General features: G+C 38.5%; 4 protein-coding genes across 15 annotated transcripts; 1 reads left to right on the top strand and 3 right to left on the bottom strand.

The window, feature by feature from the left end:
• Positions 1-397: 397 nt before the first annotated feature.
• TRAF1 (TNF receptor associated factor 1) lies at positions 398-34,163 on the bottom strand. 4 transcript variants are annotated; one of them, XM_075170766.1, is made up of 14 exons: positions 33,196-34,163; positions 32,350-32,425; positions 31,667-31,765; positions 25,280-25,407; positions 17,320-17,541; positions 15,540-15,624; positions 11,685-11,783; positions 9,971-10,132; positions 6,399-6,470; positions 5,535-5,600; positions 4,371-4,808; positions 3,698-3,875; positions 2,959-3,107; positions 398-1,791 (listed from the first exon to the last, which is right to left on the bottom strand). In XM_075170766.1, the coding sequence occupies exons 1-14, from the start codon at positions 33,351-33,353 to the stop codon at positions 1,576-1,578; spliced, it is 2,148 nt and encodes a 715-aa protein (XP_075026867.1). In that variant the 5' UTR covers positions 33,354-34,163; the 3' UTR covers positions 398-1,575. The 4 variants fall into 4 exon arrangements, with proteins under 4 accessions (XP_075026867.1, XP_075026869.1, XP_075026870.1 ...); XM_075170768.1 differs by lacking the exons at positions 25,280-25,407; positions 31,667-31,765; positions 32,350-32,425; positions 33,196-34,163 and adding an exon at positions 21,460-21,572; XM_075170769.1 differs by lacking the exons at positions 25,280-25,407; positions 31,667-31,765; positions 32,350-32,425; positions 33,196-34,163 and adding an exon at positions 19,311-19,331.
• A 2,182-nt stretch (positions 34,164-36,345) lies between these two features.
• On the bottom strand, positions 36,346-67,655 carry C5 (complement C5). The gene is made up of 41 exons (XM_075171010.1): positions 67,555-67,655; positions 66,582-66,774; positions 65,484-65,646; positions 64,819-64,889; positions 64,107-64,198; positions 61,954-62,036; positions 61,368-61,458; positions 60,942-61,047; positions 60,071-60,197; positions 59,615-59,730; positions 59,206-59,406; positions 58,402-58,605; positions 57,718-57,927; positions 57,384-57,533; positions 56,346-56,475; positions 55,964-56,029; positions 55,161-55,361; positions 54,344-54,434; positions 53,855-53,931; positions 53,067-53,206; positions 52,158-52,379; positions 51,510-51,570; positions 50,802-50,891; positions 50,318-50,530; positions 50,092-50,167; positions 46,717-46,876; positions 46,150-46,245; positions 45,681-45,852; positions 44,612-44,817; positions 43,675-43,827; positions 43,248-43,310; positions 42,341-42,422; positions 41,636-41,687; positions 40,826-40,928; positions 40,001-40,075; positions 39,799-39,904; positions 39,512-39,598; positions 39,058-39,147; positions 38,438-38,521; positions 37,471-37,609; positions 36,346-37,194 (listed from the first exon to the last, which is right to left on the bottom strand). Exons 1-41 carry the CDS (start codon positions 67,653-67,655, stop codon positions 37,065-37,067), a joined length of 5,073 nt encoding a protein of 1,690 aa, XP_075027111.1. The 3' UTR covers positions 36,346-37,064.
• Positions 67,656-69,529: 1,874 nt separating this feature from the next.
• CNTRL (centriolin) lies at positions 69,530-107,357 on the top strand. Of its 2 annotated transcripts, XM_075170770.1 has the most exons (45): positions 69,530-69,801; positions 71,285-71,540; positions 71,976-72,109; positions 72,658-72,788; positions 74,259-74,400; positions 75,264-75,450; positions 75,542-75,735; positions 76,607-76,663; positions 77,555-77,674; positions 78,524-78,749; positions 79,225-79,334; positions 80,508-80,702; positions 83,252-83,405; positions 84,448-84,668; positions 85,365-85,541; positions 86,559-86,693; positions 88,148-88,293; positions 88,766-88,946; positions 89,925-90,104; positions 90,412-90,591; positions 91,160-91,276; positions 91,706-91,850; positions 92,685-92,824; positions 93,310-93,496; positions 93,768-94,078; positions 94,399-94,607; positions 94,793-94,985; positions 95,369-95,499; positions 95,634-95,774; positions 95,884-96,010; positions 96,512-96,676; positions 97,456-97,615; positions 98,344-98,459; positions 99,546-99,763; positions 100,174-100,331; positions 100,590-100,663; positions 101,264-101,452; positions 102,414-102,639; positions 102,955-103,160; positions 103,455-103,595; positions 104,744-105,016; positions 105,126-105,188; positions 105,736-105,939; positions 106,283-106,390; positions 106,815-107,357. In XM_075170770.1, the coding sequence occupies exons 2-44, from the start codon at positions 71,318-71,320 to the stop codon at positions 106,379-106,381; spliced, it is 7,086 nt and encodes a 2,361-aa protein (XP_075026871.1). In that variant the 5' UTR covers positions 69,530-69,801; positions 71,285-71,317; the 3' UTR covers positions 106,382-106,390; positions 106,815-107,357. The 2 variants fall into 2 exon arrangements, with proteins under 2 accessions (XP_075026871.1, XP_075026872.1); XM_075170771.1 differs by lacking the exons at positions 69,530-69,801; positions 71,285-71,540; positions 71,976-72,109; positions 75,264-75,450; positions 76,607-76,663 and having other exon boundaries at positions 72,711-72,788.
• A 936-nt stretch (positions 107,358-108,293) lies between these two features.
• On the bottom strand, positions 108,294-125,573 carry RAB14 (RAB14, member RAS oncogene family). 8 transcript variants are annotated; one of them, XM_075170772.1, is made up of 11 exons: positions 125,260-125,501; positions 123,428-123,524; positions 122,385-122,452; positions 121,872-122,014; positions 116,977-117,035; positions 115,565-115,618; positions 113,843-114,020; positions 112,623-112,689; positions 111,632-111,719; positions 111,274-111,304; positions 108,294-110,405 (listed from the first exon to the last, which is right to left on the bottom strand). In XM_075170772.1, exons 5-11 carry the CDS (start codon positions 117,026-117,028, stop codon positions 110,228-110,230), a joined length of 648 nt encoding a protein of 215 aa, XP_075026873.1. In that variant the 5' UTR covers positions 117,029-117,035; positions 121,872-122,014; positions 122,385-122,452; positions 123,428-123,524; positions 125,260-125,501; the 3' UTR covers positions 108,294-110,227. The 8 variants fall into 8 exon arrangements, with proteins under 8 accessions (XP_075026873.1, XP_075026875.1, XP_075026879.1 ...); XM_075170774.1 differs by having other exon boundaries at positions 122,380-122,452; XM_075170778.1 differs by lacking the exon at positions 115,565-115,618 and having other exon boundaries at positions 125,260-125,503.
• Between the last annotated feature and the right edge of the window lie 8,862 nt (positions 125,574-134,435).

Genomic DNA, 134,435 nt, shown 5'->3' on the forward strand with positions numbered 1-134,435 from the left:
GGCTGCGGTTTCCACGGTTTGCAAAATATAAGTGGACAAATAGTTTCTCCTTTCCCTTCTCATGCAGCGGGCACAATATTGTCTGTCGGCTTTGTGTTTTCAATTGAGACATGGGAAATATTGCAGAGGAAAAATGAATACAGAAATTGCATAAAGGCTTTTCACTTATACAGACACACCTGCCTCTGTCTGCAAGATCAGGTCTTGGGTTTGTACCCTGCAGTCCCACTCGTCCCGTGGAACAGCTCGCAGTCCTGGACAAGCAAGTACTGAGAGATGAGTTTGGTGGAAGTTCAGAAACTGCTGCACCAAAACCCAATGCAACTCCACTGATTCTGTCCAACAGTTGTTAAGCAGGGAAGGAAGGGGGTGGGTGAGGCTGGCTGCTTTTTGGGGATGCGTAGCATTTGAACTTCGCACACATCCAGACACTTCCGAGCTTGACTTGCTTATAAAAAAAAAATTAATTCCTTACCTCTATTTAAAAAAAAAATACAAAAAAATTTCTAGTAGTTACTTCTATTTTAGCATGTGAAAAGACTTAAGCAACAGACCACATAAAAAGAATTAACCAAGAAAAAAAAATCAATGCTTTCTAATAAGTCACTTGCCTTGAAGGTTCAGGAACTGACTGAACACTCTAAAACAAAGCTATGAGGGGTCCTTACCACTGCTCGGACTGGCAGCTCTGGACTTCCTGGGGGTTAACAACCCTCAGAGCTCCATGTCTGAAATGGGAAAGTGAAACGACTCCCTTGGAAACACAAGAGGTAATCTCCCCAAGGCACAGTGTAATCTGGTCACCGATTGCTGATGCAACAGAACATCTCTTTACAGAGCACTTAAACATAGGTCTAAAATAAATAGCAAGAAATAACTCATCTGGTGTAAGGAATTCAAGCTACAGATGCTATGCACAACTCACTGCTTTCAAGGTCATCAATAAGCACAGAGACACCCGATAGGTGCCTCAGGGGAAGGAATCTGCCCTTGTCCCTGGTGGGGCAACAGCCAAAACCCCACATCAGGGCCGCCAGCCAGCGCAGTCTGACAGGTGCTCGCTCCGCGCCTCCCGGGAAAGGGACCCGCACACGCCGCGGCGCTGCCGGAGGATGGGGAAAGCTCAGCTTCCCCCCTTGCACCCCAGAAACCTATGAAGCCAAGGGTGCTAGAAGGGAGCTCGGGCCACACTCCCTGCCAGACATCTAGGCAGAATGACACCCACACCTGGGCCGGGCGTGAGAAAGAACAGCGCCTTCTCCCACAAGCGCATCTGCAGGGGGGTGACTGTAACCTACACCTAAACCAGGAGTGTTTTGATGAAATAATCGCAGATCTCATCTGCAATAGCACTCCGAGGGCACTGGGCAAAGTACTCGGCATGCTCAGCAGTAGCTAACTCTAGCAGGCAGATCTTCAGCTGATGTGAACTGATTCAGTGGGGCGTAGGCTCAGGCTCTCTGGATTTTGTGTGCACATGAAAACTAATACAAGGTCTCAAGCTGATGGGTTTTTTCCTTGTAAAGTAATGAAATTCAGTGAGTGATGTACCAGACACCCATACTTCAGGATTTACTAATTTGTTTCTATAATGCATTTAAGGAAAAGCGTGTCTTCTTTCACATAGGCATATTTAGGTGACTGTAGTTTGGACAAAGGGAGGAACATAGGACACCCACTTGCAACATTCATATCGTTCACTGGTCTCTGAAATGAAGCAGAAGTCAAGTCTGGTCGAAATGCATCAATAATATGTTCCCTATTATTTTGGTCAAGCAACATAAATGTAACCTGAAAAACAGAATGTGGCAATGATGAGTTATTGAACTGAAAAATAAACCAGGAAATATCAGAGACAGAAGTGCAAACATGCTGCAAAAGCAGCTGGATGCTCTATCGATAATTAAATATAAAATATAATTAATGTTTTGCAACCTGCAAGGTCAGTTAATGTGAACAAGGGAGATTGTAACGGTTCCCAGATGAAATATTTAAAATCTTGCCACCCATAAAATAAAATTAAATAAAATAAAGTAAGGAATTATTTCTTGGTAGAGAACTGCACGGTCCAAAGATGTTTTTCCTCCCTCTCCTGACAACTTAAACAAATCCCGAGTTTGGTTACAGTCATTACATTCATTCTGTTATTGTGGTTTGGAATCAAAAGAAACAGCTCAGCTGCCTGTACGCAAATATGTAAAAGACACAACCTAAATATCTGCATGGAATCTCCCCATCTCATTACCACTTTTATTAACTCACAGTTCTTTAGCTTGAAACGTGAAATGTATGTAATAATTTTTTAAGATAATGAGGATTGGGAACTTTGATTTCTATTTTTTTTGGCCGCTAAATGGTAGTAAAGCTATTTATATGAAAGGCTTATAGATTTATTACCACACAAAGGCAAATGCTAGAACAGAGACCAGAACCTTGTGCACACTTTCATTGCTTTTCTAACCATTGTTGCCATTATCAGATTGCACTTAGAAAACGTGAAAAAATAAGATCAGGATCACATAAGACGTTTACGGCACATTTGTAAGTAGAACTCTAACCTCACATTTGACACCCTTTGCTGTGCTTCAGGCAGCAAATCATAATTCCCTCATAAATTGATAATATCTATGTATAGCAAGAGCCAGAAAAAAAATGTGTCTCTGGCTTTAGCCCAGGTGGACACAGGTTGGGATATATCAAATGCCAGTATTCTGGTGTCTGAAAATCCTACAAGGCACAGTATGGAATCTTGGTAAGAGAAGCTTTCCCTGTGTGTAAATCACTCCATTCAGAGACAAATTATTATCCAAGATTACAGTATGACTAACAGCCATCGGAGAGGAAAATGGGAAAATGCTCCAACTTCCACTAAACTTCAGAGAAAAAGTCCCCTTGTGTTCACTGGGAGAAGTAGTGGATTTATGCTAGGATCAGATACGAAAAGGTTGCCCTTCTTACCTTGTGCCTGAAAGGCCATGGGAGCAGAGCATCGTAGTCTCCTCTCATGACAACAAAGAACAGGGACACGTGGGTTCCTTTTCCTGTCCCATCCCCATTCAGATAAACCCTCAGACAGACCTTGTAGCCATACTTCGCAGTGTAGAAAGCTGAAAATCAGAACTCTTTATTAGTAAAGCCTCCTTTGGAAAAAAAAGACATAATGAGTGTTCTGACATATGGGAAAAGATAGCGTATGACGTGTTTTGCTTTCACGGAGATGAGAACAGACAAATCAGTACACCCCAGAGATTACAAGCAATGAAAATTCAGTGGTTGGAATCCTTTAGTGCCTCATGCCTCAGTGAAAATTACCTGTTATTAGCCACACAAGCATATTTTACCTAATCAAATTGCTTCTCACATGGGAGATAACTGCTGCAGAAAGCCATTCGGTACCGTCAGGCACCAAGCTGTGGGTTAGACGAGACAGATCCAGCAGATGTCACTGCAAGTAGCTGCGGCGGAGGGCAAACTGCAAAATGAAAGCCCAGAACCGAACACAACTCTGTAGAAAAGCACATCACAGCTGCCCTGAGCTACAGGCAGGAGAGCATGAGGTCTTTGCCTAAACAGCATCTTAGTTTAAGGAGCTATTTTAAAGGACCACATGAGCAGAAAGAAGCACCGTTCTAGAGAAGTAAGTGGGTTTTCTAAAGGTCTGGGTTTTGTTAACACACATATACGTCATGTGTTTTACCTGGTGAATACAAACTGACTGTTCTTCCAGTCACGGAGTCTTGTAACTTCCTGCCAACATCTGTTATTTTCCACAGAAAGACCCCATCATAGGAAGCTTGCTCAGAGAACAGAAGACTCTTATGAAGACTGCTCAGGCCTGCATCCTTCTGCATCAGGCACCTGTGCAACTCTGCAATCTAGAAAAAACAAATCAGTTCTCAGTCAACCCCCCTCTCCAGGCTGTTGTGCTGCAGCAGTAGCAGAATCGTTCTGGAGTCCTCGTGTTCTGGAGGGTCTCCTTTGATTTCTTTTTAAGTGACAGTTATGTGTCAACACAAACAACTGGATAGATGGTCGTTTGGTCCTCCAGGCATAATGCTGCTTTAAGAGGATCAGTCATTCAAACAACTATCTTACTTGCTCACAGTCTGACCATGGCAAATTCCGAACGTTCAAAACTCTCAGGAATATCTAGGCACCTAAGCACAGATTTAGATAATATTAGAGATCCCCATTTGAAAATTTATCCAAAACAACAAAAGGATCCTGTAGATGTGTCCAGAACTTAACACTTCACAGCTCAAATTCCTGCGTTCATCCCTGCCTGATCCCTACATCACCTCTCTCTGATATGTGTAAATATTTGTTATCGATAGAAAAGCACAGAGACAATGCTTATCATAACTATTTACCTTCAGTTCAAGGCCTCGTATTATATTTTGATCGAGTTCACTCTGTCTCCGAAAGGCTGTGATTTCCAAGTTAGAGGTCTCCACCTCTTTATTGAGCACTGCCACAATATTCTCAAACACGTGTAGCTTATTTTCTAGCTCAGAAATCACTTTCTCCCTCACAAGTTGTTGCAGAACAGATTCATCTTCAGAAACAGAAGATCCAGGAAAACAGTCTACTTCCAGATCCCCATTGACTTCCAGCCCCCCTGGGATCTGCAGATAAGAGATGCATTTTCCTGCACCATTCACTTTCAGCTCTGACTGTGGGATGGAACCATTTGCAGCTTTGACAGCAGGGCACAAGCTTGCCTTCAGTTGCTTTATGTGCTGCAGCAGAAGCAGCATGTGGGCTCCAACTGCAGTTTTTTCATGCTCCTTTATCTTCTCTTTGCTTCCCTGTAAGAAGACGACACTGTCAATACACTCTCCGTACAACTACCATAACTGGCCTGGGCCAAATCAAGCAATGTTCCCTTTAACTGCTTGGGAGAGACAGAGGTGGAAGAACTGCAAGATACATCGCAGCCGACTCTCAGAGGAGACACGGAACGAGGAAAACCAACAAGCCCTCCAATGATCAGTTTAAGCTATGTGTTCACGTGTGTACATAGACTACATAAAAAGAAAACAATTGTCTACAATTTCTATATTAAACAGGATGCCAGGCAGAGTCTCAGCAAGATTCTCCAATAAGCCAATATTTAATATATATACTGTGCACAAAATATGAGACAAGGCAACAAATGCAAACTAAAATGCAAAGAAGACCTGTTACTGTTTTAAGAGGCGTTACCCTGAAGGGAATATCCAAAACAGAGTAGAACAGCATATCTGATAAACCAGCGGAATTGTAATAAACACCTGTTTTTATCTGAAGTGAATGCACAGTGCAGGACACAGGGTATCACTGGCTGAACTGCACCTACACACACTGTGTAACCATGATGTTGGCAGGTCTACTACTCTGCTGGTCTACTAAAAGTGGGTAGATCTTCTCTCTTTTCTTAAAGATATATTTAAATCAAGGCCTACTGCCTTGAACACAAAGGCTGGCTAGACCAAAGGCATAGGGCTGAGTTGTACACCATTTGAGACCTTCCTGAAGGCAGCTGCTTCACTCACCCTGAATGAACAGCCGACTTCAGAAAAACGACATCCATCCTTGTTGATTAAGGGTGTAGAGCGGTTCTGTTGGAAAAAAAAGGAAAGAAAATAATCAAATACCAATTGAAAGGGATTCTTTTATTTACCTACAAACAACTAGGTCACAATCCCAGCAGCTATAAATCAGGTTAATTCAAGTCAAGGCATTACCGCAGTTTACAGTGTCCAACCAGCTTTAAAAATTCATTGGTAAATCAATCACGAGTGTGATTGATTTCAAGTTTCTTGCACACAGCCTAGCAGTTAAGTGTCCATCCAACAGAATCCATAATGATATAACATAATTTAACAAACCACAGTGATCCCCTAGTAACAACTTCTCATAAATGAGATGCCGATAAGCAAAGTGGCCCACGACAGTGGATAACAGCAGGCACAGAGCCACTCCAACCCTCTTCCTGCTCTTAGAAAATGCACAGAAGAGCTGCGTCGTGCAGCACGCCCTGGGAATAAATGGATCGATCAGACCAAAAGCTCTGACTGACGTTCAGATTTAGTCCCCTTAACAACCAAATGCATGTCTCTTTAAATATGCTGCTATACAGCATACTCTTCTTTTGCTCATGTGGGTCTCCCTGAATATTTGAAAGGAAACAAACATTTCCCCAGTTTTGTAAGATTAATTGAGAAGAGCATTTAATAAACTTAACTGTGGGAGCAGGGAAGAGAAGGTAGTTAGCAGAGCTATGTTGGGATGTAAAAAGTGCCCAGATACAACTGCCATATCTGAAGATGTTCTTAAATATTCATTTAACCTACATGAACAAGTGAAACTCATGAATTGAAATAAAGCTGTATTGCACTCACTCATCTTTTACCTACCTTTTCCTTTGATGGTGTTTCTGTTTGCACACATTTTTGTTCCTTACATAAATTGCCTTCACATGAATGTTCCTGTCATTAAAACAAGAAAAAAAGAATTCAGTACATTATTAAAATCATTGAGCATCTTTATTTAGGAGTCTTTGAAACAAAGCTTGTCTTTGGGAATGCTATTCCCGTTTTACAGAAACTTGAGGATTTGGGAGGCTTTTCTTAAGAAATTCTGTGTTATGGAAGAAAAAGTTTACAATAAGTTTCTTGCTTTCTTCCTGGAAGGTGTGGATTTAAGGAGGTGTAAAGGAAGGAAGAGTAACTTCCCCAGGAGCACTACGAGCTCCACAACAGATGGTGCAAAATCCTGTACCCCTGTCCAGAGAGTGCCTGCTCTGGGCCTCACTACACAATAGGCTGCAGAGGTCTCTGGCTTCTTTTTAGAGGAAATAACGTTCAGAAACTTGGGACTAAAGCACATCTGCTAAAAGCAGGTGCTGCTGTCCCCTGTACAACAAATTGCAGACACAGAGGTTTCTCAAGCTAAGCCTCTAAGATGATTACTCTTCTTTTCAGCCTAGCAGGCGTGTTCAGTGATGGATCTCCAGATGCAGTACCTGTAAAGTGAAAGTACAAAGTGTGATCTTTCACTTATGGGGCCCAGAGCTTTTGGAAACTACTTACAGATGCTTTGCAAGGTCACCCTGGGAAATTTGATACAAGATTGGCAATATACAAGTCTTGCCCAGTTCAAACCATAGTTATGTGCATACACACACACACACATTTACGTACACACACATATACATGCAATGACATGCAGGTGGATTACAGAACAGAAAGCAAATATACAGGAAACCCAAATATAAACTCTTCTTGCATTGACTTCATATAGTTTGCTTAATGTGCAGACCCTTCTTGCATCCTGCTTATTAACATTTTGAAGGCTGCAATCCAAATTTTCCATCATGATGTGCTAATGCAAAATGCATTACCCCTAACATGAGACTTCCTGCCATTTCTGGTTCCAAGAAGGCTAAAGTAATCCTCCTGCCATTGGTTCATACAACTGTAATATGTGTATTTAACACTGCAACTGTCAGCTTTCAATTCATACTGTTCAGGGGGGCTGTCTTTAATCTTTATAAAAACCTTTGCATGCCAGTACTTTTCCTATAGCAGTCTAGAAAATTTTTGATAAAGCCATTCCAGCAACCTTCAAGTCTCCCCTGCAAAGAGTCCTGGGGTTTCTCTTTCCATCCTCAGAAATACAGCCATAGGTTTTTCTCACTCTCTAACTCATTTTTTTAATACTCTGTGTCTTAGTTATTGCACACAGTATGCCTTTATTTTCCTCCTTTCTGCTATTTGACTCCTTCAGATCGCTGATTTCTCGAGGGGGAGAGGGGCTATGAGAAGTTTCTTTAAAATATGGAAATGCAAAAATCACAAGACCAATAACAGATTGGCTAAGATGGAGACAGCGAGAGCAGTGCCCAAAATTTACTGTTTGCTCCCAGAGGATTTTGGATACATGGAATACACACAAATAATCAAAATTCTTATGCCACCTAACTGCAAATTTAATAAAGCAGATCATGTAACCAGCAAAATTCCAATTTTACAAATACGAAGGCAGGCAGAGAAAAATCAACATCTCAAGGCTAATCCCTTGCTTGTTTGCCAAAGTTTCCTAAGCAAAAAATCAATTAGATGATAGCTAACCAGAATGAGTGGGAGGAAAACAGTTCTTCATTGCAGAAAATGAAGCCCGCTGAGGTGGATCTGCAGTATCACAGACCTCTGAAAAGAGAAAGGTGCTCAGGGAACACTCACACAGCTCAGGTTTCCTCCTCCAGCCTGCCTACTGCACTTACAGAAGGCTGAAAGGGATTAAGTGTTGCCACCTTCTGGTATTTACTGTCTCTCTGAAACATACACTGGATTTAGGACTGGTAAAATGTGCCTGGGTCCAGATATTCTCCTCTCTCTGTAAGAGTAAGATATGAAGAGCACATGCAAAAGCTTCCCATGAAGCATGTTTTAGCAAGAACGCCTTATTCTTACCCCAGAGGGACTGTTACCACCATGTTGAGTAAATCTCACAGCTCAGTATTTGGAAAGGCATAATATTTGTGACAGTTATGGCATGCAAAGCTATCTACTACTATTTACTTCAGGCTATATTTTTGAGATATTCACAATCATCCTGCCATGAAGGTCTTATATCACTTTGCCCCCATTCCAGGACAAAACTCCAAGGCTGGCAACTATTCTCTTTAAATCATCTGGAGGGAACAATATTCATTACCCTACACCCCAAAAGAGCGTTGCCCCAGCAACATTTTCTGTGATAATAGAGCCCACAGGGTCAGAAGTTAGGTGGGGTTGGGATGAGAACGTTTTCAGAGCTTTCAAATCAAAACATACATAGCAGCGTTAGCAGGCGTGGGGCATCTCTCACTCATGCTGCTATTGCTTTGCTCCAGGAGTTTTTAATCACAAAACGTCCTAAACAACAGATGATGCACTTCCATCATGAGGCTGAGAAGTGTGCCAGTGAAGCTATATCTTCGGCAAACTCTTCATGTAAGAACAGATAATTTTCTATCACTTTTGATCTGCCCCACCAGACCATTTCCTCCTTCAGCAACACAGAAGAGTTTCTATTAGCCCACTTTATGCCTTCAGACCACTCCCAGAATTTGTACCATGCTGCATCTACAAAAATGGGTAAAAATAAAGAGCACCTTTTATTTAAAATGAATGTATAAAGGTACTTAAAATCTGCAAATCAGTAACACATAACCTTGCCCTGCTATCATAATTTTGAACATGACTGAGAAAGTCATTACTTTTAAGAAAGAATGGAATAGGTTTAGTAACATAAACTTAAAAGTTTGATGATCAACTACATTCTTGTGTAAAAAAAAAGGTTGGTTTAAAGAGGATTTTGAGCAAATGCTGGGGACAGACTAGTGTATGTGTATATGGAGGGTATATACACATATATTTTGCAAGTCCCTGTCACAACAGTGGGAAACAAGTTAAACATAAAAAATACGAATTAAATATGTTTAAATAATCACTGAGAAGTTTCACGCAGATTCAGAGTATGCTGTTCCTGCTCTATATGGACACTGCTGCTAATTTCCAGAGTTATACCTGATCATATCTAATAGAAATAATATCTGACAAAAGCCTGCCTTACAAATCTGTGGGCAGTTTTAGTTTGAATAATACTCCAGCCACTTTCAAGATCTCTTCCCTGCCACTGTCTGTGTTCTTCTGCTTCTTACCTACCTCACACGGAGACAGCTTTGAGACAAGAGCTAAAATACGGGCTGCCCAAGCCCTGGATGAGCACACAGATATTTCCATCTCTGTTGTAACACCACAAGCAGACTATCAAATACAGCTCATTTTTCCCTCTGACACATGCATGGAAAAATTAGCGAACTCAGGAAAATTAAATATTCTCCAAGTGCACTAGCATGCATGAAATCAGGATAAAAATGTCATGATAGATTATTTAAGCCATTAATATAAAGCCCTCATTGGAAACAGAGAAATGTTCTTACTTGGTATTCACTACTGGATAAGCTCCGCTTACACTTCTGACACATTGTCACATTATTAACACATCCATTTTCCAAATGATCTGCAAGTTTCTTTCTCATCACCATGTGTCCACAACCAGTGTGACAAGGGATTAAAGCATATTCACATAAACTCTGATGCTCCTGGAAGTAAAAAGTTATAAACAAAAATGTAAACTGCAGATACACATTTATCTATAAATAGTCTCCATTCTGCCAGACTAGATCTTTGCTTTGCATTTGTTCTAAGCTTGGGCAAAATCCCACTCCACAATGTTACCGAGGTTACTGGTGAAAAATCCACCAACTTTACTGGGGCTTTTTTGTTAATTCTTAACTTAAAATAAAAAAAAAAACAACAAACAACTTTTGATAAATTCAAACATGAGGCCTCCCTTGAACTGTCTCTCTCTAGTGCTTTTGTTTGAAAACAACATGATCCTGGTCCCAGCTTTTTTCTTTGTCTTAGAGGATACCTAACTTTTAGCCTGGGGTTTTTCGGGGTGGTTTTTTGGTTTTGGTTTTTTGTGGGGCTTGGGGTTTTTTTTTGAGCACTGAGACCATCCTCTGGCTGGTAGGATCAATGTGGTTAGTCTGCTGACATCTCTGCATAGCATAAAAGAACAGAGATCTGACACTTTCTATGCAACAGTTAGGACACAACCCTTACCTATATTCACTATTTGCATCCTCTCACCTCAACAAGGAAAAATATCAGCATTACTTCTTTCATAACTACATCCAACAAGTCTACTTTCAGATTCTTAAAAACACAGTATTTCAATAAAAACGCTGACCTCTGTTACTGAAGCTTCTGTAGGCACTGTGTCACAACTGATTCTGTCGTTAAAAGCAGATGGCTGTCCCCTACAGAACAGGCTCAGAAATGCCAATTTCAATCACACGCCCAACTCTCAGATCAGTTTTGCCATGTATTCATGCTGAGAGGGGCTCCGATTCTCAAAACTATGAAGCTAAGCAAACTGGGTAGATTTCTCCTTAAAGAGGAATATACTCAAATAGAAAATTTGTGCAAAATTAGCAAAGAAAAGGCAGCAGCTTATCAGATACACAGTCATACAAGGTACACAGCAGGCTCCCTGTTATAAATGCAGAAAGACCCTCTGCTCCTACACCAGGGGACCAAAATAGAGCTGCTTTAGTATCAGAATTATCTCTATTTTTTCATTATTCTAATTTGCATGGCAGATTCACAGATCTTGACCATTTAAATATTTTACCTGGGGCATTTCACATCAGTCTGAAAAGAATGATGAACACATTCAATCAATAGGAATAATTCATGTGGGAGGAAATTATTTCTCTTATAAAAACACATTAAGGATATTGCCCACAACAATGTCCTGGAGACTGAAGTATTCTGGTCTGTCGAAAACTGCTTGTAGCTTCCTTGCATTTAAATAATAAGTAAACTCACTGGAAAAAAAAATCATAGTTGATGTAAATTTGTGCAACTTTAATTTCACAATCATTCGGGATGTTCTGGATTTGGTCAAAGCCCTAATAAAGTTAATAGCATGTTTTTAGATACTCTGTTGGTATAAATCATGATACCTTCGCTGATTCTAATGAAGTTACATTAATTTATGTCTGCCGAGAACCTACTTTCATTGTCTTTCTGTCCCCACACAAGTAAGAATGCATGTTAATTTAAATAAACTGCCTTTAAACGTACTTCAAAATTTTTCATTATACCAGACCAACTGCATCCAAGGGTCACACAGTGTACTTTGAGTTCAGAAATCTCTTTATTAATGGCAGCATCACCAAAAGCCTGGAAAGTAAACACAGTAAGGAAAAAAACACTGGTCAGAGAGTACTTCAGCATGCACTTTTGACATAGGAAGAAGGTGACCGTGTGAAAATTTCAGATCTTGATAAATCCCTTATTTTTTTTAGATTTACTGTACTGCCATAAGACTCTCTAACGTAGCAAGTTAATCTTGGTGTAGTAGAAGCCCAAATAATTATTAAATCATTTCTTTCTTATGGTTCAAAAATAAACTATTTGATGTGATATAAATTTACGGAAAATATGCCTAGCCAACTACAGCTATTATTTTAAGTTCCTTTTCACAGAAGCCTGAAATACGTCACATGCAATGAATGTGCTGACAGGACCCTAACTATAGGGTGCTGCCATGTGCCACTCTTAATGAATGCATTTCATTATTGTGGTCATTAACACCTCCTAAACGTGCTGCAGAGAGGACTTGAAACTGTTCTGCAGTAAGAGCACATTTCTCAGACCATGGCTGTTTCCATTTAGTATGGCACTGTGTACTAAAGAAATGTAAAACATATGTGAGTGGGGTTTTTTTGCACTATGTAGACTTTTTTATTATGTTAACCATGAAGAATTGTACAATTATTATGTAAATTATGAAACGCTGCACACTTCTACTATTACATTTTGCACAATCAAAATAGGTACGCTGACACAGGAACAAGACCTACTAAAGTTAATAGCATGTTTTTAGATACTCTGTTGGAAAGTACACAATACAGAGGACTGCAGATTTCCGACGTAACATAACACAGAGCAAGGCAAGAACTGGGGGGGGGAAGCTTTACAAATAGAGGGAGGAAAGTATTTACAAATGATGCCCACATTTCAGTAAAGTTACTGAAATTCTACACAACAAGCTAAAGAAAATAAGCAAACAAAATCATCAGAATCAACATTATTGTTTTTTTTAAGCTAGATACAACATGTTTGCACACAAAAGACACACAGCCAATTCTACGAACGGTAACAATGAGATACATTTCTATAGGCAAGGTCTCATAGAAACTCCTTTCCTAATCTCAACCTGCAAGCGAAGTCCAACCCAGAAGAACTTTGCACACAAATTGCAAACAACTCCACAAACAAGGAATTAAAAAAAATCATGTAGGTTGTACAAAAACACGTATTGCTCCATTTGCATATATGGAAGAGTTTATGTAATAAGCTAGCAATCACCGAACAATTAGTGAAAGCATACCAGCCCCAGCCTCTATAACATTCTAGTCTAATTTATGAGCAAAATCAAAGAAAAGAAATTCAAGTTATCAGGCACATGGTGGCTTTTTCCCCCTGTGTCATAAAACAAAAACTCAAGGAATTTCCTGACATTACAAAATAGATCATTTAAAACATATTTAACTACAGGGACAGTCCCAGCAGTGCATGGGTTTCTTACTGCTATGTGCATTCCCTGTGCTTTTTGTTTCACACTTGTAGTTGCTAAATCATTATGGACTACTCAGGTAAAAAACAAGGCAGGAAATCGTCATCTCTTCTTTTATCCGCAGAGGTCACTGCTTCGAAATAGTCACCTGAACCTCTGCCCTCCGGGAACCTGAGTTTGCACAGAACTTCTTTAGGGACCTGAGTCAGACCCTCATACAGTAAATGAGATGACTCTCACTGACATAAAAGTGCTCTGGGTCAACCAGAAGGAAACAGAAAATATTTCTCAGATTTGATATATTGTAGTTGCACATCTCCCCTCTTTCATTTTAGCTATTTCAAAGGAAGATGTTGGTGCAGGGGCTGCTGATGTTGATCATGGGTGGCTCTCATGGCACATGTATCTGCCCAGTCCTGCCTGTCCCAGAGCTGACTGTGACACAAGCGGAGGTCCCCTGCCATGTCCCATCCAAGAACCGCTGCCAGATGCACTCCTCCTCGGCACTCTGACCCACACGATGTGTATCTTATGGCCTCTAGCTAAGGGAGAACTCTGGTCTACAGCTCATGGTCAGGAAGATCAGCTAGCAACAAGTTTGACAAATGGATCAATCCCACCAAAAGCTTTCCAGGATAAATCTAGCGGTTATTTTCTCTCCAGCTAAGGCTGGCCCTCTGCAGCTGAGCCAGAATCTTCAGTTGCTCTAACACAGCCAGGGAGGGGAGAGCCCCAAGTGATTCGTGCTCAGTTCCCCTGTGCCAGTCCCATGAATGAGAGCAGATGGAGTGTGAGCAGAGGCTTGGGAGGATGCCCCCACTCCTCTAACTGATTTCAGTGACAGATGCAGATGCTTGGTAATCGAGACTGATAAACAGCACCATGATAAGACTTGAAGTATACGTTGTATAGGAAGAGATCATAAATTAAAATGTAACAGGGAAGGGATGGGAGTTACCACAGAAATAGATCTTGGGATAAGCTAAGGCAAATACATATCCTGATAGGGTCTTTCTTTTCCTTCTCTAGGTATATTATTTAAAATATAAACACATAAACAGATAGCATTGGAAATAAACATTAAGCAAAACCACAGCAAAGGTAAAGCAGAGATTATCAGGAACAGATATAAAGAATAAACCTGCTAAATGATCTTCATTATTCGTGTTGTTTACAAACTCCGACCATTTGTTGTAAGTTGATCTACACAGGCAGATCCTCATGCCTTCGTGGTGACTGACTTCATCTGGACTCTCGACAGGCATAAGAATCTGCCCAGGCAGATCAGCTTGCAAGAGTGGGGCCCTGTTTACAACAACCCACCCACAGATTTTGCAGAAAGTCCTAGCAGACCTAGTGAGAATCCCACAGCAGAGAAATCCCAAAGTTATAAGAGAACTGACAGTCAACATAGAATAACAAGTTCATAAGGATTTAGCTGTACATATTTGTGGTTACATGATGCATGAAATTCTGTTACTGGGAAATTTATTGCAGAATTGAGGATTTTTTTCTGAGATATTAGCAAGTTCAGCATTAACTGCAGATTCATTATTTTGCTGCAGCCCCTTCCTAAACTTTGCCTTTTACCTCACTGCCAGCTGCCTATTGGGTTTCGTTTTTCCCTAACAAATTTAGACAGAATGTGTGTCTCTTGTTATTCCTGCATGTAATCAGAAAGGAGGGAAAAAGGCAAGCTGGGACTGAGCCCTATTGCCCAGTTTATATTCAGGATATAGAATAGTGCAGCAGGATGCCTGGAAAATCACACAACAGCAAAAGAGATCTGCACTGTTAAATTACAGATGAAACATTGGCCAGTGCATAGTTTTTATCAATTGTTATGTTCAGCTCTAAGTTTTCCACTGTTTTCTCCAGATACCTTGGCTGTCAAAATACTTTCTAGGCAATTCAGCTGGCTAGCCTACACTCTAGCTTTTTTTTCTTAGGGATGCTCCACCTCTAAGTTTGGTAACATGTTTGAAGGGTACAGAGAACCATAAGATTGGAAAATCCACTAAGATACTTAGTAAGGATAGTAAGTAACAGCTAAGACATCTTATTACAAGTAGGAAAGTACTGGTTACTTTGAGACAATAAAAAGTTAATTATAGTAAGAGTGTGGGATTTTATGTTGCAGAACCTGACGGACTTCCAAATTCCTAAGGCTGCCATTATACTTTTTTAAATCAAAAACTGCAGGAAATCCAAATGTCTAAAGCATAAGTTAAAATGTGTAACTATAAGTTGCTATCATATTTTACATTATTCCCTCCTAAACTGTAGTCCAATGACAACTATAGAGTAGCCCAGAGAATGGTTAATGATAAATTAGAGAACTGTGAACTACAACTTACCCTTTCTTCTGCCAATAGGCTTCCCTCACTTAAAGTGCTGGGATCTTCCTCTTTACATTTCTGGCAAATGGCATTTTTATTGTTTCTGGCAAAAAGAAAGAAGAGTGAAATAACAATCAGTGGTGTACTGTAGTTTAGGCGGTCTTTGTATAGACACTGACACAAATAAAAACATGGAAACTGTAATTTCCACTCAGAATCCATAGTCCTTGTTCATTAAAGGGCCAATTCTTGAACACACTGACGTCAAAAAAAAACTGCTGTTCTATTCCTCAAGACTAGGACTAGGCCCATAAATCTTACTGTATTGCAGCAAAATAAGAGCAGCCTGGATCATAAAAAAGAATAAAGCTGGGAACCTATTTATCTCATGAATTATGCAAAAAACACCACGTAGGAAAGATAACATGAAAACAAAAGTCTCTTAAAACACAGAGAATGCCCTTTTTCCCAAGATAGATATATAGACTTCAAATTACAAAGATCTAGTAGAACCCGTGCAGAATTGAGTTCTAGAGAGTTAACATCCTATTGCACCTTAAAAAGGTTTTGATCTACTCTCAAAATATTTAGCATAGGGTTTTATATAGGAAAAGTGAAAAATAAAACTTTACTAGAGGTGTATTTCATTGCCAGTGCTGTTTAGCATCCAGGCAAATAATGAACTAACACAGGATGAGAAGCTCATCAGAAAAGCATCCATCCGACTAGAGCATAACTGATTTCAAACTGTACTAATTAGCTGGTTTGAGCCAGTTTCCTGTTTGTGCTATAAGACTCTAATGGGAAGATACAACAATTCCAGTTATGTCCTGCTGAGAGTTTTCTGAGTTTACGGTTTATGTTGCTTCATTAAGGGGCTTTGTTCTAGATTTACAGTAATGGATTTATGTAAGTTGGTCAAATACATTAATTTCAATACATTTTTACATTATTATATGTTGATCTTCAAACCACAAGTGGCCAGTGCATTGATTCAGCTTTTCAGGTACCCCACACTGTGACCAGAGCTGGGACTGCGTGAACTGGCATACACAAACTAGCTTAGTAATAACGTCCATGAAGAAGCATAGTAACAGGCTTTCGACTTACTTAGCCAGTACTAAAGCCCAGTTACTGAATCTTGACAGCTGCTGTTTTCCAAAACATCAAAGCTAAAGTCAGCTCATACACATGGAATTGTACTGCAATTTCACCTCTCACCTGCAGGGCAGACATAACCTTTTCCAAAGGCTCTGGATCAAGGTGTAATTGTCGAAAGAAAAGGCAGGATAATCAATCAAAGCACATCCCCACCCAGCTCCTGGTTTTCAGGTTCTCCAGGACAACGGCTGTCATTGTTTGTCACTAATGGCAGCAGCACCTTAACACGTAGTGATCCAGCTGAATTATTAAAAATAAAACTCTAAGATAATGTTTATTAAAATCCCATAACATCACTTATCAAAGGACTGTAAAGTCCCATGCAAGTATTAAGTCAGCCTTGCACTAGTTCTTCAAGGTTAAATCAGCATCATTACCTCACACTTGCACTTAGAAAAACTGACATCTGTCAAGCCTTCCCCACCCTGTAGACTTTCACACTGGAAACAAGAAGGAGGTAGAGAGTAGCCTGCAGCCCACCGCAGGTAAGTACTTCAGATAGTAAAGTGACTGTGGTCCAGTGGGCCAGGTAGCCACAGACTCATCTACAGAGCAGAGTGGCACAACGCAGCTCTCAGGAGCACTTGCAGCCACAGAATCCGCCACAGCAGTGTGACCCCCTGTAGCAAGGACCTACCGCACAATCCAGGAGAGGCAGGCTGAGCAGTACCTATGCCCACAGAGCGTTTGCAGGGCTTTCTTCAGAACGTTATTGCAGTTGCTGCACAGGTACTTCTGATCAGGCACATCCTCACAAATATTAGTGGGATATCCAAAAGGAAATTCATTTTCATCAGGAGAAGAGCCAGGGACATCCTGCGGGCCTCTGGTTGTTTTCTCAGCCATCTGAAGTAAACTACTGTCAGAGATAAGGAAAAAAAATAGGTGCTCAGACAAGCAGACACACGCTCACTTTGATGTCAGAGAATGTATCAGGCATCAAAGTCCATGAGCAGCTCCAAACCTGTGCAGTCATCTAGTGATCTGTTTAATTGAGTCTGTAGCTGACATGTGTGACTAAATGTCACAGTGGGGTTTGAGTAGGTACCAGCAGGAAATTACTGTACAGTTTTAAAATTTCCCTCAAACACAACATGAAAATGGACAATATATTAAAATGAAGGGTTGGGGTTTTCTTTCCAGAGTTTTTTAGCTTGTGGAAAGATGAAGTAAATATTGCCATCATCTTAGAGCTACAATCCCATTGGTCCACATGACACAGAATTATTTTCTCTAGAGTAAATCCCCAACCACCTTCAATTCCCAGCAGCCAAAATTCGTGATTACACTTTATAGATGCAGAAACTGAGCAACCGATATGTTTACAGTGACTTTCCCGAAGTCATAAAGCTAGTGGTCAAAAGAAAAAGGAAATCTCAAGTCCACAAAAGGCTTTATGCTTGCGCTCTAACCAGATACACCTTGAGCCACACATGCCAAGGTGTCATGCATGTTCAGTATTGGTTTTGGTTAACGAGAGCTGTGCAGCTGAATATTTTTGGAAATACAACCAAAACTGATTCTAGTGTCTCCACAGTTGCTTAGAAAGTTCAAGAAAAGTTTTCACCCAGGGACCTGGCGCAGTTTGATCATATCAACACCTTTATAAATCTATTTTTTCCCACAACAGTACTGACACACAATAACCTATCTCAGCATTATAAAAAGTAACGACGACTAACGAGTCTCTAAAAAAATGAAGTGAGACTGCCTGGGCCAGGCCAGGCACAGAAACAGCGGTGTGACTGCCACACGGTGGACAGGGCATCCCCTGGATTTAAAACACTTCTCTTTGAACAAACAGCATTTTCTGTTGCCTGGCTTAGGCAATTCACTTGGCCTCTCCAGGCATTTGACGGGGAGTTCAGCAACACACGCAGGGGCTGCCCAATCTGAGACGAACCATAAATTAAAACCGGCAACTCCACGTGTGCACCCGCGAGCTAAGGCAGCTGTCAGAGGCGTGGCGGGTTGTACCCCGGTGGGGACGGGGCAGACGTGCACCTTCGGCGCTCACGCTGCAAACCGCCCACCGGTTTCTGCCGGGCGCTGGCTGTGCTAACAGGGCCCGTCGTTTCCGTGGGGTGGAAGCCCACCCCCGCGGGTGTTTTACATCGATAACGCCCGGTAAAACCGCCGCCCTGGGGCAGGGAGCGGCTCCGGCTCGGCGGGCATCCTCCGTCCCCATCCCCGGCTCAGCAGGGCGGAGGGCCGGCAGCTTCGTAGGCGGCAGGAAGCAGCGAGGGCGCCAGGATCCCTGGGGCAGCCTCGGGGGCCGGGCAGTGCCCCCTGCCCTCCGGCTGCTCCCTGGGGCGCGCTGCGGGGACCAGGCCCGTGCGCCCGGGGAGGCCGAGGGGCCGCGGCCGGTTTCCCCTCAGCGAGGCCGGGGCGCGGCGGCGGGCAGCAGGCGCCCAGGCCGCGGTCGGCTGAGGCGGGCACCGCTCCCTCTCCCTCCCGCTCCCCTTACCTGAGCCCGCCGCCGCCGGAGGCGGCCCAGGCCGCGCCGGGCCCCGCAGCGCGGAGCGGGCGGGAGCCCCGCGGGGAGGGAGGGTGGCTGGGTGAGTGGGCCGGCCGGCGGGGCGGTGCCGGCCCCGGGGCGCGGAGCGGGGCGGCCGTGCCGGTGCTTACCGCGATCGGGCCGCCCGTGCCGCAGGGAGAGGAAATGCAGCCGGGCGGCTCCGTCTGAATTTCGGCGACTGCTGCCTCGCTCCGGCCGGGAGGAGCGGGAAACGCGAAACGCGCCTGTGGGGCCGGGGAGAAGCGGGCCTTCCCCCGGCCGAGGGAACGCAGCCCGGCTCCAGGCGGGAGCGAGCGGCGCCCCGGGCCGGCGAGGGGCCGCTGCGGGGCTCTCCCCAGCCCCTGGAAGGCTGACCGGCACCGACCCGCGGGGTCAGGGATGGGGAGTCGACCAAGGAAAGGCCCGAGGGAGCAAATTCCCCCCAGGACAGCTGAAACGGAGAATCCGTTTGCGTAGCTATTCCTGAAACCGGTGTGATTATGGCTATCTGGCACCGTGACCCGGCCGGGCAACTCAGACAGAAACTCCTGCCTGGCCAGAGCACGATTACAGTGAAAAACGCCCCCTCCGCACCTCTGTCTGCTCGGGGGAAACCCGCCGCCCCGAGTAAGGGAGCGGGAGACTTGAATTTCCTTCTGAACCCTGCTGGGAAACCGCCAGCAAGCCTCCCTGCCTCGCCCTCCAGCTGCTCTCAAATGCAGATAGTATTTACAACATAGGGCTAACACAAGGCAAGTTAAGTAATGTATGCAAATCCTTTTAAGATGCTCGCAGTGCAGTAAAGATTTCTACAAAGAAAAGTTTCACTATCAGAAGAACGTCCTCTTTTCCCCTAACAAAGTTCTCTATGAAATCACATGCTGCAACCCTATCTACTAGGATTCGGTCAGGAGAAAGTTGCAGATGCAAATCTGTTAGCTCTTCCTTGTGAAAGAAACTTGGGGAATACCACTGGGGTGAGTCCTAGCTGAAAATTAAAAATAAAAAGCGGAGGTGGTTCTCTAGATGCTTCACTTGGTTTGTTATTCTGCTGCATTTACAACAGTGTTCATATCCAGGTACCTTGTCACTCTATGAAAGTTGACGAGGAGGTTATTATTCATCAGTGAGTGTCTGCCTGAAGTCTGACACCTTCCTATGATGTGTGTGCACAGATAATAGTTCCACATCTGGAATAGCTGCCCTGGGTGACTGCCTCCCCGACATGATTACAGATTAGCAAATACAATACCAAACAGACTGTAGCTGTATTGAATAATAGATGGAAAGGAGGGCAGCTTCTGGGATCAAGACATAGCCCTTCTTCAAGTAAGTGAAATATATGCTGTAGTGCTTTGTTACATTGCTAAGAGAAATATTGGAATTAATTCCGGAACTTCTTTCTCCTCACGTTGTTATAAACAGCTACGTTCATGTTTTCATGAAGAAGCAAAGAATATTTGTAAACCCTGCTCACACAGCTGTTTGTGTGACTCAGCTCTTATGTTTGTCTGTATGATAGAACAACATTATTATTTTTCTTGTGTTCCTCTGCTACACACATACTGTATTTATCGAAGATTTCCCAGAAAAAATTATCATTAAACTTCTACCTTTTTGTCTCAAAAAGAGACAAACATGTCAAACAAAGCAAGAATAAACAAAACATTTTTCTAGACTTCAAAAGGGCAAAAACCAAATACACCTAAGGAAAAAACCTCTAAAAAGATAGCCAGATCCATGGGTAGGATATATATTCATCCTTTATAGAGCTGATATACTGGAAGTCTATATACACACAGGAAAAATTAATCTTGTAAGTATACAGTACTGTGAGGACATTATAAGCACCAAGCCTGGCACTGTGTGCAGAATAGAGGCTAAAGAAACACATAATATTACCAAAAAACAGTATGAAAAATGTTTATACAAAATAATTGAGATTGCAAATTTCAATCATCTTTGCGGTCAATTGAAAATAACAGGAAGTATTAAAAATATACTCAGAACACAGTAAGAATGTACATGGTCTCTCTAAGGCAGATAGCTGCTCAGTTTACCGTTTCAAGCTCTGCTGTCTGCAACAGAACATACTTCACTCATTCGCTGCATGGGCAATGTCTTTCCACAGCTAGTTCATTCATGGACTTGGAGACAAATAATGACTGGTGGCTAGAATTTTTAATAATAAAAGTCTCATTCTTGCAAGCAGTTTATGCAAAACATTTCCTACATTTATTTCCACAATTTCTTTAACTGTTGTATTAAAAATTCACCTACTGGCCAACTGCTATTTTCAGTTCCACCCTGTAGTCCCACAGGAATCAGGATGCAAGACTGTTGCCAAGAAAAGGATTTGATCCTTCACTTTGTCAGAGAATCCTTTATTTACTTTTCCTTGAATTAGACAGACTTTTGACAAGCGACATGATTTTTTTCTGAAGGCTTTAACAGTTTAAAAATGATCGTGCAAAGGAAACTGTCATTATAGAGGGAAATAAACACAAGCCTGGTGGAGCCAACTGCAGAGTCAGTTTTAGGGTATCCATGTGGCTTACTGCCACACGTCACTAGAGTGTTGTTGGATAAACCACTAGCCTAGTAAATGCTTCCACCTTCCTCTGCAAAGAGGGAATAACATTTGCTTCCTTTTGTAAAACACGTAGATCTCACCAAATGAAGAGCATCACGTGCAGTTCAGTAATGCTGTCACAGCACAAGAAAATGACTAATTTAGGAAGGTGGGTGTGCAATTATCTGATCGTATACAGCCATGGTACCTGCATGTGTAACCTTTTTGAAGAGCCAGGATGTTAATAAGATTTGGCGATGAAATTGGGGAAGAGGAAAATGATGTCAGTTTTATTAAAGTTATTTTTAAGGCTTCCAGTTTAAATGTCAACATCCACCTATGTGAGTGGGAAGACTTTCCCTACTAATACTTGCAGAATCACATGTAATGTCTCTTCATTTCCACTTCCTTCTCTCTACTTCTCTGTGCTGTAAATATATTTGCAGATGCTCTAAGTGCAGAGTCATCAGGGCCATGTATTAACTAAAGTTAAAAGTCTGTGGGGAAAGTGTGATACAGTCTTAGTAGTCCTTACAGCCTGAAACATTTGCTTTCATTGTTTTATGATCAGGGTTGTTAAAATTCATGGCAAGTTAATCTGGCACAGGCGGTTTCTGCCAGGATGTGAGTTAGTTTCCGAAAAAGTTTTTAAAATATTTCTGGATGTGGCTTTTTAAGCTTTTGGAATATAAAGAGGTGTAGTTAATAATCTCAGAAAGATCAGTGTTACACCAATGGGCCAGTTTCTGTTTCGGGATGAAGGGGCACCGATATGCCTCCTTTCTGTGCTGTTAGGTTGCTCCTTTTCTTTTGCTTTGAGACTTCTCGAAAGTATTACACCTCTGTCTTAAAAGGTGCTGAATTACACAAAGAAACTAAAGATAAGTTTTTGGTACTTTCCAAACTAGAGATATTTCCTCTGGTAAATTTCCCCCATATGAGATCAGTTAACCGAAAACAGGATGTGGCTCAGAGAGAGATTAAAATTTGAAGCTTAACTTTATTGCAGAGCCATTCCACCAATGCTTAGCATTGCAGGGCACTGTGTTACTACTTAGGGTGAATGATCATTTTTTACATCCAAGGAAAAAAGCTCAGGAGGGAATATATTTAATTTGAGTATTATCTTTCTAAAATAATCCAGGGCTTGAGATTTTTAATGAAACCGATTTCTTAGTACATTTAAAAATGGAATTTAGGCTCAGATGCTAAGTGTTTTAAAGATCGAAGTGCAAATAGTATTTCCAGGGCTGAGAACCTCATTTCAGAGAGATGCTTGAGATAGGGATGCCTCATTCCATGAAAACATAATTTTCAGTTAGTATAAATTATCTGGAAATGTGCACATGTTCTAGGAAACCCTGAAAAATTGGTAAAACACAGGAAGGAAAACTTGTTAGTAAAAGAAGATCCAGTCCCATGAGATGCAGTACTTATAGGAACTGGAGCTGAGTGCTCCAAGTCAAGATTCCTGTTTGTTCATAGCTCTGATATTAAGTAATTCTTTAACTTCTGTGCTATTACTTCTTTTCTGACTTAAGCTACCCACGAAATAGGAGTACAACAGAGTAGCTGTGAGATTTCATCAATTCATCTTCAAGATTAAAAAAAAAACCAAACATGAAGAATCATGAAATTTGTTATATTGTTATCCTCAGCAAACTTGACAGCTTTGACACAATTCAATCTCTTGTCTACAATAAAAACTTTTAAAATGTTTTTTTTTTAATACCTGCCTGTGCCTACTACTAGTTGTAGCTCTGCTTTGTTATGGTGATATCCTGAGGACCCAGCCCAACTCATATTACAGGAGATGGAAAGTTTCTCACTAACTTCCATCGGAGTTGGATTGTAATACTGAAAGAGACATCAGGAATAATTTTTTTTTCTTTATCCTCGCTCTGCCTCAAGATTTTTCCAGATCATATTCCCTGTAACATAGTATTATCCTCAGCTTCCTAGTAATTTTTTTTTTTTCCAAATAGTAGACGTTCTGGAGCGTGTCTTCAGCTTCATTTGTCAGGAAAAAAGCACCCATAAAATGGACACTATATACTATTTATCTTATTTCAGTCACTCACTAAAGCAGTTTCCACAATACAAGCCAAGGAATCACCCTGAAGACAAGAGGCTAGAGAAAAGTAAAGTGTTTGTCACAGTGGCCTTGATAGTTTCCTATAAGCAATACTACTTCAGAGAAAAACATCATTAAGAGATTACTGAGCCTGCCTCTGATTTTAGGCAACCTAACTAGGCATGTTAGTTTCTTTACATTAAGAAGCTTCTTGGTGGTATACCTGTCTCGGTCACTATGTCTCCATGTCGGGACAAACACGGTGTACAGACTGTACGGACCAGTTTATGACAGTTTCATCAGATCAAGCCCTGCTTTCTGTTGCAGCCCTACATTAAGGGCTTATGCTGGTACTTGTGGTTATGCTTCTGTTTCTCTTAACGTACACAGAGCCTGATCTAAACTGGAAAATTCTTAGCTGCTTATTTCCATTCTTAATGCTTTGGAGAGAACTCTGGGAATGGGAGCTGTGCCCACCGGGAAGCCTGCCAAAACACTCTTCCAAAGCTCTGGATGTAACATGAAAAAACAAGTTAAGATTCAACATCTTTTGACTATAAAACAGCTGGTAAAATATGGGTATTCTACTGATAGCTCAGGTCAGTTGTACAGTGCGTTATAGAAACATACAATTATCAGAAAACTCAGTATATATGAGTAGGACTAATTAGTGGACACAGAAAAAGGAAGCAACAGGTTTCTTTAATAATGTCTTCATTAATTCTCATTAATGACAAGAATTGAGGGGAGAATGAAGGCTATGGTAAATCTCCCCTAACCTTTTCAGAAGTTACTCATTTTGCTAATAAGAGCAAAAAAAGGAGATGTTTAGAAGATGATGTTTTTACATGTGATAGAAGCAGAAAGAGACTGACTATACTCTAACTTGCATCTCTCTTCCACTGAGATCATAATTCACTTTGCTATTGTAGAGTGACTAATAGCACTGGGCTTATCTTTCCAATAGTATTTTTCAACATGGTTCATAAATCTGAGTAATTTCCACGATACCACTGACAATACCTATTTGTGCCTGTATTTTATGGGCAAGAAACCCAAGGAATACAGAAATTCTAAGCCTTATCCAAGGTTTCACAGGAGGAAAATGATACTGTAAAGAGAACCAAAGCCCCCATCAAAACATTGCTACAGAAAGAAAACTCCTTAGAGTTCACAAACCAAGATGTTTTGAAGGAGAAAGGAAAATATATTTTAAACATAGGAGAAGCCTGAATGAAAAAGTAAAGTTGGAAGTGGGAGAAAGTAAGCATAGAGAAAGACAGGTCTATATTCTGAATAGAGGCAAGCTGACTTAGTGTTTAAATTCCTGAATAGAAAGAGTCCTCTCATGAGACCAAGTATCTTGGCAGCTTTGCCAGTGATGGGACTCCAAAAGCACATCATCACACACAAGTTCCCAGCAGCGTCCTTGGAATTCAGCCAAGAAAACAAACCTTGTAACTCCATGTCGAACATCTGCATCACAAATTGGATGTCGAAACCCCAAAGCAAGTGAATGGGGCACAAAGTGCTTAGGAAATGAATGCTCCCATCTGTTCAGGTTCAGTAACAATGGGCCATCCTGGAAGAAATCAAAATACAGATTGGCTTCATAGTGCAACAGGTCAGAATTGTGGCAAGTTTTCACAAGCTAAGGTTGTATTTTCTTTGTAGCAAGATATGCGCAGGAAGGAAATTCAACATTTTAAAATCTGGTTATCTAAAATCACATCTAAAGCTTTCCCTTATCACGAGTATTTTGTTTCAAAACCCAGGACTGGCAGGCAGGGCCCTGGGGAGCATTTCTGGGCTGGGCTGCCCTCTGCCGGGACTCGTCCCAGAGCTCTTCAGAACTGGGCATGGAGACTGGCAGGACCACCACGGACATGGGGCCAGTGGACACAGATACGGGATACACAGGAGCGCAGCTTTCTAAGAATTTGCTTATGGGTTTAGATACCTTCCCCCAATTTCCCAATCCATGGAATCCCATTAAAATACGTCCCAGATTAATTTGACCCCCCATGTTTCCATGGGAAGTTTTTGATCCTAGCTTGTTTTTGAGATTCCTGACCAAAACAGAAGCTTAGCTGATCCTGCCAGGCTTCTTCAGTGTCATATGAAAACTGTGAAATGGTGAAGTTATTTAGCTTTGATAGGAAGCCACAAATGACACCAGGGACATAAAGAAGATTTCCCCCGTCAGCCTGGGTTGAGTAATTGTGCATAACCACAAGCTGGGCAAGTTTCATGGAGTTTGAAGTTTCAGCGTCAAAATACATCTCTGACTATGTGTAGGTACTTGGTGCAGAAAATAAACACGTGCTGCCTTTTCAGTCACTATGTACGAAGAGATTCATCCCAGGAATTGAAATCTCTGCCACAAATCTATCTCCAGACTTCTCTTGTCAATAGGATTACGTGCCTTTACAAGAGTCCTTGCACCCTGTCCTAAATTTCACCAAGCTAATGCTTTTTCTTGGCTGCTTTGAAAGCTCTTATCTGACAGCAAACACTGAACTCTGAGGATTAACGCTGTGTTTATCACCCAAGATGGTTCTCCCAAAACCATTGTTGAACATGGCATGAAGGATGTGCGGTGAAAGTTTAGTGAAAACCAGGACCAAAACAGACCTCCTGACTTCCAGTTCCATTTTATAACTATCTCCAGATCCCCCTCCTTGCAGCAAAAGCAACTACAAATGTTACTTAAAACAATTATTCAATACATACTATGTTAGCATATCCCAACTAACTGGGGCTAGAAACAAAACACCTTTTAATATTGCGTAGACTGGTGACTCCAAACTTTTGGAATTACACTAATGGTGGAAACTAATACCTATTTCTACCTAGCTGTCAGATCCTGGGGCTGAATATTCGCTAGGACCTTACCGTAGTAAGCTTTTATGGAAAATTTTATGGTTTGGGCAGTGAAAACGACATTTTTATGGCATATTGCTTTTTATAAATAATGAAGGAAAACTGGCTAATCAGACTCTGGCAGAGACAGACAATGCAGGCACGTAGTAAGTGCGAGTCTTCAGTTACAGCTGCAGTTTATGCCCAGTCTGTCACCAACACTAGCGTTTATGTCTATATATTGTAAATCACATTTCAGCAGGTATAAACTGGCATAGTGAAATGTGAATCTCCTTGTTTATAAAATATTTTCTCTTTGGAAAGAAATTTTCACATTTGCTTTTTGTGATTCAGTTAAAGAAATACTGTATCTACAGATCTAGGTATCAAGTATAAAAAGTATAGCTTCTCCAAAGTAATTGCAACAACACTGATTTGCATTAGCTGAGGATGTGCTCCATGGCCTCACAGTATAAATTGCAGGGAACATATAATAGTCAGCGGAAAGAATGCACTGTTGAGGTTACTCTTGTAAAGCCAAATTAGACAATGCAAGTCCATGACAGGGCTCCTTGAAAGCAGCTTGCAGTGTACTAAACCCAGACTCTGAACCTCTCTCTGTTTCTTTTGGAGTACTTCTAACTGGCGCCAGTGGGGCTGCTGTCATTAAGAGAAAATTGATTTTCCATTGTAAATCCCAATTTTTGTGGTTTAATATCTCAGCTGATTCAAAGTGCATCAAATACAACTTTTTGTTTGCTTTACTTGCACAAGAAATTGCCATTTTAGTTGTTAAGTAGCAAATAAATAAAGGAAATATAGTCTGAAACACAGTGCCTTAGGAATAATCTGCATTTCATGACTTCTAGCTATGAACATGGGTAAATATAACTATTTTATAAATAACCACCTGCATGTAACAAATATTTCTTGGGTTAGAAAAGAAAGGGTTGAATATAGCAATCTTTAGTCAAGATTTCTCTGCTATTGTTTTCTAAACTTGAATGTTCTTTTTATGACAGTTGTGGCATTTAATTCAGTTTAGTATTTTCCAGGAAATCAGTTGCTGCTTAAACATGTATCCAAATTCCAAGTTCATTCAGAACTTGAAAAGCAAAATTTAACACGAGGAATGGAATTTTATAATGACCCAGCAATTGGCAAAACCAAACTCTTAGTTCCCAGGAGAATAAAAGAGCCAAAACCAGATATTTCTCCTAATTAGAGGTGAAAACATTATTAAATATCTTAAAAATTGAAAGCATATGTAACTCCTATAAGGTGGTTTTTTACTGGAAAATAACTGATGGCCATGCCAAATTTCAGTGTGTTCTGATGTAAGAATTCAGCAGGAGATTAGGAACACATTTTGCTAGGAGACATGCATAAACATTAACATTTACATAGACTGAAAATAAGCCTCTGTAGGTAGGGTCAAGTGAGACAACTCATGATGGATGAACACCAAATTGGCAGCCCTCAGAGAGACAGTGATTTTTTTAAAATTACAAATTAATATTAACTCAAAAGAAAAAATGAATTTCCTTAGTATGTTTTCATTCATCTCTTTCACACCCCTACATCAAATGAATCTACTGACCCCTGTCAGTAGATTCCACAACTCTTTGTTTGTGGCAATAGGAGTTTGAGATTATTTATGAAAAGAGATTTTTGAACTTGGAAGAAATCTTACTAAAAATTCAATTCTAAGATTTTGTATTGCTCCACCCAATGCATGATCCCACTTGCTGACTCAGAAGAGTGGCTGTGCTTATACTGAACATTTTCATCACTATACAAAGATAGAAAATAATTTTGGTGTGAAATTCTGGCTTTACATTGCCCAAATACACTGAACAAACAACTCAGTGTGATGAAGTGAATATTTCTCCTCTTCCAGATGATTTCAGATTCTGAATGTACCATCATAACAAAACAAAAATTAGATGGTAACTTGGACTTGCATCCTACTAGCTCATATAAGCAGTTTTCTCTTTCACCTGGTATTTAATATGATATGTTTTTAGGTCAGCCAAGAAAGAATTATGACAGTCACTTAAAGGTATTGAGGTATTAAAAAGCAAGAATATTAACCTGCTACTGGGATTTAGTATTCCTCTTCTAAAACTGTAGGCTATTCCTAATTAAAAAAAAAAAATTGACAGAGCACTTGTCTGGCTAAGGCTACTTAGAGCTTGTAGCATATCCTGAGAGATTATATACACACAATAATTTCTGCACTGCTAGTAAAGCAATGGCCAGAGAATGGCACCATTTGGCTCTCTTCCTAAATTAGTCACAGTAGTTAGACTCAGCACAGCGGCTTTCATGACCAGACCAAAAGAGTGTGAGTTTCATGTGTCACTATGCATAATAGGGTGGAATTTGGTCTATTCAAGTCACTTACTAGCTTTAAATCAATTAGATTAATTTCTGACTGCAATGAAGAGAGAATTCAGTTCATTTTGTGACACTTAGCTACCTAAAAATCAGTAAAATACAAATGGAAAATTACAGAAATACATATTTTTTTAAAAGAACTAAAAGGCTTACATAGTATTAACCCTTAGAATTGTTGTTATCTCAGGAATTCAAACAATTCAGGTCTTACATATCTGCCCAGAGTATTCAGAATAGGGAGAACGGCATCTGGTGAATTTTCTTATTCAAAGGCTGATCTGGGGAATATATTAAAAAGGAATAAAAGTATAATGACCAAACTAATTTAATTTACCTTAGTGGGTCTTGCTTTCAGAGATTATCTGTGCATATCACTAGGAGCAACTCTGAAGTTCACTTCGGAGGCTAGTTTGATTATGATGTGCTATTATGTCAATAAATGACAATAAAAATGCTGTTTATACATGGTCCTTGGCATCTTGCCAGAATTTTCAGACGAGGCCAGTCATCTCTGTTCTAGGAGACGTGAGAATAAATTTGGACTAAAGTGCACAGCTTTCTGGGCAAGTGCATGAACAGGTAGGCAGACCAGTAATCCCACACACAGGGGCTGGCTGGCCTTTGGGTAGACCACAGAAGTGTAGCAGTCAAATGCATGTTTTTCTGGAACCACTAAAGCTATTAGCTGGTGATTCAAAGCCTGGAACATTTGGAGACTTGCACACCATGTATATAAACAACCAAGGAATAGAAAAACACTGTGTACAATTCAGATATAAAAGGACCTTCCTGATGTCCAGAATCCCCAATAAGCATGGAAGTACAGAATGTGTTTTGAAATAATTTCCATTTCATAATACAAATGAGTCATCTAAACAGTGATTATTCCAAGAATTTCCATTTTTGCTGGGATTAATCCTGTGAGTTTCTTACTACTTCAAAACTCTCCAACGACTAAGGTTAGCATGGCAGTAGATTCTAAAATCAATCCTATGTCATTTCCATCTTCTCCTGTCTTACTGACTAGATCTGATGGAAATCTGCATAATTTACATGTGTGAAACAGATGAAGACATAGATGTACCTTTCCCCCACGTGGTTTTCATATAAAAGTCATGCCATGCCACATGAGGAAGGTAAATATTCCTACAATGATATATATACAGATATATACACACCTCTATACCACATATGGCTAAATATGTGTAAAAATATACACATATAAAATACACATACTTAAAATATTTTAATGATCTCAGTGACATATTGGATAGACAATACTGGATAGAAACAGAGACACAATAAATAAGATTAAAGACGTTTTTTAAACTAATGACTGCCAATTTGATATTTAAGTGCAGCTTTTTTGTACGTATTTTTTACGTATTTTTAAAATTAGGTTCCTAGGTCTTCAGGAGCAATACAGCCTTTTTGCAGTCTGTCTCACTAAAAATCAATAGAACTTAAATTTCACAAGTCACCTGTGAAAATAAGACATGCTTCCTCGTCATTTAAAGTTTTTGAAGTGTAATTTACATTCCAAAAATTACACTTCTGAATAAGGTAACAGGACCCAAGGTTCGTTTTGCACAACCCATGAAGACCATATCTGTCTTTGTGATTTCATCATTTTAAGACTGCTTGATAAAGTCATCATTCTTTTGGATGTTTTTGTTTTGCCATTAGCAGTTAATAGGAAAATGTATTTTGGTGCCTGATCTTAAAATATTACTCGACACTCATTTGAGCCTCTTTGACACAGAGAGGAAACAGCAGAACATGTTTGTTTTGCTTATGTAGCCATCTCCTTTGTTGTATTCTCTCTCTTTTCTCTCTGGAGTCACTGCGGTCTGATAAACTCACATTGAATGCCAGGGTACTTCAGTCAGTTTTCCAGTTCTGCAACTGGCCTTGTCTGTGGCCTTGAGAAAGTCATTTGACTGCTCTTGGTAATACAGTTTTCTCATCTACAATTCACTGCTTTGAGTCCATAAAATGAATCCACTGCAAGCTCTTTTTAGTATTTTTTTTGTTCTAGTTTTGTATTTCTAAGTACTATATGCATCACAGTACTGACAATTCTTTTTTAGTCTTTGTAAAGCCCTTTGGGATTTACAGATATTGGCAAAACCAGACATTCCAACATTGGAATATTTTAAGGTTTTTTTTCAGGTCAAATGTTGCTTATGCAAAAAAAAAAAAAAATCCAACCCTTCTGTGTAGAAGACAGAGAGATAAAACACTATCCTTTTATGCAGCGTTACACTGTGTACCACTTTGATATTCGGGTTATATGATATTCAGGGTACTCTAGAGTGTCAGCTGGAGAAGGCAAAGAAAACCCTCGAACCTTCAAAGTTGCAACAGAAACATCAACAGCCTTGTGGGATGGTTTTTTCCCACCAGTCTTGGGAAATTCTCCCATGCAATGCAGAATTGGCCCTGCTATACGTACATTGATTAAGGTTAAGAGATACAGCTATAACAGAGTTATTTCCCTGGAAATTAATTACTTATAACCCATACATATTAAATACTATTTCTTTACATTGTCCTTCTAGATGTTAACTATGACTTACCTTATATGGATCTGATTGACCCGAACGAAGAAAATTCTTGTTCATACGATTAGCTATAATTCTTTCAATCTCCTTACTCATAGATTCGTTTGGTTTTATCTAGCACACAGTGTGAATACAAAATTGGTAAGCAGACTGATACAAGTCTCGTAAACGCTAATAAGCACAAGCCAGAGCAAAGGTGTATTAATGATATAGGCAGAGTTTAAATTAAAGCTCTTAAAGGCCATCTTAGCTACTCCATGCAGTAAGAATGGGAATTATTTTAACTAACTGATATCTTAGTAATGTGACCCATGGCTATGACTTCTGAATATAATTTGATCTTTTTCATACAATGACATCATTGTGCTTTAAAGAAATCCTCAGGTTCCACCTTAGCAGCGGTAGTTGAGTCAATATCTCTGCATTTATAATCAGATGCAAGAAACAGGGGTTTATGAGAAGCTGTATCACTCTTGAGAGATAATTAGGTCTCATAATACACAGTTCCCCTCACAACAATATTGTACAGTTCAGAAATAGAAATGTTTACAAGTGGACTGCCTAGACAACCTCACTAAGCATTTAAGTGTACTTCTCTCTGCAATTTGAGTTTATGTCCAGTTATTATTGGATACAGTGTTACCTTCTAATGCTTCTTAAAAAAGTTTGGAGGATTTAAAAAAAAAAAAAATACTCACAGAGCCAAAATTAAAAATTGCATCATCTGTGACTATCTTCTTTCCACATATTAAACACTCTGGATCAAGGATATTCCTAAGAGAAAGGGAAAACAGTAATTTTAAAGTTCTTGGATGTGCTGCTTTTGGGCAACTATTCAATAAAAATAAAAATGTGTGCAACTGTACTTTGTATCAAAGTCTCTTCTCAGTTTTACTGGGAACCAAGCTGATCTGTGCCAGGAGCTGTGAGAAGGAAATTTGGCCCTTCATCTGCCACTTTCCTGGAGGCAAGGCAAGCTTTTTAACTGTCAAATTCAGTCATCAAATGCCAAAGTAACATTTGTTGTAAATCTACCTAAGTTACGGTAGACATTGATTCAGTCTACTGTGTCTTAAAATACAGATAATGAATGGCACGCATATGATTTAGGAATTTTTTTTTTTAAAAACAAGAAAGCAGAGCTTAAAAATAGCATCAGTTAGTGTCAGGAATGGAAATGCAGGAATTCAAAAGAAGAGTACAAAAGGAAAACCTAGGGAATAAAATAGTTTCTTTCACAGAGAGCATATGAAATGGCTGCATATATTTATAAAGCTGTACAAACATAATTTTATACCAGCAGGCAAAGATTATCTGTACTAGCAGAAGAGCAAGACTCTCTTCACACCTGTTTAACCTCCAGCTCCTCCACCAGGACTGAGCATAAGCAGAATAGCCACTAGCCAGAAGGTTAGAGCCCCTTCAACAGGGCGAGTTTTACAAATACTGCGTAAACATCCCATCTAGGCACAGTACAGTTTTGTTTGCAGTGACTGATGAATACTGAAAATATTTAATATCGTTGTTTTGTATGATAGAATTACCTTAATAACCAGATGACACAGGACGTACAGTAACTGTGCCCACATGGTATCTGTGCTGGATTCTGCAGAAACATTTTGCACAGAGGACAAACGTATATGGAAGAAGCATTATTCATGTATTTTTCTAGAGGTTCTTCAGAAGCGTGTGAGCTACTCATGGCTTATGCACCAATGCTTGACACCAGATCTTTCAAACACAGAAACTGAAAACTTTAGTCTAAAGCCATCACTGTTTTTTGCTGTTATACTTGTAGTTAAACTGCAGACGTTAAGAGAATACTGAAGAAAAAAAAAAAAAAGATTTAGCATTGGGCATACACTAAAATAAACTGCCAGTCAATCAACATGCACTAATCGCCTACTTAAATACAGATCAAAAATTTAAGGACTGCAGTAAAAATTTACCTAACCAAACCAATGAGAAGGCTGGAAAAATAACAACTCGTTCATTCCCAAACCACACAAATTTGAGTTGTGAAGACACAAACCAAATTAAGAGGAAAGATGAAAAAAGCAATAATTGGTATTCTCTAATAGGCATCATTCCATATGTTGCCCTAAAAATAGAGCCTCAGCGGAGCTGCCTCAGAAATCTTGTTCTGGTAAATCCTCCTCCAGCGCTCCAGGTTTACAGGAGTAGCGATTTCAAGACAGAAGAGAGGCTGAAGGAGTGCAAGAGTGAAAAGACAGCATTGCAAACCAAAGACTACTATGGTTAGCTCTTACGGATTTAGAAACGGGTTGCCCTTCTATGGTTCTAGATTTTGTTTTATTGTTTTTCATTTCCCTAATTTCTGTTCCTCGTACCTATTTCATGCAGCTTTTATTAGTTTACATGTTGTTTCTCTGGGCTGCTAACTAACGGGGTAATTATGCGATTCTTGAAATGAGTACTACACCCTGACCTATTGGTTGTATCGCTGCTTGCAGCCTCTCATATGCTCAGAACTCTAATCAGAAAAGACTTCGCATCCTCTGACCGTATTTTATCACACAGTCCTGACTATGATACCATCTCTGGTAAATCTAAAATTTGTCCAAGAATCTCAGAGATTGTGGGGTGGTTACTGTCTTGCAGTTGAATTTTTTTGACAAATAATTTGGGTGATATGAAGAAAAAAATTTTGCCAGCAGACATTAAATTAGTATTATGGCACTACACATCAAAATACATATTTTTTTCCATCCACTAGAAAATGAATGTAGCATTTTCAGTAGCTGAACTTTTGAAAAATGTCTTTTAAAAGTTGTTGGGGTTTTTTGTGGGGAAGGGGAGTGAAGTACTAATATTTATATGAAAATGATGTTGTTGTGCTCCCCCTGCTGTTTTTGTCACAGTGGAAAACTGGGAGTGTTTCAAGAGCTGTGTATATTCCTTCATATACAGTAAGAAATACTCATGCCTAAATAAAAAGGGGAGTCATTTCTCCTGGCAAAAGAATTTTCAAAAAATAAAGCAGCATGGTGTAAAAATTCAGGATAAAAAGCATTATCTATCTGGAAAGCAAGATTTTATGCATGATACAATGCCATGGACATACCTGAGCTTTCTTTAAATTAACATTAAAGTCTGTTCCATTAAGAATACTAACAAAATATAACTCCACGTGAGTTCTGAATATTATTGTAATTTAAGTTATGCTATTATTATTCACTATTACAATTGTTCAAACAATTTTTACCAAGACTGCAAGGTTAATATCCAAAATATGGTCTTTCTAAAATATAAGCAGCGAGAAACATACTACGAGTTTTAAAATAGTCTATTTTCTCTACACAGATGGATGACATACCAAGACTATCTATCAGAAGAAACACCAAATGCAAGAACATCAATAGTATTTAAAATTGGCTGAAATATCTTATCTATCAAATAATAATTAACAATGTCTGGAAAGAGGACTTACCAAACTGGTTAAGGACTGAAATTCGTAGCACATTCAGCAAGGGGAAACACTAGATTTAATCTCTCTCAAAGTGGGATTCCCCCCATACCAGATGCTTGTTTTTTCATTGCAGTAGCATGACTATTTTCTTTTTAATACTTGGTTTAACACTGCCTTCTTTTAACCTTAGACTAACAACATTTATGTTAGTGTAAGGGGATTTTTCTCATATTATTAAGAGACTGAATCAGCTGCAAGAGGGTAAAATTTCTACTTTAGAAATCTAAAAATCAAGAAAAGATGAAATTTTCTTGATAATGGTTTTGCAGAGAAATACATCACAGGCAGTTCCACCTTTGTGAATATGCAAATTACAAAACAGTTATTGTATTCTGAATATTGGTATCAATTAAAAAATACCTCTTTTAAAGCAGAAGCACATTAATTTTTTTCATCATAACAGGCCTGATTTGAGGATGACATATAAGCAAGACAATTAGCACTTTTCTATCTAACATAAGCAAGAAAGACAAGGTAGCAGACTGCCCAACTTGTTTTAATATACATAACAGACTTTGCAAAAAAATTCTTAAGTAAACTAACACACCCCTTAAGATCTTCCTAAGTTTGAGATGAGTGGAAAGTTATTGTGTGACTTCATTATTTGTAAAATATCAAGGTTTCTAATGAAAAATAGCTTTGCTTTTGCAGCATACCTATGCAGCACTTCAGAAAAATGCTTTTTGTCTCATCAGACATGTCTCATGTCCAAAACATTCCATTGGCTCTTCTCAAAAAAATTCCTTAGAAAACACCATTAATCCTCTGAATATACTACTGCCACTAAACAAATAATAACTGCCTGTGCAGATTCAACAAACTTGTAATGAAAGTTCTCTCTTTCATACACAAATAACATTTTAAAAAGCTTCTTATTGAATGTTTTACTTATCTGGAAAACTTTCCATGCCAAAGTGCTCTGCAAATGAGAGTATCTTCAACACATATAAGCATCACTTCATAACTGAGATGTCACCAGCTATAGTTAAGGTCTTCCTGACTGTTTTTTAACATCATAAATTCAGTTTATTTATTTATAAACAGTAAAGAGTTAAGTTGCCCATAACAGTTTCAACCTACAGAATATGAACCTTAAGTTTCCAATATGTTTCATTTCCATTGCAGGGGCTGGGGGTTGGTTGTTTGACACATTGCAGTGTTTCAGTACACTGTTAAAATAAATCTTTGCACTTCAGACATGAACTGGAAGAAACTAATTTATTAAAACTTAGTAAATCTTCACGACTGTTTAATTTAAAAATCTCTTACTCCAACCACGTGTTGAATGAAAAATGTCACTCAACATGTTAAGATAAATGCCTGGATACCAGCTGGGGTAAAAAGAGCAAGATTTTGTCATCTGCAGGTCTAAGGGAACTAAAAAAGCACAATGGGGTCAGGAGTACCATCAGTATGGCTCTTGGCATAATCTAAAATAAGGTTTTTGTCCTAAATACTTGGATGCTATTGTGCTATGTTAGATAGATTTTTTTTTTTTTAAATTTGCTTGGAAATTAAAGTTGCAACAAAATTATTTTATAAACAATTTTATTTTTCCTTTTTTTTTTTTTTAAATGAAGGAAGGGTTGTTTTAATAAGACATCAGATTTTAATGCTTCTAAGTGTTATTCCAGCACAAGACAATACTTTCCGTGTTTGTTTTTACAGATAATTCACTTCACTTCATCTGACTTCAAATGCCTTTGCAGTATTCTGCATTATTCTCCCATCCAAGCTTAAAAATCATACTTTGAACATTACTATGTTATAAGAACGTGGCTATGAAATACAAGCAAAGACCATTTTTCAAGATGAACTATTAATGAATGTTAAGTTCGGAAAAGAATTACTAAACAGCTGAGGATTTTTTTTTTTTAAATGAGATTTTATCTATACTTTTAATTTAAAAATTCTCCAAGTAAATCAACAGCCACTGATGATGAGATCTTCGGCAAAATCTTCCATTGTATTTAAAAACTCCTGACAAAATGTACATGCCATATTTGAAGGCCACCACTCAATCCAAGTGCTGGAGTCCAAGGGGTACTGGAATCTAAGATGACAAAAGAAAATGATCATTTGCTGCTAAGATCTGGGGAGGAAAATGTCAAACAGAAAAAAATTACAATATGAAATTGCTTGCTTTGTGTTCATAATCCTGTTTTAAATGTACACATCTGAAAACACATTGTGTAACTATTGGTTGAACTAATACTTAAACAATTAAATCAATTATATATGACATAAAAATTATTACATACAAACACTTGCCACTTCACAGCACACTTTAAGATTAAATCTCTGCATATTCTGATGGTAAGTTACTTACTTGAAACTGAAACCAATGCTTATCTTTAAGGCTTCTTTTCCCATGATCAAATACTGCTCTCCTGGGCTCAATTCAACATCTGCACAGGTCTTCTTTTTAACAAAGGTTATTTCATTATTTTTTTGAGCAAAAGCCTGCCCTGAAGTAGAAGGTCAAGAATTGGAAAATTTCACGAAGAGAATTTCCGGTCACTCATATATTAGACAGAAAACACCAAAATATTCTACAGTACAGCACAGCCAAGGGATCTATTTGCCAATAGTTATAATAACAGGAAAATTTGATTATATAAAACATGTTTCTTGAAAAAGATTTTTTAAATTAAATCTGAATGGTAAATAAGCCTTGTGTACATTAAATAATTTTATATTATAGTAATTATAAGGACATATTGGGTGCTTAAACTCAGAGGAAAAATGAGTGAATATCAGCTTCAGTTCTGCAGGACCTACGAGCAGCTACCTCTCCCAAAGGTAAGACAGTGAGTGCCCAAGAACATTCTAAAGTCCTTTCTCCCAGAAACAGAAACATGCCCAACCTACAAAAACCTGAGAAAAGTTAAGGCATGGCATATCCTTGCATACTACCCCACTTCAATCATTGTATATACAGTAAGGGAGGGCATTCTGTGGAATGAATGAGACATTTAAACAACAGCTCACAATTGTATTAATTGATTATGGAATATGTTCACCTTGTTTTGTCACATAAAAGACATTTAACTGATTATAGTTTAGGTTTGTTAACAGCAGCTATAATACAGAAAAGCTGTTTAAAAACATCAAATAAAGACTGCCTTTCTCAGGGCACAAAAGAATGTTCAAAGGCTGTCTTTGAGGGTACGGTTTCCTACTCTTATGAAATGACTAAGTTTGACTGCTGATTTTTGTCAGCTGCTTCAGGGGTCTCAACCAGACAGCTTTTATTCTAAATAAATTGTTAAATGGATTAAGAATAGGACACTCACCTCTTTTATAGAGGTCCAGAAGAGCTGCAGAATACTTTACAAAATAACCTTCTTCACTGCGAGATAAGATGTTCACTTTATAAACTGCAGAACAACAAAACCAAACTTTTTGTTATTCGTTGTTCCTGCAATACATACTAAATGCCTTACAGGTGCTCAGATGGAGAATATAATGCCCCTTTACAATGCTAATTTCTGGGAAAACAATGGCTATAGCTATACACTGTATGGCTAAGAAATATTAACAAGTTCTACCCATGCTGTAGTCTCATGGAAGCTCTACCCATCTGATGCCCCACAACTTCCTCTGACCTCAAAGCCACATGATCATGTTAGAATGACACCAAGCAAGAGAAACACAGTGCTTATTAGCAAAATTCATCAGATCAGGCTCACTGGTGCACTAACCCTGGTTATGACTTTTATTCAGCAGAGGGTATGGGCAGCACTTACTCTTCTCTGCTCCAATATGTCACCTTCACATACTGTACGCCACTGTCAAGCCTACTGAATTTTAATCACTAAAGATCTAATTGGAAAAAAATGTTTCACAGCAGTAGTAAACAAGTAAGCATTTCAGTCACAGCACATGAAATCAGTAATGGCAATTCAAATATTACCATATGCAATATCATTCTGGCATGCAGCTTCTCTCCTGGTATCAGCAGTTATTGACCGATCTAGTCTCTCTTGTACTTTACTACACTCAGCTACATTGAGAGAGAAAAAAGCCAGTGTTAAGACAATGTCATCACATGTCCTCATATAAAACATCATGAACCTCTACCTGTTTGCGATAATCTACTGTAACTGAGAAACACCGTAATTATAGGATCGCATGTTGGAAAAATTAATATTTAAAATACAAAATAACACCCTCAATCACCTGAGCTTAATCCAGTCAGACATCCATCATCATACTCCACGCAGTTTTTAAAATTTTTTTTTTTAAATGTAACATTTGGAGAGGACAACAGCTGTATTCTTATGAGGATTTTTTTCCTTGTGTTTAGTGTGGTTTTTTCCAAAGCACTACACCAAGTGAAATGGGAAAATATCTTAAAAAAAGTTTACCTTCCATGCATTTGCATTCATCTCCCTCACACAATCTCACAAGTTTTTCATTTCCATAGGGGTTATAAAATATAGTGCATCTTTTATCTAGAAGTTCCAAAAAGAAATAATAAATACATACAGAAAATCAAAGTCCAAGAAGTCAGCACTGAAACTTTGTGAGTCAAAAGTTACCTGAGCTTAAAATAACAAGGATTAAAAAGCTGTTGAAGAAGGAAAAATGTAGTTTTTAAGGAGGAATAAAGAGTTAAAAGACAAACATGAATTTGAAGACATGGAACACATACCTGGTGCATGATATTCATATACAGTGAACGTGGCAGGATTTAGCATTCCAACCTGGAAAAGCTCACTTATTCGGAACCCAACACAGAGAAAATTACTAGCTGGCACCTATTTGAAAGACACATGAATTAAGGAGCTCTAAAGGAAACAAAATTATTCCAAGGAGTTAAAGTAGTGCTTACAGTTATGAAAAGGATAACATACAGAGTCTATCTGCAGAATAACATGTCCATCTTTTATCTCATAATCTGCTATCAACTGATCAACTCCACTTGCAAGCTGGAGGGGAGAAAAAAAGAGAAAAATCTTTTATGCAAGTTAGACATTTTTGGATGATCTTGAAGGTTTTATAACCAGCAGCTTTAACACAATTCTGAGATGTAAAAAAAAAATTATTTTGGGGTTGCCTCTTTATAATGCTCATACTGTCACTTGTTTTTTTGGTTTTCTTTTAAGGAAATTATCCTTTTACTCATTACATGAAGATAATAAAGAATTAAAGAGTTAATTATCCTTAAAAGAATACTTGAGTCCACGTATACTATCCTATTTAAATCTTGTAACTCTAACTCTGCCTTTAACTAAAACTCGCATGCTTGTCAATAGGATCTGGATGAACACAAGCACTACAGTTAAGATTCAGTTCACAAACGTTAGCCAACTAATAGTTAGGTGTGTATACTAACAGTGTTCCCTTTACAGTTAGCAGATACAGCATCTCCAGAGGTTGACTGACACTACCCTAAGACAGATGACAACAACTCTCTATCCACTCTTGTCTTTCCACTAACAACAGAGGGAGCCCAGATGTCAAACTTCAACTACATGTCTAGCTTCTGACTCTATCAAAAATCCATAATCTAGATTTAGGTAGATTATTCTCATTAGTATTAGAAGTGTTTAGAAGCAATGAGGATATAATGATATAAATCTGCACTACTACTCTGACAGAAAAAGATGAAGAATAGTAAATACTATAGTTCTGTTAAAAAAACTTCAGTAAAAGAAAAAAAGTTCTCTAATACTTACAGTAGACAAGTCTTCTGTATTTGCTTCCAATCCACTAACCAAACCTATGTCCATCACAGCATGAGCAGATCCTGACTGCGGCTCTCTCATGCCAGGCCTGTACCTAAAATAGATTAAAAATAATATTAGTTAAACATAACTGAAATTAAAAAGAAATCTTCAAATGTGATCCCAGAAAAACCTAAGGAAAATTCTACCAACAGGAAAATTTAGACTGCAGTAAACTCATAATGAAGCAAAATAGTCCAGATGAATAATTTCAGATTTATGCCAGTATCATGCATAAAGAAGCTTTTCTTAATACTTATGTTCCAGGAGAACCCATATATAAATTAAAGAAAAACTCCCTCCCAAAGAGATCAGAACCTTTGGCTCTAATTCTATTTACACACATACACAGAAGTGAAGAAACAGGAAGAAAAGAAGATCAGAAGACCAGGTGCAATTATTAACAAACAAAACCATTTTAATCTCTTAAAAAAAAAAATTAATATAAATATGTCAGTTAATGTAGTATTAAAACAATAACTAAGAAAAACCAAAAGACCAGAAAGCCTTTGTAACATTCTTAGATTAATTTCATAATGCATATGTAGACCCACAGTGCATTTGCTTTGCATTGCTCCAGTTCCTTAACAGGTCAGCTGGGAATTCCACCTTTGCAAGGAGGAGCGTAGAATGTTAGGAAATCCAGGACATTTAGAACCAGCATTTAGTTAAATGAAGCCTTTAAATGCAAAACATTGGCTTAATCACTGGGGAAAGAAAAAAACCAACCAACCAACCAAAAACCCCATCATCTGTACTTACTTTGCACAAGCCTCTAACCGCCCAAGTGGCTCACCATCTTCTTTTCTGTAACCTTTTCATATCAAGTAGAGTCAAATAAGTAATTTTATAACTCTTCAGAAGCAGCAATCCAAAATTCTCATAAAGCATTTTCATAATTGAAAGATAATTCTTTAAATTGTTTTGGTGGCTATTTTTATAGGAACTCATTGTCTAGCCACAAACAAGTAACATTATACTTCTTTTATAATTTGGACAAAATGACAGCTTTAATGCTTAATGTACTTTATTGTGTACTTATGTTATTAAAACTACTTCATGGCAAAAGCTTAGAATGTGGTTATATACCCTGTTGTAACCAGACTAGAACTCTCAGTACCTTGTAGAACTCACTGTAAACCCCACCCCACTCCCCATCATATTTCTTTCTTCTGCTGGAAGTTTGTATTCCTCACCCCCTCAACTGCAAAAACTCTTCCATAAATGAGTAAAAATACACCTAACAGAAATACATTAAAAATTAATTCTATTCACAAAAAGGCAATAGTTTCAAGAAAGGCTAAAAAGGCTTCTAGCAATTTCTTTTCCAGTTTTGCATTTAGAAAGTGGCAGAATTTATTACAGTTTCATTCTTAATAACACTTTGTTAAACAAAGTAAGGTTTTTTTCCGTCCCTCCCTTGCACTGACCTGAGTAGTAATATTTAAAACCATATTAACTCTTTACCATCATCTCTCTTTGGAACAATCTTCAATTCAAAGGTACATGATTCTTCAGAAGTACCGATTGTATTATAAACTGTCCTCACCTACACATATACAAATAAATTAGACAAAACAGAAGCAGTAAACAATCCTTAAATCTGGCATAAAACTGTGAAAACTCATAATATGGGGAATATAATACCAGTAAAAACAAGTCTGTACAGCGTGATTAGTTTTGATGGACCCAAAGCAGAGTAAATAAATGATCAGCACAGAAAGAAATGGGGAATTCTTCAACAAAACCACACCATTCTTGCTGGTCGTATTTACAAGACTAAAAATATTATCTAGACAACTCCTGATATTTTATGAATATAAATACTAGTACACAAGAATATGTACATTTCAGATGTTATTAAGTTTGATGCAAGAAGAGGCTATGAAAGATTAGAGGAAAATATGTCATGGCAACAGCTTAATATTTAGGCACACAAAAATTATTCCTTTAAATATTGCAGGAAAACAGTTTCTCAGTGACATTGCTCAATAAACTAAGAATAAACACCAGAATAACAAAGAATTGAGCAATTTCTCAAAATTGATCTCTTAAGTTGGGTCTTCCCTGTTTGGCTGTCTAAGCAGACACAGTAACAATTGATGAGCGTTAAAATCAAGTTGATCACCTATTTAGATTTATGGAAGAGAAAACCTCCAATGAAAAGGAAGAAACTTCACAACTTCTCTCTCATTAGCCATAAGTCATACAATGGCTTGTACTTAATCTAAAATATAGCCATAATGACACCCATCACTTCAGTCTAAAGGTAAGAGCAACAAATGGAATAGTTTATGAGAAATTTCAGTTTCTTTTTCAATGTTGATATTAACAAACCAGAGATTCCATTTAAAAAAATTGGTTGCATGCTTACATTTACTGTAGCTATGCCATTGCTACTTCCAGTGCTTACATATATGTCATCATCCAAAGGTACCTAAAGGATTGATGTTAAACACAAAGTTGTAAGTAAAGATAAAGATAGCGCTATTAGCAACAATTCAGGTCAGATGATCTGCTTGTCTTTTCTACCTTTTAAATACATATTAAGGCCTGATGCTACAAACAGATTCTACAAAAAAAACTTCATAGGAACAAGCAGAGATACTAAATTTAAACGAATATTCAAACGCATTAAATTTAGCAGATAAGCAAAGTCCTTAAACATTTGCTATACCAAATTACTACCAGTTTATTAAAAGAAAAGGCTACTTTAGTAGCAATTTCAAAGTTCAAATAATTATTTAACAAGTTGCCAAAAATTCTGCTTTCACTTTTCAAAAGCCATACTATTCACTCACTGTCATAGTTCTTCCCACGAAATTGTCTTCTGTCAGTTTAAATAGATGAAGGTCTCCATAGTTTTTGTATGCTACCTTAACATTCATGTCCAAATTAAGCCGTTTGACAAGAAGGGAATATTCAGTCAAGGCCTCAAGGGCATTAATTGTGTCCTGCCAGAAATCAATTATAAAGAATTAATTCCAGAAATTAAAAAGAAGTGAAAATGTATTACAAAGAAATTTATTTTCTGCCACTTAAAAATGATTACAAATAATGGTAACCATTACTAGCTAAACAGCTTAGCAGTGTCTCAGCAGTATGCTTAACATGGTGGTAACGTATTTAACGCTATACTCATAGACATATTTGTGCAATTTAAAGAAATGCATGCAAGTACTAAAAAGGAAGCAAGCAAATAGCAATAAACAAACAGAGCACTCATCAGTGTCTTCACAGACTTTTAATAATTAAAAAAAAGGGACGTTGCATGAATTGAAATATTCTATATAGCATGACTAGTTGATAGTGTATTAGAAATCTGGCAACTTTCACTTGACTTTTAATGCAAGTTGACACAGTTTTTACAATGAAAAAATGCATACCTTCTTACACTGCAATCCATTTTTGTGGAAAACAAGAACAAACATCATGTCATGAAATGAAATATTCTGTTTTATAAAAAACTTGGGAAAACAGTTTTCCTCCTATGATTCTTTTCATTCAGCAGATCTGAAGTTAGTAGAATCAGCTTGCAAATTTCTATTTATAATAGACTTCATGAAAAGAAGTCATATTTCCCAGAGACAAAGAATATCATGGCAACAGAGTCATTTGATACTAATCCCATACATAGGACATCGAAGTTGTCAATGTGGCCTTCTCATGGTATTATCCTCTTAAGACATCTCAGACTTTGGTACTTGAAGAATGAGAACAAAATATTTAAAAGCTCACCTGGGTTGAATAAAATCCTCCACCATATCTTTGTTCTTCAGACAACCATTTGATGATTGGATTAGCATAGTTTTTGTCCCCTCTTAGCAAAGTAGTAAGCAAGGCATATGCTGTAGTTTCAACCATTTGTGCAGTAACAGAGCTGGGAGTGTGTTGGTCTAGTGTTTTGAGCGTATCTTTCCAAAAACGATAAATAGGAGGGTCACCTACGAAAGTATAAAAGGAAAGTTTCAGATTGAAACATAGCAACAGCTCTCTCCAGACTACACAAGATGAAGTATTGCCTACTCAGGTGAAGGAGAAAAGGAGGAAATCTGCATTTAACAGGAGATGGAGATATACTTCTCTTACACTAGTAAGTCTGACATTTATACTAGAAACTGATGACAAACAGACCTGATGCAAAGGATCTGATGAATATCTGAATATTGCTGGTCCTGAACAGTGATAGAGTGGCCAAACAAATAGAATACAGACTTTAAATTTTTTTTTTTTAAAGCCACTTTCAACGGACAGGACAAAGCTTTTCTATTCCAGTAGAAATAGTTACTTGGCAGAGAACAGTCTGAGTCCCTTGCCTGGGACAAAATACACTAAAAAGGAACAGCATTCACAAGAGACTACAAAGTCACTCGTCAACCAGTGAAGAATTAAGAAGAAACCCAACACAACAAAAGTGAGGGCAGTGGCAGATATTGTGAAAAATTCCACTCTGAGCCAAGGAAGAGAGTGGACACATCATAAGGATGAGAAGGCAGACAAAAGTAATGCACTATAGACACCTGCATAAGGGAAAGTCTATAGCTAGAACAAACGTGATACAATGGGGAATGACAGATGCCTAGCTGACTTGCATACTGCTAATGAAATTGCGCTCTTGAAAAGCTGAAAGCAGGATTCAATCTAGCAAAAATACTGGACCACACAAGACTGAAAATTCACTTATGCCAAAGCAAGCATCACTGAAATTCACTCCCCAAGTCGTGCCATCAGAGAATTTAAAAATACCAAAAGAACAGCCTACCTGAGAGCCAACTACAGTACAGACTCTGAGAGAATTCAATAATACCTATGACAGATGCTTCCTTCTTCAGTGCAGAGAACGCCGATTGTGCAGAGTGATGGTTCAAATCCACAAGAGCTAAAGCATACGAAGTTATTGCCATAGTAAAGGGGCTTTGAGCAGACTGCACATTTTTCATCAAATAATCTCCTGCTTTATTTTTAGCATCATGGATTTTCTGAAAGGATGAACAGGCTACAGCTTACCTCTATTAGACTTACTTTTAAAGAAACACATCTATCAAAGCAATATAGGTATATATAGTATCTTCTACAATATATCTTATAATAAAGTGGTCCAGAATATCATTATTGTTCTTTTACTGATTTTGAAAGACAAAGACTAACAAAGCAAATAAATCTTAACCTTTGAAATTAAAAAAAGCGTCTTGATTCCTTTGAACAAATGTTAAAGAAAATGGAAGAAATTAGAATCCCAGAACATGCCTGCTGGCAGAAATAAAAATATTATTTACCTGAGTAGGACATATTTTAATTGACTTTTCAATTCCAATAACAGAAAATGCTGTGAGATACAAAGATTTTTCTTTAGCTTCTCTAGGTAATGTACCCTACAAAATAAAATACATAAATATAAATAAAGAGAAACAACAGTTAATTTAAATAAATAGAACTTTTTACAGTTTAGGTGAGGAAACAAATAGACATTCCTGTAAGAAATATCAGCTTGGTTTAACCTGAAAATATGTTGACTCTTTTGAAGGCAATAGCTTATTTGTAAAAGAGACAAAATTATATAAAGTTTTTGGCAAGCCAGGACTATTATACTGTAAAATCAACCTACATAATTTTTTCTAAATATTAAGAAGTGGCAAGCAGCTACTTTTAGTGGGAAAACAGAAAGGTTTGCAAGATCATGCTATTCTTTAAATGAATTTAGAAAAATGCAAATTTAGCAAAATTGTCTTGAATAGGTGTTCTACTGAAATGCTGCCTAAAATATCTTGCATTCCTAAAACACATTACCTCCTGGTGACTTCAGCTTTTACTGTATATGCACAGAAAACATTTGGTTTTCATACCTGTAGTTTCACTGGTTGGTAATTTGAAAATTCACTGAATGACCCATCTGGCATTTGACAGTTATCAATCAACCACAGAAGTGAATTACAAACAGAAATTTGATCAAGATTTATATATTGATTGACTTGTCCGAGAATCCTTAAAGCAAAAGCTGTCAACCTGCCAAAAAATCAAACAGATCATATTTGTTTTGATTAGCAGATACTACCACATTGCTAGAGGCTAGACACAAATTTGCACCACTTATGATTGAGGTATGCTACACACTCCCACAGTTCAAAGAAATATTGCAGGTGAATTTTGAATTTAACTTAACAAATGAGCAATAATTACTCAAATAATTTTAAACTGGGATCAATTTACATGTTTCAGGATACGAACTCATTACATTCCCAAAAGATTACTTTTTCATATGCACAGAACTTAAGGAAGATGCCTTTGAAGCATCTTATTCTTAGAATCATAGAATCATTAAGGTTGGAAAAGACCTCTAAGATCATTGAGTCCAACCGTCAACCCAACACCACCATGCCCACTACACCATATCCCTAAGCGCCTCATCTACACGTCTTTTAAATACTTCCAGGGATGGTGACTCCACCAGTTCCAAGGTCTGATCACTCTTTCAATAATTTCTCCTAATGTCCAATCTAAACCTCCCTCAGCGCAACTTGAGGCCATTTCCTCTTGTCCTATCGCTGTTACTTGGGAGAGAAGACCAACCCCCACCTCGCTACAACCTCCTTTCAGGTAGTTGTAGAGCGCGATGAGGTCTCCCCTCAGCCTCCTCTTCTCCAGGCTGAACACCCCCAGTTCCCTCAGCCGCTCCCCATCAGACTTGTGCTCCAGGCCCTTCACCAGCTTCGTTGCCCTTCTCTGGACACGCTCCAGCACCTCCATGTCCTTCTTGTGGTGAGGGGCCCAAAACTGAACACACAATTCGAGGTGCGGCCTCACCAGTGCCGAGTACAGGGGCACGATCATCTCCCTGCTCCTGCTGGCCACACTATTTCTGATACAGGTCAGGATGCCGTTGGCCTTCTTGGCCACCTGGGCACACTGCTGGCTCATGTTCAGCCGGCTGTCAACCAGTTCCCCCAGGTCCTTTTCCTCCGGGCAGCTTTCCAGCCCCTCTTCCCCAAGCCTGTAGCGTTGCCTGGGGTTGTTGTGGCCGAAGTGCAGGACCCAGCACTTGGCCTTGTTGAACCTCATACACTGGCCTCGGCCCATCGATCCAGCCTGTCCAGGTCCCTCTGCAGAGCCTTCCCACCCTCCAGCAGATCAACACTCCACCCAACTTGGTGTCGTCTGCAAACTTACTGAGGGAGCACTCGATCCCCTCGTCCAGATCACTGATAAAGATATTGAACAGGACTGGCCCCAATACTGAGCCTTGGGGAACACCGCTCGTGACCGGCTGCCAACTGGATTTAACTCCGTTCACCACAACTCTCCGGGCTCTGCCGTCCAGCCAGTTTTTTTACCCAGTGAAGAGTGTACCTGTCTAAGCCGTGAGCCGCCAGCTTCTCTAGGAGAATGCCGTGGGAGACAGTGTGAAAGGCTTTACTGAAGTCCAGGTAGACCACATCCACAGCCTTTCCCTCATCCACTAGGTGGGTCACCTGCTCATAGAAGGAGATCAGGTTGGTCAAGCAGGACCTGCCTTCCATGAACCCGTGCTGGCTGGGCCTGATCCCCTGGTTGTCCCAGACATGGCTCTTGAGTGCCCTCAAAACGATCCACCCCATAATCTTCCTGGGCACCGAGGTCAGGCTGACCAGTCTGTAGTTCCCCGGATCCTCCTTCCGGCCCTTCTTGTAGATGGGCGTCACATGGGCAAGCCTCCAGTCGTCCGGGACCTCCCCTGTTAACCAGGACTGCTGGTAAATGATGGAGAGTGGCTCGGCAAGCTCCTCCGCCGGCTCCCTCAGTACCCTCGGGTGGATCCCATCTGGCCCCATAGACTTATGAGCGTCCAGGTGGCGTAGCAGGTCATTAACTGCTTCCTCTTGGATTATGGGGGGTTTATCCTGCTCGCCGTCCTTGTCTTCCAGCTCAGGGGGCTGAGTACCCTGAGGATAACTGCTCTGACTATTGAAGACTGAGGCAAAGAAGGCGTTAAGTACCTCAGCCTTATCCTCGTCCTTGGTGGCAACGTTCCCCCCCCTGCATCCAATAAAGGATGGAGATTCTCCTTGGCTCTCCTTTTGTCATTAATATACTTGTAAAAACATTTTTTGTTGTCTCTCACGACAGTGGCCAGGTTGAGTTCTAGCTGGGCTTTTGCCTTTCTAATTTCCACTCTGCACGACCTAACGAGGTCCCTGTACTCTTCTTGAGTTGCCTGCCCCTTCTTCCAAAGGTGACAAACTCTCCTTTTTTTTCCTGAGTCCCAGCCAGAGCTCCCTGTTCAGCCAGGCCGGTCGCCTTCCCCGCCCGTTCTTCTTGTGGCACATGGGGACAGCCCGCTCCTGCGCCTTTAAGACTTCCTTCTTGAAGAATGTCCAGCCTTCCTGGACCCCTTTGCCCTTCAGGACTGTCTCCCAAGGGACCCTCTCGACCAGTGTCCTGAGCAGGCCAAAGTCTGCCCTCCGGCAGTCCATGGTAGCGGTTTTGCTGGCCCACTTCCTTACTTCACCAAGTATTGAGAATTCTACCATTTCATGGTCGCTGAGCCCAAGCCAGCCTCTGACCACCACATCTCCCACCAGTCCTTCTCTGTCTGTGAACAGCAGGTCAAGCGAGGCACCTCCCCTAGTAGGCTCGCTTACCAGCGGTCTCAGCAGCTTCCTTCCATCTATAAACCAACTGCATTTGCCATTCTGAAAGGCAAGACAGTGACTATGTATTTTGCCCAATTTTCAATTCTGTTTTCCATAAACAGTACTACCCCCCTGTTTGATAACCTTTAAATATCATATTTGTGTGAACAAGAGGTATGGCTATTTTGCCCTTGCTCATGTCCCTGTACTTAGCTTTCCTTCTTCAAACCTGGGGTGCAAACTTTGCCTGAGCTTATGATTCCGCAGGGAACCAAGGTCTACACAGTCCTTTTGTAAAATTCCAAGCCCAAAGAAGAGGTTTCAGAACTGAGCAAAATCCTACAAATTTTCTCAGGTATGTCTGCTCCTAACCATTGGCCCAACTTGGTTGTAATGGTGTGAACTATGGACATAAACAAAAGATTTAGCAAGTGAAAGCAAGGAATCAAAAGATATTATTCAAAGTTGTAAGCACCATTTAAATCTACCATCAAGCTCACCTTTCATGCTTACTAGAAAGTATCACCCTTTAAAAATTAGTTATAATATGAAAGCAAAGGAGTGAAACAAGCCCTTTCCATCCATTCTAATCAAAAGATCTTTTTAACTCACCACGTGCTACCTTGCCCATTCTTCCACATGCTATATGAGAAGTCAGAATTTCTGAATGACAAGATGCTCACAATTCCTAAGGGATATATCAGGCAGAAAATAAGTTATGAAAAGAGATTTATATTAAAATTGTATTTGCTCACTCAGATACATTATCTTTCTCATTCAGCAAAGTTTATGCAATCTCTACAACTCTGAAGCAAGAGAAGAAGCTATATTTTTCTACCTTCTTTCATCTTCCTCCTCATTTGAGTTCTTGATGTTAAGATTTCAGGTCCCAGTAAATGCCAGTAATTTGACTCTTCCAAGTAGCGAAACACATAAAATACTGGGGCAATACTCATAAACTCTGCCTCTGCACTGCCCTTTGGCAGATTAGTAAGAATACTAAGACCACCGGGACTGAGGATTGTGGCAATTGCTTCACCCATAAGATGTCCTGTAGGAAGAAAAACCCCAAAATTTATTGAAATGAGAGGTGATGAAAGCGAAGCCAAGGGCAGAATCTGACTGATACTTATAAGCAATCATTCTATATGAAGTATTTAAAATTCTACACAAAAAAGTGATTTGCAAAGCCTTTTCTCAAAAGAAGGAGAACCTAGGAATAAATGCAGATAAATTTAAAAAAAGGAATATGAAATAGGAGAAAAAGAACATATATACAGAAAGTACGTATGCAGTAGACTGAAAGTTTCAATTCAATTTACCTTTTACACTGACACTTCTATCAATTTTTGTTTTAGGGACCAGATTTAGTGGGATTTTGTATCGGAATTCTTGTCGTCTCTTGATTGAACCTATAATTGAGAATGTATATATATCATACTGCACAATCTAAATCAATAGATGATTCAGATGTAATAGCCAGATTTAAAGGTTACAACTATCTGAGAAGACAGCAACAAAAATACCTCAATACCTTGATACCCTGATAATTTGAAAACTAGAAATATTCCCAAATGCACATGCAAACAATATCAACCTTTGAAAAAGAATAGATGCAAACACTTTAATCTTTCTTTTGCCTTTTTTGTTAAGAAAAAAATCTGATCTGGACCTAAACTTTGTGGTTTCAGATTCATCTCTGGTTAAATGAGAACATATTCTATTTTCATTAATAAAGTACCCGCTAACTAGTTTTCAAGCACACTGAGAAAAACTTAGTATTATAGCATAGTAAAAGATACATATAAAGGTTTCTTTAAGAAATTAATCCAAGTTTTTTTTTGAAAGACTAGCTATTTTGAGGTGGATTTGTCAGTCAATGAAAGGACAGGAAATCCTTGGAAGGGACATATGAAAAATATTTCAGGAAGGAGAAATGCCAATTTTTACATTACAGAAAACTTGATCATCATGAATCAAGAATATGGAAAAATAAACAAAGTAAAGACATATATGATCAATTCTCTTACCATAAACACCCTGTGGATCCAACGTGAAACCTGCATGAAGTTCTTTCTTAATGCCTTCTGGCTGAAATCATTAAGAGGAAAGAAGTAGAAAATGAAAACACTTTTGCTTAATCAAATATATTAGCTGAAATAACAGTTTAAAACCATAGTATTTTTGCCTTCTACATCCTTTTCTGTAGTGGAGTTTTACTTAACTGTTCTACATCTATTCTACATAAATTTAAGCTAGTGTTCTATCTCCCAAAATTCTTGAGGAAATTTAACAAAAGATTTAAATAAAAGCTTAGCAAAGTATAAAATTACAAAAAAGTGTCTTTCAGTGAAGCATGCTTAAGCAGTTGAAAATCTGAACCAAATAACTTAGAATACAGTATTCTCCTTGCTTACTAAGTTATAATCTACCTATTTATATATATAATCTTTCTGGCAATTCTTATAATCAAGGTTTAAAAATGTGCATACTCAAATACTCAGTCATGCATTTTTTCACTGCATACACCTCAGTGAATTCAATATCGTGATATTTTGGATTCTGATAATATTAAAATAAAGCAATATTTGTATATTGATTTAATATATTTTTATTTCTTGTGACTGAATCAATATGAAATTTAAAAACACTACAAAAATTTTGATTTTTTTTCTTACCCTTACACGTAAAGTTTTAACTACAGTTTCACTGTTCCCAGCTGTCAGCAATGTAAAGTTGATAGTGTGAAGACCTAATTCCAAAGGAAGTATTCTGAATGTAACTGGTGATGAAGAACCGCCGTCTAGATTCTTAAAATTACAATTGCGTATCCTCAATCCACTAGCTGCAGATTCTCCAAAAGAACAGATTCCACTTCCAGCTGCTATTGTAACACAGAACTGAAATGTTGAAAGATTTTAAATGTTTCACCTCCATGACAGGTACAACACCACAGAAGTATTAAAGCCACTGAAATACTATAATGAGCATTCTATTACTGTAATACTAGTATTTTGTTTACAATAAGCAAGTGTTACTACCTTTGGAATTACTATTACTTGCACTAGAGACACAGTAACAAATGTTCATTAGCAACACCAGGGAACCACTGTACTGGGCTTCATACACATACCTGCTTCATACACATACCTTTGCATACTTTTCTTGAATTTTTTCAATAATAATTTTGCACTTCTGTTTGAATGTAATTCCTTAAAAATAGTCCTTTTATATTAAATCCCTAGACAAAGTAATCTGTGGGCTCTGGAGCAGGTCATTCAAATAATCCCATCACTTTTTGACACTGTGTCCAAACAATTAGAATAAAAAAATTCTATTTTAACTTTCATGAGGCAAAGTTGTTAGGCAAGAGCATGATAAAATTGTAATCAGTGGAATGGCTGGAAATGAAACAAATAACGATTGGATTTCATTGTTGCATAGTTATGTAGAGCATACATAACACTAGCTGAAGGACTGGAGAAACCTGACCCAAAGATCTGTTTATACTGGATACTCGCAGGGGAAATGCTTTTTTAGTTTATTATGTTAATCTTTCCGTAGAACTCACTAAGACCACAAATTACCTTAATTGCAGAAGCTCTATGGTTATAAACGGATCCTTTTAACTCAATTTGTTCTCCTCGCACCACAGAATAAGGAACATAAACGCTCAGGAAGATATCTTTTACAACATGCACTTCCACCGGCGTAGCAACACATATACCTAAGAAAATTAAAAACATAAAAGCAGACTATCTTATCCACCCTTCTGATAAACAAGTTTGGAAAAGTCTTCACATACTTGCCACCTTTACTGATGACTTATCATTTTTCAATATGTACTTTGAAATTGTCCAAGCTTTTTTAAAAGTGACCAGGTTCTTGCTTCCTGTTCCAAGTTGCTGTCTCCCACTCTTCACACATACTTGCTGACATACCAGTCCTTTGGGCTTCTTCTCCTTCTTCCCAAAGCGAGAAACAAAGTTTGTGTTTGGACTACCATACCTATTGGAAAATTTCTTTCTTCCTCTCCTCAAGTCCCTGAGCTATTGATAGCAGGACACTGTAAAGTTATGCCAGGGAAGAGTTACTATTTGTTCTTACATTCTTCTTAGTCATTTATTATGGGCCACTGTCAAACACAAGATAGGCTAGACAGACTTTTGTTTTCCCAGTCACTTACATTCATAACAAGAAATGAAGTAATTTCCTTTCCCTAAAATATATTTTTGATATTTTCTTTTCCTGCTTATCAATCAGAAAATTGACATTTTAGAACATATGTGTCAACTGCAATGAAAGGTTCTGCAAAATCCAAACGGAAAAGCTCCCTAATTCTTTAGCTACAATCTAGTTAGGTTGAAGTACCTACCTTTATCAGAAATGCCAACACCTTGTACTTCCCAGGTAGTCAGCGAATCAGGCAAAGTGATAGACAGAGTCTTCGACCTGTGTTAGTATATTTATACATTATCAATAGACATCTGTTAACACCAACAGCTAATCAACACAAAGATGGTACGTGCCCACAGCAACTCCTGTATCTAAGAGAGACTTAGGTAAGACAACTTATGAGAGCATATTTAGAAAACAAGACTTCTGGATTTTTGTTTAAATAAACTTGGTTTTAGCCGACTTTACAGAAGCTGGTGTTTAGCAAGGTTGAAAGTGAAAGGAAAAGTGACTCAACAATCTGGGCACCAGACAGCATATCCTGCATGGAGGAAAACATGGCAGGAATAGTTTGTTTGTACATCTCGGGTACAACTAAAGCTACCGAGCTCACTCAATTTTAGTATTTACTTTCTATAAAACTGATGACTAAGTCAAATGTTGGTAACTGATTTGAGAAAAGTAGTACCTTGGAGAAACTTGGTGAACTTCCCATAACCAGCTTTCAGGGAAGTAGCTACGAACTTCTGCCTCATCCAGTTCCAAGACAGCCTCAAAATCTGAAGAACATAAATAAAGCATAAATAAATAAAACATAAATTCTGATAATATTAAAATAAAGCAATACGTAAAAGCTTAAGTAAAAAGTAAGCAAGTAAAAAAAACCCAAACTACCTGCCAACAGCCTTCCACCAAAGGCTTCAAAATCATTATCATTTTCTTTTGTGATACTGTATTCTGCTTACTTGCCTCAGGTTAGTCCTGACACAAGCAAAAAGGTATCTGAATACCCTCAATCAAAAGCCTGTGTTAATCCCACCTTCTCTATTTATACATGTGAATACCTGTCCAATATCCAGACAGATTAATTTGTTAACAAGCAATTATAGGGAGAGAATGGGAGACAAGAAATTTCACACTCCCACTGATCTTTACTGAGATGTTACCCATTCGCTGTTTTGGGCCTGGGCAAAGGATTTAAATTTAGCATGCAAGTTTAGCATTGCCTTCACAGGCAATGATGCTCTCTTATTGCAGTTCTGCTTGTTCTAAATATGGGTGAGTAGAATATAGCTCCTAACAGAATAAAGAACTGCTCTCCTACCCCTCTTCAGGGGTATACAACCAACATCTTTGGAGACTGGTAAAATTCTTTCTGGAATAACCCTGACAGGTAATAGGGAGGGGTTAATAGATTAACAAAGCTATCACCTCTATATTTACCCATATTCTGCTGGAAGTGTTTCACTACATGTCCACAGGAGAGTTAAAGCTCTCGTACTTACGCATTCTCGCTAATATTAGAAGCTTATTCGGCTCTTCCTCCCGCAGTCTGTTTGCAAATTCACAGCAATATATGAATGCAGAAATGCACTTTTCATTACTCCGAATTCGCTGAGCTCTATCATTGCAAGTCTCAGTGACTGGATATGCTTTTACTCCAGCCATGCAGCATTTTCGAATTTCTGGATGTGCGAATTTGGATGCTGAAATAATAATAAAATAATTCCTTTCCTTGAGATGAAGTTTTTATTTCCAAATGCATCTTAACTCGTTGTACTGAACGTATTTTTAAAACCTGCAGAATTTCAGTGAAGGTACAGATTTGAGGATGAACATAAACTTGTCATTTTTCAAAAGCTAGTGACACACACTTAATCACTACTATTCTGAATTGAAAATATAAATTAGATAAGAGGAGTTGTATTACATTTTAAGATTTAACAGTCAAAGGTTCTTCTGGCAGGCTTGGTCCCTGGCAGGTGGTCACTGGGAAACATTGCCATATGGTAGTACTGTGAGATTTCAGGCTATGTCTCTCCAGAAATAGAAAAGATCTTAAACATATGCTGCATTTTCAATGTGTACTTAAATCTCGCCAACTTCAAATTTGGCATATGGCTAAGAGGCTTTATAAACGGGTCCTCTCTAAAGTCATCCTTCTTATTCTTCAGTCTCTCTCCACTACATTAACAATTAACAATTAATAACAATAATTAAAAGTAGTAAGCAAACACACAGATTCTTGATTTCTAATGGATGTGATTTTTTTATCATAATCATATACTTTAAAAGATTTTTTTCACACCTTCTTTGAGTATCTGCTCCTTGAAGTTAGACCGTTTGGTTCTTAAAACTTCATTGCAAGTTTCATCTGTTCAAAAAATAAATAACTAAGTACAAAAGACATGACCTTTTTTATAATAGCATAGCCCACTTAAAAATAATTCCATAAGATCACATTCCAAATTTGGGAGACTTTTTCTGTTTACTATTTTAATTACATAAAAGTATTTTCATTTCAATTACAGTGACTGATCCACAAGTCATAATGTTTTCCTCCCTCAAAAATCATTAGTATATGCATTCCCTATTAATTTAATTAAGTTCCAACATAATAACTGAGAGTCACAATAGAATATTTCAGAAAAGAAAATTCACAATTTCATGCGTAAAACAAAGGAATATACCTGCTTCATTTGAATCATCAGCATTTGCATTAGTTAAAAACGTAAGCCCAGCCATTCGGAATACATCAATGTTGTTACGTCCTCCTCCAGCACCACACCCAAGGTCACTCTTTTCCAAATGTAACATTATCTGAGGAAAAAACACATCAGCAGCTAACTAAAATGTGGAATATATCATGATGAATGAGAGAGTTAGACTTGCAGAAAGGCCACTTTAGTCTGGAAGATGTCCTCACAACACACTGAAGAATACCATTCAGCGATATTTGAGCTAATTCAAGCACTGGCACCAACACAGCCACTTTCTTGTAGCCCACATCTGAGTTAAAGAGTCATGCAGACGAATCAAGGTGGAATGCTTCACTAACATGGTTATAACAGTTCTGATACTCAGACTAGCTTGTTTAAAACCAATTCAATAGTGCTATAAACAGATTCAAATGATTCAAGGTTGGTGCAAAAGTATTCTCCTGTTCTTCTCCTATGTATTTTGTATCTGACTGTTCTGAAATATTAAAAACACACCATGTTGTATCATAGGAATGGCATTCTTTCAGTGACAGATGATATGTAGGTTTTACTTACATACACATGTATCTAAAATTCTGCAAGGACTGAAAACTTCTATAATTCACTGAACATAATAGCATCTGCCATACCATTGTACCAGTATGCCTTAAAACTATAAACTAAAAAGATTATATTAGGAACTAAGAAGGAGAATGTAGTCTCCATGCCTCTTTGATCAAGGAGCTTTCTAATACTGCAACCTATTTTTGGCCAAGTCTGAAGGGTTCTGGTGAGACAGTTCAGATCTGCCTTTAAAACCACAATTTACTTTTACTGGAAATCAAAACATTGTAAACGAATTCTTTTTATAATTTTGAACCGTCAGATTTAAACCAGCAGCTTTTAATCTGGATTGAATTGCTCTTCTGCCTATTTTCAGGCTTACTGAATGCATGACACATAACAGCTATCTGAATACGCACATGAAACAAATAGCAACTTGTTTTTCTTTTGTGGCTACTACTTAACTTTTTCCATTGCTCTCTTTCCTCTTCCTGTGACTCCATATACTGCCTTGTCAATAGATGACAAAGCAACAAAGGAATTGAATTGTGTTTTCATGTTAAGTGATACAACTTCTGCTGGATTCAGTATCTCTGTGCTTGATTGCAGCTTGATCTATAAATTGAAAACAAATATTGGTAATTTTAAAGGTACACTGTTCCAAAATAAACGCATCTGAAGGCAGACACTTTAATAAGTTGAGGAAGTGTTGAAGAACTTGTGTAATTCCAAGTTAAAATCTGACCATAAAATGAATGCACACCCACAAATTTTTTTTAGTGCCTATTTTTCTACTCACGTCAAGACTATTTCCACATTTCTGTTCCACGTTCAGCCAAACTGAATCAGCTACTAACTCGGCAGTTTCTTCTCCCATGACTATGTAGTAAACAATAAGACGTGCTGAAGGAACCATTTCTTGGGTTATCTGAAAAGTTAGATGTTCATATTCCAAATCCCTAACTCTCTTCTGAGTTCCAAAGCTTACTATCTTCCCTTTTGACATGATCTATAACAGAAAAATGGTGGAGAATAAAAAAGTCAGATTTTATATTTAATGTATTTCTTACGTGTAATAATTATTTGCATTTAGATATAATCCAACACACACAAAAATGCATTCGGGACCAGTGGGGCCAGTTCAAGGGAAGGTAGCTCTCTCCCTCATCTCCTAAAAAGAAGTGCTGTCTCTGCCCATCTTTCTCTTCGTCTCTATTTCAGATCCTGAAACAGCTCTTGAGACTAGCACTACTTGTTCTTAATCCCAGTCTATGTCAGATGAGAATTCAAAACAATATATAATTTAAACATGAGACTCTTAACAATTTTTTACTCTAAGACTGACAAATTGTATATGGAAGGAGCAGTTGTCTGAACTGCATGTATTCTATGCTGAGATAGTTCTTGGTTGTTGAGGTTTTTCATCTACGACCATATATTAAATCACAATTTAGTATTTTATGTGGAAACATCTGTTACTTACCAAATAGCTATAGTGATGTATTTTATGAATATACCGACTACGTGGATATACATTAATATTTATGAAATCCCCTACTTCTAATATTCTGTGGTTTGAAGCCCAGTCAATATATAGATAACTCTGACTTAATGATGAATAAGCTTTTGCTTCATAGGTTTTACTTGCTTGGTTTTCATCTGAAAGATGTGGATCTGCAGTTTTTACCTGAAAAAATAATAAAAGGTCTGAAAATTTTTTTTAGTAAAGAAGGAAACAAAAACTGTGTGTCCTGACTTGTGAATAGTTTAAGTACAGAATTATACTTGAGAAGACAAATAATTACAATATTAAAAGCATTCTGCAACATATTCAGAGGTATTAATAAAATAAAAGTAACTTAAAACTTTCATGTTTTCTTTAATAAAAAGATCTATAAATATCAAGTCAAATATAAAATGGTAGTGTAGAAGCATGTACATAAATAGAGCAGAAAAGGTTAATGATATGCCTCCCTACGTAGTGAGGGAAGCACTCTCAGAGATTTGTTTTCACACAATTCATTTAAATTTTTTGTTTAATAATTATTATGAAATAAATACGGGACAAATTAGGATATTTTGTTTCAGAACAATTTAATAAAGAAATTAATAGAGAAGTAATGTTTCATTATAGCACTTGCATTTCATAACTGATTATTCATAACAGTATCTTAAGTTTTTAAACTCTTAACTTTTGAGTGTAAAATCTTCCCATTAGTGTCGTGCATTCGCAAAAGTACAGAATTAAACTCTTGAAGAAATAAATTAATGGAACAATTTAACTCACTTGAAACTCCAATGTTTTGCTATCAGATGGGATATTAACAACAAACAAAGCAGTTCCATCATCCATGCTTGTTTTTCTTCTCCCAGATTCTGAACCCTCTGATATCAACTCAGTCTCATCCATTTGCTCACTAAATGATTTTGCCGTGACCGTTATAGGGACATTTCCAACAAAGTGATCTACTGTATCTTTCACCTGCACCTATTCATCAGAGTAGATAACATTTCTTATATGAATGGTGACATTTTTCACGGAGAAAACTTTCAAGCTGCTAAGCTGCTTCTACAATAGCAAGTTAAAAAATGTAAAAGGTCAATGGAAATTAAAAGCGTGTTAAGACCTACAGTATTATATATAAAAAAGAATAAGGCTTCTCCATTATGGATTTTATGTTGTAATGTTAACTAACCTTAATGAAGAATGGAAGTCCAGGCTTCACAAAGAGAGGAGTAGCAATCAAACTCAGTTTGTAAGGAGATACAGCAAATCTGACTCCAGCAAATTCTGCTTCACCACTGAGGCCACCTAACAAAATATTATACCCCCTTAATAATCCTACAGCCTGTGTTTTCTCCACTTGCCTTCAATGTGCAGCACAACCTGTCTGTTATAGTGAAGTCCTTGCATCTAAAGAGTCAACTCCTAGCACTGTTGTGAGAACAAATAGCAAAAAAAAAAAAAGTTTAATCCCTAAACATTTTTACAGTGATGGATGGGCTGTTCTTCCTTATAAGTTTTTGGAAGAAGGATTTCTGAATACAAAAGAAAATCTGATACTAGGAAAGTTATCCATATAGTTTTGTTTTCTAGTTCTGTTTACGTCTGCAGATATGTTAAAAAAAAAATCAATTAAAAAGAAACTTACCCATAGACTCCAACACTGATGCCACAATATATAAATATGACCCATCCAATTCTTCTAGACTTTGAAACCCTATAAAACTCACTGCTTCCTTACTGTTAAAATTGATCTTAGCAACTCCATTTTCAATCTGGAAATGAAATATAAATCATTACTTTATAGTCAATAATTTAGAAATAATATATAGCTACACTATATGCAAATTCTAACTTCAACATGTTTCTGTTAATTATTTTCAGAGGAAATCAAAGGTGGAGATGTTTTAATGAAGAAGAATTCTTATTCCCTAAAATTACTGATAATGAATCAACCAATGGCACATATTGCAAAGTCTGCATGCAGGCCCAACAAGAGGTAGGAATAACACAGATGTATCTTCACTAAACGAGGAAAGATAATGCCTTTTATCATTCTTCAATGACTAAATCAAAAAGGCCAGACTAAATGAGGGGGGGATAATTAGTGGAGAACAGACTGCCCATAATACATCACTATAATTTTGATCTGTTTGTCTCCTATCATGATTTGGTATTACTACATCGATCCTATATTTTATTTCTTTCATTTTTCTTTAATAGATAGCATAAAAGTAATTTCACAGAAATTTCAACCACACAGTTTGCTCAAGTGAGTAATTGAACCAGATTGAAATTACATTCTGTCTCAGATGCTGCCTCTGAGTTCCATTTTAAAGTGCATTCCTATGACCTCAACAATAGGATTACATAGGAAGAGTTGACACTGAATAGCTGTCACTGCAAACCAGGAGTTGGAACCCATCCTCATCAAATTTAACGGGGAAAATTCAGTGGAATTGGATCAGTCCTGGACTAAACATATGAAATCTACACAAACTAGGCTTGCTTCTTCTTACCCTAGTTACATGCATTGCACGAGGCATCATTCTCTTTCCAGTTTCTTCAATTATTCCAAAACGAAGAAAAACATCAGCACTTGCAAGCCTTTTATTATAAAAATAGCTGAAAACAAAACAATATAAATGCTTTTAAGATTACTTTAATGGCTGCAACAAAGCATCCATTTTTGAAGAAGAGTAATTTCCTAGGCAAGAGATAGAAAACAAATGTCTGTGTAGCTTTATACACTTCTGTTGAAAAATAATCACTTTGTAAGAATTTTAAAAATGGTCACTTAGTTCTCTTACAGAGCAGAAAGTATTGTGATGATAGGGCTTCTTGAGGAAGTAAAAGAGGGAACTTCTGGACACGGGAGAATCATTCTTCAGGTAAAAGAAGAAGAGATACATGCTTATTTAGAAATCAAAGCCAAATTTCCTTACCTAGCTTTCACAACAATCCTGAAGTTCTCAAATTTATCAGAACTAATAAAGTTACTTTCTGGCTCTATGATGATGGAAAAGCTTGGCATTGCTGAAAATTGAGTAGAAAAAAAAGCCATTTAGACGTGTTTTTATACAGTAAGCTACAGGTACTCAGAAAGACACCTCTGTATAGCCATCAAAGAATCATGTCGTTTCAAGTGATTTGAATTACAATATTATAGTCCCAAAATACAGCTGTCAACTTGTCCACAGTGAAGCACAAGTTATAAAGCCCTAAGTTATCTGCAGTTGCCCTGGCTCCACATTTTGCATCAGTGCAGCTATGTCAAGAATTCTTAGCGTACAAAAGAATAACTGTATTTAGAGGCAAGTTGTATTAATACAGTCTTATACTGATGTGACTGATTAGCTTGAACCGACACTGCCACTTGGCATTACATCGCATCCCATCTCTGTGTATAACCTGGTCAATGTTGCCTCAGGCATTTCTGCATTTTCTTCCTCTGTGTTGTATAGCTGTCCTTTATAAATTTCACTGACAAAACATATAAAAATGAAGGTTCACAGTATGGGCACACCTTACCATATTCCTTAACTTCAAATTTGGCAACAGCTGAGGTTACGAAATTCTTCTTATACTTGGCTTCAATCTTCCAAATTCCATACCTACGAAATGTCAAAAATCAGACATTTTTAAGATGAAAATTGATGTCTAGCTCAAAAATTAACATTACTACTTAACAATATTTCACATTAATAATTATTTAGAGAGAAAAATTCTGCACCAAGTTTTTGCACATGCTCAATGCCTACTTTGAGAAGATTCTGCTTTGATATTTTAATAATTATTTTAAACTTATTTTAAAGCATTGAAATAAATTGGAAAAGAATGTGCCATCATTTATACTATCCCTATTGTCAGAATTTTTTGTTTTTTAGTTACAAGCAGAGAAACATTTTGAAAAATGCAAATGTAACCAGGGTCATTAAGATGTTATTTGCTACCTTCTTTCACTTGCCAATTATCACCCCTGAGGTTAGACAAATGCCTGTTTGTGGCTACAAGTGTGTTTCAATGCAGTCAGCAGGATTAGTATGTATCACCTACGTATTTACCATAATTTGGATGATTTTTCTTTGCCACCAGAAGCGCTCAAAAGGCATTTGCTTCATTTCAAATTGCTTTACTTAAACCCACAGGACTTCTATGTGCAGAGCACATCTAAATGTGTTTATCTTCCTATCTTACCATTCAAAGAAACTTGATCCCATTTGCTTTAATTTACATACTACAGCCATTTCATCTTTGCCAGTTTTGTAACATAGCTAAATTTGTTCAATGTAAGTGAAAAATGCAGTCTTTTTCCCTAGTAAAAAAACCATGGCTGGAGGCTATGACCAATTACCAATTCTTTGGTTAAATAAAGGCAAATTCAATACACTTAGCCCATTTATAAGGTTATAAAGCACAGTAATAAAGAATTCAGAAATTCCACAAAAAAGCAAATAAGTTTGTTACAAGGAAACATTTAGAGTTCAAGTTGGATCAAGGAATGAATAATTTCACATATACATACTATAAAAAAGGATTAAGTATGTTAGTTAACTTCTTGCACAGACAATCTAAGTTTTAGTTCTAACACGCAGTGTACTTGTAAAAAAAAAAAAAGGAGTCCTTCAGCACATCACCGTCTTAAATGATGTAAAACAAACCAACAAAGCTCTACTAACAAAACTTCGGCCAAAAGAAAGTGGTTCACAGTGACTGGATCTATCAGAAAGGTCATCTTGAATGAAGACCATGTTAATCTACAAGCAATCAGATCCTGACTGAGAATGGGTACGTGTATCTACACTGAAAAATGTATTTGTAAGATATATTAGCCAAGAAAATGCTCCAAAGGACTCATGCAGACTTCTATTAGGGTCCTTCTCTCTATGACTAGAGCACTGAGGCACAACTGCAATTTACGTAATAATTTATAGAAAATCAGTTCCTACAATCTTTTGGCTGTATAGCACCATGATAAAAATTATGCAAGTTTACTGTTAACAGATACTCAGGTTCAAGAAGATACAAAATTAATTTTTATTCAGACTGAAATTATTGCTAATTTCCTAATGAAAAGTAAATCAGTCAAAAATCAATTTTTCAAGAACCTGCTAGCATCCTTCTGCCAACTCGGTGAATCTTCAGCACCCTCTCAAGACTAAAAGGAGAACTGAAGAGGTATTTTGTGTGCTGCTGTTACTGGAAAAATGCTGGTGATTTGTAAGAATGTATGTATGAAATATGAATGTTTCCCCTCCTTAATACATCTTTGCCACTGTTTCTATCTCTACAGTAGAAAGCTTTAGTTTTTACTCATCTTCCTTTTTAATTGAGCATGACAAACGTACCACTAACAGTTCTTTAATTTCAGCTTTATCACCAGTATTATCACTCACTACATCTCCTCACTTTCTCTCATTACAGTAAGCATATGCCGTCTATTTGAAAACGCAGAGAGTAAGCTTCCCACTTGGTTTCAGGAGACAAATGTTAGTTTGGAAGTCAACTGAAAAGGAGAATTCTTGGTCATAAGTTCCTTATTTATACCATGGTTACACACTATGTGAAATGTTAGAATCTCCAAGTTTCGAGTCATGTACACTCTGTGTATCAAGCAAAAGACACTCTGACAGTCTTTAAGAAAAGGCAGTTAATAATTCTCAAAAAACATTAAATAAATCTACTTAGGATTAGGAGGAATCTTGAAGTCAGGAAAAGAAACTATTCCAGTAAAATCTTCTTCTTCTGTAATATCCACTTTTACTCCTTCAGGATCCTTTAAATTATAACAGGAAAGAATCAGCTGTTACAGATCATTCTTATCAAAAGGAAAATCTTCATTCAGCGATTTCAGTGGGAGCCTGGCCATAACATATTTTTCTAAGAGTTTTGCTCATTTCACAGCATGAAAATACAAACATTTTTAGAAGCAACTCAGACTGAAATTCTGATAAAACATTTTACTGTGGTTCCAACAATTAAAAGCCATTACTACACAATGCTTAAAATTGCTAAAAAGTTACTGTAATAACAACCCTATTGTTAAAGGCTAAAAAATGTAGTATAGTAGATACTGATTATTTTTATACCTTAAATGAAATAAACAACAGTATGAAAACCATATATTACTAAAATTCCCTCAAAAATCCTTTCCCCAGATATTAAAGATAATTGATATTTTTCCTTTTTTTCCATTCTGTAAAAACTTCAGATCTGGGAAAACCTCTATCCAACTGTGCAAAGTCATTTTTAGATTTTTTTAAAAGATGTCTGGCTACCTGCAAACACATCTAACAGTTTTATTAAATATTGATTGCAATATTGATTTACCATCTAACCACATTTACTATTTTTGTGATCTACAGAATATTAATATTAAATTCAATTACAACTTACCACAAATGTTAAGACAGTTTCTCGCCGAGCTGGCTGCAGTTCTTCATTCAGAGAGTAAACCCTGACTTTCACTGTAAGAATTATTACAATAAATCTCAGTCATACCATTATAGAGATTTAAAAAACAAACAAACAAAAAAACGCCCAAACCCAACCTTTTATCCTTACTAATTTTTCAAGTTTTTAGTATTTATAGAATGCTCTTGATCTTTTGTCAGTATGGTGTCCAAACAGTATTTATTCATTCTAGCAACAAGAGACCCTGCACCACCACTCTTTCACATTGAATCATCACAGTGCAGTATAATTTTTTACCATCACAATCCTAGCATATCACTTTTGTAGGAAAAGAGCTCAATCTACATGAAACCAATGATTCAGTCATCATTTCTTCACAAATATTTTTAACATATTCCCAGGAAAATGTTTTACTCTTTGGGCCACAGATTAGTCATTTAGGGTGTAGAGGGCTGGGACTGAGAGGATGTTAGGAGAAGTATGATCAAATAGTTCAAAATATTATTCTGCTGATTAAAAAATTAAATAGCAGCTGATGGCAATACAACATAACCAAGAGCTTAAAGGGTATTTAAATCCTAATTCCTTGGCAAAGTCAACAGACCTTAAAAATTAAATAACGGCCAAGAGAAATAAGCATTATTTACCTGACTGATCAGGAGTATAAACTGGTTTGTCTGTATGAATAAAAAGAAACCCATTCTCATAGGAAACAGGAATTTTTTTTAATCTTGTAAAATGTGGAGAAACAGCTTCCAAATATACATACTTGACCGAATTCTCTGTTCTTGGTAAATCTGTTGGTTGAAGCTGGGGGAGATGAAATAAAGATTTTTAAAGAACATTAAGATATTTTTCAAGTATTTTTCCCTACAGTACTTTTTGTTGAGAAGAGTATCTGAATAGCAATTACTATGTGTTGTTAATTATTATTAAATAAAAACATAAACACCCACAAGCATTTAGTCTTGCTTACATCATAGATGATGGTCTGGAATATTAAGCTACAAACAGATATTTTGAAATTTTGCATTTTATTTATGTCCAGAACTAAAATAGCAAAGTGCAAAGCCCAGTTATGAGGTTACGAGAGTACAAATTATCAGACTTCCATTTATACACATGATGAATCTTGGCCACACCAAAGTTGCTGTTGTGGTTGGCAGTTCAGTGAAATAGCTATTTTGGCTGAAAAGGAAAACTGGGCGAGAAGCATCTCCCAGGAGGCATCACCCCAAGTAAAACCTTCTTGGTCATCAGCTTTCAGTAAAAATCTATTTAGCTTCCTGCACTCTTTGCTTCAAGCAAATTAGTTAAATAAAGCTTTATTGTGAAATCTGGGCCTCTTTGGAGCTTGTCACTGACAAACAAGACCAAGCCTTGAACGTCAGTTAAATCACCATTTTGGCTTCCTCTGAACACTCAATTGACTTGTCTTCTCCACATTCAACACTTCCCCATTCTCTCTCTTTTTATTTTTTAAAGTTATGTAACTATGATAATGTTTCTAAAATAGTTTGATTATATGTTTAACTTTGGTGTCACTCCTTTACACTAATTTTATCCAATGTAATTTCAATTTCAGACAAACTAAAATGAAATAAACTACATGTGGCAAACTGAGGAATCAGGGCGCTAGGCTTCCCTTCCCAGTTTAAACAACTGAAAACTTACCATAATCTTTTGTAACACTTATAACTAAATGTGACAATAAAAACACTGCAAGAAAAGTCTGAATTCCTTACTGTTAAAGTTACAGCATCTTGGAATTTGTTGGCTGGAGTTAAAGAAATATGGCCAGAAGAATAAACAGCAAGCTTATCTGGAAAGCTTCTTATGGCAATATTGACTGGAAATTCCTTCTCATAATCAAAAGCTTGAACTACGACTTTCTCAGATGCCCCAACTCGGAAGATCTTTGGTGCTGTAAGGACATATCTGTATATGGAATATAAAACAATAAAAGGGTAATGGAACTATATTTCTTTCAGATTTCTTACTTCCATTTGTAATTCACTTATGTTCACAGTGTTAAAGCAAACAATATAATTAGGCTAAGTTATTCTAAGACACTAGTTAAAGTTAAAAACAGTAGAGCCCCAGCCAGAATAATTTTTACAAAAACTGTAATGTATCATTACCAAATAACAGCTTAGGTAGAGTAATGTTTACGGATTTGATTCCGCACACACACAAAAGCATGTCTACTAAACCAGGCTATTTACATGGAAATAATTATTCCTTTTGCTAAATTAAACCCTGAAACACTAATCTTCCAAGTAGTACACTTGTGTAGTTTTCCCACCAGTTAAAGTTCTTACTGAAATAAATGGTGCAACTTACAATAACGGCAAATGTGAATAAATTCTTGCAGGATTACTCTAATTTCTTCAGTGCTTTATAAACTGAAGTATGCATCGTTCCACAAAAGCACTTATCAGGCTTTAGCACCTGACCACGTAATATATCTAAAATACATATGAAGTGCCGTTGAAGAAAATATTTGATATATGTGCATCTTCTTTTTCTGAAATGCCAAAAGCGCTTAGGTTGGCTGCTTTATATACACCATTGCTAACAGATATCAGAATCAAAAAAGCACTGCTAAGTACAATTGTAAAATACACATTTAAGTAACAGCTTTCATCAAGCCTGTACCAAAGTATCTGTCTTCAGGCACTATAGAAAACCAAATGAGCACCAACTTGCTTTCTTAACCTTTTTGCATGTTTATCTTGTGGCACATAAGGAGATGACTCTACCTCTTTCTTTGGCAGTAAATACAACAATTCCAGAAGCATCAGTCCTTTTTCTAGCATTAGTCCCACATACACTAGTGAGAATTTTGCTTGTGAAAACACATCAATTTGGATAGTGCCTTTTGTATTGGCTCTACTTAAATTCTGTATCTATTTACTTAAAATAGCAGGCACCAGCCAAGTAACATTTCCAGTAAATTCTGTATTTGCTTTACTTACGTTTTCTCTTGGCTAAAAGTTGTTCCAGAAAATAGCAAAACAAAAAAATATATTAAAATAGTCATAGCGTCTATGACAACAAACAGCAAACCATAGATGCTAATGATTCTGGATTAAACTATGTTTGTCTTCTGCTGTAGATGAACAGAAATACCACCAACACATTTCACTCACAGTTAATAATTAATTGCAGATCATGTTTTACTAAAACATTTTTGCCCCCTCCCAAGGAAAGCAGAACAGCTAAACTTAGGAATTTTTTAATCTAGGATTTCAATTTTTGAGTATGTCCAGAAAAATCCTATGACAGTCTTAACTTTCTCTCTGTTTGATAGCTACATAAAAAAAATAATTTTCAGAGGTAGCAAAAAAACCTCCACTAACAAAAAATTAGACTCAGTTTGTCCTTCAGAAAATAATTTTTATTTAAATCAAAGTGATTTTAAATTTGCATCTGAAGAAAAAAAGCATTTTAGTTATATCAAACATAATGCGCTGATATGTTTAGACCAGAAGTTTCCATTTTTTTGTTTTGAAATAACTCTTAACTTGCAAATTTCTGTTAGCCATTTGTATTCCTGATTATGCCAACTTTCTGAGTACTTCCATTACAAACAAAACTGCAATATGAAAATATTAGGGCAAAATACATCTAAAACATGTGCTATGTTAAAAAGCATTTGCAAAAAAACATTGATGACAAAACCTTTGCATGCCTGATATCTAAGCATAGGACCTCAACAAATAAGTTTATGTAAAGTTAAACTAAAGTTGTGCAAGACTTCTCAAGTTTAAACAAATACCGTAGTCAACCTTTACGGGAAAGATATTTACAGAACTATTTCTGATCAATATAAAATTAAATTACACGAAGGCCAACTTGGGCTTCTCAACAAATGTAATCAACTACAAGGGAAGCAACGATATATAGAATAAAATCTTATAAAATGTAAGATGCTTAATGTCATTAAAAATAATGGCCCAAATGCCTATTACTAAATACCAAACAATGAAAATTCATACGGTAAGTTTACATGGGTGGTACGTAAATGATAAGGAGCAAACTTTAAAAGTCTAACAATATTCTGAAATAATGTTTTTTAAATCTAATTATGTCCCTTCCCTACATTCTTTTTCAGATATGGCCTACTGATTTTTCAGCCCTACATTTCACACGTAGTTGTATAGATTCCAAACTAACACAGCCCAAAACCGTTACAAGAGATTTATTTAAACACCTCTGTGAAAATGGCGGCAATTTAGTCTACTATATTGAGTTTATCATGGTCAAGTGTAGTATGTGTTTCCAATGCTACATGCAATGTTCCAGAGTAAAACCCATCTATATACCATTTTACACTGATAGGTTAATATGTGATACCTACACACAGATATATAAAGCAGCGACAAAAAAAAAAAAAAAAAAACAAAAAAAAAAACAACAAAAAAACCAAACCAAACAAAACAACCAAACAACCATCACCAGGGCAGGCTTTGTTATTTATACAGTGACTTGGGCTTTAATTAGAACAAAACCTCTCAGAATCTACCCTTTCGCAGCTGAGGACCGGGCAAAGGAGGGACTGCCAGCGCTGAGGTAAAGCGGCCGTTGGCGGCGGGAATAGGAGAAAAAACAGCGCACGCGCCAGAAGGGCCATCACCGGCGGGAAAGCTGCGTGAGGGAGGGGCGTGGCTTCGCGAGGGCCTGCCCCGCCCATTCCCCGGGCCCGTTCACCCGTGGCCGGCCAACACCCAGACAAAATGGCGTCGGTTCGGCGCCTCGCGCCGGGCTCTTAAAGGAGCCGCAGCACCTCGGGCCTGGTGGCCGGTGGAGCAGACGAACGGTCGTTGGAAGAAGGGAGGCGGGAAAGAGGTGCGTTGAGAGCCGGCACCTTCACTCAGGGTCGCCCAGAGGCCCGCCCTGCCTGCCACTGCCCCGGCGGCGGCGAGCGGGAAGCGGTGAAACGGCGTTACCATGTCAACGCAGGTAATCAAAGCGGAGGCCTGAGAGGAACGGCCCTCGGCGGGAACCGGGATCCCCCTTCAGCGAGCATCGCCGCTTCCCGGCCGCCTCACTGCGGGCTGGGGTGCGCGGCGCTGCCCCACGGCCTGGCCCCGCGGAGGGGAGCTCTGCCCGGGGCTTAGCCGGCAGCACCGTGCCGCGCTGGGTGGTCGCCATCCTGTCAGGTGCGGGCCGGCCGTGGCGGGAGGGCGGGGAAAGGCCGGTGGCTCCGCTGTGGTGCCCGCGGATGGAGCGGCTGCGGCCGCGGCGGGTGCGCAGCCGTTAACCGGGGAGGGAAGGAGGGAGGGAGCTGGCCGCACCGAGGGCCCGTCTGCTCCCCGCCGGGGCGCGGGGTACACCCAGGGCACACCTCCGCGGCCAGGACAGCTCAACGCTCACCCCTTCCCCGCTGTTCCAACGTGAGAGTTTTGGCGTGGTTTTCATTGCAAAAGCGCAATCTGTTCTCAAGAAACCGCATTGAAGTGTCTGACTGCTCTCCTTAAAACATGAAGAAACTTCCCAAAGTAGGTTTTTGCTAGCTGACCACCATCTGTCCCCCCTCTCCTGCCCCTTCCAGTCTCAGTTTCCTGGCCCTGAGCGAGTTGTGCCTCCAAGTATTGAAGAGTGGCTCCTTCTTTCTTTTTGAAGATTAAGGAAAAAAAATCCATTTTAATGAAGAAAAATCTTCTCAAGACACAATGTAATCACTCGTATAGTTCAAAGTTCCCTAAAAGCATACATTTCTATCTTAATATCTTAAAATGTGCTTTTTGTTTACTGGGTCTAGGTTTTAGTAAAAAACCTGTCCCGTGAAGATGGTTACAAGGGCTTTCACGCACAGAACGCATACATGACTGCTTCTACGCTTACCCCTGGGGAAATACATTCGTCACTGTGGGAAGTTTCTGTTAACATTCTCTGGCATTTCCCAGGCAGTCACGGAATAACTTGTTTGCAGAAAGGGGAACACTGAAGGAATGCTAGTGCTAGACTGATGTTAATTTTTTTTTTCTCTATTGCCTGTTTTTGCTTGTATTTGCTCTTCTAGCTGCAAAGTGGGTGATTTCTAGCTTTGGTAAAAACAATTGGGATCCTAGTCCTCTCTTTCTGTCCTCTGCCATCTATGTTAGTCTGAGTTGAGTGTGTCTCCAGACCTGACAGACTTTGTCTAAGCCATAAATTGCAGGCCAGTTACCAAGATGAGTTGCAAAGCAGAAAGCAGTTCAGCCAGTTCCTGGTGTTGTGCTGTAGAATGGTGTAAGTAAAGAGTTATAGCATTCCTCCGAATATATGTAAGCCCATGAAAACTGGAAGCTGTTGCTCATTGGAGAATTGGCTTAGATGTGGTTTTTTGGCACCATATCATTGCTGGAAATATATTCTCATGCTAAAAAGACAATTTTGTTGGCATGCAAACCATTAAGATTTAGACTTATGTACAGAGTGATGTTTATTTCTGTTCTTCCAGATATTGGTCATGTGATACTCTGTATTTTTGGCAATGAAGAAAGGCTCAGTAAGAAAAGCATTATGTAGAAAAACACAGATGTCAGCTTCTCGGACACCTAGTCCAATGTCTCCTGTCAGTTCAAGTACCAGATCGCCATCTCCTCTTAGCCAACAGACATCTCCATCTGCTTGCAAAAGCACGGAGCGGAGGCACCGACAACTTGATATTACAGCAGAAAATGTAGACGCTGCTTTTGAGTCTAAGTTTCATAAAGGTATTGTATAAATAACTGCTGGTATAAAAGTACATACTGAAAGCATAAAAAGCCAATGTTCTGTGAAATGTATGATTAAAGATGTGTGATCTGTTGGAAACAACCCTTAAAAATTTGCTTTCATCTTTTGGTACTCAACTGTGGAAATGATAATAATGAAAGCTGCATAGAATAATGAGACTTTTACTCCTTACATTCTGTGCCGGGGGGAAGACTGGCAAAGGGAGATGCATACTGTGCCTTTTTCAAAAGGCTATACCCACTTACTCTAACACGTAATTTCCTGTAAATGCTTCTGGTGTGCTGTTTCTTCTCATCCCTTGTGTGGGGGGAATAATTTTCAATGTTTTCCCAGTATTCAGTGTGAAGTAAAAGACTAATATAAAAATCACCAATTCTTTCACTATTGAAGGTAGTTTCTTTGCTTAATTTCAGATGAAAATGGTGTTAATCCAGGAGTTAGGTACATTACTGAACCCCTTATAAAAGGTCTGTCAAAACAGGAAAACTTGGTGTGTATAAGCTCACTGAATCTTTCTTCCCCAAAGGATGGGGACAAGAAATTTAAGGTAAGTTATTGAAAATAAGTGGTAATTAAACAAAGTTAAAAATTCAATTTGATTTATTTTTTAGTCAAGGTCTAATTTTAAGTGGATGTAAACAGCTATATTCTAATTATGTTAGCCTAGTTCTACAAGCAGCTTCTGAAGAAGAAGAAAGAAAAAAGAAAAAGTCAGTGGAGACTTGTGCAAAAGAAAAAATTTTGGGTCAGTTAGAATGAAGTTTAGAGTGCCATCCATTTGTGTATTTTTTAGCTTTTGAATTGTGCTGGTTTTTGTTTGGGTTTTTTGTTGTTTTTTTAATGGCAATTTCCCTTTTGTGTAGATGAGACTGGTCCCCTGTAAATTTAAAATCTAGTTTTCCTCTTCCAATGTTATAGAAGACTGTATCTAAAGCAGGGTTTTAGAATGCAACAGTGAAACTGTGATTAATAAAATGTTAGAATACTTTGTATTTTTTAATGAACAGGTTGTTGTTAAAAATAGAAATCTGCCTTTCTCTTTAAAAAAAAATTAATAAAGCTGTAATGCTAATGGATTAATTTTCTATTCTATAGTACATAGAAAACTTGGAAAAGTGCTCTAAACTAGAGACACTAAATCTTAGTAACAACCAAATAGAGAAGATTGAGAAGTTGGATAAACTGATGAAGTTGCGTGAACTCAATTTGTCTTACAACAAAATCAGGTAAGCAGAAACACTAATGGTTTTGGTAAGCCTAGGTATAATAAAGCTGACATTCTCTTATTGTTTAAGTGAGTTCTCTTACAGGTGTGAACAGTTAAGGTGAATTTCCCATCAGTTGTATATCAAGACTAACAGGCTTTGGTGAGATCATCTTGAAAAGCACAAGCTTAGGTATCAGAAGGAACTATTATAAATAGTTCTGGGAAATGCTGTTAGTGTACCATAGCTGCAGTTAAACTTATTTTCCTAGGAAATCAAGCCAGAAATGCAAGTTTCCAGATTCCAGATAGTGAAGAGTGTACAATAACCCAATTAAATGCATTAAAAATTTAATTAAACTTTTACTGCATATTATTACAGGTAAATACAAGAAGTTTTCTTTTAGGAGAGGAAGCTGAATGGGCTTGATCAGGCAGGCTGTAAACTCACTAAATTGCTTTTTCACTTTCACTGTTTTGAGAGTCTGGTATCTTTTCTGAGTGGTATAAAAATGTTGAAGGGTAATGGTTTAGGCAATAGCAAAATTCTTTGTTTCCTTTAATTTTCCTGTTAGTGAATTATGGTCTTTAAATGAGACTGACTTTGCAGTAGAGAAGCTGCAATTTCAGAAGAGAAGTTAACAACAGGAAGTAAGCAAGACACTAGCATTTCTATACATTGCATTCACACAACTTCCTCTCTCAAAAGGAATTGAAAAGGTCAGAGTAGCTTTTAGCTACTGCTATGTCTTTTCAGACTTTAGTTATATACTGTTGGTTCCTACTCAAAAAATAGCATGGTCACAAGACCACGTTCTACTGTACTTTGTTATAATACTTATATCTTTAGATAAATGTCCAAGTAAACTAAAACGTAGTATGTTTTCCTCATTAGCTATATAGTGGTTTAATGAAAACACTAAAAAATGCAGTTCTGCACACTGTTACTTTACAGTTGATGCTTCCTTTGTATGGAAACATGTATGTAGACATGGCACTTAGAGACGTGGTTTACTGGTGGACTTGGTAGTGTTTGCTTAATGGTTGGACTCAATGATCTTAAGAGTCTTTTCCAACCAAAATGATTCTGTGATTCTATTCTATGCTTCTATGAAAGCCTTTATTTTGGTTCATCTGTGTCCCATAACATTCTCAGGAGAAAACCAACAAAATTTCCATATTAAAATGGAATTACTATACATTAAAAGAATTTTAATATTAAAATTAAGAGATGCAAAAGTAAAGGTTTTGCTACAGTGAGTAACAAAGTCTTGCTGTGAAATTATTTTTTTTGTCTTCATGTAGTACTTGGAAGTAAGCTAGTGTAATTTAATTTGAATTGTGAGTCCATGGCAGTAAACAACTGGTTTTGCTAATTTCTTGAATGATAATTATTTGAGACAGATTTTGCTGTAGTTTATCCATAATGCCTCAGTTACACTGTAAATTTGCTATGCTTCATGGTAAGTTACGTTTTTCTTCTTATTTTCAGTAAAATTGAAGGTATAGAACATATGCAGAATCTGCAAAAGCTGAACCTTGCAGGGAATGAGATTGAGCATATTCCTGTGTGGGCAGGAAAGAAACTGAGATCCCTGCGCATCCTTAATTTGAAACAGAATAAAGTATCATCAGTAAGTGATTATAGTTAGGAACAGTAATTATTCAGCATGTTTTCATGAAGTGAACTGGTACATTTACATTGATTGACTTACCCTGAATAATTGCTGAGTGTCTTTCCACAAAGTCTATTGTAAAATACAGCTGTTGTAAGCCTAATAAAGTTGTTTATCAGAAAAACTCTCCTTCTGCGCCAGGTTCTCAAAGCATAAACCTATTTTATGTTGTTCAGGAAATCGTACGTTTTTAGAAACTTAGGAAAAACTTGGTGAAAATGTGAAGACTTTTGCATGTTATTGGTTGTGTCCCATATGATAAGTTAATTATATGGTTTTGGAGACCTGTGAATAATCTATGTGCTTATATTTTGTATTTAGGACATGATTAGATTTACTTCTGTGGTCCAGGTTAATTTCCATGTTTTGCAGCTACAAAAGGGTGTCTATGAAATGAAGTCACTTAATACAGTTCCTGAAGGAGTCATGCTACTTAGGAGAAGAGATGAACCAGCTTTGTTTGAGTACTCCTCATGATAAAAGCTCCCTTTTCTTATGAATAAGTCTGGGGGAATGGAAGGTTATATATATCCACAGGCCTTGTTATCTTGAAATTTCCAAGGTCAAGCCTGATGAAATTTGCCCTCTTTGCAGTGGTATTTTTTCATAGAAGAAACAATTTGATTTTAGGAAGTTACTTTAGTCATAGTATTGTGTATTTTGGTAGGTTTTTAGAGGTTCCACTTTAGTATAAACATTAAAATAGATCCTTTGAGGTGGACCTAACATAAACCATTTTATACAATCAGAAATTCAGTAATGGAGGTTTAATTATTCTTGGAAGGATGTCTAATCATTGTTCCATTTGTCTTTTGATTTAGCTCCATGATATAGCTAAACTAAAGCCTCTACAAGATCTGACTTCTCTATTCCTTGCTGATAATCCAGTTGTAAGTCTGTCTCACTACCGCTTGTACACCATATTCCACTTGCGAGCACTGGAAAACTTGGATGGACAGCCAGTGACAAATCATGACAGGCAGGAAGCCCTAGAGAGGTTTAATTTAGGTAATAGTAATATGTTAGAACTAAAGTGAATGGCACAAAATTTAAGTTTAGAAGGAAAGGATTTTCTATTTAAATTTTTTTTTGTTTTCAGAAGAGATAGAAAAATTAGAGAGAGAGTTGGAAAACACAGTAAAGGAGATGGAGAACCTTAAACTTAACCAGTCGAAAGTGCTTGAGCAACTTCACCATCAAGATGAGGTCAACAGATCATTAAAAGAAAAGACTTTGCAACAGAAACAAAGCTATGAAGACCTACAAAGGGATCTGGGCACCAAAAATGAACTGGTAAGATAATCACTTGCACTAAGTAAATATTTGGAATAGTTTTGTTGTCAGAAACAGAATTGTCAATGTGAGAGTTCAAATGGCTGGAGATCTATGTTTAAAATAAAGAGAGACAAAAGTTAGGCACTTCAACTTTTTACAGAGTGATTATTCCTTGACCAGTAGTTCTTCAATATTCTTTCTGTGGAAAAAAAGTAAGTATATTGAACCGGCAATCAGTATCACTCTCGTAATTTATGGTTTATAGTAACTTACTTGTTTGTTCTCTAGTAATTTTTGTTTGTTTGTTTAAAATTTTGTCAGCTGATGAAAGATTAAGTATCCCCTAGCTGCTAAATTGCCGATGTACTGAATCTCCTGCGTTGTCTGGACTTTAAAGTGCTGCTGCAATAAGGGGAAAGATTAAATGCTTTTACAAAAACAAGGTGTGCATACAAGTTGTATGTCAGTAATACCCCTTGATTATTATTTTGGGTAATGTCCATTAGTTTACTTGTACTTTATTCACATCATCCTAAAATCTTAATGTTTGACGAGTGTCTTTCATTGGTAGCTATAAAATGCAAGATTTGTACAGTGGTCCTGGAAAAAGTCCTATTGACTTGAGAGTGCTCAGTTGTGAATGACCTGATGGGAACTTAATATATGGGTTTTACCTTACTTGTTAAACTTGTCCTTTAAAATTTCATCCTTCAGAATCTCTATAGCTAATATTTCTATAGCTGTTTCTTCTGTGAACACACACACTAACCAGCAGCCTATTTCTAAAATGTAGTTTTCAGTATAGTGAGATTTAGCAGCATATATTTTGCAACTTAACCCACTCTTATCCTTTGGATGACAAACTTTGCTTGCTTCTTTCTTCCTTTAGCTGGTGTATTGGTTTGTCACAGTTCCCTTTCCACAGAGCCTTTATTCCTCACTAAAGGTAGCCCTGCTGTGCTCCTGGGTTGCATGGTTATTTTTATTTCTAGGAGTTATTTGCATGTGTACTAAAGTAGGAACATGTGTATGAAGTGTTCCAGTGAGATTTGATACTCACTGTGGTTTTTGGATACAATTTTCTTGATTTTTTTCTTTTCTTTTTTTTTTTCCTTTTCTCTGAAAAACAGTTAATTTTTGCATGACATATATCAGTTTTTAAAATCTTTCTTTAAGCCTTTCCTTTATTCCAATCTGTTCTATTTCTTTTCCTCCATTAGTCCTACTTTCCACTGTCTGTTGGAGTTTTGCTGCATGTTCTCCCTCAGGTATTATGCGTGAAAAGTTGATTTAAAAATAAATCACATGATGGACCGTTATTGGGGAAAAAAAAAACAAACACAAACTCAAAACCTAACTAGCACAAGGTTAAGCTAAAATGAAATGCATAGGCTCTATACACTTGACAATTGAGATACTTTGTTTCTTTTACAGACAATGAGTCTTCATAGTTGTCACTGCTCATTAGTAGCAGTAAATACATTCATTATTTGGCGTACATTTTGCTAAAGGATTGTACCCAAATTACTTTTTATCCTAAGTTAGTGACAAATTTATTTTCAAACCTTTGATACATGTAAATGTAAAAGGCCTTTCATGTGATCATTTGTGTTATATTAATTGTGGGGTTCTTGTCTACTCTTAGTCATCATATTGTGTCTTGTAATAAACTTGCACTTTGTGATATTCTTGATCCAAAATACACCATCTTAACTTTTTCTGATATGAGCTTTGGTTCAAAGTTAATGTCTTTGCCCTGCTCTCTACTGAATTGAAATGTATGTGATAATGATGACAGTTGAATGAATGCACCTTACTTTGTTTACTGGTTTATTAGTTAAAGCAGAAGACAATGGAGCTAACCCGAGCTTGCCAGAAGCAGTATGAATTGGAGCAGGAACTGGCATTTTATAAGATTGATGCAAAATTTGAGCCGTTAAATTATTTTCCATCAGAGGTAATAATTCTAAAATAATGGATCTTTTCATTGCTGTTTTTCTTGCTTTTCAACTTGGAAAATAGAAAACTTAATAGTTTTTCTATAATTCTTATAGATGCTGCTTTATTAAGAGTTATTAGTTATGAACTATAAAAACTTCATTTTAAAATCAAGTTACAAGATTTGAACTAAACTGAATCTGAGTGACATTTAATGTGTTAAATATTAGTATATATACCTATACGCATATGTTCTAGCTAAGTAGAGTCAGTGAACAAACATTTCATTATTATTAACTAAACAAATGATAATCCTTTCTTCTGGCTTAATTTTGGAGGCCCTTTCACTTGGAAAAATTCCATAAGCCAGCGTGTTCTTAAGTTAGACGGTATTAGAATTTCTGTCCTTTTTCTGTTGTTTTTTTTCCTCCTAGTAGAGGAGGTTTTTTTTCCTCCTCTGTTGTACTTGCAAAAAAAAATGTAGAGATGCCTGAATGAAAGGAGTCTGGCTGCACAAGAAATGTAAAGATCAGTTAAGTGCAACAATGTAATGGACTAAGTATAATCTGTATTACTATTAAGTCTAAAATATTGAGAAAAATTCCTCCAGTTGAGTATCCACTTGCATTTGCCATTTGCAACAAACTGATCATACCCCAATTGGATTTGTTTGTTTTTAATTCCATTATAAAATAACAAGACTGTTGAAGGCCAAACAAGTCAAGTGTGGTCTCTTTTCTTCTAATTATTCTAATTTCAAACTGGTTTTCCTTTATATGCTTGTTAAGAGAGATAAATGTATGTTATGAGTTGACTGCAATCATACTTCTGAGATAGATATAAAGACACATCGCTTCATACATTTCAGGATGTTGAACTTGATAATGTACCTGGTGAAAGCCCATACATTGGTAAGGCCAGGTATAAAAGAAATATGTTTATAAGAGAAGGCTACATTGCTAACAAAGCTCAGCAGATGGAGATTGGAAAAATGCAACTAGATGAAGATGACTTCTATAGGAAACCCCAGCTGAAATTGCAGCTCCAAACTCTAGATGAACTACTAGAGGGTAAAGAAAAAAAGATTCATTCAGGTAAAATCTTAATTTTTATAAAATAAAAATTAAAATATGTACATCAATGTAGTTTATTTACCAGATTAAATGCTGGACACATTTGACATAAGAATAGCAGTAGTGTGTCAAAGGCTGTAAGTGCTGTAATTTGTAAACACTGTACTCGATGCATTTTGGGTCAAAACTGTTACAATTTCTTTTTGCTATTATTTTAGGAGAACTCAGGATATAAGGATTAAATATTATTGAAAAGAGAATGCTCAGGAGGTTTCATATTTGATGCATTAATTTAATTGTATAAAGCTCATTAAAAAAACTTTAGACATAATTTTTGAGAAACCAGAATGTATTAGCTTTGATTATTACTGTTTTAAGAAAATGCATTCTGATTAACGTGTTAACAGAAAACATATGTATCAATGTTATACAAAATATTATAATGTATTTTGTGGGGTTGTGGGTTTTGTGGGTTTTTGTTTTGTTTTGTTTGCAGCACAAAGAAGATTGGAAGAACTGCAAAGTGCAATAGGAAATGCAGAGCAACAAGTTTTGAAAGTAACAGGGGAACTGCAACAACTGGAGGATGCTCTGGCTCAGAAAAAAGTATGCAAAGAAGTTGCTACGTGAATAGGAAGGGAAAGCGTTCAAAGCAGTGTTGATGTAAAAAATATAACTTTTTCTCCCCATTCTTTTTTTAAAGGGGCCGCTGTACATATGTAAATCCATTTGTCATGCATCGGAAAAACTTACAGGTTTTAGCTTGTTTATAAATAAGCTGTCAGAGTTGTAGTGCAATTAATTGCATCGAAACATGTTCCATGTGATGATGATGATGGTCATTAATTTTCCCCAGAACGCTTTGGAAGACCATAAATGTAGACTTGAGTACTGCAGTAAGTGGACAGTTAGGGGTCTCTGCATTATGCAGCAGGAGACTTGGATTTGAATTTGAACATACCTTCTCAGTTCCAATAACCATAAGCTTATAGCTCCTTAAAGGTTTAGTAGACAGAGCAGGAAGTAACAGAGCAATGTCACAACACCATAAGCAGTGCTGATGACATGACATAAATGTTCATGAGAGAGGAAGTTTTACCTTAACCTCTCAATGTAATTGTGTGCATTGAATATATCCTGATTTATCAGAAAAGGCCTTTCAGTAAGGGCTGTAACTGTGTAGGTTTAGTTGTGCAGCTAATAATAAGCAGTGTAACTACAAAATTGACAGCAATAATTAATTTAAACATATTTATCACTGTTAAACTAAAATTGTATCTTCCATTTCTTCAACAACTGTCATAACTTACTGCTATTTTTAGTCTTTAAACTTGCCTTATAATCAATGACCAGGATCTTCCATGTTTTAACTTAAGAAGTCATAATTGTGGGAGGGGGCAAAAAGACATTCCAGGTAGTCGTCTTAAGACTGCAAGAAGGAATTATACAAGAGACTTTTGAAGTCTTGTTTGAAAATAAAACACTTTAGGATGATGGTCAAAATAAGGGTTCTGGTGTTTCCTGGTATGGTAGACTAACGTTATGAAATTTCTAGTTACCATAAGCAAACTGCCTTTCTATTTTCTAACTCTTTTTGAGAAAATCCTATGAGGTTTTTTTAGCTTAAGAAAATAAAGAAGATTCAAAACAATGAATAGATCATTTTTAGGCAACCTGTTAGGCTAAACTAGCAGTCTGATTTAGATTTTAAAAATGTTCTTGATTAGCTGTGTATTTCCAATTAAACTATTTTACCCAACCTCCTAATGCTATCTCCAGATATCACAGGCCAACAAGGAAGGTCTTGAACAGCAATTGAGTGAAAAGATACAAATCCTGCATCAGCTACACAAGGAAGCTTTAGAACTGGAAAAACAAATGGAGAAACAGGAAAGAGAAATAGGGAAAAAGCAGAAAGAGCTTGAGGACTTGCAGAGTTCTCTTGCTTGTGTAAATCCTGAAGATCCAAAACATGTAAGTAAAACTGAAATCTTCAGTTGTTATGTACTGCATATATTCATGTACTGAGAAATGTAGTAAAGGCTATTTTAACTGATTACATTCAGTTGCGCCTATTTCATGAACTATATATTCTTTTGCTATTTATCAATTTCTTATCTGTTATCATTTGAAAAACATGGAACTCCTCACAGTTTAAAAAAACAAACAAACAAAAAAATGAACCAAACAAAAACCAAACAACTTTGGTAAAATGCTTGGGCAACTAATTTTTAGTGCAGTTGCTGTACAGCACGTTAAGAACTAGATCTTTATGCTTTGCAAAAACATGCTGTGCAGAGCCTTGGAGAGAATTTCTGTGTAAGAAATCCTTAAAGCATCTTTTTGTAGAATCTGGCCTTAAAAGATGTATAAAGATCTGTGTAACTGCTACAAACCTATAGCTGAAGTCCTGCTTTGTCAGAGAGCTCTTGCATTGGCATAAAAGTCTGTTTGCAAGAGGTCAGCCTAGAAAAACTGTCTGGAGTGGCAGATGCAGCTGACCTGGCCGAAGTGGTGACAGCTTATATTAATATTCCAGCCTGTGACCTGCAGACAGCTGAAGGCAGCAGCAGCTTTGGCTTTACGCTGTAGAGCAGTATCCTAAAACTAGAATCAATTTTCAATAAATAGTTCTAATTCTGAAAAGATTTATACTGCCTTTTTGGTGGGGACTAATGCCCTTTCTCTGCTGTCGCATACAGTCCTGTCATTACTGGTAGATTCTGCAAGGTCTCAGAGGTGTATGTTACAGGGTTGCGGCAAAGCTGGATGCACCAAGAAGAGCTCTAGCTTGATAATCTTGGTTTTTTGATCTCCAGGGAAGCAAGACTTTTGAGTTCTGAGTTACTAACTGTGTTTAGGTACAGCAAATGTTTATAGAAATTTTAAATTAAAACGCAATTACTTTTTTAATAGTGTTTTTAAAAGCTTATGTCTTTTTAAATGAGAGCTTTTCAGTCCAGCTTGATGCTTTTAAGTATGCAAAGAAAAACTATTTATACGGGGCTCCTGTTTTCAGCTGAAGCCTGCAAGCACTTTTGAAAAATGCATTTTATTAATTTCCCCCCCTCCAGCAGTTAAGTAGAAGGAAGGTTTCAGGCAGGGTCCCCGCGCTAACGGCCGGGCCCCGTGCAGGGAGCCAGCCCGGCCCTTCCCGCAGCCGCCCCGCGCTTCAAATCACAACACAGGAAGCGCCGGCCGCGGCCAACCGCCGGCGGAGCGGGGAACGGGCCGGGCCAGCGGCCGGGAGCCCCGGCCCCTCCGCTCTGCGGGGCTGCTGGGGGAGCAGAAGCCTTCGGAGAAGATGGGAGACTCTGCTTAACTCTGCTGAAGATACCGGTTCTTTAGTCAAATGAATTCTAGGTCAGGGGTGGGGCGTTTTGCAAATGATATCGAAGGAAGAAAAGACAAAGGCAAAGCTGTAAGTGTTTGGTTTTTTTAAACAGCGCTTTTGTGACATTCAGCAGCTGCAGCAAAATGACTCAGCAGCAGCGCCTCTGCTTGGGTTTTACTTGTTGAAATTTCACTTTTGAAAGCCGAATGGTAGTTTGTCTTTAACAAGGTGACAAGTTGAATTGCACTAATGTGAATGTTAAAAATAACTTCCGGTTTAATACATGAAAAATACAGAAAGCTATGTTTTTACCGACTACTCTTGTTACAGAAGCAACTTTGTAAGTGATTTTTCTGAGAACTTGTATTTAAAATTTCTACTGCTAGCTCGATTTTTTTTGTTTTTGGAGTAGTAAGAAAAAAGTGGTGTTTATCGTGACAGTATAATTCTGTATTTTTCTAAGTTTTGTGGCATTTGAGTCGTTTGTGAGTAATTTCATACCAGTGAGAAACAGATAGCACTATGGTGTGTTGATAATCAAGTTTTGTATACAGCTGAAACAATCAGCTAAATTCATACAAAATTTATGAAGTCCTGACCAAAGTCTGTGTGAGCTGTGGGTATGGTGTATTACCCAGAAATATTTAAAAAAACCCAAAACAACAGCAACAAAAAACCTGCTTTAAGTAATTCTTAGGTATAAAGTTGGCCTGATTTTTCTGGTTGTTCAGAGTATTTTCCTTTGGGTAGTGACCTGACATGTTCTAAAGCATCATCTGCTGTGAAGGCAATGCAGGATGACAGGATTAAAGCTTCTGGAGGAAATCATGTTTGTTCTTGACTGAAAGAGGAAATGGTATAACAAAAAGTAAAGGCAGGAGGAAAGGTAGTAGCCATAAGTAATAATTTATAAATGCAGGCCTTATTCATAATGCCTGGGCAAGGGGAAGACTACTAACGATGCTGTTAGTCACACAGATTGCTTGCCTATCTGGGATTCTTTGTGGGGCAGTAACAAGGAAAAATAACAAAAAAAAGAAACTAAACCTCAAGCGTCACAACATATGCTGCATTTGTGACTTTTACTGCTGGTAGTGAGACACTGCAGAACTGAGCTAAAATATTGATTTGACTTTTTTAATCTGTATTGATGTTGTCCCACTTTACCTTTCCAACTGTTAATTTACAGGCTCACATGAAAGCTCAAAAAGCAAGTAAAGAACAGCAGTTTGATGTAATGAACAAACATTACAAACAGCTTGAGAGTCGCCTGGATGAGATGCTCTCTAGGATTGCTAAGGAAACTGAGGAAATCAAGGACTTGGAGCAACAGCTCACTGATGGTAAACTTTTCTTTTTGTCTTACAGTATTTCTTGTATCTAGGATAACATGACAATTGAACTGAGGATTCGGTTTTGTTTATCTTTGCTTAAATTAAATACAGAATATGTAGGAAGAGCTTGAAAACTATTCTTCACTGATCTAAAAAGAGACTTTGTGTACAGTTAAATTTTTTTTTTTTTTTTAGTCACACCACTTGTACATGGTTGGGGGAGGGTAGTTTGCAGGATTTTTCTTTCTCTTTTTTTTTTTTTTTTTTTTTGTAAGGTGGGGGGAAAGCAAACAACTGCTTTGACTAAGTGACTGATTTGTTGCTCTGAGGTTCAGGATCAAAATGCAAGGCAGGAAAGCCCTTGATCAAGTCTGAGCTGAGTGGTGTTGGTTACTTCACATAACCTTATGATCTGCAACTTTGTTGTCACAGCAGAAGAAAGGATTACTCTGCTTTTAATTGTATGAGTGAAGTATTAATAGTTAATACCTTTATGATGTCGTCTTTTCATTTCTACTTCAGATAATAATCTAAAATATTAAAGAGCTGTTACGTAGCTAGTACTCAAGCTGACTGAGATTCACTCATGATTGTAGCCTCTATAGAAGTGTCTTTTACATTCTGTGTATCAATTTGATCGGAGTTTTGGAAACTGACTTAATAAAGTCAATGGACTAAACTTATGTATACATTTACTATATACCTAGTCTATGTGAAAGTAAATATCCCAGAAAAGAATATGAATATAAAAATTGAAACAAAATTGTTTAGGTGTAAAGGTAGTAAATGTCATCTTAGGTGGGAAGTGGGAATGCACAACGAACTGCATTTTCTTTTTAACTCTTCCGGTGGTCAGGTTAATACGGTAACATGGGAACTCCTAGCCTTTAAAATACAGCACAGGCATTTTCTGCTTGAATTCTAGTTACTTGTTGTTACTATGTATTTCAATAGGTCAACATCTTAAAGAAGATTAAGAAGGGCAGTTTTGTTTGTTTCATAAATAAATGTGGTTTCTTAACTATCTCAAATTTGTTCTGCATTTCTGCAGGTCAAATAGCAACAAATGAAGCACTGAAAAGGGATTTAGAAAGTGTTATCATTGGATTACAGGAATACCTGGAAAGTGTTAAGTGTCAGGCAAAACAAGCCAGCAATCAATGTAAGGAGTTGCAGAAGGATAAAGAATCTTTGCTACAAAGATTGGCAGATCTAGAGGAGGAAAGAAACAACCTGGAAATAGTTGCCATGGATGCAGAAAATATGAGAAAAGTAAGGCTTAATACTATGTTTCTTCCCAAATTCAGATACCTAAGAATAAACTTAGAAAAAAAATAAGCAAGTGACCAAATTGGGAATAGCAAAGCACAGTTCCTTGGAAAAAATAATTTTTTGATATGGTAACTTCAATTACATGTGCCCACACACATTAAGAACAGAATTTGGCCTTTAAAACCAGTTGCAAGAGACATACAGTAAATCTGTGCTTTATGAAAGATGTCTAAGAAATGCAGGCTTTACCTTTCAGACGCTACTAAAAATGGATTTGCAGTCGATATCATAGTGAATTGCATTAGTGAAAACTGTCTGGACACTAGCTGAGGATGTGCTTGTTATTGGCTTGCGTCTGTCCTATCAGCCAATTACTTAGAGAGCTGTCTTAGTATCCTGACAAGTTTTATGTAAACCTTAATACCAGGGACAAATGTGTATCACTTCAAGCTACACCTTTCTAACTTGAGTGTAGATTTTTGTACAGTCTGTCACAGTAGCGTCATTGACCTGACCTTTGTGTGTAGTAGTGCCACGTAGCTTTAAGTTTTAATGTTTAGTGATAAGGGTTAGTGTCTCTATTTTGATCTATCTGCTGTCACATTGATGATGAGTTCCAGAGGAAGAGAGGCAATGTACTCTAAGAAATCCTCGCTCTCCTGTGTACGTATTTCTAAAATGAATGTAAAATTCCAGGAAATAGCAATGCTAGAAGGTGCACTTCAAGAGCAGCAAGGAATAAATGAATCGCTTAGAAATGCACAAGGGGACATCAGCGCTTATGAGGCTGAATTGGAAGCCCAGCTAAGAGACAGAGACACTGAAGCCAATCAGCAAAAAGAAGAATTGGAAAGACTGAAACAACTTAGCCAGGTAAGAACAGAGCTCTTATGCTGCAAAAGGGATAATATACCCCAGGACGAGGGACGAACAAACTTTCCTCCATACCACATGCTGACTTGCAAATAATTGTTGGCTTAGGTGTGCCCCCAAATGGAAGGTGGTATCAGTTTGCTAGGATTTGTAACTCTGCATTGAAGCAAGGTACAGATCATTTGGGGACCCTGTAGAGAATATTCACCATACTTAAAGGGAAAATAATAATCTGCATCTTTCCAAAAAGAGATAACCACGCACACATCAAAGAAATGACACTAAAGCAGTCCTGTGAAAAGTAGCAGGTGAAAGACAAAGTTTGCCTTTGCTCTTTATAGTAGAAATTGAGTTTTATAGCACATCTCTTTTTTTTTTTTTTTTTTTTTTTTTTTTTAAATTTTGTAATATATTATAAAGTAGTAGCTTTCTGCTGGGGAAGAACAATGTATGCTTTAATTTGTACAGTCTCATTTTGTGTTACTGTTGGGGATCCTCATTTGGATTTGTGTATGATGGTGATGTACAGTAACTGCTATCTTGGTTCAGTTTCCATTCATCAGAAATCAACATGGTGGGGTTTTTTTTGCAAGACGTATTACAACTGCACATTCCAGATTGCAGGCAGAAATGAAAATGCAAAACAGTGAAGTGTGGTGTTCTGTCCCGAACCCCTCCAAGTCTTTTAGTTTTGATATTTCAGGAAAAACTTGAAAGTTCTCTGTAGAACACTGATAAAATGTAAATCTGTCGGTTACCTGCTGGGTAGGTCATGCTCATGCTAGGCCTAGGTTAGAATTTACAGTACAAGTCATGATGATATTGATGTTTTAAGTACACCTGTTATGTATATATGGTGATGGGTTGATTTGGGATGGTTAGGGTTGTTTTTTGGGTTTTTTTTTAGGAGGTGTGGTCATATTGTTATTGTTTTAAGAAATATAGCTGCTGTATATTTGGGTGACAGGTTGGGGTTGGGAGTGGGGATATTAATCTGGAAGTTTTCTGTGTTTGTAGATGGAACTGTCAGCCCTCCAAGCTGAACTTGAAAAAGAAAGGCAAGCATTAGAGAATGCTCTGGCCAAAGCACAACTAGCAGAAGAGAAGGAACAACAAAATTACAAGCTCCTTTCTCAGTTCAAACATTTGCAGGTGAAGTATTTGTTGCCTTTAAAAAGTTACCTGATAAGCAAGTTTCCCCACTCTCCCAAGGGGAAAGTGATAAGAATTTTAAAGGATTTTGTGTGAGTCTTGTTTTGAAGTTCAGCAGTATTTTTGACTTCTCCTGACTTTGATTTTCTTGTCCAGACACCCTACACCATAGTCTTTTATCTGTCTATTTTAGATATTTAGATTGACCTTTGAAATAATTTCAGAGCTGCTCGGTTATACTGCAGAGGGAGTGATAAATTGTTACATGTATTATAATTTCCCACAACCTTCATCCAGTACATGTCAGTAAGAAAACTGTTTGGATGCAGAAATAAAAAACTGATCCAATACCTAAAGCAGAATTTATTGCCTCTGTTTAAAGCTGTGATCCGGAGGAATCTGACTTAATTGCCACAAAGCAGTAGGGGTGTCCCAAGTACAATAGGCAACAGAGCTTGCGATCGTTGAACTCACAGGCATTTCATGAACTGCATAGGTGTGCTGAAACACCTCTACTTTAATATAGTGTCACAGATCAGTGCCTCATCTTAACTGAGATTAGAAACTGAGTGTTCTTCTTCCTAAAGCTGCTGAAAGGCTCAATCAACAGGATTTCTCTAGGCAAGGGTAATATACTGGGTTCAAGATCTTCAAAATATGGCTGGCAAAGAAACACGCACACCCCCCACCCTCCTTTTTTTTTTTTTTTTTTTTTTTAAGTGCTGCGTGATTAAAGCAGTTTCGTTCATTGTGGGAAGGCTGGGTTCAGTCCTTCTTTATACGCATCGGATCCCTTTTTCCTATCTCACATACTCCTCAGAAGATACAATGACCACCAGAATAGAATAGTTCATTTGGAAGGGACCTACAATGAACATCTAGTCCAACTGCCTGACCACTTCAGGAAGAGCTTATGAAGGATCCTCACCAGACATTAACACTATCATTGTTGCTGGAGCTTCCCAATGTACAGAGAAGAGTTCAAGACCAATGGGGCCAGGACAAGTGTGACTTTTTAAGGGTCTACTGGCTGGGACAGTGTCTGCAGTTGTTCCCTCCTCTATTACGGATAGATAGTGTGACAGGCTTTTGTATGCCACTGCGCTTTGCTTATGCAAAGACAGTACTTCCTTAGTTTAAGGAAAGGATAAGATCTTTTTTGAACTGGCATTTAAATACTTTTCAACATAAAGGAAACTGAAAGGCAAAGATTGTTTGGGATGTTCTTGTTTTGTTGTTGATATTGGTTCAGGCCACACTGAAAAAAATGTTTGGACTCTTCATTTAAAAACCAGAAAAAACCAAACAAACAAACAAAAACCTCAACCCCCAAAAAACCCAACAACAACAACAAAAACCCCAAAACAGATCTAGCTTTTATCATTTATGCATTTGTTTGCTTATGGTTGTGTGGATGGGTTTTTTGTCTAGTGTTGTGTTTTTTTTTTTTTTAGGGAGACAATAATCTCCTGAAACAACAGCTTAAAGATCTTCAGAATCAGCTAAACCATGCGGTCGGTAACTTAATTCATCCTGAGGAAGTCTTAGCTTGTATAAATGAACTCAAGCAAAAGCTTCAGACAGGAGTTGGAGAGATTAAGTGAGTAAAATAATCGTACAAACATTGTTAGATTTGTGCATGTGAAAGTGGTAAGTACATGAGAGCAACAGGGTACATGTGCCACATCATACTGACTGCAGTATGGGGGCAGTTCAAACATGAACTTCAGCACCCTGTTGTAGTTAAGAGAACATCACCTAAGTTCAGTAATTATATTACTGAGGGAAATATGCAGCCCTCTTGGTCTTCACTGCAAGGGACAGGGCAAACTTTTTCCGCCCCCTTTGTCCCCAGCAACAAAGAATGGTAATAAACAAATACAGAACGGTATAAATAGAGCTGGGGTGGAGGTCTGTCTGTGTAGTGTAATGTGTTCAGCGCTGCCCCTGAATTCATTTACACTGGATGTCTTAAACTTGGACTAGTGTATTAGGCTTTGTTATTTCAGTATCTCATACACAATTTAAAATCACTATGTTCTGTCTTGGAATCTGGATTGTTTCTCTTTCAGGTGTCAGAATTCAGCTGATGTTTTAGGGAAAAGCCTTGCAAGTCTGCAGAAAGAATTTAATGACATCCTTGCTGATGCTCAGAAGGAAAAAGAGAAAGCATGCGCTAGACAGAGACAATTGCAGGAAGAAATGGTATCCCAGCAGGAAAAACTGGAAGAAGTACAGGAGAAATATACACAGGCATGTATCAAAACAACAAAAGCAAGAGTAAGACAATTTCAGCTTAGTCTAAAAAATGTAACTCGCAGCTGAAGGATCAAGTTTCACTACGGATGTAGCTTTGCTACCCTCCATCTTTCAGAGAAGTATAATTTTACTGAAGGTAGACAAATTGAGTACATTTACTTGTCAGAAACACATTGACAACTTGCATCAGAGCAGGATACTGTTACTCGTGATTAGAACAGGCATACTAACCATTATTAGAGTTTTGATTTTCCTGTTGTGCACAAATGTATGTCATGTAGTAATTTTCATTATAAAGAAACTGTATAAGCAGGCAAAAGCTTCTGAAGGAGGAAAACAAACAATTGACCGCTTCCATGCTGTGTATACTGTGCAATTCTGGTTGCAGTAGTGAAATACATCAGCCATTCTTGCTTTCTTTTGATAAGTGTTAAATCGGATATTTGACAGGACACATGCTCCTTTGCAACATTTTGTTGGCTTTTATTATATAAAGCTTGCAACAATGTTGCTTGGAGAAGGGTTTAATGTGCATTAAAACTTCCACAAGCAACCTCTAATTTTAGCTGTATGGTAACAAGGAGGGACCCACTTTTTAGTGTTCATGTTACAGTGGTGTCTGATTTATTTTTTTTTTTAAATTTCTTAATAGTCTTTATGATTTTTGGCTGATTATTTGGTGAATTAGAACTTAGACTCGACATCTCAGAGGCAACAAAGAGTTTAATTATAGGTAGAAAAATATAGCCGGTAACCTCCTTGAAAGATCACTATGTGTACTACCAAAATAACGTGCGTACTTTTAAAATTTAATAGTTATAGTGGCAAAGCAGTTCTTTTTTTCTTTCTCTTCTGGTACAAAGTATGCTGGTAACTGCACTTCCCAAAAAGTTGTTTCTATAGATCATTACAGTAGGGTGGCTTTTGGTTGAAAAATTTCTGGCTACTCATTCTAACTTATTTCATTTATAGGTTAAAGCTGAAAACAGGCAGAATAAGAACAAGGTCCATCAGTTAGAGAATGAAATTCAACATTTACATGAAAAAATAAAGAGCATGGAAGAAATTCAAGGCCTTGCTGATCAACAGCTCCAAGAGGCAGATGAAGAGAAAGAGACTATTCTTGCTCAACTGGAAGATTTAGAGAAAAGGGTATGAATGAGTAAGGACAAGTCCATGCACTGTGTTTGCTCATGAAAAGAAGATTCAAAAACTTATGAATTATTTTGCTTTCTAAGATAGATCAAATACAGGAAGGAAGACAGAGGTTAAATATAATATCTTTCTTTTCCTTAAAATTTATTGGTTGTCCTTGCTTTAGTTTTTTTCCTGTTATTTCTATGCATACAATACCAAATGGGATATGTGTGGGGGGAAAAAAGTCGTACCAACAGAAAGCCTTTCTTCCATGCTGCTTTTTACTTAAAACTTATAAAACCTATTGTTTTCCTGGTTTCAGAAGAAAATAGAAGATGCCAGGGCACAAATGCAATTTGTCCATCTAGATAAAGAACTGAAGGAATTAAAGAGAGCAATCATCACTTCAGATAAACTGGCAGCCAGAGAGCTCTCCATTGCTAAAAATCAGCTAAAGGCTCTTCATGGGACTGTTCTCAGAATTAATCAGGAGCGAGCTGAGGTAAATCAACATTGATAATTAATTGCTTGTATATACTTTCTAATGCCATCATAATGGGAACAGTCCTGGTGTTTCTTTTAAATTCAGCTTCAAAGCGTTATTCTGAATTGTCCTGCTGTACAGGAGTTCTTGCTTCGGACAGAGTCTCATCTTGAAATATAGTAGATGAATGCCTGACTAAATTTGGATATGGGTAGGCTTTCTTGCTGTGTGTTAGAAGGTGAGGGAGAGGCAAGTTTAATCTCTTATTAATTGAAAGTCAAACAATGGATAATACATTGTTACGTAAGACAGAAAAGCAAAAGAAGGGACTATGGAAGTTTGTTCTTGGACTTCAGGTTTTTAAATAGAGCCATTTTTGGCTACATACTAGCATCTTCTCTATAGAAATACTGTAAAGTTAAAGGAGAAACATTATTTTACATAAACTTTGCCAGTTTCTGGAATTTTAGAACAGACAAGTGCTGATGCGTCTTATTAGTCAGCTTTTCACAAAGCTGCATGAGACATCTGCAAGCTTGTGAAGTATTCTTGCAAACTAAAGCTCAAACTAAAATTTCAATTTCAGGAGATTGAGGAAGCCGAAGAGTTCTGTGCTGAGGCAGCTCGTGCAGCTCGGGATCTTGCCAGAGCAGAAGCAGAAATAGAATTGTTACAACAACTCCTTAAAGAGAAAGAAGAACAAGTAGGTTGAAGTGATGTTTGCTTTATATTATATGAGGAGGATAAAATACTTAGATATATTGGTACACTGACTTTCTGAAAATGCCGTAGAGGTGTCTGCCGCGCTTTTTTTTCTCAAGTTTTCCTAAGTCACAATGTTCTTACCTCCCCTGACATCTGCCAAAGAACAAAACGAAAACCTCACTGACTAGAGCGGCTGACTTGTAAGGAAAACTATCACCTGTTCACTTAAATGCCTTTATGTGGCTATGTCTGTAAGCCTTGGTCATATGAGGGGATGAGAAGAATAATTTTGTTGCATCAAAGTGGTACATGTGTTTTGCTGAGTGAGCCTTTTTGTAGGGATGGATGGGCATGTTTGAAAAAGTTTTAGCACAGTCTAATTTAAACTGAAGTGCTTTCCTTTCATTTAGACTTATATTTTAAATAGTTTCAGCATGAAATGGAGAAAGCTGGTGAGAAGACTGTTGCATCAAGCTCTCAGAAGTTTGAAATTGATAAATTAAATGAAGCTATGGAGCAACAAAAAGCAGAAATTGACCGTTTAAGATGCTTGTTGGGTAACATCGGGGCAGGTAATCTCTCTTTTCTCTCCACTTCTTGCGGATAAGCACGGATGCAGAACACTTCACTTTCTTCTCCATATTTCTCGCAGTTTGATCTGAGAAGCTGTTCAGAGCTGTGGAAGTTTATTCTAGGAGAATAAACTGTTCAGGAAACCTTCCTGTACAGTTCCTATACAGGATACATTCAGTCCTTAAATCACTGTGCTCCAGTGGATTCTCTGTATCTATGTATATGAAGCAAACAGCAAGATGTAACTTTTCTGAAGTACAGTGTTTCACAGTGCATTTGAAATGCACAGAGTGCAATTATGTGAAGTGTATGGGCCTTTGCTTCTTCAAATATGAAGAATGGAGGAAATGGATGGTTAAGGACCAGCAATGCCACTAGCACTTTCTAGGTTTTTAGCTTTGCCAGTTGATGTGCCACGTGACCTTTGGAAATTTAGTTAAGTTCTGCCTCAGTTTGAAAATCAGAATGACAGTGTGTTAGTTTTCATTAGTTTGTATTAACAATACTTTTTACAACTATTTAGAAAACACTAATTGTGTTATGCATTCACTTTATACTGCTCTAGAACATTGTCAGAGATCTATATATAAGGAAAAATGAGCATCAGTTACCTGTATATGAACTTGTATTTCTACAATCTTAAAATTACAAACTTGCAAGGGCTAGCATATATCTACATCACTATATAATAACGTTTAATTTGTTTCCCCTGGCAATTCATTTTTTAAATATTGTTTCAGATTAACAGGATAACAATGAGGCAGAAGCTGAATGCAGTATTTATGACTTAATTATTTGCCTTATAGGCCTATAAAACTGTGATTAATTTACAGGTAACAAAGATGAAATTGACAACTTACAAGATGAAATTGCAGCACTCAGAAATGTGCTTTCATACCAGAATGATTACATCACCAGTATAGCGGATCCATTGAAAAGAAGGGGATACTGGTATTATAAGCCATCATCACAGGTCAGAAATAAAAATCCTATTATGTGGAAAGCCTTTTGATACGGGAATGTCCATTATAAGCTTGCTAGGTCTGGGAGAAACTTAAGAAAAAATACTGGTTGGCATGTAAGAGAAATACTGAAATGACACATACACAAATGTTCCCCCATAAAGCCTATTACTGTGTAGTAATAGGAATCTGATACATGTAAAATCTGGAGACAACTATTCAAAATGCAGTACTGTAAATCCATTTAGGTAAAGGTTAAAAAGGGACATTACAGACTAACATTTCTTGCAAAACAGCATTTGTCTGAATTTAAGAGAAATATTGTTAAAATATATTTAGTGCTCTCTTTTAAAGCAGTATCATGCTTGGAAGTTAGAGAAAGCAGAGTATGTATAGCCTGTTCTTGAAAAATCAGTGCTTTAGAATGTCTGCAACAAATAATTTATTTTACATGATTTGTTATTTCTAGATTAACACTTGCTCTTTTTTTCTTTAGGCTTCAACTCCTGCTTCCCGCAGCACAAAAGATTCTGGAGTCTGTTTACTGTGTTCTGGCACATCCCCACCCAGAAGAGGGTGTGGTCAGGACAGGCAGTGCAGGAAGGAAGACTTGCCCAAACAAGGAGGATGTTGGGTTTATTCACCAGTCAGAAATAGGTTGTACAAAACAAATTCTGGTAAAGGTAAGTCAGTCTCATGGTCTCAGAATGTTCAGAAGTGTACTAAAGATGGACTTGCTTAGAGTTCATAGTGAATTTTTTTTTTATGTGCATGAGTGAATTATAAATGTTTATTACTGTTGAACTCATTATTCAGTTTAAGCAGTGTTTATTACATTTTTGTACATTACATAGAATGTGTGTTATCTTAAAATGTGCATTTGAAGAATATCTTTTACTGAAAAAGTGATTAAAAATAACTTTTTCTTTCTTTTTTTCTTTTTTTTTGGTAAAGATAGAAGAGCAAAAGAAGATAATGAAGGAAATGAAGAAACTCGTGTTTCCAAAGACCCTCCTTTTGTACCACCACCCGGTACAGTTATTTACACAGTCCTTCCAGATGGTGCCCCTGTACCTCAGGGAACTGTGGTTTATGGCCCTCCTCCTGCAGCAGCAAGTGGAGGTTCAATTGCTCCTGGATCTGTTATCTATGGCCCACCTCCTGTGGGAGCCCAAGTTGTTTATGGCCCTCTTCCTCCAAACTTCACTGTCCCACTCATTCCTGTTGGAGTGCTTCACTGCAATGTGCCTGAACATCATGATTTGGTAAGACACAGAGCTGTAAGCTGCAGGTTTAACCATAGGCAATGACTTATGAATGGATTAGGAGCATCTTTTAACATATGCTTTCTCAAAAAAAATGCAAAAAATCAAAACCTCATTTTCACGGGTTAGATTAGTCCAGTTTTTCAAAAAAATAAAGTTTCTGCTAGGAAGGTTCTGGATCTGAGAGAGCTTGCTGGTAAAGAATGCTCTGTCTTCAGTGCTAATAGTCCGGTCTTTGCTATCTGTAGCTGCTCCTGTGTCTCAGGAGGACTGAAATAGAAAATAGGTCTTGATTTTGTTGTTCTATTTCCTGTATGTAGGAGAGTGAAGTCTCAAGGCTAGAAGACACTGTGTATTATTTAAAGTCTCAGAAATACAAAGATAAATGGTCAGAGGCAGCTGAGTATAAATGCAAAAAAGAGGTGGAAAAATTGCATCAAAACATTGAAGAACTTCTGCATGAAAGAGAAGAGTTGGAACATGAAGTAGCAGAGCTACGAAGAGCAGCTCAAAACCATAACAAACGCAAGTAAGAACACATTTAAAGTAAGCATGTGGAAATACCTAAACTGTTTTCCAATGAAAGTTAATTTTGACTCGTTTACAATTAATGTTCTTGTCTGTATAGCATGTGTAATGGACTAGAACTTCAAGAGGCTCCGGGCCTCTGGCATTTTGTATTTTAATTCCGTGTCTGTCTTCGTGACCTTTTAGGGACTTTATTGAAGGGTATACTGACAACCTTATTGCAGAATTGCAGTTAGAAAAGTCTCTTAAACATCACGAAGATATTGCTGATGAAATTGAATGTATAGAGAAGACTCTTCTGAAACGACGAGCAGAGCTTAGAGAGGCAGATAAACTACTTTCAGAAGCTGAAGTGGAACTTGAGAGCACACGGGGGAAAGTAAGTAAAGCCATAACTCTAAGTGCAGAAGAATTTGCGTGTTGCGTTAAGATTGTTTTAAGCAGAGGATTTTTGTTTGTCTAAGCAGTGTATTTTCACTTGGATAACCTGAAGCCTCTTAAAATGCTTCTATTTGAAAATAAGTCATGGGATAACCTGTGCTAAAAGAAAATGTTTCAGTACTTGCCAAAGAGAAGGAAGCTTTTCTGCTCTGGATAAGAGAGGAGAAAATGTTCTACTTCATGGTATACAAAGGGAGAAAGCTCAGGTGGAATATTCAAGCCAGGAGGAAGTCATCTTTAGACAGCTAACCTGCAGGCTGTGGATGTGGAAGGCATAAGATGGGAATGTATTGTCTCAATAATCTTCAATTTTTGCTCTAGACTAAAGACACTATTCAAAAGTACAATCATGCCAAACAGCATTTGTCCCGTACTGAAACTGAGGCAAAGGAGCTAGAGCGAAGGGCTCAGGAAATGGCCATTAAACTTGTGAAAGCAGATCAGCAATTAAGGTACACTGTTCTTGTGAATTTGTATCAAATGGGGATGAGGAGAAGAACAAGATTGTTTCAAATTTCGAGATAGTGCTTTTGGAGAGGGAGGCCTGTTAAAATGTTAATATGAAAAAGCATAAATGCTTCTTTAGGTTATTACAGGCAGATACAAGGGATTTAGAACAGCATAAGAGGGAACAAGAAGGTATTTTGAAGGAAATCAACAAAATGGTGGCTGCAAGAGACTCTGAGTTCCAGTTGTTAAACCAGAAGATAGAAATGCTAACTGAAAGGTAAGTATTTTTAATTTACCACAAACTGTATTAGATAAAATAAAGATATCCTCCTCCTGCCTAAGGTATTCTTGTTTCTTTTGAATCATGTTTTTATCCTCACTGTCAGTCTTCAGAAGCTTCAAGGAGATATTAAAGTTGCAGAAGGTAATGAAGAACATCACCTCGAAATCCTTAGAGAAGCAGAAAACCTTCTTCAAGGCAAGAAAACTGAACTGGAAAGATTAAAAGATCAGGTAAGGCTTATCTTATTAACTCTGGACTATTGATTTTGTTGTTTTTGAGATAACTGAAAGCTGAGAAAAGTCTTAAGTTCTGAACTGCCTTGTCTGAAGAACTTAATTCTTAAGTTTATTTTAATGTTGGTTATTTGAATTCTCCTTGTTTTGTCTCATAAGTATGATCCCAGTCTCGCTGGCGTTTCTGCATAATAAATGTTACTGCAGAATTCTCTATGACAATTCTTACTGCATTTCAGAGTAAGAAACTTAACTCAGAGGCACAGGACTCCACTGTCCAGATCAGAACATCAGAACTTAGTCTCTAGTATTGGCTATATTATACAGGTTTAGCAAATGAAGCTCCTTGTTCTGATGGGATCCTTCCGTGTTATGCAATTCCAATAGATCTCTGGCAGGGAACAGCGTACTGCACTTGTTCTTGTGTTTGTGTGTGTGTGTGTAGCTACAAAAATAAAAGCCTTCAGATGCTTCTTCTGTTAAACTTCTACATTGTAGATTACTGCTCAGCAACAAGAGCTCTTGTTTCTGGAGCAACAGTTAAATCGAAGAAAAGAAGAGGTCCATGTCCTTGAAGACTGTATTTCTCAGAAGAAAGGTGACCTCAAAGAAGCTCTTCAAGATGGAGAGACTGAAGCAAATGAAAAACTACGCCAAATAAGAGTAACTTTTCCAAATGAGTTTTCAGTTCACTCTTAACACTGAAGAGCAGCAAAAGAAGTATCAAAAGCATCCCATACAGTTTCCACAAAATCAGTTTTGCTTCCTTCAACCTCCCAAAACCCACTGAAATATAGAACAAGCAAGTTTACAGTTTTGTGTGAGCTTAGTCCAGATGCACAAATAAGGAGTAGGACTCCCTAGTTCCAGTAATACTTACAGAATTGGTCCCTTGAGAACTAAATTATGTTAAATAGAAGTCTCTGAATGACTTACTGTTGCTGAGACAAGCAACTTCGAAAGCACATCAGTCGGATCAGTGTGTGTGAAACACAACAAAGTTGGCCTAAGTCAGCTGTCTGTCTCCATCCCCATTTACTTAGAAAGGATTCTGTACTTCCTTTCTTTCTGAAATAAAAACAAAGTATCAAGGTTAATTATATTTTGTGGGGTGTTTTTGTGAGGGCTTTTTGTCTGACTTTCTGGTTTAAGGCCTACTTATTGTTCACTTGAATGATGGTGTTATGGTCAGATTTGTAGATCAAAATCTTTGCAAGATTACTACTTTAAATTGTCAACAAGCAAGACTTTAAACTAAATATTACATTTTTTTTGTTTGTTTACACCATTAACTGTAACTATAAACTCTGGAATTAAATTGACCAGAATATTGTTGACAGACTTTTTAAATTCTATAAATATTTAGAATTTCTATTTAAAGAAAAACTTTATTTTAAATGGCAAATAATGGCATTCCTTGTAACACTGATACATTTCCACAGGAAATAAAACTACTTCTGGAAGAGCTTAATGTTGAGAGGAAAGAACTGGATGTCCAGATTAATGAGAAGAGAGCACAGCTTTTGTGCATAAAGAAGGATATTGGAAAAGAGGAAGAAAATCTTCAAGGAATAATTGGGCAAATTACCAGGCATAAGATAGGTATGTCCCTGGCTTTATTAGACAGTATTTTGTGCAGATTGGAAAGAAATGCACTCTGAGCTCTTAGTTGTACATTACTGCAATCTTCTGTTCCTCACTCCTTTTTAAACATTGTGAACGACTGCAGAGAACGAGTTCCCTGTAATTCTCGTAGTTATACAGAGCTGACAGATACCCTTTGCGAAGTTGAGGCAGTGCTTCGTGCTGCTTTGTATTTGGCATGGGAGTTTTTCATGCCAGAGAGAAATGTAAACAGATCTGCTGTCAGGACTGATCAGTTAAGTTCACACTCAAGCACTGTGTGGTTAGGAGACATGAGCTAATTGTGCCACATTCACAGAAGAAGAATTAAACATCGGGATGTGCGGGGAAATGGAGGAATCTCCTTCCAAGCAGTTATATCCTGTGGAAAGTATAAGCAGCGGCATTTTGCAACTTCTGTACTTTTTCTGAAATATTTTCTTTCATTGTTTATCAGTCAGATACTCTGTCCCAGAATAACTCCCGAGGAAGTTACTTGAGCAGGAGGCCTAGGGACCCGCAACTTGCTGGTGGAACAGCATCAGATATAATACCTGGTGTGTCTGACACAGCAGTTGAAAACGCGACGAGTTTTTACAGGGATGATATCAGTATAGTGTCTCTTAATTTTTCCTTGGTGCCTTTTTTGGCAAATAGAATGCATTTAATGTGCTGGTAATAACCTTTGATTTTTTTCATCTTACTAGAACTGAAACATGTTCTGGAAATGCTGGAGCTTGAAAATAATGAACTTCAAGGCTTGAAACTACAACATGACCAAAAGGTCAATGAGCTAGAAAAGACTCAGGTTGCAATTTTAGAAGTAAGTACGTCTTCTATAGCTAATATAGTAACTGGAAGAAGAGATCTGCATATTCTGTAGTTTTGTTAAGATCTGGGTAACAAAGTCCCTACACTTTTAAATCAATCAGTTTCTAGATTGATTTCAGCTTATCACAGAAGTCTTAAGTCTGCTTAGGCCCTTTAAAATAATGGGATTTTTTTGGTGCATCTGAGGGAGAGAGGGCAAAAAGACAGAAGGCTCTTGTGTGGCTGTAGAATGATGAATACTGTTTTCTTAGCATTAGCCTCTAGAGTCTTTTTGTCTAGACTGTATGTGTGTCTTCACTTGCAAAGAGTAAGTATGGAAGACAGTTTACTAATTCAGCTGGATGATCTTCTCTACCATTAAAGAGGTATTTTAGCTCAGCTAGTCTCTTCTGTTTTTGACGAATAAAGACAGACATTCAGCTTTGCTACCAGCAGGCATAGAGATCAGTGGCATCCCTTTGGCAGTTTCATAGTAGCTACAGGATCGTTAGGTCAGAGTCCGGGATAGCCCTCCTTTACTCAGTTGTGTAATGCCAGAAAATCTAACGTGTTTGCTAAGAGAGCATTTATAAGAATATGTAAGCAGATATTACCTGCTGCTTACTTTTAAAAGACTTTACCTGCTCTCTCTGTACCCTTTCTGTGAAGGACAGGGAAAAGAAGGGACTGGTCGACATGCTTGGTACCTTTCTATTGCCACGCTTAAAGTGGTCACCTTACTACATTACCTGAGCATCTCACAGCCCTTAAAGTGGTCATTTTCTCTCAAAATCCCTGCAATGAAGGGATGTGCTACTCTTATGGATGGGGGAAAAATGGTGGTTAAACTATGATGGAACAAAGAATTGCACCCCTATCTTCCAGTCCTCGTGCTCATGTTCATCATAACCTTCATCATAAATACACTCCAATTAAGCTGGCACTTTAAGCAGTTATCCCTGTTACAATGCAGTAGTTATAGAGGGTACTCCAGCCTGCAAGTGATCTCTGTGAATGAAAGCTTTTTAAACTGCTGCAGCTAAACTTGTTCTACTCCTTGACCATATAAATGTGTTGTTCACAATGCCTTCTTTTGTAGGAGAAGTTAAAATTGGAGAATATTCAGAGATTATTTCAGTGTCAGCAAGGGGAAGTAGATTGGCAGGAACAACTACTTGAGAAAGACCGTCAGGAAAATGAACATCTGGTTTCTCAAATGCGCACTCTGCAAAATAATATTGAATCTTTGAATAAAGAAAAGGAAAAGCTTGAAGAAGACTGTCAGAGTTTGGAAAAGAAGTTGTCACAAACCAGAAGGTGGGGGGGAATATTTTTTTCTGCAAAGATCAGAAGTGATGGGAAGTGCCTTGAATGTCTGTTTATCATAATTAAAAATATAACTATAACTTTGAGGTGCCCAATTATACAGAATATGCCATTTCTTATATCCTGTGGAGGTTTTATTTTAAGCATGTCTGCAGCAGACTTATAGAAAATATTCAGCAATGAAGCTGATGAATGCAATGCATTTGTTACATCATGGCAATGCAATGAGAAATGTTATGAAAAGCAAAATGTTAAGTCTTGGAACAGGACAGCTGTCTTACTCTCATGACTACTAGGTAGCATCCCCTTGAGCTGAGAGAACTTTTACTGAAATGCAGCTGTTTTTTTAGTCCCCACCAAGTACTTCCAACAAACCAAGAATATGTATTCACATTTTACAGAGACTTAACTGCTGCTGAAGACAGCAGCAGAACTGCATTGTGCAATGTAGAAAAAATGGAATTGGATGTTAAAAACCTGCAGCAGGAGGTAGATCTACTGAACAAACAAAAAAAATCACTGAATGGAGACATTATTGTTGTACAGAAGGATCTTCAAGGTAAAGATCCATTTTTGGTTTTAAGCTGTAATATATTTTAAGAGAAATTGTGTTAAAAGATTAACTGTACTGTATGATATTTAATATCCAACATGCTCAAATATCTACAGGCAGAAAGTACTTAACATATTGAAAAGATGGAAATTTTAGAAACTGTTTTTCTATTGTTTATTCTTCATTTATGAAAAGAGATGATTTATTTGTATAGGTATTTCAAATTGCTGATCGAAAAATCTCTGTCACCAAATATTTTTCTAGAAAAAAAGGAAGAACTAGAAACACTGAAAAGAGAATTAAATGATTCCAGGCAACAGCTTCAACTGGTAGAACAGGTTAGTTTTAGTGAAATATGCACTTATTTTCACGTAGTGAGTAGATTGCACAGAAACGAGGGGTGTCACTTATCACAATTGACAGTCCATCATTATGTGGCTAGTTTGTTGCCTTGTTCTTGCTGAGTTTGGAGTGATCTGGACTACAGTAGGTACCTAACCAAATGAGATTTCTGTTTTGGGTTTTCTGTCTAAGTGGCAACTGTGATGACTCTCCTAGTCAGATTGTTGTTACCAAGTTGGAGTGTGGCTTTTTTTGGTTTTATTTCTGGGTTGTTTGGTTTTTGGGGTTGGTCTTTTGTGTGGATTTGTTTGGCTTTGAATTTATCTTCTTTCTAGAAAACAATCCAGATTCAGAGGCAAAATCACTGTGGTTTATTGTTTTTAAAATTTTTTTTTAAACAAAAACAAAACCCCAGTATCTTCTAGCTTTTTATCTGGTGGTTCCTATTGTATTAATTCACTCAGTGGCTGGTTTAAATGGAAGGTCATCTTCAGTCTGATTAGGGGTTAAGTTTTTTCAGATGCAAGCCTTTCAGCCAGAGAGCTGTTACTCTTATCAGCTTATTATGTCACTTGATTTTATGTTTTATATTGCAGGATTTGAAAAGTAATACAAGGCATCAGGATGAGTTGCTTAGAGAGCAGGCAACTCTGAAAGAAGATATCCTAGAGTATTTAAAGAAACGTAAGGATTGCCAAGAGAGACAGAAAAAGAGGGAGAACCAATTGCAGCAGCTCCAGAAAGAGATCGAAGAGAAAGAAACAGAACTAGCCAAACAAGAAGCGGTAATGAGCCTGCTGACTTGCCTCATTTTTGCCTGACCTCTAAAAATAATGCAGGCAAAAAAGTTTTGGGTGCAAGTTTACAAATAATATACCAGTGGTTTAAGAAACACAAAGCCTCATTTTTAGAGGAATAGCAGTAAAAAAAAAGCTTCAACATTCAGTTATGTTTTAGTGAAAACTACTGTGTCACAACAAAGGACTGTGTTTTCCTTTTTGGCAGGGCCGTCCTATGCTGAACTGATAACAAAACTGCTGTAAAATCAGCACTGACACCGAGTGCAAGAAGGGCTGGTGTAGTGGAAGGCAGCGCAGTGTGGTATCTTGGCTGCTGGCGCAGCCGATACAGATGAGGAGATGGACTAGTAGAGATTCTTCTCTATAATTCTGTTTCGTCAGCTGCCAAGATATAGCAGCTGGGCATAGTTCAGAGAACTTCTTCCCATGCTATTGATTTCTCTTGGGAGATGAGGAAACTATGTAGAGTACCTGAAATGGTAGAATGGATTTCAAGTGAAACTAATCAAAACTTAACTCCAGCTGCATTCCATAACTCCAAAACTAAGCAGAAAAAATTCCAGGGCTTTTTTATCCTGAAGTTTCCTTTTGATTTTGAGTGGATTGCTATTGGCAGCTAGCTTTTGCTCTTCTCTTCTACTGTATTTCTGTGCAAAGCCCACCAGCTGTTCATGAAAATTAGGGCTTAATCATATATTCCTGTAGTAAAATTAACTTACGTTGGCTGAGCAGTTTCAACAAAGTGTTAACCAAAAGAAAAACTGAGGGAGCTGTACTGAAAATGAGAGGCAAGAAAAACTGATAAACTTTTTTTGTCAGTAGGGAGTATTAGACTACAGTTCTTTCCAATTTATGTTGCTTTAACTTTTATAATGTCTTTTGGTGATGGTATTTGTTTTCATTGAGTTGGTGCTAGTTAAAGCTTGAAGTGGTGTTTTTTTGGCAGATTCTTCATTGCCTCAAGCAAAATTCAGAGCGTGAAGAGAAAAAACTGGAAGAATGTACTGCTAAAGTGAAAGATCAGAAAATATTATTGGAAAAGGAACTAATAGATCAACAAAAGAAATTGGAGCAGGCAACAGTGAAAGTAAGGCTGGCAGAAGAAAACATCAGGAAGCTGGAAAAGGAGGAGTCCCGATGTGCAGCACTTGAAGAAACTGTCAGAAAAAGCAGTAAGATTAATTGCACAAATAAATTGTTACCATTTATGGGTTCTAAGTCTAACAAAACCAACAAATATTTCTGTTAATCTTGCTTGGTTTCTAATGCAGCACCTGGATTGACTCTAGATCCTTAAATTGACTTGTTCAAAGAACTGAAATTCTAAAGCCAACTGGTGTTCTGTCCCATCTCACCTTGTGTCAGTGTTTTTACAAACCATTGCTCAGCACATTAATGTGCTTGCAAAATATCTAATGTGTATGAAGTATGCCAAGATACTTACATTTCTGCTAATCAGGATTGTTTTAAAAAAATGTTAATTACAGAACATCAGCTCTCAGAAAAAGAATTACAATTACAACAAAAAAATAGAGAAATAGAGTCTCTCCAAAAAGAACTGGAAGTCTCCAAGTCTGAGCTAAACCATCTCCAAGATCAGATAGCATCAGAGAGAAAAAAAGCAGAAAAACAAATCTTGAGTCTGAAAGAAGCAATGAAAATGCAAAGGGTGCAGCTTGAAAGAAAACTGCACGTAAGTCCTGGCTGAGGGAAGAATGTTTGGGGATTTGGGTTATTTTTAAACAGCAAATTTAAAACACTTTTTATTGTAGGAGGAACAAAGTAATGCATTAACTTCATGACTAGACACAACTTGAGGCAACCAAACTCTGGTTCTAGATTGTGCTGCAGAACACCTCTCTAGTTACTCCTATTTAATGCTGTTTCTGCCTTTTAACTTGGAGAAACTGTGTTATGTGGGTCCTCTTGATTCATTTTTCTGCAGCGGATGTTCACAGTAAAAGGAAATCTTTCTGCATTTTCCTAGGAACAAAAGCATGAAAATAACTGTTTGCAGAGTGATATAGCAACTGCTGAGCAAGTAGCACACGATAACCGTGAACGAGCCAAGCGCCTTATTAAGGACCTTGGCCAGATCCAACAGGACTATGTGGATCTCCAAACTCAGGTATACCTGAGTGGCCACATACCGGCGGGTTTGAGGGAAAGCTATGTCTTCCAGACAAGTTTATATTGTGTTAGTTTTGAATCTCCTCCTGTCCGCTGTATCACAGTTAGAAATAGACCTACTTAAAATTGCTGTGTGATTTTTCCCAAATCCGGGAGAAGTTAAGCTTCGTTAGCAATCGGTAGGATCAGGCAGCTCGGTAATCTCGGTTTAAAAATGAACAAACCAACTCCAGCCAGCCAGGCATGTGCGGAGTTCTCAGTGTAGGGCTGCCAAGCTCTAACGCAGTATTTCATTCTTCACGTCCTGAAGGCTGTTGCACAGCGGCACAACTGCATGGTTGCCTTCCCATTTCGCGTGGTGAATTACAGGCAGTTAGCCCAGTTCAAGTGGACCAACCCCTCTCGCCCAGTAAAATGATGTCTGAAAAAGAGACCCTGTTCTTTGGAGGTGGGCCGAGGGTGGAGGGGGCTATTCATCCTAGCTATTCGTTAAGAGTAATTGGATTTGGGTGCTCCCAAGATAGATGGCAAATGCACCGTAACATTTGCTGTCAGCTCAGTTTAGGCAATGCTTCAGTCAAGAACTAGGACTCCGGCTCCTGTTTACATTAAGGTTTGGTAATAGGAACTTGGCATAACTAGAGTCATAATTCATGCAAATCACTAAATGTTATCAAAGTTCAAAGCTACTCAATAAGCACTTCACAACTTGTTAGTGCTAACCTGGGCCAGCATTTTCTTCTTTTGATACTCACTTTAAATTAAAAGGTGATTCCGCATTATCTGACTTCTTCTAGTCCTTCAATAAATCCTTTATAAATGGTTTCTAAGCCCTTTAAAAATAGGGTCCTTCAGAGAAGAGTGTTGTTAGCAACTAGAAAGCGTTCAAGGACGACTATGCGAGACCAGAGTATGAACAGGTTCAAGTTAACAAGTTGTGTCTTGGTTACCATCCAAGGGGCTTCATAGGCAAAGTTAATGTCAGAATTAGGGCTGCATCTGTTCAGAGGTTTTGTGATTTCCGATTGCAGTAGTCAAAATGTAAACATTTCAGAAATAAGCCTTGTTCAGTTATAGAGGAAAATCCCTCTGGATTGATGCATTTGTAATGTGACAGCAAAATGGTGAGACTATTCTATGATGTAGGTTAAAACTCAAGACCTGGAAAAGAGACAAAGGGAAATACAGAATGCAGCAACATTGCTTAAACTGGAGGTTGAAGATGAAATTGGGATGGGCTCTAAACCTTCAAGCCCATCTTCTCTGGAACCATTGGAAGATTTGGAAGCATCTTCTGAAGTAAAGGGAAGTCTGCAGTGTGACTCTGATGACTTAGAGGAGACTGGTCCGTTTGCTGCTGCTGACAAAAGACTCCTCTCGTTGGAAGAAAAGTTGAATTTTTCTAAAGTCTTCTTAACGGTAAAATGCTTCCAAAAAGTAGCTGCTACTCGTGCTACAGCCGAGCATGTCGGTATTGGTACCTTTAGCTGTAGTGCCCCGTTGCTGAATGTGCTTTTGTTTCCAAAAGGATGAACAATGGCGTGGAGAGGCTCTCCGAGAAAAACTGCAGCATCACGAGGATCGGCTGAAGGTGGCGCGTCTCTTCCCAGTCACACGCGTCCATCGGGTCCCTTCTAAAAATAATCTAAAGAGTCCAGGAGCGTGGGGGATCCTTCTCCAGCTCTGCCATATCCGCTCTGTACATAGTAACAGGGTATCTTTGGGTGGGAACAGTTAAAAGAAAGCCTAGCAACTGCATGCTATATCAAGATTAATACTTTGAATTAACAGTTAATTGATTTTTGAGTATTCCAACAAGATTCCTCATTTACATCATACTATGGTATATTAGCAACAGGACAAATTACAGTTCGGGAGCACCCATGATCCCTTTAAATACAGATGATGGCCAAGTTTAGTTAGAATGCATCTGTTGCTCTCTCTTCAAGCAGTTCATGATAAAGGTCATAAAACAAAGCTTATTTCTGACTTGGGAGGTGAACTATTTAAAAATAATTTGCAAACCCATCGCCACCTGCTTGTGGTTCGAGACTTTACCAATTACATCCCTTATGGCTTGACTTTAAGGTCATCAGACTTTTTCTTTTTAAACAGTCTTGAACTAACGATGTGTTTAGGCTCGGCTCCGGCAGTGCATGTCCAAGCAAGTAGAAGTATTAATCAGAGGAAAACAGCAAACAGAAGGCACCCTGCACAGCTTGAAGCGACAGGTGGATGCACTGGATGACCTAGTCAGCAGCACTTCTTCAGATTCACAGTTTCTAGCCCAAAGCTCAAGTCTAGTATCTCTTCATGATGCTCTGAATTTAACAAAAACACAGGTAATGCTCTACTGTGTACAGGAATTCTGGGTTTGGTTTTTTTAATAATTTTTAACTTACTGGTAGTCTACTACAGCCATGTGCTCGCCATCATAGAGGCGCTGCAGGGGCTTTCTGAAGGTGGGGTGATGGTACTGTACACTTAGTTACTCTGGCAGTAGCTAACTTGTTTGAAAAGGGTAAGTCTTCCTCAAAGTTGTTTGGTTTGGGTTTTTTTTACTTTGTCTTACCTTTTATTCCTTAAAATCCAGATTTTTTTCTTTGTTTTTTTAACGATTAATATGACTCTGCTAATTGAAGACATTAATTTATTACTCAGACTCACTTTTACTGCTTTTTCTAGGCTACTCTGACAAGACTTGCTCACTTCCCCGGCAGGCCGGCAGGTATTTCAGTGGTGTCTCAGACGCTGCGTCCCTGCTCGCGAGGAATTTCTCAGTAAAGCCCAGAGGTGAGACATGACTTCAGCCTGGTTCAAACCCCGTGCGGAGTCAGGAGTGCCTGGAAGGCTGGGGCTTGTGGGCTGTGGGCGGTGGTAGCCCAGGACTGTTCTCGGGCAGTGTTGTCCCTTCCCAGTGAAAGCATTCCTGTGGCTGGTATCCTGGCACTTGGGGCTGGGTCGGCTCTTAGGTGTGTGTTTTCAAACAAATTGTGGGCGAGAGCTGCTTGTAAACTCTCATCTGAGAGTTACACTGAGAAATTACTGCTGGGCTGACCAGATTACTACTGCCATCCTTGACCTTTCAGTAATGCTCTTCTGGTTTTAATAAATGTATAGCCTAGCATCTAAAGTTCAGTTACAGCTAGTTACAATACCGGCCTGGTACTTAAGTGTTCTTTTGTAATGATTTAAGTTAAAAATATATTACTTCCAGAGCTGCCATACATCAGAAGAGCTTCAAGCACAGCTACAGCTGCTTCTAGGAGGCTGCCAGCCAGCAGGACAGACAAAGCCTCCGCACAGCTGTAAACGCTGCCTGTGCTGAGCAACAGCCGAACGGGTCAGACCACGGGCAGAGCCGCTCACCTCAGCTCTCTTCTAGGCCAGGCCTGATCCGCGTGCCATCAGTTACCACCTCCAATGACTTCTACCTCACGATTTTGCAAGCCTTTTCTAAAAAGGCATTTGCCACCACTAACAAACAGCTGGCTGCAGGCTGCTCTGTACTGTGAAGTTTTTGTACGATTAAATAACTGAGCTTTATGTATGTAAGTTTTTTAAAAATGATTTTACATGTGGATTAAAGTGTCCAAAACAACTACTTCTATTTAAGTGTAACTATTTGTCAGTTTCCACTTTAAAGAAAACTTGTGATGAGGACAGAGTTGCCCATTTACCTGTTTTCAAATATATGGATGTTTTAAATACAATTATTTTTGAGTACTTCCTTAAAATAAACTTCAGTGACTGATGCTTACTTTTATCTATGGTTGGTTGTTTTTTTTTAAAAGTTGTTCTCCAGACAATGCAGTCCTGGCTAGGACAGCACTAGCACGCCCTGACCCTGCTGGCTTTTATTTGCAGAAAGGGAAACTTGTCCAATACTGGTATTTATGTAGTTGTAACTATTACTGCTGCTGTTTGTAGGCGCTCAGCTGCCCTCCTGTCTGTGAAGCGTGTGGCTATGTAACAAAGTTGCAAGCAACTTGCTCTTAATTAGTAGTGGAAAAACCACTTTGTACAGCCTTCAGGCAGCAGGAACAAGGCACCCTGTTACTGCACGTAAGTCCTAAAGAACATCTCTTCACCCTCTGGCAGGAAGCTTGCACAGTGTCTCCTTCCCACCCCCCCTCTACCCTTTCCATCTAGACAGGCTTCAAAATCATTCTCAATCTTGCTTTTTCATCCACGTTACTAATATAAACCTTTTCTATGCAGCAAGCGTCACCTAGCAATGGTGTCACACTTCACGGGGAATAAACACCACTACCCAGCTCTGGCCACTTGTTCTGGACTCAGCAGTGGCCTGTTAGATCTTGAAGAGCAAGTTCTGGGCTCCAGAAGAGACTGGCAGGCTCCTCTTGTGAGAAGCCTGTGAAGTTTTTACCGCTTAGAGTCCATCGTAAAGGTTAAACCCAAGCAGTTAAAACACAAATACCATCACTACAAGGAATTCTTGCATCATCTTGGGTAGTGCTCGCATTCCTCTTCCCCCAGCTTAATGAGACGCTTTTCTCAAGGGCCTGGCTGCAGGCAAGCAGAAGCGCCTGCTTGGCAGCTTTTGTGAGCCAGCTGCTGCAGCAGATGGAAAATAGCCTCCAACGTGGGGTGAAAGCAGCAGCAGCTCAAGGAACAAGCCCCCTCAGAAGTCACACCATAAGCAGAGAGGGCCAGAGCAAACAACACAAGCCACTGCAGTTTATCTAGATACAGGTACTTTATTTACAAATATTTAGATTAATAGCATTGTTACATCAAATGAGGAGTACAGCAGTCCGAACAAATCCTTTCTGTGACAGAAACAATAAGACCTGCTGTAACTTACTCTGGGAGTACAGGTATTGCACCTCAACAAGCTGTAGTCATTACAACATTGACTTCACGTCAGCAGCGGGTCGTGGTCCCTGGGCAAACCCTTTGTGGTGCAACCTCGGTTTAAGCAGGATGCATTAGCTGTAGGTCTTGAACATACCCATCTACTTAAGAATATTAGTTAAAAAAAGGACTAACCAGACAAAACAAAGGGACAGTGCACAAGTTACCCAAATCCTATTGTCTGCACATTCCAGTTTTGGCTTTTATTTAACATTGACTGTACAATACTCTGGTATCACTGTTTACTTACAAGTCTGAACATTGTATAGTTTTAGTGTCTAGAGAGGGATTTTAAGACTACTTTGTATTTTAAACGCTGCAGTAAGACTAATGTTGGACATTTGATCATGGTTAAGCACTTGCCCCCTTCCATTTTTAAACCGTACGTGATGTTTTCCAAGTGAAGCTTCGTGTGAAACAGCAGCACTGCATGTAGAGCCGCACGCTCCAGTCTGACACCACAGTAACATCCACATGTGCACTGCCACCATGTGACATCTCCCCTTCACACAGGCATTACAGGTTGTGTCACCCCATGAAGGGTGTACTTGAAAGCTTGATGAAAAAGCCCAAGTCTTACAAGAAACCCTCACACGGGACTGTTAAAAAATACAACAGTAGTTAAAAATCCCTAGAGAGCACACGCCTTGTTCCGACTGTCCAGTTCAGCCTCTGACCATTCAAAAAGTTAAAGGTATAAAAGCGTAAGATGTGCAAGAGAACCAGCCTTTGTATACGATGCAAGGCAGGCGATGAAGCCCAATAACGCAAAACGCTTACAGAAGAGAAAAGCAGGTTAGCACACTGCTGATTGCACAGAACAGGATTAATAAAACGGCATAGATATACCACAGTGCAAAGATGAAAGACAGATTCCACTAGTGTTAGTTTCTGCATCAGGATTAGAGCTCCCCCAGCACGATGTCCGCTGTCGACACACGGGGTTAAGCCTAGGTTAGTGAACTGCAGTCACACCTACTTCTGTGCTAACGGGGCAACGTGGTCACATATAGGTCATACTGTACAAACTGGTATTTTCTTATATACTGTTCTAATGCCAGTAATCATTTTCTTCATTAAAATCATATACACAGGATGTATTTAACTGTTAGCTCAGTTCCTTCAAATTTTATACATATTTACGTTCTGTTAACAAATGTAAAGGATAAAAGTGGCAAAAAAAATGACATAAAGCTATGAGCACAAGAGTGAATGGATTGTTTCCCTGTGCAAGTTGTACGCTCCTGCGCCAGCCCACCCCTGCCCCCAACACACACCACAGGGAATTCTTTCAACAGAAGCACATCGTTACAGAGCCCCTCGCTACCGTCGGAATCATTTCACAGCAAAAACTTATCCGTTACTATGGACAGCTCTAAACAGTTAGAGGTGGGGAAGAAAGGCCAAAGAACCATAAAATTAAACCGTACAAGACAAAGCCCTGCGAAAGTGTAAAATCATGAGTCCAGCATCAGTGCTCAGTTTAAATTATGTATCGGTGACACTATCACAAGGACAATCAAGGAAAAAAAAACTTCTAGATTTACCATGCAGGAGAGGTTTTATTACTCTACTTGCCTTTGATAACCTGATTACATCTAAAGTTGTTTAGCAGTTTAGTACTGTGTTAAACTTGTCTCAGAGTTTTAATTAAACCCAATAAGATGTACAGAAGACAGGGAAGCAGTCAAAAGCACCGCTTCCAACAGACAGAGGTGAAAGGTCAGAAATGGAGCCATGAAACAGAGGTCACTAGCAGCCACAGCCTTCTCTCTGGGGCTGGGGTTCACTGGTTAGCCGCCCCCCCTGCGGAGCTGACGGTTTGTGCTGTACGCCTGACTCTGCAGCATTCAGATCCAGGCTTCCGTCTTGGATATTCTGGTAGATTTTCTTGGCAGCCTCCAGGAATGCGTCCTCAACGTTCTCTCCGCTACGAAGAGAGCAGCAGGAGTTATTTAGGCTACACTTCAGCAAAGCAATGCAGGTTATGGAGGCAGCTGGCTAGACACCCTTGCTGGGATCTGACAGGTCACCAAGTACAAGCAGTTGCTACCCTGTCCTCTTACGTGCAAGAAGAGCTTACAGTACTTACAGCAGGCCTACCACAGGTTTGATAACCTATCCTTGGGGCAGCCTTTGATAGGGCAACCCGCTCCCTAGCCACTGAATCCATTAGGACTAGCCAGGAATAAAAAAATACGTGCCAAAACACTGAGTAGCAAAAATAAGCTAAGGCACTGAGCCACATGCACAGAGCAGTTCTGGAAGAGGCTTAAAGACCGGGGAGCTACTATTAATCAAACCCTTTCATTGAAAGTCCCAGGAAGGCAGGCGCCAGTTGGAGGCACGTTTACCAGTGTCACTGGAGACCTGACGGGCTCCCCAGCTGACACAGCCTACCACAAGTACAGTGCGGCGATTCCTCCCGGTGACCGTAGGGACTGGCTGTTCACTACGGAACTTGCTTACAGCTCGAAACATCCGAGGGAAGGAACGTCTAATTGGGAACCACTCTTACCCACACGCACACATTCTATATTCAAACGATGTCCTAAAACCAAATCAGTTCCCTTGAATTCAACAACTCTTTGCCTGAAATGTAGCGAGAGGTCTAATTTCCAAGTCACCTTCAAGTCAAAGCTGACATGACTGAAACCACTACACATACTCAAAAATAATGTTTTTTTCACTTGTAAAACCCTACCATACCTGAACCCTATGGCTGTACTTAGTCATAACCAATATATTCCTCTTAAACAGATCACATCTGAATTATTACTCAGACAAAAGTAACTTACGTTTTTGCACTTGCTTCAAGGAACAATAAACCTGTTCAGAAACAGAGGTTTAACAGTCAATGCATAATATATTTCAAATAGCCCTAAGACAGTCACATCAAGACCTCCCGATTACATGCAAGACGCTATTTTAGTACTAAACAGTATTTTATGACTAAGTTAAGGCATCAGTACACAAGCTGATTTCTAGAACTAAGCACAGTTAGAGTTAAGCCAGACTATCTGAGGCACAGTAGAAGTTTGTACATATAATTACATTACTTCGGAAGTGTAAGCTTGCAGCTATCAATGCTGAGGATTCACTTTAACATCGCTACCTTGTAGGAAATGCAACAGCTCAAGAGAAAAAAAAACACACCATTTTCTTCAGCAAATTGTTTGGCTTCTTCATATGTAACATCCCTCTGTGCTTCCAGATCTGCTTTATTTCCTATGAGGATTATCACCTAGTTCAAAAGAGAGAAAATTAGTCTGGGAAAAAGCTTATTAGCTTTTTCACTACCATCCTCTTTATTAAAGAGATGAAAAACACAAAAGTAAACATGCAGAAAAGTTTAACTGCAAAACCCATGCATCTTCAGGAAAACACTGCTCTAGCAGTGCACCCTCTGTAACATCAGGAACAGCAGCTCCAGCTGTCACTTCCAAATGCTTTAGGCTATTCACGTGAGATGAGGGCCTAAAAAGCAGTAGTCCTACTCTTTATTCATGAAAGTTTTACTCGGAACCACTTCTTGCATTTGTTTAATCGTCTGCTAATCCAGCCAGAATCTTTAAGTTTTCTTTCATCGCAGCAGAGAGTCTTCCCACAAGCTTGGTGCTAAAGTATTTGAGGGGCATTCAGAAAAAGACTGAAGGACAACAGTTTTGTGGCACAGTCAAAACAACACAGACAAACCTTCTTCCCCCCTCCAGAAGACCTGGTCAGCTTTTGCTGAAGATCCAACTTATATTCCAATCTAAGATGAGATAGCATTCACCTCATTACTACCACAAAGCAAGAAGAAGCAGTAACAAAAGTTAATGTTTGTTCAGAGTTAATCACGATTTTGTCTCCAACTGCCGAAAATAGGCCCCTGAAAGGTGAGTAGCACGACAAGACTTTTAGAAGAAACCACTGCTCTCCTGCACAGGAGCCTACACTTTTCCACCAGTTGCAGTAAGGGAAGAGAGTCGCTGGTATACTGCAAAATGGGGACATCACAGTAACTCAGAGCTAAGTAATTGAGAAAACACAGGCAGCTTATTTAAGAGAATACTGCTACCACTGCAGACGCTTTGGCCTAAGCCTTCCACCTCTTGCTTAGAGATAAGCAATCTTGCTTTCAGCTAAATAAAGTCCAACTTACAGTATTTGGATTGGTGAGGTTCCTTGCATCTGTCAGCCAGCTGCTTAAGTGATTATACGTACTTCTTCTGCAAAGAATCAAGTGAGTATAGTTTTAGCTACAGTATTTTTTAAAATATGTTAAGTGCCAACAGCATAGTCAGCATCCATTAAACACACTAACATCTGTCATCCCTATTCTTCTCCCCAACCTCAAGACAGACAAAGCAGCCAGCATCTTCTTTGGACTCGGACCAAGATTTCAACAAGTCAACTTTAAACCCACAGAGCAACTCATACAACACGGGTGGAAAGATGGACCAATTCACACTTCTAGGATGTGGTAGTTTTACTGTCTTCACAAGGACAACATTTGTATTCTTTTGTATAGGACACATTAAAGGATTTCCTGTCAAACACTCTTATGAAACACTGTACAGTGGAATAGCACTTCAGTAACAAACAGTGCATAAGATGATTAATGTTTTACTCAAGATTTAAGCAAACAGGAGATATACCTATATACGCAGAAAAAAAGAGGTGCTTAAAGAATACCAAGAACAGCCCTAGAGGAAGATGGGAGACATGTGAAAGCAAAATTATTTTGCGTTGCACATCTGATTAATTATTCATTTAGCAGCATCTTCAGTTTTCATCTGTAGAAGGAAGACAGGATAGCTTCTATGCAGCCTCATTTTGTTGGACAACTAGCCCGTGAAGAGGCCCAGAAGTCAGACTTCTCCAATTCTCTCATCTATACAGAGCCTGTTAAGCACGTTTACATAGCGCACTGCAACAGAGGTAATATTCTGTCCCGTGCCTATCCTAGGAATATTTCTGCCAGGTAAGCAGCAGTATCCATTGCCTCCCAGGAAAAGAAAAATCCATGTACTGAAGAGCAGATTTTAAGGACAAAGCCAGTTCTTTAAACAACTTCAACACAGGCAGTCAAGGCCTGAAATGGCAAGATCCTCGGGTCTGTCAGCAGTGAAGTTTTCCAAGAAAAGCAGCTCACATAATTCCCTATGTTTCATTTTCAGCTCTTCAAATACTTAAAGTATTAGGCAAAGAAGTGTGGTAAGCTTCACACAACAGGATACAAATCCATCCAGACAGAGGCAGAGTCTTTACATCCAAGTCAAGGGGACAGACAAGACAGTACATACAAGGCTGTGGTATCCAAACAGCTTGTCAAGCACACACGAGCTACGACACAAGATGCTCCAGTCAACAGCACCTTACCTGGTAATGTCGTAGACCATGAGAGCTCCTGCTGCTCCTCTGTAGTAGCTTCGTGTGACAGCCCTGAATCTCTCTTGTCCTGCTGTATCCCAAATCTGTAGCTTAATTTTTTGGCCACTAACTTCAATTATTCTTGTGCCAAATTCAACACCAATTGTGTGGGGACAGTCTGCCATAACTGTCATGAAAAATAAGAGCAAAGATCAGATCTTTCTAGCACAAGGTCTTCTTACTACAAGATATTACTACCACCAGTTTTTAGTTATCTTCACTAGATTTTTCTGTCTCTAAGAAAGCATCTTTACAGCTACAGTACCTGAACTGTATCACTTAACCAGATATAAAATGAAGTATTTCCTGAACTGCTGTTAGTTTTAAAAACAGTTATAAAAATTCCTTGCCTTCTCTGACGCATGTATACTGATGCTGTTTGGCCATATATGTCAGAAGGTATCAAGTCAGTTGATTCTCAGTCTATCCTTGTAGAAACGGTTAACTATTTTAATGCAGTAGGAAAGGTAACTTTTAGGGAATTACCAAGATACAGCTAAAAGTCTGTAAAACAGCTTCAAAAACAAATATCCAAGTTGTTTCAGACAGGGTAATAGCATGATTGTCCACAGGAAAAAGCCAGTTTCATAAATAGCTATCAACACAGCAAATCAAAACCAAAAAGGCATCTTTCTAGTTATAATAAACTTATCTTAATAAGTTCATCTTTAAAAACAATCAAGAAAATACAGAAAGGATGAGTACCTATTCAAGCTATCTACAGTTAGTGACAGTCTTGTAGCAGAGGTGTTTGGTATGCTAGTTTGTTCAGTTGTACTGCTTCGGCTTAACGCTGACAAACTAAGAACAAGACAGCCCCATCAAGACTTTTACTGTATGCAAAGTAGCATTTAAACAATTGGCTGATACTGGATTTTAATTAAAAGCAACAGTTAAAAAAATCCTATTTCTACTAGAACACAGGAATATTTTAAACCATAGCTCCTACCCACTTATTGCCACATCTTGAGCAGCACACAGTAAAGACTAACTTCGTACTAATAAATACCTACGGACTTATCCATTGAGTGTGAGCCTCATGGAAAGTCGTAAGAGCTAATAGCCGCTGCAAACTTCAATGCAACACACATTATTAAGAAGAATTGAAGCTAATTCTTACTTAGTCACGATAGCTTACATGAAAAAACATTACAGCTGAGACAGACTGCAGTAAGCCTTAAACATCATCACACAGGGCAGTCCAAGTGTCACGAGTCACAGCAGCTACAGAGAACGACAGTGCTACTTAAGTCCGCAAACAAGGAGTCGAAGAAAAATAAGCACTTCAAAAATGAAAAAAAAGGATTCAAAAGCACTAAAAAGCTCCAACTGCTTGTGTTCAAGCAACACCAATACTGAAAGCATGCAAGTTTCAGACACGAAATTTCACTTTGCTCCATATCAAAATTCCCCAGAAAAGCTGTAAACACAGACACGGTCTTCCCCCTCATCACAGGTAGGACTGACTGAAGCAGCAGTTTTGCCATTACTACATCAACATTTTGTTTCTACATCTGCAGGAGTCAAAACAAAAATCTGATCAAGTACAATGCAAACCCATACAGATTAAGACAGATACCACATCAAGCTCATGCATGATGGAAGCAAAAGGGCAGGAAAGAGGGATGAAGTACACCAGTTAGAATAAATATTGTGAATTGAAATACTCACACTTCTTTTCTGTAAATTGATGAAGCAAACAGGACTTTCCTACACCCATGTCCCCTGTTACAGAAAGAATAGTTAAGGTTGACATCACATCATTGTTTCAACAAGCACGTTTTCTTCATCCCACACAACAAATGGTACAGAGGCAGGCAGCCATTCCTTTCTCAGGTCTAGTGGGCAATGTTCTATACCTGGCTATGGTCCTTAAATTTATCAACTTTTGCACTATAGTTTTGGTAAGAGGTGCAGGGTTGCAAGCAAGGGTGGAGCAGAAAACTCAAAAGAGAAGTTAATCTGTATTACTGATTTTACAACTGTATTTCACAAGGTTATGAGAAGTAGACCTGTAAGAAACTGAAATGTAAGATATACCTTTTGAGTGTTTGCCCTGTTCCTGTCTTACCTGCAATTACTGGTAAGGACATCAAAAACACTGACAACCAACCCAAACACACCAAGAAATTGCTTCACTTCCACTGATCCACTTACACAATGCCAATAGTGAGAAATGGCAAGATCTTTTAGTAACCAACTTTTCCACAGGCTGAGGCTGTCACAGCAGCTTGACTTACAAACCACCACAATAAGACTGCAGATCACTTACACCTACACAAGATCATTAATGACTAAACAATTAAAAGCAAGACCAGTTCTTCCAGGATAGTAATAAATGCAATCGAGCCCCTGACTCTAAACAGCCAAGGAAGCTGCAGCCAAAAGCAACATTTAAACACAAAAAAATATAGCCTGACAGATAAGCCTGTCTAAAGGAATGGATTCCAATTAGTACTTGTGTCTTCAAAGATTCTAAAATCTTTGAGACTAACGATGCAGAGACAGTCAAAATGCTATAGTAAACCTGAATCAACACAACATCCCAGTTCTGTTGATTCCCATTACAGTTTTTTCCCCATTTCCAATGGATTTAGCAATTTTTCTAAACATAAACTTGATTTAGGGAGAAAGGGACCACATGCACCTGTTTTCAGAATCCCTTTTTTTCTAGTGCTATGCGGAGGGCTAAGCATTATGGCCCTAACAGTGAAGCTATTCAAGAATTCTGAAGTATGTATGTCAAAAAGAACAGTCATTTTTAACAGTAACTCAGCAATAAAGTGAACTCAATACAGGCACTGGTACTTGCCCTCACTCCCAGTTCACCTGCCACCCATTACACCGCTCTAATTCTGTAGCACACAAAGGCATTTGCCTTTATATTGTCAGCTACTAAAGCTTTAGAGCAAGCGTGGTGATCTGTGAAGGACTGAGGCTGGACAAGTAACTACTGAAAGAATCACTACTATATAGCAACAACATGCAACAGAAGTCAACAATAGTAGAGCCACAGGGTTTGTAGGTAGGTTGTCATGCATATACACATTGACATAAACACGTAAGTGCCCAGTGATACTTACCAATAATGATGTACTTAAAGATGTAGGAATAGTTGTAAGGTGCAGTTGCCATTGTGGCACTAAAACAAAAAATAGAACACATCAGAATGGCTACTTGTTCACCAAACTCAACCCAATTCATCCAATTTAGTTCACATAAGCAAACAAAACCCCCTTCCCCTTCCTCTCCACCCCAACTATCCTCTCATTCACAGTTTAAATTTCTGTGTATTTCTCCACAGTCACTGAATTAGTGCCAGAGACATTCAGCAAAACTCCCTTATCATTTGCTCTGAACCCCTGTCAGTAAGGCCTCTAAGTAGAAACATGCTCTGCGTAGTATTGATACTCATTCAATTTTACACAGAAAGATTTAAAGCTGTTGAAAAGCTCCAGTAGCTTCCTGCATTGTACAGAGTCACTCAGTGGACCAGCACTCGCTAGCCAAGTAGCCAATATATGAATTGAAATTAAAATCTGCCTCCAAAAGAAAAATCTGAAGAGGTTTAACAAAACCAGCAATTTGGAACTATTACCTCACACTTTTGACACTTGCAACAGGAACAAAGGAAACAGTGCAGCTTGCATCAAACAGCTAAGAATTACTTAAAAAGACAGCAGAAGAATGCTGTAGTAGCCATAACTGGGGTCTGGACTGCTACATGTCCATGTTAGAAAAGCGGTACAAGCCACAAATCAGATGTTCAGGAAGTTAGTTAACAGCTCTGTGGCTTTGTCAGCATAGCAGCATTACAGCAAGGTTTAGCAGTTTCTCTCTCTTCCCCACCTCCCCCCCCCTTAAAGACACCTCACTGATTTGGTAAGATTTACTCACTAATCTATGCTCTATAGCAGATTAAAGTGATAGTCAAAATTGGATTGGGATAAGTACTTCCAATATTCCAGAGTTTTCCTATGCTTTCCTAGATGTAGGAGGAATTAGAACTGGCTTCAGCTGTGTAAACCTGCAAGGGGTAGTAGCTGACTTACCAACTAATACATCAGTTAACCAGGATTACGAGTCTGTACAGCCCAGCTATTGCCAGTTAACAAAGGATGCAAAATGCCTGCTTTTGTCCGAGGTTTTTAAGTTGAACTAGATACAGTGTGATCAATTAAGCAAGTGGAAAATTTCTACTAGGAATTCACCATTTCCTTTTCTGCTCTTGCATGGCAGATAGCCAGCCATTAGAAAAACATGGTACTTTTTATAAAGAACATTGCTTTAGCCTAGAAAGATTTTCACTCAGTCATGTGTCATTCGCATGACAAATGAAACCAGTACTGTAAAGAAAAAAACATGCAGGAAAGCTTACAAGCCTGTAACTTTTTCAGAAGCAAAGTATTGCTCTGAAGTATTGCTCAACCACGATTAATCCATAACAGTGAACTGTAGTCATAAGAAAGAAGGTGACTGACAACAAATCTCATTCAGTACACAGCCAACAGCCACCGCTTCACACAGCAGAGGTTTAAAGCAAACGCTCTTATCTAGACCTTGGAGGGGGAACAACTTTAACAGGCAGCTAAAAAGGGTTTACTGTGTGCCAGTTGCTGATCTGCACCTTGCCTTTCCTTCATGCTTGGCTCGCAATATGGAATGTCTCAAGTCCTTCTATCCCAAGTAGTATGCAAAGCATCTACGCTAACTCCTATACACACACACTGTTCTATTAAACCAAGTTTAATCCAAAATAGTAAACAAAAGACAATTTTGGACAGTAATTCTTCTATGTGTTGGCAAGACAGAATTCCACATGAAGTGCTGTACAGGTTACAAGAACAGTCATTTCAATCAAGAAAATTTTAGAGGAAACTCTTCTGCCATACTAAAAGGAAATCTCATGCAGCCATCCCACACCACCTTTGTTCTCCTCAGATAACCGCTCAGTGGACAGACTACTTCTTATTGCTGTACTGGGTAAGAATTCATATCCATGACTGAAAAATGCACTGCCCTTTACCAAAGAAGCCAGCAGCTTTACTGCCTTATTTCCTGGAAGTGGAAGATTCTAGAGTTATAGTATCAGCTTCAATACGTGCACTTATTTTCAACACCAGCAAATAAAGACATGTAACTGTTCCATACAGAGTTCAAAATTAATGTGTCATTGTGGAAACATCCAATTTTTTGAATACATTATGTTCTTCCTCTTCTCCAGCACGTCCCAATAACCATAACATTCAAACTGAGCATCTTCTAATCCAATCCATTTGTTACTTAACTTGCCACTTGCTTTCTAAGTAAAGCTAGGAGGACTATATTCATGGCTCAACTCAGTTTGATAGCAGACAAGGTTAAACTAGAGGATTACAAGGTATGTAAGCGGAAGTAAAAAAAAAAAAGCTTGAAAAGGCCAATTTATATGTGCAAGTACTTCAGGAGGACAGCATGAACTGTACTATTTTACACAGAAAACAGGTGGGTGCCACAGCCACAATAGAGGAAAGAAAGCAGAAGACACAGAGCACTAATATGCATTTAGTTTGAAAGATCTCTGGTGCGTTCCGAGGATAGTAGTATCTAGTAACTTACACTGTTTTTAAAAAAAAAATTCAGCATTGTAAACTCCCAGACAGGGAACCACTCGTGTGGCTGTCCTGCAGAAACCTAGGTGACCCTCTCTTCACAATACTAGTTGGCTAAGGAATGCCAAGCACTCAGAAATACTCAAAGAAGTTTCATGTTTCTGAGCACATGACTTGACAATATTCCTGTATATAACAAGTGAGGGGAACATGTCTTACTATCCAAGCTTGTAAGCAGCATCACTGGAATGTGAGGAAAGCTTTTTTTTTTTTAAAGAATGGACAAACTGGGAACTCTGTGCAGGCTATATCACAAACTGCATTTGAAATGAGTCTCTTAACTAGAATCTTTACTGCAAAATATACATCTCTTTATTTGACAGACTGGTTTTGCTTGCTAAGATATGTCAATTTTCATTATATTCTTTAAGTAAAGAAGTTTAACTATGCTATTTCAATATAAAAGAAACTGTCACTGCTTTGCAACATATGCATCAAAATCAGTTCCCACTTCAAAGTGAGAATGAGAAAACCAAATTCTGTGCTTGGCAACAAAGTCTGCTAAGAAATGGGTGGGAAGGGAGGACTAACTTCAGGCCACGTCTCATTGTTAAAACATCACCCTCATTCTCACAGTGACATTAGCCCCCCCCGCCCCATTAGGTGAGAGATACCACACCCCTCTGTGTACAGCCAGACCTAGCATGCTCTCTCCACAGCTTAAATAAATGGATTATTAATAGCAATACCAATACATAAATTCACTCATATGATGCAGCTAGACCTTCTCTCAAGTCCCAGAGAGTTGCTGGAGAAGTTATTGTGTCCAACAGACATACATACTGAAAGCTTGCAGAAACACAGATATTAAGTTTAAACACAATTTCTGGAGTTAAACTGAAAAAAAAGCAACACTTTGGTATGACATTTATTCCAAGGGTCATGTTACAGAAAAGATTCTGAAATACTTCAAATTATTACTAAAGGTCAGAAATCTTTTCTGGAGAACAGATGACTTCTTTAAAAAAAAAAAAAAAGAAGAAAACAAAACAAATAAACTTTTAAACACTCAAATTCCAATAAGGATAAGCAGGAATCCAAACTGTACTCTTGGAATAAAACTGATATTCCAGAAGGACTCTGTGCTGAAGGGGAAAAATAAATGCAACAAACTAAACACAGAAGCCATGGCGAAAATCCGGCCTTAGAAAACTTACAATCTCAGCATTTACTGCAGATGCAAGAAGGAAGTCTAGACAAGAATAGTGCACAATAGGATTCAGTAAATACAAAAAAATATTAGCTACATTTTAATGCAAGGGGTTAATATATGTTGATAGCATCAGCCATCTGTAGAAACTGGAGTTCTATCTCAACTTCACAGCCCTCTGCTTCAGACACGTGAATCTTAATAATCCCAATATGGGGGTTTTCCTCTTGGGAGAGCAGGAGGGCAAGAACTGCAGGACTGAGAAAGTTATACATAAGTATATGCAACTTACCTTCAGCCACTGCTGACATTATAAAATATGACATCAAAGTGAACCAACCATGAATTTACTGTTAACAGACAGTAGAAGAAGTTTAGCCTGGAAGCTTGGTCTACCTGCCGTCTTTCTTCCGTGAAAGTGTGCCAACTTAGAACAAGTTTTAGCTCCTTTTTCAGAGGTAACACTTCCTCAGTTTAGAGGGGAGTTTAGAGCATTATTTCAGGATGGCAAATAGCCAGAGGATCATGCTTCACTATACACAGATTGCTGCTAGTTTCAAAGCCTGTACAATTAATTTCTGTATTACAGTTCGGACTAGAAATTTTACAGTGAACAGTGTCACCATAATCCATTTTCCATATATCAAACTTCTCCCTTGGAGGCTTTTTTTTAATTTATAAAAAGTTAAAGATGACCTCAACGAGATACTAGTGACACCTACATTTCCTCTTCTAATCAACAAGCACTACATAGGTATTTTAACATCTCATTGAAGCCTTATTTCAGGTATCAGCATACATCTGTACAAACTGAGATAAGGTTCTTCTAGGCGCACTGCCGTAACATTCTTTATCAGAGTAACATAACTGTAAATATCATATCCATACCAGCTTTCGTGAGACTCATGTAGTTCCTTCTAGCTCAACTCAAGGACACAGTCAATTTTAACTCTTCACTGGATATCATTTGCATAGAGAGATTTCATAGCTTTATGCTCAGCAAGAAGCAGGTATGTTACTAGAAGAGACCAGAACCTGTATGCACAGGTTTTATTAGATCCTGCATGTGGTTAACACCATCAGCTGGCTAATCCACGCAGAGATGATACCTCTGAAAACAGCTATCAGCTTCAACTCAGGACTGTCCAATTATTACAGGTTCCCCTTAAAAACATACCACTCTGCAGCCAGAGGACCACTCTTTACTTAGTCTGAAGCAAGAGGCATTTTGTATTTCATCTGGCCAGCCAGGTGTTCTTTCGGTCATTCCTCAAGGATATGCAACAGGAAAGGATCTCACAGTTGAAGTCCAGTTCCCTTCTATAAAAGGTAATGCCATCATATCATTCCTTTCATAAATTGAAACAACTTTTAAAGAGTTAGTTTTTTCATTTGGAAAAAAAATATTAGTTGCACACAAGGAGAACTGTATGCAACCAATAATAACTATTATTTAGAACAGCTTCTAAATCTCTACACAAAATGAATAAGTAGTTATCCTCTTTCCCAGGGCACAATCTTCCTTCTCCTCCCTGCATATTTACTTAGGTGTTAATTAACAGTGAACACTGAGAAGAAGGGAGGGAAGAACTGGGGAGAGGTAAAATTGTTTCAATTCATAATTGCACTATTCCCCTGATGAAGACTTTTGTCAAGCACACAAAACAATGCAGTCTAACTGGTACCTTACTTTAGAAGGCTGCTAGAAATACAGTCTGCGATTGCTTCAATTGTGGTCTTCTGTAAAATCACACCATACTGGAAGGTAATAACAGTTTTGTTACTAATTAATACACTCAAGTAGTGAATTCCCATAAGTCTGTTGTCCATAGCAAGCTATGAGGTCTATTACAATTAAATTTCATTGTGGTTCTATGACTTCCACACACCAAGGACATTTAGGTCCTCCTAAACATATAAACATCTCTGCCCCCTTTAAGATGATGGCCCGATAGCCTCCCTGGTCTGTTTGTTTATTTATTTTTGCATGCTTGTCTTTAAAAAGCCCTCTTCTGAGCCTGATCCCCAAGGAATCTCATTAGCAGCCTGCTAGCAGCCCAGTACTTTCTCTTTCACATCTGCAACATTACTTGTTGCCGGCCAGTTCCTCACTCATTTTTCAGCTCTTCTAGAGTCATCCTCTCTAGCTTTCTCCATTTGGATTTCATTAAAGCATCAGATTAGCACAAGACAGTAAATTTGGTTGAACTGATCTTTGATCGGACAGCAACCCAGCAAGCTTCTTATGATCTGCTGTTTAAGATCACTTTGCATTTCCTTGTTATTTCCATGTCCAGTTATTCTTTATGTGAAAGCGCACGAGGCCTGCAGGCTACTGGGCTCAGACTAACAAGCTTGCAGCTATGCAGAGCCCCGTTTCAAGCTGTTCTTGAACAAATGCATTTGCTATATTCTTTAATCATGTAAAACACCTTAACTCAACCTGAGGCCTAATAAGTATTTCTAAAGACTTCACAAGCCTTCACTTCTCCTCCTATATGAGAACTTTGACTTTATTTATTTTTAAATCAAGGCTGTCATACTATCTTCACTGTTTGATTTTTCTCAACAGCTATCCAGTCATACACACGTTGTGTTGGTTATCCTTTTAATGGTTTCACATCCTGCTCCATCAAGTTCCTCCATTTTGTTTCCTAAACTTCCTGCATTTATATGCACCTCATTTCTTACTAACCACACCCTAGCACCATAGCCCCATTAAATATTGCATACCTGTCCTCATCAGTAAGAGCACTTTCTCCGATATCCATTCTCTCAGCCATAGTTCTTTATCCATTTGTATATCCTCATTTATCCTATTTTCCTCTTCCTACAAAAGAGTCTAACCTGTAGCACATGTCTGCGTTCATAGCAGGAGAATCAAGTTCCAGAGATATCAGGCAAGTTTAGGGACAGTATATACAGAAACCAGAAGAGGTTTTTTTTGTTGTCAGTCTAACAAATCAGAACAACATGCAACTGTCTGGAGTCATTGCCTTGGAAAACACAAATACATTTTAGAACAAAATTAAGTAAGGTTTACCTCCTTTGTTGCAGACAGATACAGCAAAATGAGAAACAATCATACGCAGGTTCCATTAGATGCACAGGAGTAAGCAAGTAATTTTAAGAGATCTATTTACATTTTAAATCCTAGTAACTCCAGTAAAACAGGTTTGTTTCAAACTGCTGTCCTTCACAGTAGCTTGCTTTTTTTTTTGTTATTCATAAAATGGAAAAGGAAAATAGGAGCTTCTTCCTTCCACTCAGATTTATGACATTTTCAAATCCCTACAGGAAGCTAGCAAATTCCTTTTTAATCCATATTAAACTATGTGATATGTAGTTATTAAGTCCCCCAGGGTTGAGATCTTCTTCCCATTCCTGAGCAATGCCCAAGCACAAGAGGCCCTCAATCCAAACCATGATAGAAATCAATCCCCAAAACAATGCATTCCATATGATAACATCTGGCTACTGGAAAAGTCAGACTTCTGACTTGGGGTTTGAAATTATTTGGGATATAGACAACCTGAGTAAGTCTTTTTCACAAAGGGGTACTTTTACCTCTGTGAAAAAATGTCATACAACATAGAACCACCTGTTTCAGAGGCCTAGAAAGCAAAGTCCACATCAAGTACCCTCCAGAGCAATAGAGCCATTGCCACAGAGACCCCAATGCAGACAAACACCTTTTCCTGGCTTTACTGCAAGAATAATTCAGTACAATTTTAATTCAAGACAAAGCTATCCACAGATGTTATAGAAACCTTAAGAGTGCACTGCAAACAGGCAACAGACAACTAGGTGAAAGAACAGAACTTCATTCTTCTGTTTAGCCCAAAATAAGCATTGACAAAAGAAAACAGAGAACAAGTCTAGAATACTTCTGTCACTTCCTCGACTAGAAAGTGGCATTCCCCTCAGCCCTCATGGAAGTTATTTTTCTGTTGAACTTCATGACAGCGCGGGTCACCGTAAGAATCAAAAGTACAGATAACACCCCACAACGGCCACATACCCAGTATAATATATACATGAAGTAAACACCCTACGTGCAACTACAACAATTAGTAAATGGCACATATATATATACCGAATGTGCACGAGTACTTGATGATGGCGTGTTACACAGGAGAGTGCAGTGCAGAGCAGGAATGGGAGGCGGTGGTGACAAACAGTGCAGCAGCGGCCTAGCTCCTGCCCAGCCAGTCTCACCCTCCTCGGCCCCAGACAGACTAGCGGCCCCCTCCTCCTTCTGCCCGCCGTCGGGAGCGAGGGCGGCCAGAGCCACTGAGGCCGGGGACCAGCCCGCACCGCCCTGAGGTGGGCAGCGGCACACTGACGGGGAGTGCGGCCCCGACTAGGCCCCGGCTCCGGGCAGCAGCAAGAGGAAGTGTCGCCACCCCGGCCGGGTGGCGGCCGGAGTCCGGCCCGGCCTGCCGACGAGAAGGCCGCCCGCCCGCCCGCCCCAGTGGAGCCCACCGGTGGCTGGGCACCGGCGCGGGGCCTAGTGCTCTAGGCCCGGCCGGGCGGAGGGACGCCCCTCCCCGGCTCCTCCGTACCTGGGCTCGGGGAGCTGGTGGCTGTGCAGCGTGGCTCTGTCGGCGGCAGCCCGGTCCCCCCTGCGGGCACTGTAGCGTTCTGCCTCAGGCTGGGCAACGGCCGGGCCGGGTCTCCGCCTCTCTCCGGGGCTCCCTCAGGCTCGGCTCCGCTGGCTCCACTGCGCCCCCATCACCCCCCTTATCCAAGATGGCGGCGCCCCTCGCACGGGGTTTCCCCTCCCACTCTCGACGGGCGCCGGGGCTGCACAAAGGTGGGCGCGAGAGGCCGCGCCGGAACCAATCGTGGAGGCCGCGCGCCGGAGCCGCCCCGCCTCCCTGCCGGCGTGCGGGGCGGGGCGGGGCCGGGCGGGGCGGGGAAGGGCGCGAGGCGGCCGCGCGCCCGCACTCCCCGTGCCTGAGCGCGCGCCGAGGGGCGGGCGCGAAAGCGGCGGGCGGGGCGGGGCGGGGCGGGGCGGGCGCGCGCGCCCCCTCAGGCGGTGCCTCCCCCGCGGGTGCTCGCGCCTCAGGACGGCCCCGGGGAGGCGGCGCGGCCCGCGGCGCTGGGCGCTTCCCCGCCGAGGCCGGGGCTGGGGGACGCGTTAGCACTGAGGGAAGTCACCCGGCTTTTCACGGTGGAAACGCGAAGTGATCCGCCAGGAACCCCCAGCCCGCCAGAAAATCGTACTGCCCCTTGGCCCTCGATGTTCCTGCTTCAGAAGTCACCGCTGTAGCTGCCTCTGCATTGTTACAATTACCTTCCAATTTCTATTTTTAGATAATCTCTAGAACCAAGAACATTATTAATAAAGTATAAAGACAAAGACTCCAAGAGATTTCACAGGCTATCTAGAAGGATTGCGTCCATGTGCAGGACGTTCTGTCCTGCTTCAGAATCCCCACAACGCCAGTATCGTTTAACAACAAAATCTCTCTCATCGTTACTGAGGCACCGTTATTTCTTCTGGGGAAGATACAACGGGAGTAGCCTGGCGAGTACAGGTACACAGGACGTTTATGCTCCAGCATAGTCCAATATCCAGAATCTCTAAGGAACTGTAGAGAGCTCTGTTTCTGTTTCCAGTTTCCAGTAAAATTAATATTATATCTCGTTTCTTTTACAATGTCCTGTGAAATGCTCTAACCAGTTTGTTAATTTTGGCTTTGATTTTTTTAAATAGGCTTTTTAAACACTTGTGGCAGACAATACTAAAGACGTAAAAATGCGAGATGCTGCACAAATCTCACAGCTCATGGGATTAAAAAAACATTCAATGGTTCAGGAGATGAAGAAATGTAATAAAAGTAACATTATGAAGGACTCTATGTATCTTCAATTCAATAAATTTACCCAGATTCTCAGCTCAACATAAAAACTTTCATTACATGAACGCAAAAATTATAGAAACAGTTAATGAGTTCAGACATTCAAAATTAAGGCTCCTGGTATTCCAGATTAATATTCAGATTTTCAGTTTTACATTGTGTCTAACCAAAACTCCTTTGAGATTGGTGTTTTGGAAAGCTTTAGGGCCTACAAACCTGTTAAAGGTAGTTAATCTCTATTTAAAGAGAAATTACCACAAGAGCTGCTAGAGGGCAGCCACTCAGCGCGTTTTCAGTGAATGATTTATGCTTTTGAGAACGAACAGGATGCTTCGTCAGCTTTAGTGCCACAAAAGCAAAGAGCTTCAATTAAAACAAGTGGAGGGATTCTACTTATTTTAGAATTGAGAGTTGATTAGGGCTTAAGCATGATTGAAAAGAGCTAATGGTTCTTCCTGCCCAAATACATATTAGACATTGAATCTAAATAATGTAATTTCCCCTCCTAACAGACTGCTAGAGGACAATAAGGATTTTTTTTTCAGTCCCACACATTATGGAAAGCATCAAATTCTGTGGTGTATCAGTGTCCAAGATTCAGTCTGCTTCTTCCCATAAGGCAGCATGCCACTGATATTAACATTCCTATGGAATCTCTTTCCAGAACGGGCATTTTACATCTCCATTACTATGACATTACTCATTCCATTTTCTTAGCAAGACAGTGTACAGGGAATCCTCTGCTTTCTGCAGTGACTGCCTTCCATGAATCATCCACCCCCTAATTATTACTCAACCCCTACCAGGGAGGCACTGGATGCTGCACTCCACGTCATCTGGGCAGAAGAAACACAGATGAAAAACAACCAGATTTTTTTTTTTTTTTACATCTACATAATACATAAATAAATCAATCTCTGAGTAATAAAAAGTAATAATAAGGACTCAGTAGAAAGATATAAAATCTGCTAGCAATCTACTACAGTTGTACGACTACTGTCAGTTATTGTCAGGGTCCTAACTTTTAAATAGATAACATCATGCAACAGAACCATTTTCAACTTTTGCAATACCTTATATGGAGTGACTTTTACTAGAAAAATAGGTCAAAACAAGTCAGTAAGAATGATTTCCACAAGAGGGAGTCTTTAAACGGAAAATGATGTGACTATTTTGACCCAGTTACAGTTTGGTTTACTGTCTTTAAAAAAATTTGGTTCCTTTAAGCACTTGTAATTTCCCCAAGTATTATTCTAATAGCAAGGACACTATAACATTTGCTTAACAGATTTTCAAATTCAAAATTGTTAAAATACCACACAAAAATCCAACGACTACTTTTCTCTTTATGTTCAGTCTTGGTAAAGTTAGTCAAACGGTGTTAGCTTTCCTGTTTTTACAAGATGGAATTAATGACAGGTAATCATCAGCGTTATCTGTCATGCCCTGGAAAGGACGGCACAGTCTGCAAAGGGCGTAAGTAGCTGGTTTGAGTGGCATCTTCTTTTCCAGTGAAAATTCAAGCAGTCCTGGCCCTTTCACTCTGCAGGCACACGCAGAGCGGCTGGCTTCCCTACAGGGTTTGGTAACCCCGTCACCTCCTTCAGAACTGCTTCCCTAATAGAGAAGCAGAACATTGTACCTCTTCAGTGACACTAACAGGCCCCTCCAGTGGCCACAGACACGTCTTCAGGATTACTCAACAATTCTCAATATCTCTTTAATCTGAAGTCTGGGTTGTGGAGAACATCTTTTAATTCTGAACAGAAATGAAAAGCAGTTTTGGAATATAATTACAGTTATTTCTTATCTGCAACAAAGAAAATTAGTAAGATTGGTCTTTTTAATCTGAAACTCCCAAACATATTTCATATAAAACTGTCTTCATTCGTCAGATGAGGTAAAAGGCAATACAGATTTGCTTTAAAGGTTCTGGTTTTGAATTGTTTTGTATGCTTTTATCAAATATTCCTATAAAGTTTAAAGTATACAAAAGATGTGAGCAAGACAGAAGATTGGGTAATGGCATCTAGGCATCTGTATTTCTCCTTTGATTCTTTTATTCTTGTGAGTGCTTGAAAGCCTGCAGCAGTTTTTCAACAACAGTTATTGAGAAAAGGCTGACTTCAGCCTATTCATTCTGAACATCTGGACAGAACCTAACAACAGTAATTAAAACCCACTAAATTGGTAACAATACCAAATTGCTAGAGATGGAATACTGCCTATCGTCCCACCCTTCTTTGTGGATTTCTGCTAGGTCAATACAGCCTGCTCTTGAAAAGCCTTTTCTACGTGTCTCTTTCTGAAGTCTCTGTCAAGAAAGAACGGCATCCCAATTTTCTGGTCACATGAGCATTGCTCTTGGATTTATTTTTTTACCACAAACCTCAGGAAAAATAAAGACTCAGAGTTAATACAGTTGATAGAAGGTTTGAGGATTATGTTCTTTTCAAATAAATTACATACAATGATCTATAATATCTGCTTCCTTGTTTTAGAATGCATCCTTGTAAAATACTTTTTAAATAATGATTAAATTACATGTCAGCATTCGTGAAGAACGTGGAGTTGAACAGTACAGAAAGTTACAGTCATTTTTTATCCAAAACACTTCCTTTTTACTGAGGACAGCAGTAAGAAGGCTTGCTTTAACCACTCCACTTGGACAGAGACTCCAGGCCGGGAAGTTTTGGTCCTCACCCAATCTATTCAATCCTTGGCAAAGTCTGCTGTCAGTGACCTCAGTATGATCCTGCTACCCCCAAAGTCACCGGGAGCGAGATACAGCCCTCTTGATCCCTGGCCCTAGGAAATGCAGACCGGAGGTGTATCGCACAGCTTGCTTACCACACATATTTCTGAGACTGGAGGAAAAGAGTGACCATACCTTTCTTCAGGCCTCTAACACTGCTTTTCAACATAGCCCAGCCCAAGGACCAATGGGCAATGAAAAATGAAAAAAGCATGTTATAGGCTTTCAGAGCAGAAGGGGACTAATATCTGCTTTATAGCTGTTCCTAAGAGAAACACTCAGTGACCCCTTCGCAACAAGCTACTTTAAAATACTCTAAACAACCAATTTATTATATTATATCCCTATAGAGTATTATATCCCTACTGGTAAAAACTGTTCACACTATATTATTTTAATCCTACAATAGGTTCCAGACACTTTCTGAAAACATAATATTACTTCTTATATTTTCAAAATTCCCTACCTTCATATAATAAAATGTATTGGATCTACCTATTACACTATAATTAATAGTTTTGCCAGTAATAGTTTTTATTATATAACTCAAAGTAAGGGCTTTCAAAACAAACCAAAACGTAATCCTCACAACATTCCTATGAAGGGAGGTATTCTAATCCCCATGCTACAAATACAAAAACTGAAGACCAGTGTGATTGAGGGCTTTGCCCTAGGACACAACTACACTGAAGAGACAGAAATAGGAGCCAGGCTCTCTAATTCCTAACTCCCTGTTCAAACCATGGCTACGCTCCCACTTCAGTGGGACCATTGCTTTAAACAAGTCATTGCATCTCAGTCAATTTTTAGTTTCCTTATTAAAATAGATTTTCACAAAGAAAATAGCAAAAACCCCATGATGAAGACCTTTTAATGCCCCTGTGAGGTGGCTAATTTACTCAGTTACTTTGTGGCTCTATAGACCTACAATTCCTCCACAGCTCAAAGTGCACATGCACAGATGTAACAGTGAGGCTCCATTAAACTAGTGAGCATTTGTCTTTCCATTGCAACCCAGAAATTTTCACTCGTCAGCATCTGAAAACATTAAGAGGTGACAACAACACAGAAATGCAGAAAACAATGCAGAAAAATACACTTGAAATCACAGAGGAAGCAGGTCTTCCACCGTTCTGTATGCACGGAAAAACTAGGGAACATGGTGCGTGGCAGACAAGCTCAGCAACTTGGAGTAAAAGCAAATGTCAAACAATTGGTCACTAGTTCCTTATTTGCAGTCACAACAGCTGCTGTGAAGTCATAGCACAGGTACTCAATATTGCTATCACTAACACAAGTTTGCTTATCCTACAGGAAATATTACTTCATACAGTGCAGTAGAAACCTTATTATAGTAGAAATGATCCATGAAGTGCAGCTACAGAAAACAACCACTGCTGGCACTTACAGGGCAACATGGAAGCAGTAATTAGCAACAGTTAGGAAAATCTGTTACCCAGCAGCAACAATGACCAGATTGTCAGAATTTAAACTGTGACATCACAAACACAGTCAATAAAAAGGTAGTTAAAGTAAGATATGTTTGTTCAGACTTGGTTTCTCTGTCTTTCTTCTTCCCCTGGACCCCAACTTCTTTTTCTGGCTTTGTTCAAACTTATGTAGGCAAATACAGAAAGAAGCAGCATGGGATTTTTCAGGAACTATTTTGAAATATAATTCTGTGAAAATTGGCCATGTAACACTGTATTGGTCTGAAATGACTAATTGGTCTTTACTTGTATTTTAATTTTGAGTTGCTAGGTTCTTCTTTCATATCTTACCATTTCAGTTTTGTGGTGTCTGTAGAAATGTCCCTGTGGTCAATTTTTTTTTTAGTTCCTTCTGTATCTGTTTTTAGTTCCTTCATCTCTTGTAAAATAGGTAGCCCAAAATCATGTTCTCATTGGCACTTATACAACCTCAAAGCTTCAAATTAAACTTATTAATAATATAAGAAAATTTGGGCCAACAGTAATTCTGGTGTAAGTAGATGCGGATCAGCTGGATTCTCTCTGTTAATGCTATATTTCATTGAAGGCAGGGAATGGAAGTACAAAATGGAAGTATACCCCTTTGCCTGCCTGCCTTTCAACACTAACTTTCAAGCATGGCTTTCAAGTACATACAGCAGTGACTCCAGTCGACGGGGTCAGTGCTCAGCATGACTCCTTTTATCCTGACTAAAGATAAAGCTGAGCTGTATTGGCTTTGTTTGACTTATTTTGGAGATCACATTTACACTCTGATGTCTGGTTCACTTCTCCTTTAGCTTAATCCTCAATGCTGCATTCACGCTTGTATGCATCATTTAGCAAGTATATTAGCACCAAAAAAAAATTGTTACAGCAATAGAACTGTCTGCAAAATACCAGCACCAGCCTTTCAAAGACATGCAAGTTGTGTGGTTTTCCTGGTTGATACGACAACATACCCGTAGACCAAATCTTAAAAATGGTGAAAGAATGTATGAGTCAATCGTCTTGCACAAATCAAGATTAGATCCATGCAGAGCTTCTCATGAACAGAAAGCAATGACTGAAGCTAACAACAAATACCTTCAGATATTTGTGCACAATTTCAAGGTATTTTCTTGCTGAAGGACAATTATGTAGCAGTACTTTGCAAGTGCAGAACGAAAGTCTGGCACAGCACAACAGTTTGCCTCAAAAAGTTGCCTTCTCATTCACAGTGAATCCTGAGGCTCTCCCTGACATCAATATACTATCTTGATCCTACTTTAGATGTAATTCCACATCCCGCTCTCTCTGTAGTGAGAGAGGTTTCTTCCCTAAAAGCAACTATCTCAACTCTTTCAGCACGTCAATCTCACTTTTTAATATGGTCAACAACACAGCTGTAGCTGCATTTCCAGTTGAATAGGTTTGTTGTGGAAACTGGGACCTAAAATTTCCATGGTAACATTACAATTTTAACACTACTTTTTTTCAAAAAATAAATAAATAAACTGAACACAGTGTTTTTAAAAGGTTGAATCATTTTACATTAATCGTATTTGACTGACAGTTAAAGAATTTTTGGTTTAGCTGCGTAATGATTATGTTATAAATGCAACTCATATGCGTTACAATATGTCTCTATCTTTAATTAAGAACAGAATTAAACATTTACATTTGGAATGAAAACACATTTTGAACGAGCAGAATTTCCCCTCATTATTAGCTCTAATGAGGAGCCAGTCCCTTTGTAGCTCTAATAGTACCTTTGCTTGATATGAACATGATGCAGAACATCAAGAAGATAATTAAGTTATGAAAACAGAATGCATGTGACTGTGTAACAGTGTTAGTACCTCTTTGCAATGTATGTTCCTGATTTAATGAAAGGCTTACTGTTGCCCCGGTTATGCACAGTTCTACCAGATTGTAGAATCAAAATGACAGATAGTTTTTAGTCCTTCTAAAATATTCTGGATAATCATGTTCTCATAAAACAAAAGGATAACAGCAATCTTCTTCAGTTACAACGATGATAAAGGAGGAATATTGACCATTGGCTTTTATCATTAACTATGTCATTGTTACATTTCCATGCAATTCCAGCAGCAACTGAAGGCATTGTTGATGGCATAGAAACTGTTTTTGTAAAAAGCCATACCAGGGTGGCACTGTCTTGGTACAATGCTTCTCTCAAGAACACAAGACAGTTTTCTGATTACATGATGTAGAAAAAGAAAGAAAAACAACAGCCGTCTGTGGCCTGCCTGCCTGTCTCAGATTTACCACAACTCCCTTGTAGTATCTAGGAAAAACTACATAAAAAATGGAAGAAGTTAGAAATTTCAGTTGTTTCTGAGTAATGTTGAAAATATATTACTAGCTCTCAGATATGTTACCGCATACGATGTTTCACAAAAAATCGTTAATAGTAAATTGATTTTAAGGATCATGTTCCTTTCTAGAGCCTCAGCACAACCACAGGAGGAATGAATCTGCTCTATATGATACATACCAAGTACATGTGCCATAAAGTCCCTATCTTTGTGTGTTTACTGTTATAACTCATCTGCTGCCGATAGACGTTGGAAGTTAAACATTATGTGAAATTTCTTAAGAGCTTAAATGGGTTATCTAATCAATAATTACAACTTCTGTTACCCATGTCATCACAATTTGTTTACCAGATTCATATACACACTATGCCCAGCGGCGCTCACTCTTGCAAAGAAGATATTCTGGCATACATTGTAGCTAGTAAGCATCAAATATTATCTTCGCACGGCTCAGGGCCAAAAAGACATGTACCTATACACACACACACACAACTGTGCATACATATACACCGTATCTTCAACAACTAGTTGGAGGGAGTGGGTTTCTCAAAATAGGTGTCAGGAAAGAAGTGGTCGTTGGCCTCCAAGGCAATCACCAGTGCCGACCCCGCAGTCCTGCTGGTCCTCCCTCCCACTGTTGTGTGCCCCCAGACCACACGACTGGTTTATTATGACATTAAACCACTGTATCGTAGAATTATGTTTGATTAATGACTATAATCAAAGGAGACTGTACTACAGGCTTCCTGTACATGTGCTTTTGTATGGACATACCAATACTTGCATGAAAGTGTATAAAAACAAAGAAGAAAACTCATACAACCAATTAAATCATTAAAACAGTATTTGGAACTGAAGAGGTGGGAAGATGTGGCACAAGGAAACCCATTTAGAAGAGCTTAGAGTAATATATGAAGAAACAGGGAAATATTTGCCAGTTAGTGCAAAGTTTTCCACAAGGAAAACCCCAGCTAAACAGAAAAAACAATCAATCTGACTTGGATGTATTTCACAAGACAGGGATAAAGCCAGGAAAAAACTAGTAACATCCATAGAAGAGAACAAGCCTCAGCATATCTTAACACTCAAGTGAAAGGTATGAAGAAACGTGGAGAAGGATGAGTCGGGAAGAGAGGCTGTGGCCATCCAGAGCTGGAGAGGGGTGAGCCGGAGTTCAGAGACAAGCTGCTTATCGTCCTGCAAAAGCCCTGCAAAGAGGCATTGACCCTGTGCGCTCACAACCCAAATACCGCAGACAAGGCTTCGGGCGGCCCCGCAGGAGTCTCCCGCAGTGTGAAAGCCATGGCCTCACAGTGCTTACTTTGCCTT

Source organism: Calonectris borealis, chromosome 21 (genome assembly GCF_964195595.1).
Source record: "Calonectris borealis chromosome 21, bCalBor7.hap1.2, whole genome shotgun sequence".
Taxonomy (NCBI): Eukaryota; Metazoa; Chordata; class Aves; order Procellariiformes; family Procellariidae; genus Calonectris; species Calonectris borealis.

Excerpts from the sequence above, each read along its gene's own strand:
- C5 (XM_075171010.1), bottom strand. The coding sequence starts at position 67,655 with ATGCTAGAAAAAGGACTGATGCTTCTGGAATTGTTGTATTTACTGCCA. Across the intron at positions 59,731-60,070 it reads ATCAGTGTTGGAGTCTATGG|GTGGCCTCAGTGGTGAAGCA; the intron begins GTAAGTTTCTTT and ends ATATTTTGTTAG. Across the intron at positions 56,476-57,383 it reads GAAAGAGAGCAATGGAAAAA|ATAATGTTACATTTGGAAAA; the intron begins GTTAAGTAGTAG and ends TTTTTTCCTCAG.
- TRAF1 (XM_075170766.1), bottom strand. The coding sequence starts at position 33,353 with ATGAGTAGCTCACACGCTTCTGAAGAACCTCTAGAAAAATACATGAAT. Across the intron at positions 10,133-11,684 it reads GTATAATGAAAAATTTTGAA|GAGCATCAGAGTTTATGTGA; the intron begins GTACGTTTAAAG and ends TTTTACTTCCAG. Across the intron at positions 3,876-4,370 it reads TACGAGGCCTTGAACTGAAG|ATTGCAGAGTTGCACAGGTG; the intron begins GTAAATAGTTAT and ends TGTTTTTTCTAG.
- RAB14 (XM_075170775.1), bottom strand. The coding sequence starts at position 117,028 with ATGGCAACTGCACCTTACAACTATTCCTACATCTTTAAGTACATCATT. Across the intron at positions 114,021-115,564 it reads TCAATTTACAGAAAAGAAGT|TTATGGCAGACTGTCCCCAC; the intron begins GTGAGTATTTCA and ends TTTTCATGACAG. Across the intron at positions 111,720-112,622 it reads ACCTCACCAATCCAAATACT|GTGATAATCCTCATAGGAAA; the intron begins GTAAGTTGGACT and ends CTTTTGAACTAG.
- CNTRL (XM_075170770.1), top strand. The coding sequence starts at position 71,318 with ATGAAGAAAGGCTCAGTAAGAAAAGCATTATGTAGAAAAACACAGATG. Across the intron at positions 84,669-85,364 it reads ATGCAGAAAATATGAGAAAA|GAAATAGCAATGCTAGAAGG; the intron begins GTAAGGCTTAAT and ends GTAAAATTCCAG. Across the intron at positions 99,764-100,173 it reads AAGTTGTCACAAACCAGAAG|AGACTTAACTGCTGCTGAAG; the intron begins GTGGGGGGGAAT and ends CACATTTTACAG.